The sequence below is a fragment of the Amia ocellicauda genome, chromosome 4 (assembly GCF_036373705.1).
Source record: "Amia ocellicauda isolate fAmiCal2 chromosome 4, fAmiCal2.hap1, whole genome shotgun sequence".
In the NCBI taxonomy this organism is placed as follows: Eukaryota; Metazoa; Chordata; class Actinopteri; order Amiiformes; family Amiidae; genus Amia; species Amia ocellicauda.
In genome coordinates, this window is record NC_089853.1 from 37,195,761 (window position 1) to 37,339,939 (window position 144,179).

At 40.6% G+C, this 144,179-nt stretch overlaps 2 protein-coding genes across 4 annotated transcripts; both read left to right on the forward strand.

Annotated features, from left to right (window-relative positions):
* Positions 1 to 6,367: 6,367 nt before the first annotated feature.
* Positions 6,368 to 34,428, forward strand: edc3 (enhancer of mRNA decapping 3 homolog (S. cerevisiae)). Of its 2 annotated transcripts, none has more exons than XM_066702025.1 (7): positions 6,368 to 6,516; positions 7,685 to 7,859; positions 8,580 to 8,845; positions 17,436 to 17,774; positions 23,967 to 24,120; positions 26,171 to 26,388; positions 29,130 to 34,428. In XM_066702025.1, exons 2-7 carry the CDS (start codon positions 7,696 to 7,698, stop codon positions 29,462 to 29,464), a joined length of 1,476 nt encoding a protein of 491 aa, XP_066558122.1. In that variant the 5' UTR covers positions 6,368 to 6,516; positions 7,685 to 7,695; the 3' UTR covers positions 29,465 to 34,428. The 2 variants fall into 2 exon arrangements, with proteins under 2 accessions (XP_066558122.1, XP_066558123.1); XM_066702026.1 differs by having other exon boundaries at positions 8,580 to 8,728.
* Positions 34,429 to 37,994: 3,566 nt separating this feature from the next.
* Positions 37,995 to 113,820, forward strand: LOC136748351 (tyrosine-protein kinase CSK). 2 transcript variants are annotated; one of them, XM_066702027.1, is made up of 14 exons: positions 37,995 to 38,529; positions 69,851 to 69,928; positions 89,095 to 89,167; positions 94,168 to 94,281; positions 94,999 to 95,111; positions 102,041 to 102,260; positions 107,414 to 107,507; positions 108,967 to 109,032; positions 109,567 to 109,666; positions 109,924 to 110,014; positions 110,602 to 110,675; positions 111,133 to 111,328; positions 111,845 to 111,931; positions 112,567 to 113,820. In XM_066702027.1, the coding sequence occupies exons 3-14, from the start codon at positions 89,153 to 89,155 to the stop codon at positions 112,747 to 112,749; spliced, it is 1,353 nt and encodes a 450-aa protein (XP_066558124.1). In that variant the 5' UTR covers positions 37,995 to 38,529; positions 69,851 to 69,928; positions 89,095 to 89,152; the 3' UTR covers positions 112,750 to 113,820. The 2 variants fall into 2 exon arrangements, with proteins under 2 accessions (XP_066558124.1, XP_066558125.1); XM_066702028.1 differs by lacking the exon at positions 69,851 to 69,928.
* Positions 113,821 to 144,179: the final 30,359 nt, after the last annotated feature.

Below are 144,179 nucleotides of genomic sequence, written 5' to 3' on the forward strand. Positions count from 1 at the left end.
TTATGAATTTAAGATTATATGTACACAGCTAGGATATGTACACATTTTTATTTTTATTTGTAAATAAATAAATAAATAAATATATTATTATTATTATTATTATTATTATTATTATTATTATTATTATTATTATTTCTTGGCAGACGCCCTTATCCAGGGCGTTACAACATAAGTGCAAAAATACAGAGAAGTACAAGGCATCAATCATTACACGTTCAACTTTAGCTAAAACAATTCAAAATACATTTTACAGATTCCAATTTACAATTTACACAAGTACAGTAAGAGACTTCCTACATCCTGGACGGTGAAAGCTAAGTGCTGTCAAGATGTAGGGTTAAAGGCTAGGGCTACGGGAAAGGGAGCAAGGAGGAAAACAATCAAGAACGCAAGGAGCATAATAAGCTGAAGTGCTATCTAGAAGGGATAGAGGACTAATATTACAAGTGCTGTCGGAAGAGATGCGTCTTGAGTAAGCGCCGGAATGAGGTCAAGGACTCTGCTGTTTTGACTTCAGTGGGCAGGTCGTTCCACCACTTAGGGGCCAGGGATGAGAAGGAGCAGCTCTGGAGGAAGGAGAGTGGAGAGGAGTTAGCCTTCTGGCACTGGAGGAACGCAGTGGTCTGGAGGGGATGTATGGAGAGACGAGTGACTGAAGGTAGCTTGGTGCAGTGTGGTCAAGACAGCGGTAGGTGAGGGTCAAAGTCTTGAACTGAATGCATGCCGCTATCGGGAGCCAGTGGAGGGAGCGGAGTAGTGGAGTAGCGTGTGCAAATCGTGGCAGAGAGAATACCAGACGAGCTGCAGAGTTCTGGATGAGCTGGAGTGGGCGGGTAGTGGATGCAGACAGGCCGGCCAGGAGGGAGTTGCAGTAGTCCAGGCGGGAGAGGACCAGTGACTGGACGAGCAGCTGAGTCGAGTAGTCAGTGAGGAAGGGACGGATCCGGCGTATGTTGCTCAGGAAGAATCTGCAGGTACGCGTCAGCGTGGTGATGTGCTGGGAGAAGGAGAGCACAGGATCGAGGGTGACTCCTAGATTTTTAGCGGAAGAAGAAGGAGAGAGTGTGGTGGATTCCAAGGGGATTGAGATGGGGAGGTCAGCAGAAGGTGAGGAAGAGTGGGGGGAAAAGAGGAGATCTGATTTGGAGAGGTTGAGCTTGAGGTGGTGCGAGTGCATCCAGGCGGAAATGGCAGACAAGCAGGAAGAGATGCGTGAGGGGATGAGAGGGTCAGAAGAGGGAAAAGACAGGAAGATCTGGGCATCATCAGCATAGAAGTGGTAGGAGAAGCCATGGGAAGCGATGAGGGGGCCCAGGGAGCGAGTGTAGAGTGAGAACAGAAGCGGGCCCAGGACGGAGCCTTGGGGAACACCTGTGAGGAGAGGTTGAGGGGTGGATGAGGAGCCTCGCCATGTCACTTGGTAGGACCGGTCGCTGAGGTAGGAGGAGAACCAGGTGAGAGCAGTCCCAGAGATCCCAAGGTCAGTGAGGCAGGAGAGGAGGATGAAGTGATCGACGATGTCAAATGCTGCAGAGAGGTCAAGGAGGATGAGGACTGAGGAGATGGAGGCTGAGGGAGTCAGTGACAGCCAGGAGAGCCGTTTCAGTGGAGTGAGCTGTGCGGAAGCCGGATTGCAGAGGATCAAGGAGTGAGTGTTGGGACAGAAAGTACGAGAGCTGACGGTGGACCGCCCGCTCGAGAGTCTTGGAGAGGAAGGGAAGTAGGGAGACAGGGCGGTAGTTCTGAGGAGAGGTGGCATCAAGGGTTGGTTTCTTGAGCAGTGGGATGACAGCAGCTTGTTTAAATGCAGAGGGGAAACAGCCAGAGAGGAGTGAGGAGTTGAGGAGGGAGGAGATGAAGGGGAGAAGATCAGGAGCAGTTGCTTGGAAGAGACGAGAAGGGAGAGGGTCCAGGTCACATGTTGTGGGTTTGTGACGTAGGAGGAGAGCAGAAACTTCAGCATCTGAGAGAGGTGAGAATGAAGAAAAGGAAGCTAGGTCGGTGGGAGGTTTCGGTATGATGGGAGATGAGGGTGGAGTATTGAAGAGCCTGTGGATGTCTGCAATCTTGGAGGAGAAGAAGGAGGCGAAATCATCAGCAGTGAGAGATGAGGGAGGAGGAGGGGGAGGGGGGGCAAGGAGGGAGGAGAAGGTGGAGAAGAGCTTGCGAGGGTTGTTGATAGTGGTTTCGAAGAGAGATTGGAAGTAAGACTTCTTGGCTGAGGTGAGAGAGGATGAGAATGTGGACAGTAGAGAGCGGTAGAGTTCGAGGGCAGCTGGGAGTTTGGTCCTTTTCCATTTTTGTTCGGCGGCACGCAGACTAGTTCGGGTTGCATGGAGAACAGCAGAGAGCCAAGGCTGAGGAGGGGAGGGACGGGCAGGACGAGACGTGAGAGGACAGAGAGAGTCAAGGGAGGAGGTGAGGGAGGAGAACAAAGAGGAGGTAGCACAGTTGACAGATAGATTTGAAAAACAATCAATGGAAGGCAAGAGAGTGAGGGCAGTGGAGGCAAGGGCGGAGGGGGAGACAGAGTGGAGATTACGGCAGAAGGTGACAGAGGGAGTGGGTGGAGAGGGGAGGGAGGGAAGGGAAAGGGAGAAGGAAATGAAGTGGTGGTCCGAGATGTCCATGGGTGTCACGTAGAGTGTCGAAGGGGAGCAGCCTCTTGAGAAGATGAGGTCTAGCTGGCAGCCAGCCCTGTGAGTGGGGGGAGATGGGGAGAGAGAGAAGTTAAAGGAGTGAAGGAGAGGAAGAAATCTGGCACAGTGGGAAGGGTTGGAGAGGTGGATGTTGAAGTCTCCCAGGAGGATGGTAGGTAAGGACAGCGAGCGGAGAGAGGAGAGAAGAAAGTCGAGTTCATCCAGGAAGGAGGTGAGTGGACCAGGTGGATGGTAGAGAACTAGAAGGAAGAGGTGAGAGGGAGAGGTGATTTCCACTGCATGGAATTCAAAGCTGTGGGTCGAGATAGAGGAGAGAGAGGGGGGAACAGAGAAGAGGAGAGAAGGGGAGAGCAGGAGGCCTGTTCCTCCTCCCCGCCCAGTAAGACGAGGGGAGTGAGACAGGACAAAGAGAGAGGATAAGGCAGCAGGGGTAGTAGAGTTGTCCGGAGATATCCATGTCTCGGTGAGAGCGAGGAAATCCAGACACTGGTGGGAGGCGAAGGCAGAGATGAAGGCGGCCTTGTTGGAAGCTGAGTGGCAGTTCCACAGGCCTCCAGAGAGTGGAGTAGAGGAGAGGGAGGAGGAGGGGAGAGGCAAAGAGATGAGGTTAGAGGGATTAGGGAAACAATGGCGCACAGCTGCACGCCAAGAGGAAGGAGAGAGCAGGACAGGAATTGGAGAGATCGTCATGGTTGCCTGTTGTTGCTGTGCGGCATCTCCTCGCAGTCTTCTCCTCGCCGGAGTCCCCGCAGCTAGAGTCCCTGCCCTTTGTAAGTGGGGCCCTTCGGAAGGGGGGCACTGAGACTGCTGGCGCTGACTGCTGGCGCAGAGGGGTGGGGGCTGTTCAATACGTCACCTGTAACTATATATATATATATATATATATATATATATATACACTCACCTAAAGGATTATTAGGAACACCTGTTCAATTTCTCATTAATGCAATTATCTAAACAACCAATCACATGGCAGTTGCTTCAATGCATTTAGGGGTGTGGTCCTGGTCAAGACAAACTCCTGAACTCCAAACTGAATGTCTGAATGGGAAAGAAAGGTGATTTAAGCAATTTTGAGCGTGGCATGGTTGTTGGTGCCAGACGGGCCGGTCTGAGTATTTCACAATCTGCTCAGTTACTGGGATTTTCACGCACAACCATTTCTAGGGTTTACAAAGAATGGTGTGAAAAGGGAAAAACATCCAGTATGCGGCAGTCCTGTGGGCGAAAATGCCTTGTTGATGCTAGAGGTCAGAGGAGAATGGGCCGACTGATTCAAGCTGATAGTAGAGCAACTTTGACTGAAATAACCACTCGTTACAACCGAGGTATGCAGCAAAGCATTTGTGAAGCCACAACACGTACAACCTTGAGGCGGATGGGCTACAACAGCAGAAGACCCCACCGGGTACCACTCATCTCCACTACAAATAGGAAAAAGAGGCTACAATTTGCACAAGCTCACCAAAATTGGACAGTTGAAGACTGGGAAAATGTTGCCTGGTCTGATGAGTCTCGATTTCTGTTGAGACATTCAGATGGTAGAGTCAGAATTTGGCGTAAACAGAATGAGAACATGGATCCATCATGCCTTGTTACCACTGTGCAGGCTGGTGGTGGTGGTGTAATGGTGTGGGGGATGTTTTCTTGGCACACTTTAGGCCCCTTAGTGCCAATTGCGCATCGTTTAAATGCCACGGCCTACCTGAGCATTGTTTCTGACCATGTCCATTCCTTTATGACCACCATGTACCCATCCTCTGATGGCTACTTCCAGCAGGATAATGCACCATGTCACAAAGGTCGAATCATTTCAAATTGGTTTCTTGAACATGACAATGAGTTCACTGTACTAAACTGGCCCCCACAGTCACCAGATCTCAACCCAATAGAGCATCTTTGGGATGTGGTGGAACGGGAGCTTCGTGCCCTGGATGTGCATCCCACAAATCTCCATCAACTGCAAGATGCTATCCTATCAATATGGGCCAACATTTCTAAAGAATGCTTTCAGCACCTTGTTGAATCAATGCCACGTAGAATTAAGGCAGTTCTGAAGGCGAAAGGGGGTCAAACACAGTATTAGTATGGTGTTCCTAATAATCCTTTAGGTGAGTGTATATATATATATATATATATATATATATATACACATACACACACTACCGGCCAAAAGTTTAATGTCTCGATGTACTCTGAAATTAAAGCATAGAACAAATACACAATTGGAGATAAAAGAAATCATGGAATCATTTGTTTACCAAAATGTAACCCCTTAAGCTGACCAACCCCTCTGGTAGCCTTGAAAGGGCACCAAATCTGTGTGCTTCTCTTTAAACCCATGTGTACTCTTCACTGTTGTGTCTTTGTCAAGTGTTTGGTATCCCATAAAAGCTGAGACTCTCAGCTTTCTAATCATGTGAAGCATTCTCTGATGTGAAACCTTTGGTTTTTATACCCCCCTGCATTTATGCCCCCCTCCGCATTCTGAAATTGGGGGAAGGGGGATACTTGGTCTGAGTAGGAATACAAAATCTCAGAAAATATTGACAATTATATTCTCGATCCAGACAGTCTACTGACCAAAACAAGACCATCCATGTTTTGGTAGAAGCAACACACACCCATAGAGAGCTCAAAATGTCAAGATGGAAAACTCTGTTTATAGTGTACTAATACACAACGATTTTACATAATTGGATCTGAACTTCTCTGTGTTTGAAAAAACATTAAACAATATATACTGGATTAATCGTTAGGTTGTTCTGAAGAAAACAAGCCTATATGCAAATAAATCTGATCGAAACTGAGTGATCTGTGACTGTCTGAATGAGACCCCCCCCCGGAGCAGACTGCACGTTTCCCCCCCGGGCTCTGAATGATGGCGGGCAACACGGAAACTGTGAATCGGATGCTTGCTGGAAGAGCCAAGAGAATAAGCTTTCAAACAATGTGCGCATTGTAGGAATACAGTGTAACTGCTATGCACAGGAGCTGCGCGTAACCCTGCCAAATAATGCTTGCTTAAGAGGGTGTAGTAACACAGTATATATCTCTGAAAGGTAAATAATTTTTCAGTTTACCACTTACCTTTGTACCATTTCAGGTTATTCACTGGACTTTCAATACATTTCAATAAAAACTGAAAAAATGGGGATGTTCTAAAACTTTTGACTGGGAATGTATATATTTAATTTATTAAATAATCTCTTGTTTCTGTCAAAATGGTGTGAGGTCCATCCTCTGACAGAGCTTTTCAATCACAAATTGCACTTTCAATTTCAATTTCAACACAATTTCAAAAGTGGATGGAATTGACAGTACAACCAATAAAAAGTTATTTCCTATATCAACCCCTTTATAAATTATATTTGTTTAATCATGTTTAGAAAACTAGTAGCAAACCTTTCCACAAAGCACACATCTTTGTAAAGCACTCTAACAAATTTGCAATCCATTACTGGTGGCTCTAGGTCTTTTTCAATGATGACAAGGTTTTCTATAATACTACTCTGCTTGTATTCTCTTCATAAAATACACATTGCTTTTTGCTTTGCGGTATCACACACATTTGGTATGAATTTGTCTATGCACTAATATTGTATGTTTGCACATCTGACACAGTTACTGCACAGGCGCTGTCGCAACACGCACAGGCCGCTCCACAGCGCAGGAAAGGACTAGCAGGAAATGACGTATACACGTCAAGCGCTTTTCAGGAAGTGGCGGAGACTGAGACGCGAGAAGCAGGCTTTATTTAAACCGCGGCTTCAGACTCTGAAAACACACCGAAAGTAATTGATCTCAAGGCAAATTTAATCCTTACACCTTTTTTTTTTCTGGGAACGACCAACAGGTATTTATTTTCTTAACGTTTGTATAATACAATCGGTAAAAATAGGAACATTCAGGGACCAAAATAACAAGATAAGAAAACCTATTCGGCTTAGACCGTAGCTACAGTAAATAAACAACGTAAAGTCAGATATATAATATACATTACTGAGTTTTTCATATAACTTACACATTACGAAAACCACCGTTTTGAGAAGTATAGTTGCAGTTGATGGGTCTGTTTTTGTGTCGGATGATTTGAGAGTGGTTGCATGTGTAGCCTATAGGCCTTATTTATGCCATGAAAAGTAACGCTTTATTGGTATTCTAGCCACCGAAACGTTAACTTATTATACAGTTACTACTAGGCCTGTATATGTAATGGTAATCAATTACAGCTGCGAGACTTTCATTTTATTTCAAAGTATGAAAATGCCAAATAAACATACAAATTGATTTGTGGTAGTAAGTGAAGTAGCTAAAGTTTTATTTTTAACGCACACACCTCATTCAGTGTTGCTTTCTTCCATTTCCGTGCATTTGGACGCTTACAGGACAAAGATTTTGACCGTTTTCGTTCCCCTTTGGATTTTGACTTATAATCTAAAACAAAAGTATTGACACTCCATTTGAATTAGGAAAATCTAGTTTAATTTTTAATTTTGTTTAGGAACTTCCCTTTTGTGCTCACTTGTAAATCTCTCTGTTGGCATCAACGCATATTACAAAATCAACCCAGTAGTAAACATTCAACAATTGGCTGATTGTAAGACTTTCCCAAAGCTGTATTTCAATCCCTACACCCCATTACACCCCCTGTAGACTCCCAAAAATTTAATTGAGTGAAAGTCTGACACATTCATATTAAGGAAATGTAATATTTGATTAGGTTCTGTATGAAAGGTTCTCCACATTTGATTCTATTCAGGTTTATCAATGCATTTTCAATCTCCTGGTATTAAATATATTGCAGAAATAAAATCACACTGTATGTATTTGATCATGTTTTGGTTTTGTTCTTTAATTACTTTTTTTGAGTGAAGCTTGTCAAGTCATGAGCCTCACACCCACAATTACAGATGTTTCACAGGATGTCTACCCAATTTAGTGTGCAGTGCTGGATGATGTCTTCAGTGGAGAGGAAGGCTCAGACAGTGTGGTGACATGATTTTATTTCCTTGCTTGTGCAGCTTAGCCCAGGATGGCGGCAGACTGGCTGGGGAGTCTGGTGTCGATAAACTGTGGGGTCACTCTGGGTGTGTACCAGGGTGAGGTGTCAGCAGTGGATCAGGCCAGCCAGACCATCTCTCTAAAACAACCGTTCCACAATGGCATCAAGTGCCCAGTGCCTGAAGTCACTTTCAGGTAAGAATCTATTTTTAATTTCTCTATGATTTTATTTGTATTTGTTTTTGCTCATGTCCATTTATACAGTGTTTAATATTAAGAATTGGGTATTGTGTGTCATTTACTCCATTGAAAGTACATTTTATCTACAAAGTTTGAGACTTCTGTTCTTGATTTATTTTTGTGTTCGTACTTATTAGTGAAACAATAACTAGAGGACTTGATGACATCTAAAATTACTTTTAAGGTGATAGTCAAATCGTCTTGTACATTACATCATTTTGCTTTCCTGGGTCTTCATAAGTGCCCAGAGTTGCATGCGGTCAGTTCCTGCTGTTCAATTCCAGGTCTGTCCCGCTGATATTTTTCAATTCTGATTTTATAATTTTCCAGTTGATCCTAACTCTGTTATTGACTTTTACACCAGTCCTTGTACTGTTCAGACTTGAATTCCACCTGAACTTTACTACCTTAATTCAACAAACATTTTCTTAGTAGAACTGAACTGTATTGAATAGTTCTTCCCAGTTCATGATTGAAAGACAGTGGGAAAACCTGTGGGACTCTGGCCCCATTTTTTTAGGAAGACCTTTATGTTTATGTTTATGTCTATGTAAGTGCAGATTTTGCTTAGTAAATGACACAATCCGTGGCAGAGCACATAGAGCAGTGTGGTGCTGGTGCCAGGTGGAGCTGTGTCATGCAGAGCCGATGACCATGCTATCTGTGCTCTTGCAGTGCCATGGACATAAAGGAGCTGAAGATCCTGGAGATCCCTGGCAGCGGTCAAGGGGGGCACCCTGACTTTAGCTCTGTGGGCCACAATGGAAGGAGCGCCAAGGGACCAGTGGTGCCAAGCAGTGCACCCATGGCTGTGCCTCGCAAAGGTGAGCTGAGAGTGCAGGAGGGGTTCAACTCGCCACAACAGTTTTCCAAAAGCTATGGGGAGCGCCACCTCGAGGTGACCAGCCAGGCCAAAGGCTTTCGCCGCCGGCATAACTCCTGTGAGTATCGTCGGTGCACTGCGGGGGGGTGGGAGGCATGCTTAGAGAGGAGGGGGGTGAGGAGGTCAAAGGGAGGTGGGCGGATTTTCAGGATAGCTTGCTGCTCTTCAAATCTGAATGATTTTCCTGAAATCCAACAGGGTTTTCTATGCTTACTGTTAGGGCCCTAACTTACAAAGCTGCACTTTATTCCTCCCAGAACAAGGGGGTCATGTAGTCTGCGAAATTAAACTACTTTTGGTGTGTTTCACAATCTCAGTCATTTTAGTAACATACATTGGTGTGTTGATTAAGTGGCAGCAGCTACAGACATTATTTTAGTCATGCATACATCTTATTCAATGTTATTTCTTAGAATTTGTAAATAAATCTAAATGTTAGATTTAAATGTTTGTGTACTAGTAGGAACACATAATTTGTCAACAAAAGAGGAAAAAAAGCAGCACTGAATTTATATAAAATATTGCAATCATCATCATTAGTTATATGATCAAGGCATACAGTGACATGTTTCCATGTTCTGATTGAAGCAATGCAATTAGAAGGCCGTGGATAGCACCATGGGGCGCTTGGTATTCTGCTGCTGAATATCATTCCAAATACATCGAATTTTATGCAGGCTTCCTGTTAAAGGAAATGTACATTTCACACTGTAGTGTTCAAGGACCTCCAGAAATTGCTTACAGATGTGCAAAGTTTAAAATCACAGGTCTCCATGATTATCACGCATGGCGAGGGACTTGTGGATCAGATTCAGTGGTTTGAAAGTTGTAAAGTGAGAGTCCATTAAACATAATAAATGGACAAACCTTCTATGATGTTTCTGAAAAACAGCATATATAACCCAGATCAATACAAAAAGATGTATGTAGGATGCAGATGCTGAAAGAAGTCTTATCTTAGAAGCTAGTCTAATGAAACAATATTAATCTTTGATCGATGCCCAAATTTAACAGCAAAATTAAACAATTACAATTTTCTGTACTGAAGCTGTAAATGACACTTAATTTGCTGCTTGCTAACAAACTTGCATTATTATGGTTATTTGTAATGTAGGCCTATATGTTACAGTATTAATGTTATGATTTCAGTATTTGTTTTTAGTTTTTTTTACTCTTTTGATTGTGTTCCTACTATAAAAACTAAGGAATAATATTAAATAAGTCGCATTAGTAATAAAGGGATACATCACTAAATGTATTTAGCTGCTGCCACTTAATCAACACACCAATGAGTGTTAATAGAAAGACTAATTGAGATGATTAAAGGAATCAGGAGATTATTAATCAGCACTGTGGAGTAGTGGTTAGGGCTTTGACTGGAAGGTTGTGGGTTTAAATCCCGGGTGGGGCAGTGCTGTTGTACCCTTGAGCAAGGTACTTCACTTAGATTGCTCCAGTAAAATGCCCAGCTGTATAAATGGGTACAAATGTAAGTCGCTATGGATAAGAGCGTCAGCTAAATGACAAAAATAATTAAAAAAAAAAGTGTTTTAATTAAGCAGATTTCATGATCACGGTGCATTTGGAGGAATGAAGTGCAACCTATGAAAGTTGGTTGTGTAAAATGCAAGGGCCCCACTTTTTGTAAATGCTGCACTTGAAGGCAGTGATTTGATCTTTTAAATGGCTGTAGGAATTGCAGAACCCAACTGTTCTACATTCTCAACTAGGAATTGCGACTGATTACATGAAGCAGTTAATTATAAATTCTCAAATTATGCATAGTTCATGTTGTTATGATTAATGTACTAGACTTATTGCTGATAAGGGCTTTGTACTGTCAGCTTTATAGCTTGATAATGATGTTTTGTCCTTGAAAGATAGTAAATCTGTTTCTTGAGCATTATGATTTTTGTTGATTTGTGTCTATCTTTTTCTTGCATTCTTCAGTCGGCTCATTCGGCAAAGGCTGCAAATCTCATCATAGTGTTGGTTTTCTGCTCTTTATTTTGCCCACAGAAAGAATAGTTGACTAATTTTTTCTTTATCCAGTGTGAATCCTTGAGGATCTTCTTTTTGCTTTGCAGCAATGTTTATGGCCTACCAGGCATAACCCTGTGTGTATGCATACATATTGTTTGCTAAGGTGTAGGCCTGTTCCTGTAAGCATGTTAATAGTAAAGCTGTGTTCATCTGAATGACAAGTGAGTTTATGGGACTGAGCTCTAACGAGAGGAAGCTATGGCAAGGGGGTTTGCGCTGATCAGTAATGGAGGAGGCAGCACACCTACCTGATGGTCAGCACACCCTCTTGGCTGTCCTGATTACCCAGAGCGAAGAGTAGCCTGGGGCAGGGTCTCCTAACTGCACAGCTGTAGGCATGCTGCTCCTCTGGAAACATGGTGGTGGGATAGCTATGTCTTAAAAAAAAAAAAAAAAAAAAAATCAGATTGCGTGCTAAAGAACGGGCCAAAGTTCCTCTTTACAATACTTGTGTGACAAAAATCAATAAACAATCGCAAATCGCCAACTCCCCATCGCACTGTTCAAGCGCGGTTATGCAAGCCTGGCTTACGTGCCACACAGCCCCTCTGCTCGCTCTCTCCCTCCTGCACGCCACTGGAGCTGGTCCCAGCCGCCGCTCCGCAGAGGAAACTGCCCGACCTCCACAGGAACTCATATTGTCCCAGCGCTGTAATTACAAGGAAATAAATCCTGGAAGCAATGTTTACCTTTCAGCTTTTTTTTTTTTTTTTTTTTTTAAATGCTAGTGGGCAGAGGGCCAAGTTGACAAGGAGCTCAATTGCATTTGATTTAACAGCTCCATGGCACGGGCATGGCTGATCAATTCACACGCAATGTAGTACTTTAAGCAGGGGATCGGGATTGGGTAACTTTGTAGGGGAGGACTCTATGTAGAGAGAATCCTTGAGCAGTAAGTGCTGAATTTACTGTTTGGATTGAGCTGAATGGGGGAACACATAGAAAACTGAGATGGCAGTATCTTAGCTAAGTCTTGTGCATCTTAAGTGGTTTTCCATAAAGTGAAGTGGACAATATAAACACTACCGAATCACTATGCAAGAACACTAGTTTCCTTAATGTGGGAGGAGTATTCCATGCCTGTTTATTAAACCTCAATGAGCATGAGCATTTTCCTTCTCGTTAGTCATTATTACACCTTGCTAACTGTACTGCTGTATGATGACCTTGCAAGCTTCCATTACTTGCAAACACAAAAGAGCTGTGTGACCCACTTTCCCTGAGCTCTGCAATGTTTCATTTAACATTTTACTTAAATCAGTAAAGGCCGAGAGCTCCGTTTGATTGCACTTGAGGTCTGCGTTGCTTAACTGTACTAATAATTCTTTGCTTGATTATTTAGTTAAACTTCTGTCTGTGGCCAACAAAACCTACCGCACAGTTGAACTCAAGACTCAGGGTTGACCACCTCTCAAACATCCAACTAAACACATCCCCGTCTCCCATTTCTACAATCACAAAGGAGGAATGAAATGCAGGCCAATATTCTTCCTTCACTCGTTCATCTGCGTGTGTACTCTTCATTCAGGTCATAGACACCCAACTAGTGCAAACACTTGAACAGAGGCACTTAAAATACACCACCCCCACACCAATGCAAAATAAATGCAAAACCTCACTGTAACCTGATTTCCTAGCAAGTTGCTTTAAAAACCTCTGAAATGTTTAGCTGCTCTCTCTTTCAAATCATTCATTTTTTAAAACCAGTGTATTCTCTGCATGATATGGTTGCAAACACATACCCCCAGGGTATATTCCAGTCAAGAACTGATGTTTAGCTCCCTCTGTTGTCCAATTATGGATAGTGTAGTACCTTGGTTACCAATGGGCACCAAAACATCTTCACAAAGAAACCCTGATGTTAAAAACTTGGCATTCTCTTATGTTGCAGAAGAACCATTGTTTTTGTGCTAAAGTCTTAGTTATGATAAGCTTTTTAAATTTTATAATTTTGTGATAAATTTAATCCTGAACCAGTTACTGTATTTATTATCAGGCAAAGGCTTTTGTATACAGTCTGTGGCTCGTAGGTTAGAAAATATTAGGAGCCAAATTATTTTGGTGCCACACTCCCAACAATCCAACTAAATTAGATGCAATTGTCGTAGTACTGCAAATACTGCTAAAAATCCCCCCATATGATTAACTCTTAACTGCTGTCTAGAAAAATAATAATCTGCAGTCATGCTACCATTAAGCTATTTTTATAACAGGAATTATCAAAGTCAAAGTCTTTTTATGCTTTATGCTGATTTAAATATTACGTTCTAGATTTGTTTTTCACTATGGAAAAACTTGTATGGAGCTGAATTGTCAATTTGCCTCCTGCTATATTAAGATCAAGTGGACCTTTTATTTAAGCTAATTTTAATGACATGTAAGTATGGACATGCGTATATACAGTGAGGGGAAAAAAGTATTTGATCCCCTGCTGATTTTGTACGTTTGCCCACTGACAAAGAAATGATCAGTCTATAATTTTAATGGTAGGTGTATTTCAACAGTGAGAGACAGAATAACAAAAAAATCCAGAAAATCGCATTTAAAAAAAGTTATAAATTGATTTGCATGTTAATGAGGGAAATAAGTATTTGACCCCTTCGACTTAGTACTTGGTGGCAAAACCCTTGTTGGCAATCACAGAGGTCAGACGTTTCTTGTAGTTGGCCACCAGGTTTGCACACATCTCAGGAGGGATTTTGTCCCACTCCTCTTTGCAGATCCTCTCCAAGTCATTAAGGTTTCGAGGCTGACGTTTGGCAACTCGAACCTTCAGCTCCCTCCACAGATTTTCTATGGGATTAAGGTCTGGAGACTGGCTAGGCCACTCCAGGACCTTAATGTGCTTCTTCTTGAGCCACTCCTTTGTTGCCTTGGCTGTGTGTTTTGGGTCATTGTCATGCTGGAATACCCATCCACGACCCATTTTCAATGCCCTGGCTGAGGGAAGGAGGTTCTCACCCAAGATTTGACGGTACATGGCCTCGTCCATCGTCCCTTTGATGCGGTGCAGTTGTCCTGTCCCCTTAGCAGAAAAACACCCCCAAAGCATAATGTTTCCACCTCCATGTTTGACGGTGGGGATGGTGTTCTTGGGGTCATTCCTCCTCCTCCAAACACGGCGAGTTGAGTTGATGCCAAAGAGCTCGATTTTGGTCTCGTCTGACCACAACACTTTCACCCAGTTCTCCTCTGAATCATTCAGATGTTCATTGGCAAACTTCAGACGGGCCTGTACATGTGCTTTCTTGAGCAGGGGGACCTTGCGGGCACTGCAGGATTTCAGTCCTTCACGGCGTAGTATGTTACCAATTGTTTTCTTGGTGACTATGGTCCCAGCTGCCTTGAGATCATTAACAAGATCCTCCCGTGTAGTTCTGGGCTGATTCCTCACCATTCTCATGATCATTGAAACTCCACGAGGTGAGATCTTGTATGGAGCCCCAGACCGAGGGAGACTGACAGTTATTTTGTGTTTCTTCCATTTGCGAATAATCGCACCTACTGTTGTCACCTTCTCACCAAGCTGCTTGGTGATGGTCTTGTAGCCCATTCCAGCCTTGTGTAGGTCTACAATCTTGTCCCTGACATCCTTGGACAGCTCTTTGGTCTTGGCCATGGTGGAGAGTTTGGAATCTGATTGATTGATTGCTTCTGTGGACAGGTGTCATTTATACAGGTAACGAGCTGAGATTAGGAGCACTCCCTTTAAGAGAGTGCTCCTAATCTCAGCTCATTACCTGTATAAAAGACACCTGGGAGCCGGAAATCTTGCTGATTGATAGGGGATCAAATACTTATTTCCCTCATTAACATGCAAATCAATGTATCACTTTTTTGAAATGAGTTTTTCTGGATTTTGTTGTTATTCTGTCTCTCACTGTTAAAATACACCTACCATTAAAATTATAGACTGATCATTTCTTTGTCAGTGGGCAATCGTACAAAATCAGCAGGGGATCAAATACTTTTTTCCCTCACTATACATATATACACACACACACACACACACACACACACACATATATATATGTATACGTGTATATATATATATATATAATGTGTGGGCAACCTATTATTCATGCAGGTTTTATGGATTTCAACAGTCTTATGAAATACCAGTATAAAAGTTTAGCATACCTAAAATTCTTTGACATTGAACATATCTGATTTTCTCAATGAACGATTAATTAATAGGCTATATTCATTTTTTTTAGCCGTTAGGTTAAGGCACCAGCAAGTAAGATGGAGTTAAAGGGTTGTTGTCCCCCTCCTGAACTGGAACTCCACTGTCGTCTTGTAAATTCACCCTGCAGCAATTGAGCTGTGCTTAAATATGCGTCCTATAGTTTGCAGTTACCTTTCTCATCGCCCCATACGAAAGCTTTGGGTTCAGGTACGTCCTGTTTGTGCTTGGTTAGAATAGTTGGCTGGCTTGGGTCGGCAATTGGTGTAACTGATATGAGCTGGAAGGTGAGCTTTGGACGGCTGTGTGGAATGGTCCGTCGCGTGACAAAGGAGCACGGTGATGTCAGTCTGGTCCTCGCGTGTGAGAGCGTCTCACTCTTCTGGCCCTTGCGTGAGAGCTCTGCACTTGGGAGGCTGAGCACCAGGTTTTTCCAGTTTTTTTTGTTCTCATCTTGGTTTCCTTTTTTATTTTTTTTGTGTGTGTCAGTGAGCTCTGCTACTTTATCAACTTGGCTATTTTATTTGAAGATGAGATTTGTTTGTGAAGGAATTATTCAAGCAGGAGGAGCCAAATAAACTCATGAGGGGCACCGAATTCCATATTTCCAGCAGCGCATGAGAACGTGTCGGCTTCATTATTATAAATGTTGACTTTTTAGTTGTTGGTCATGCATTATGGCTGATTCTACATGCTGTCCTTTCCAGCAACTATTTTAAGTTGTCAACCCCCCTCTCACACACCCTTTTACCACACTTAAAATAGTGCAACAGTGTGCCTGACTCTGACTAATTTCACATAAGATGCATGGAGAGGCATGAATTAATGTAGTGCAATACAATAACTTCAATTACTTGAACACTGCTCAAAGCATTTCTAAAGAATGTGCAAGCTTTTGTACTATTTTTTTTTCATGTTCCGTCTCTCCCAACCCAGCTGAATACCATCCTTTGAGAATAAATGTATCCTTTATTGGCTTCGTTTTGTACAATGTTCAAGTTTTTGTTTATTAATGCAATGCATCATCAACCAACCATGGATCGAGCGTACACCAAAACAATACAGTAGTATGGTAGCTGTACTAAGCTCATGTCTGTGGAAAGTGCAGTTTAAACCTCACTGAAGTCATGCTTTGCCAGTGGTGTACTGGCCATCATCAAAGGAAATTGTTACAGACTGCTTTAGAACTTGGTCCCCTTTACAACTGCGCAGTCTTTTATCCTTTGTTACTGTCCTCATATAGTATTCAGAATATCTACTCTTAGGTAAAAAGGTGTCCAGATGTTGGTTTTATCCTTTAATTCTTTTCTCTTTCCCCTTCATGACTATCATGATTTGATTTGATTATTATTATAGCTATCTTGTTTCCCAGTGTTTTCTCAAGCCCTCTGATCTAAACCTTTGAGCAGCAGGCTTACCTTTACATAACTTATGAATGTCGTCTTGCCCCACCAGGTCTTAATATACAAAACAAAATTGCATAAGTCTGCAACATTTTATCTTTTTTATGTGAAAGCAATATACCTTAATTTAATGGCTGATATTGCCAATCCCTATTGCACACTTTAGGACAGCCAAATACAGGCCTTCCTCTGTTTCCTCTGCTGCGGCTGGTAAGCACAATCAGTTTTGTTCCTTGGTCACTTCTGCTCACTCTTTCTGGGTCACAGCAGGTGGAGCACTGGCAGCAGAATACAGTCATATTAGGAAATAGAGCACAATGGAGACCGACATCCAGTCTGATATTTGCGGTTAACTTTAATGTCCCAAGGGGGCTTAAATATATATTTAGCAGCTAATTGTTTTTAGATATAGATACGATCAAAATAAATATTTTATCAGGATCTTTTTTAAGTCCTAATTAATGGCACGACTATGTTTTATGTATTCTTTGTTATTGTTGTACTTGTTGTGTAATGAAGAAAATTGTATTTAATCTTGCTGCGCTCTCTATATGTTAACAGGTCATGTGAAGGTTGTCTTGTCATTGTACACGATGTCCTCGTGCAGTTGAGACGGCACTAAATTAAACTAGGGGACACCCTTCACACAACCTTTTAACTTATAATAAATCACGCGTAAGGATTAGACAAATATCTTTATAGTGAAAATAACGTTTAATCTAACAATCGGCCCCTTCTCTGCATCAAAAACGTTTGTGGTCCAAGATCGGCTGTAACTGACCTACAGTAGCCAATTGGTGTTGTTTTCATGCTGGGTTAAGGTATCGAAATTATTAAAAACAAACATGCGTCCTGTGAAACTGCACCACTTATATTTAACTGTCCTGAATCGTCAATGGTAACCAAAAGATTTTTAAATACTAAATACTTTGCATGGGATGACATTTATACACAAGATAAGAGGTATTGAAATGTTTGTGACTGGTTTCTCATGCATTTTATAATTTGTGTTTCAGGGTCATCGAGCAGCCGAGGCCCGAGTCAGGCGACGCCAAAGAAGAACGGCCTGAAGAACGGGCAGATGAAGACTAAAGATGATGAGTGCTTTGGGGATGGAATGGAGGAGAGCCTGGACACAGACTTTGACTTCGAGGGCAACCTGGCTCTCTTCGACAAGGCCGCCGTCTTCTCGCAGATCGAGATCTCAGAACGTCGGAACGGGGCGCGGTCCCGCGGAACCCCCAACGAGCGCACGCCCTCCCGTTACCGGCACGATGAGAACATCCTGGAGGCCGAGCCAATTATCTACCGGCAAATAACGGTACCTCAGCATGGTGGCAAGGAGTACTGCACAGGTAAGAGCTCTCGGATGACCCTGCCCCAACCAGAAGGCCCTCATGGCACTATTCTGTCATACTTACTGTCTGGTCCTGAGTCGAGGAGCAGTCAGGACTGTCCTCTCTGCCTGTCACAATTGGCTTTTTTCCTTACTGTGGCCCTAGACCAATAGGTCCAAACAGGATCCTGAGGGATTGCAGTGTCTTCAGGGTTTCGATAAACCTGAGCAGGTAACTACCCAATTCAACCAGTTATTGTTTTAAGAGAACCAATTTAACTACTCGCCCTGTGCTGAGAGTGTCAGCTATATGGAGAGAGTTGAAAACCTTAATGGAACGTGTCCCTCCAGGACCTAGACTAAATCAGAACTTTGACCCATCCGCAAATAGCAGATTACACACTTGGACCCAATCACTGTTTTTTATTTGTCAGAGGCCTCTTTGTACTACTTCCAGTTTCAGATGGGCCAAGTTTAGGTACAAGTTTGAGATTGGTGTGTCGTGGGTGGGTCATGTGTTTTTATTTAGTCTAGGCCTGTGTCTCCTATTGCCTCCATCCCCATCTCTGCACTTTCCACTGCAATATTTTTTGCTAAACAACCCTTTCCTGGTGAAGACCAATCAAACTGTTTGCAGTGCAGTGGTACATATGCGCTGTTCTCTTTGTTGTGTTATATTGAATCAGTTGCACCATAGCCTGGCTTGATTAGGGGTGTACTTGTGACTTTTTGTCAAGTTAGAAAGGACATCCTTAATTCTTCTGTAAGAGCTTTAAAAAGCTGTCATAGTCTTGTCAGACGCTTTTGGTATGGTCAAATATATCCCTCTGCCTAGCAGTTTAATTTAAAGCAGTTCACACTTTGACAATTGCAGTGCAAGTTCTTGTATATGTTTCACATCCTTAAGAAGGTGACAGATTTAGTCTGAAAGGACTGTGTTGTTTGACTCTTCTGTTAATACTTTTACTTATTGGATTTCCCTAAAATAACATTATAGAGTCACCAAGCAGTTTAATGCACAAAAGAAAAAGTTGGAAATGATAGACACAACTTATAGAAGTAATTTCTGTAGTAATTATGAAGAAAATGTGACAGAGATGTGAGCTAAACATTTTTGTAACCTCCACCTATTCAAGAGCTACCAAAGAAATATTTATGACATGAACTATGCATTTGTATACCTTCAGGGCTCGATGTAGTTATCAAAAGCTTGGGATGTGAGGTGAGGAATTGTTTGTGGAGTAATCACTGCTGTTTTTTCAGAAAGGAACCACCACACCCTGTAATGTACCCACAACTAAAATAAACTACAGGGCACATTCTTCAGCATTTAGAAATCTAGCCTGTGTTTATTTTTCTTTGCCCTGTATGACATTAGAGTCTGCAGCTCAGAGGAAAATCATTGGGAAGAAAAGCAAAAAGATTTTGAGTAAATAGTTGTTAATCTAATCTGGTGTATCGAATGTATTTGCCAAACTGGTGATTCCTTGAAAGAAGATTCTAAGATTGCCCCTTAACTGTAAAGCACCCACAATGACCGCTTTTTTATTTATAAATGGGCTGCTGACGCCAAAAAGATGTATTAGATTTTCTTTTAGTATTGATTTAATAAAAAACGAACCAGTGACAAAAATCACAATACAGTTCTTTATACACGTTATTAGTACACACAAAAGCAAGCTTGGCCAGTTGTCGGTTGGCTTATTCATTAAAGTGTCTTGGAAACGGGCTTTAAATATGGCTATTGAGTGTCCATTTCCCCTCTGCATGGCAGTAATATAAACTAAAAAAGGAGGGGGTTAGGATTGTTTTTCAGATTTGTTTTTTTTAAACCACTTAATTTGAGCTGGTGTAACTCAGTGACAAAAGTTAGCTGTAACTAGATCTCTGGAAGCATCTTATAGGACACCAAAGCCAACACCCCCTGGTGAAAGCAGAGAGGCTGGCACGGTGCCAGTTGAGACCGAGCTGTGTTTGTTATTGTTTCAATGTGGAGGTGGATCAGACTGTGAGGGCTCTGTGTACAGGCAACTGAGAACATGAACACACTGATCCATTGCAATCAGGTTTCTCTTTTGTTGTTGTTTTCTTTTTCTTTTTCTTTTCCCTTTCCCAAGGCAAACTAATACCTTTAAATTCTAGTCTGGATTGCATGCCTGGATCCATACACTGTGGAGTTTCCTTCAGTCAGCTGTTCAACTGTGAACTTCCAAGACTTTTCTGTGGTGTGACTGAAGGGTGCTCACGTCCAGATAAAGACTCCCATTGCTTAGCACTGTGATTTTTATTTTATTTATTTTGTGTAATATATATAATTTGTGGACTCTTAGAAGTTGTTTGCATTTATTTTCTGATTATTCTAACTTCATGCACAACTTGTCTGGCACCAATAGCTCAGCAGGCAGACAGTGTGATGTAATTGTCAGTTGGGAAACCGCGGGAAGCAGCTTTTGTATTAAATGGAGATTTGTATTCAGGAAACTGTCTCCTAGTGTAGAAACTTACATTTTATATGCCGTTGTCTTAATCCTCCTCTTCCCATCCTCATTGACTAAACCACTTAACCTATAATTAAAGGCTGTTCTTCAGCACAGAACTATTTATTTAAAAGCAGTTTTGAAAACTGGAAGAACCAGAGATGCATGACCTAGATTTCTGATTAATGTAAATGATTAAAATAAAAAAAAAATTAATAAATACAAATAGATCTCTCTAAAATGAATGCAAGGCAAGAACATGTTTGCATGATTTTTTTTGTGTTGTTTACAGCTCGGTGTTATACAACTAATTGTCATGTAGATACTTCCGGTAATTTGTCAACATGCATGCTGCTGAAGAAGACCATTTGTACTCCCTTTTGCACGATCAGTGCATGTGCAAAATGCCAAAGTCTATAATTTAACTGCTTTGATGACATGCAGAAATGTTTTTCTCTGCCTTTTTGGATTTGGTTCATTTTATCCCATGCCGTTTTTATTAATCTTAATTACTTGTAAAGGTTGTGCAAAAAAAACTTGCTCATACTTGTTCATCTTTTGTGATTTGGTGAACAGGTAAATGAAAATTCTATTTTTTCAGACATCTTTAATTCTAAACCCATGACCTGATGTCTGTCCTCCTCTCCCCTTACCTTAACTTTCACTCTGCCTCGCAGGTCCTCAAGAATAACCAGACCCCATTGACTCTGGGGCTTGGCTCCAACAAAAAGGCCCCAGAGCCTTACAGCCCCTTAGGATTTACTACATAGCTACAAGCCCCAGCCTCTTTCCTTACTCTGACCAGTAGACCACTCAGTCCCTATCGAGTTGCCCATTTCAATCCCATTATGCTTTTCCTCGCACAAGATCCCTCTGTGTTCTGGTCTCTCAGCCCTAACCCTGAGACTGCTCATCTTGCCTGCCCACTGTGTTATTGCAGCCTCTCGTTTTGCTGGAGCGCTTTGCTGAGGAACAGACCAGTTTCTCAGGTTTGTTTACTTCCCAACTTTTATGATCAGCATTTTGCACAGCCCTATTAGTTGATGTTCAAAGCAAGCGCTGAAGCGATCTACTCATTGTCCAAAAAAAAAAGCCCCTTGACTGCCAGGCCCATCTCCTGAATTGCAACACACAATTAAGCGGGACCTACAACAGAGACTTGTGAAATCTGACTCGCACTTTCTGAGCCAAACATCATTAGGTCTGGCATCAGTCCAACCCACTCTCCCCTTCCAATGTATAAGTTTCAGCCCTTTTTTTTATGCCCCAAAGATTGCTTCCAGCTCAGTTTATTTTACTGCTGCTGCATGCTCCCTGATAACCCAGTTTAGCAAGTTAAACCTTGCGTGTGTACTCGTACCACATTGCAGGGTGTGTATGTGTTGAATGTGTATGTGTGTTGTGAGTGTGTGTATGTGAGAGAGAGATTGCACACAATGTGGGGGTTGTGACTAAGAAATTATTTTCACACACACCCAGAGGGACTGTCTAGGAGCAATTAGCACAAAGTACAACTTTTTTTAAATATTTTTCTTCCCCTTTCTTAATCATTGGTTGAGGTTGCATGTCAGCGAGTAGTTGGCTTTTCTCTCGCTTATCGCAAATGTTTGTGCCTGTGTTTGAATGGTGGAAAACAGACTTTATGGCTCTCTCACCAGTTGTAATGCATTGTAAAACAACAAAGGAAGGAGATATGAGAGAACCGATATGGCCTGCCTCTGTGAAGCACCGCGTTAGTCTTGTTGTGTGTGTTTCTCAGTGCACTGCACGCAGAACGCCTAAGTAAACAGTCATGAATGAGATGAGGCAAAATAATGAATGAGTGCTGGCTGCTAGTTCTGTCATTGCTACCTACTAGATTAATCATCTAAGGATTACATCATGTCTGTTTTTGATGTGAATTACATTAGTTATAGCACGGCTAGGAATTTTCCCACGTGGGCAAACAAATCTCGATAATCCTTAATTTAATGCATCATTACAAAATCAAATCTTTTGTCCTGGTGTGTGAGTGAAGTGTGGTTGAGCAAGGCATCTCACTCTGATCGGGTTCTGCCTAATACTTGCAGTGGTGTTGTCTTCAGAAGCTGCAGTCTTGTGCAGAATATTGGGGTGATGGAAACGGTTGATATGCCTGGGAAACCTTAAAAAGTCTTCTGCATTCTGGATATAACATTATATGAATGTATCACTATTATTTTAGGTGGTCATGCTGATTTACTTCTGCAGCCAAGCCAGATTGGTTCTGCTTTGGGGTTGGTTTACAGTAGTGAGAGAACTGGGAAACGCAGGTCAAGCAGACTGGCTTTGGTGGGTGGGAATGTGTAGACGTTGCAAATCATCTACAAATCGTTCCAAGTGACTGCTTACTCTTGTGTAATAATATGTAATAAAATTGTCTGAGTCTTCTCTGATCTCTGAAACTGCAAGGAAGGAAGCATGCATTGAAATTACCTAAACGATCTAAAGGCATTTCATTTGCAGATAAAGCATCCTTCAAAAACTCACCCTCACAGCTCTTTTATCACTGACTTTCATTTTGGCCAGTATCCTTAAATCAGCTGCTACACCAAGATGAGGCTGCTGGAAAAAGAGTACCACTTACATCGTGGATATTCTGACCTTGTGGTGCAGCTAATGGGGCTCACTTAGTATGCATGTAATCATCACCTTCATAAAGGCACAGAACATATTACCTAATGTGACATTGTTACCGTGCAACGGGATAATGCAAAGAGAAAAGGAGACTTTTCTTTGAATTAATACATCCTTCTGAAAGAGAGCTGTCCCGAGGCAAGAGCTTTCTCCTTGCGGCACTTCCTTTTTTGTTTCTTTTGAAGAACAGCACCTCTGGCTCTATGTAAATAGCTGTGTGGTTTCGACGCTGCAGGCGCTGTTCATTCCTGCCCTGCCTGCCTGCCTGACTGCCTCCCTCCCTCCCCGTGTGGCTCAGATATGCCCTATGACTTGGTTGGCTAAACTAACTTGATTTGGGGTTTAAGGCATTGGCAGAACAGAAAAATATCTCAAGCCCCTCTCGCATCGTACAATTGAAAGTACACAATCACTTTACAGCTCCTGACTGTCCCTGGTAGCGTCACCTCCCGTGACAACCTGGAAACGGCGAGTTGTGTTGTGGCCTGATGAGAGAGTGAAGGGAGACTGATGCTGTGGTCTAGTGAGAGACAGTAGAGGTCTGGTGCTTAATGCCGAGTTAATTGTCTGTGCTCCTTCTTGTCCTTTGCCCTGTACTGTGATAGAGACAGCTGTCTTGGAACAGTAGGACTGCACCGTATCTAGAACTTGAAGTTGTCTTTGTTCTTTTAGACACATTAGTTTAGACAAATTTGCATCCTAGTTTATAAAAACAGGGTTTAGTGCGGGTGGGAACACTGACGCTTTGCAAGGTACATCAGACACCGTCTTAGAACTGAATTAAAAAGTGTCGGTTGGTAGAGTTGACTTGACGGTGATCTCATTCATGCATTGAAACCCTGAAAGGGACTGGCAGAGTAATCCTGAATGGTTCCTTCAGAATCCAAATACAGGGGGGAAATTCCAGGTAGAATTACATTACTGTATGAAGCACAGGAACCTGTTTTTTGCACAAATAATTGCAGATGTTGTGGAACAATTTTATACTTTTGAAGAAATTCAGATGCATTTCTTTTTAAAATGGTACCTGCCCTATGTTCTTCAGTTTGCACTAAAATCTATTGGCTCCTCTCTGACAGACTCAGGCCTGGTGGTGCCCAGTGTACCCTTTGAAATGCACAAAAGGCTGATTTCCGTGGCGGAGCGGTATGGACTGAGCCTGGAGCGCAGGCTGGAGATGGCAGGCGTGTGTGCCAGTCAGATGGCACTGACTCTGCTCGGAGGACCCAACAGGTAAGTGGTGCAATAGACATAGCTCACTAATTGTGTGGGTATCTTCTAAGGGATTGTTTACTTTCACTGTTGGCATGTTTTCAAATTATTTGTTTTGTACTGTATGAGCATAGAACAAGCTAAGGGCAATTTCAGTGATAAAATGTAATGGCTTCAATCATTTAAAGCAATATGTTCTTAATTACAGTGGTAGAATCTCCCTTTTAATGGAAGATTTAGTGACTGTGGATCAATAGGAGATATTGTATAGATCTGATTTGGTTGAGGGAGCTGCTGGTACAATGTAATGATCTAAGATGGGTACACAGTGAGTCTAATGGTTTAAAAGTAATATGCTTGGTATTGATTAGATTGCTTCTTTAATATAGAGATTTAAAGCTCTTTTCTTTTAAGAGAGGCTGCATCTGATAGTTAAAGTTAGCCATTCATTTGTTCTTTTCAATGTCTTACATGTAATTGTTTTATAAACTTGAACATATTTAAGAAGTTCAATGGGATTGTTTGAACCTGCCAGATTTGTATGTGCTCGTGCTTTAGCCAACAACTCAACCGGTCTGTTGAGACACCATTGCCAAAGGGAATCAAACATTTTATTTCTGAGGGTTTTATTTTTTATTTTTTTACACTTTTCAGTGCACGCTCGGTGCTGTTTGTCCTTGCTACTTTGCAGCTTCTACAAAGATAGCCAGACTGACAACAAGCACAGTAATCTCAATTGCCACTGGTCTATCTCCGTGCATGGGCAATCTTCCCCATCTAATTGCCCTATTCCTTTTTATTATTTTTTCTTCATACAAAGCTTCAGTATTCAAACTTGTCAGTTGCTTTCAGATCACACACTTAAATTCACATGTTAATTAAAAACAACAGTGGACAGGAGACAATTTAAAGTGAGTTACAAGAGTACAGTAATCAGATTTCAGAGGAACAATGCTTTCCTTTTTGGACAGATTTCACGCTCTAGCTGAGTACTGTAAGGTAGTGTCTTTGTGCAGTCCTTACATTTCTCTCTATTAGTCTACCTGGGAACACTGCACTGCTCAGGTTCAGCCTAAATGCAGTCAGCAGGCCAAGGAAGGGCAATGAGCAATGTGCAAAAGAAAAACAAAAAAATATATATATAGTCGCTACACCAGAAGAATGCTTTCTTCTCTCGCTTGCTTGCACTTTCATTGTTCACTTTATCTGCGAAATGTTTTGTAATGATTGAAGTATATGAGGCCAAACCGGAGCGTGTGGAGATATGTGAGCGGGACACGCAGCTTGGTGAATAGTGTGTTCAGGATTACATCCCTTATCGCAGCATTGGCTGCGCCATCAAAGGGAAGCATTTGATGTCTGTTGCTTACTCTGCAGCTCCAAAGCCCTTTCCGGAACCATTGAACACAAAAGGAATGTTATTAATAAATCACTTAAACGCCCTGTTACATTTTCGAATAAGAAATCAAGGCAGTTGAAAAGCATAGCAATATCATTTCATGCTAATTAATTCACAAAATACATTGTGTATATATATTCCTTTTTGTTTGGTGTATTTGTTTTGTACTGCTTGTTAGAACAGATTTGATTTTGAAAATGTAACACTAAAGGTTGTTGACATTTGTCGAGTACAATCATGTAAGACATTTTGACACTACCTTCTTTAGTAATATGACAGGTGTTGAATGTGTATCGCCAAACTTGTTTGAAGTTTGTTTCAGGATGTTTTTGTTGCGTGAATTTAGAATTACCCCCCTTGGAACAGATAGTTGTTCTCACGGAGAGTTAGGTTTCTGTGCATGCAATGCCATGAGATGGGTGTATGTTCTGAACATGAAGATTTTCATATTGCATTTCTCCCAGAATAGTTAAATCTGTCAGTTGTAAAATCAAAAGTACATTTTGTACTTACTTTTCTCTCCCCCCTCTTCAGTATTTATGACTGTGACATAAATGTGGAAAATAGGTATCAGAGGCTAGTTTGCACACTCTATGAAGGATTTATTTCCCTATTTGTACAGTAGGCAAGGTAGAGAACAGTCTGTGATCATCCTTTATAATTTCCTTCTAGGCTGACCCCTAAAAATGTCCACCAGCGACCCACCGTGGCCTTGCTGTGTGGCCCTCATGTCCAGGGTGCTCAGGGCATCAGCTGTGGCCGCCATCTGGCCAACCATGAGGTCCACATCATCCTCTTCCTGCCCAATTTTGTCAAGATGCTGGAGTCCATCACAAATGAACTCACGCTCTTTGGCAAGACTGATGGCAAGCAGGTCTCCAGCGTCAAAGGTAAACCGGCTGAACGGGAAGAAAGAGGCACTGAATAACTTGATTTTTAGTAATGGGCTTTAGCTTCCAGTGGGTTTGCAGATGGAAATGATGAAAAACCGACAGTAGCAGAGACTGGAGTAAGAATGTCTAAACTAGTCTAAAGAAAATCATAGTTTTTGTTTTTCTTAACCCCTGGATTGAAACTCTTGATTAAAACCTGTTTGGACTATCCAGTGGTCTGCTGTACACTGTGTTAGTTGTCCCATTTCTGAAATTGTTTGGTGTGATGCAGTGTCGCCACCTGCTGGGTTTTTAAAGTAAGTCGACAAATTACTGCTTTTTAAAAATGTGATGAGATTCAGTTTTCGCTTCAAAAGTGAAAATTCAATATCCCCTTCACAATTCGATCGGGAATGTCCGTTCCACTTGTGTTGTCCTGGAGTCTAGGTGCCAGCTTTAGATTGCATGTTTGTGAATCAAGAATCAGTTTACCTTGAGCTGGATCCAACTGCTCACAATATGGTCCCTCTCACTACTGTGTTCATGTCATTTGTTCTCGTTTCAAAGAACACAAATATTATTGTAATGTACAAATTATTATCAGCAGCACAGTGTTACCACAAGTGAAAATCTGATCACAGGAACCTTTTAGTTTTCCTCTAATTCCTCCATTTGCTTTTATACTGTGTTCTACAGTGTTGTGAAACCACTCTTTGTTTGTAAGATTTACATTTGCAGCCTGTCTTGGGGGAAGCCCCCAGACACACAAACAACTAAATGTATACACCTTCCAACACCCTTGTATATACAGTGAGGGGAAAAAAGTATTTGATCCCCTGCTGATTTTGTACGTTTGCCCACTGACAAAGAAATGATCAGTCTATAATTGTAATGGTAGGTGTATTTTAACAGTGAGAGACAGAATAACAACAAAAAAATCCAGAAAAACGCATTTCAAAAAAGTTATAAATTGATTTGCATGCTAATGAGGGAAATAAGTATTTGATCCCCTATCAATCAGCAAGATTTCTGGCTCCCAGGTGTCTTTTATACAGGTAACGAGCTGAGATTAGGAGCACTCTCTTAAAGGGAGTGCTCCTAATCTCAGCTCGTTACCTGTATAAAAGACACCTGTCCACAGAAGCAATCAATCAATCAGATTCCAAACTCTCCACCATGGCCAAGACCAAAGAGCTGTCCAAGGATGTCAGGGACAAGATTGTAGACCTACACAAGGCTGGAATGGGTTACAAGACCATCACCAAGCAGCTTGGCGAGAAGGTGACAACAGTTGGTGTCATTATTCGCAAATGGAAGAAACACAAAATAACTGTCAGTCTCCCTTGGTCTGGGGCTCCATGCAAGATCTCACCTCGTGGAGTTTCAATGATCATGAGAACAGTGAGGAATCAGCCCAGAACTACACGGGAGGATCTTGTTAATGATCTCAAGGCAGCTGGGACCATAGTCACCAAGAAAACATTTGGTAACACACTACGCCGTGAAGGACTGAAATCCTGCAGCGCCCGCAAGGTCCCCCTGCTCAAGAAAGCACATGTACAGGCCCGTCTGAAGGTTGCCAATGAACATCTGAATGATTCAGAGGAGAACTGGGTGAAAGTGTTGTGGTCAGATGAGACCAAAATCGAGCTCTTTGGCATCAACTCAACTCGCCGTGTTTGGAGGAGGAGGAATGGCCCCAAGAACACCATCCCCACCGTCAAACATGGAGGTGGAAACATTATGCTTTGGGGGTGTTTTTCTGCTAAGGGGACAGGACAACTGCACCGCATCAAAGGGACGATGGACGAGGCCATGTACCGTCAAATCTTGGCTGAGAACCTCCTTCCCTCAGCCAGGGCATTGAAAATGGGTCGTGGATGGGTATTCCAGCATGACAATGACCCAAAACACACAGCCAAGGCAACAAAGGAGTGGCTCAAGAAGAAGCACATTAAGGTCCAGGAGTGGCCTAGCCAGTCTCCAGACCTTAATCCCATAGAAAATCTGTGGAGGGAGCTGAAGGTTCGAGTTGCCAAACGTCAGCCTCGAAACCTTAATGACTTGGAGAGGATCTGCAAAGAGGACTGGGACAAAATCCCTCCTGAGATGTGTGCAAACCTGGTGGCCAACTACAAGAAATGTCTGACCTCTGTGATTGCCAACAAGGGTTTTGCCACCAAGTACTAAGTCGAAGGGGTCAAATACTTATTTCCCTCATTAACATGCAAATCAATTTATAACTTTTTTGAAATGCATTTTTCAGGATTTGTTTGTTGTTATTCTGTCTCTCACTGCTAAAATACACCTACCATTAAAATTATAGACTGATCATTTCTTTGTCAGTGGGCAAACGTTCAAAATCAGGAGGGGATCAAATACTTTTTTCTCCCACTGTATACTTGTCTTGTATAAACTTTACATTTCCTTGCAGTATTTGAGTCTAATTGTCTGTTGTGGTTCATCATAAAATGCATCTGTCCCCTGAAGACATTAACTGTTTATTGTATATCTGCTCAACGGGTACATGTTTCCACTTGAGGTTGTGCCGTTAACATTCACAGACAGCTCTTAGTTAGGAGTAGAGCTGTGCAATCTTTCACCTTAATATCATGATTTACACAATGTTTTAAAACAATATATCTAAAGTATTACTCTTTGTATTCTCTCTCTCTCCTTTCGCTCTCCTTCAGAGAGCTGTAGTATTTGGCCCTGTAACCTCTGTGAACAGTTTTGTCAACACTTCTGTTTCCCTGCAGATCTGCCGGACAGCCCGGTCGACCTGGTGATAAACTGCCTGGATTGCCATGAGAATGCCTTCCTGCGAGATCAGCAGTGGTACCGGGCAGCTGTGGACTGGGCCAACCAGAACCGGGCCCCCGTGCTGAGCATCGACCCGCCGGTGAGCTCCCGGGAGCTGGCTGTGGAGGCCAAGTGGTCGCTTTGTCTGGGGCTCCCCCTGCCCCTGGCTGAGGGGGCGGGCCGGCTGTATCTGTGTGACATTGGCATCCCGCGCCAAGTCTTCCAGGAAGTGGGCATCAACTACCATTCTCCCTTCGGCTGCAAGTTCGTCATCCCACTCCACAGCACCTAGCATCTGAGTTGACACCGATCGAACTCTTCCCAGAGCCAGGATAGGGAAAGCATCCTTAAAATTGAAGGAAAATGTTTTAAAGAGCTTGAATGTTGCATTTTGTGTGCGGGGTGTTCCCTTGCCTTTGTTGCCAGCTTTCCTGGGGGTGGTGTGCTGGGGAGGGCTTTAAGAAAGCGTTCTGTGGGAAAGTTTTTTGTTTCTCCTGAACTCTCAGGTTTTGCACTGACATTCCATGAGGTGCAGCCAAAGGACAGTAGATCCTGAATGATTCTGTGTGTGTTTGAGAAGGACTGTGTGTTTGGCAGAGTCCATTTACAGTGCATTAAAGCAGGGAAGGTGAGTGAATGAACATTTCCCTGGAGAAAGAAAGAAAAAAAGAAAAGAGCATTGTTCATGTTGTTCGTGTTGAATTTGAAAATGATCTTTTTGTCATTTTGTAGTTACTGTTGTCACTCTTATGAGATGACAGCGCCTGGCCAAATGAACAGGTCATTGACCCATGTGTCACATTCAGATGTGTTCTTGTTTGTTTATCCTTAACTGCCAGGTGAGCAAAGGAACGAGAGGTATTTTCACCGCACAGCACAATTGTTTTTTTTTGTTCTTCTATTAAGAATGGAAAATGGAGCATATTGAACGGAGTATTAAATATAAAAAGAGGGCAATCTGTAGTTTGCTTGGGAGCTGAATGTGGTCAGTGCACTCCATACTGGAGTGTGTGACCATCCTGGTGTGGGGTCAGTGTATATTTATGATCCTAAATTTGTTAGTTTCCGAAAATTGGGACTTGCAGACACTAGTTTTTATTTGTGTTTTAGATTTAAGCTAATGCATCCAATTTTGGGACAGAAGCATTTTACAACCAACAAGGTTTGTTACGGAATTAAACTCGGTCAATGCTCAAAAAATGGTCTGGCGTAAACATTCCCACCGAGAAAAGAATTGCAGCGGGAAACCAATTTCACAGACATTTTGGAAAATGTAACATTATCATTGATTGATTGAAATAGATCGATATTTTCAATTTTGTGTACACGTTATCTACAATTGTTTTCACATACCTATTTCTCAATGTTGAAAATGTCTTATGATAAGTACATTGAAAATGACATGGTAAAAAGTATAGACAAATACATGGAGTTTTGTTCAGATTTACTTTACAAAGACCAAGTTAATGATGATACTACAGCCCTAAATATTAAATACCCCCCCAAATAAAAACTTCATTTTTTTGTTCTCCTGCCCAACATTTTAGTATTGCTTTATTCTTACTGGTATTTCATTTAGTCCTAATTACACAAAGTGTCAATTCTAGTGAAGACCTTAAATTGTAATCTTGGTCAGATATATTCACATTTTAAACTGATCAAAGGGGGGCATTTACATTTTTTCTGTGAAGGCATAGTGATTACAACAAAATATTCCATATTACTGTTGAGTCATAGTCTTCAGGTCAGCTTTTCAATTTTCTTAGATTTTCCTGAATACTGATTCAGGATGTCACAATCTGGACCAAGTGAACACATTATAGTCTCTCATCCCAAATGATCACCCTTTATAGAACATGGTAGATTTAAATCTCTAATTTCAGTTTTTTTTACAAATGTACCATTCAAACCATATACATGTTGAATAGATCTAAATGTGTACCAACGTATTGAATTCAGTTTTGTAAGATGAAATTTCAGAATTCTAGCTTTCATAAATGCATTTTTACCATGTTGCGGTGTTCATTTGTTGAAAACAAGGAATTTGTGAACATCAACATCAAAAGGTTGGCTAATTTAAAGTATGGTAAAGTTAGATGCAATTAAAGACCGAAGTCCTGATTTTCTGAAGTTAAAAAATATTTTTTCAAAAGTTACTGTGCCATACAATTTTCAAGCCTCTTATTTTATTTTTATTTTTTTGTCATGTTTAACTGGGAAGACTGAGACACATACTAGTTTTGACAAAATATTTTCTTTGCATTTCCCCCTCAAAATGGAAATCGTTAGTCTATACTAGTGCCGGTGATTGTTTTTTGTGTGTCATGTTTGGGGACCAAAGCTCAATGGGGGAGTAAGTGAACACGAGATCCAAATTATGTTTCAATATGAAATGAAGTTGATCTCATTATCCCAGGGCCAGGTATGTTACAGATTGTCACAATCGTGGCTCAAACATGGCTATGTGTTGTTGATCTGGTAATTTGTTTCAGGAAGTCAGTCCTATTTCCTGTTCCTAAAAGGTCAAATGTATTGTATTGAGTGGTTTTAGTGGAATCAATACTTCAATACACTATAGAGTGCTTTACCTTTGTGCAGACGTTAAAAACATTATCAGGTACTTTTACAGTGTGACCATGTCTTTATATATTAGGTTTGTTTTAACTAAAGTTTAATATAGGACTGTAAACTCCACATGAGATCGGCTGGTCTGACATGATGTAGGTTTATTTGCAATTCTATCGGGATCTAGGAGATTTTATAAGAACTTGTTTCTGAAGAAGCCCAATCTTTTCTTCAGTGAAGAGGATGTTTTGTAGCAGTAATCATTTTATATGTGATTTTTGTTTTACATGGAGATCTTTTGTGTATGTGATTTACGAACTATAAAAACCATGGTTACTCTTCATTCACATTCAATTAGTGGACACAGTAAGCTGGTGGTGGCTTACCCTGCTACTGGTGTACTACAACTCTTGAAATAATCTGTTACCGAATACACTGAGCACACGGGTAATTTTGAAATAAGTCCAATAACTGAATCGGTCAAGTAGTTGACAGTTTAGATTAAACCAAAAACAACACTGGTTCTCCGAGACCAGGCTGTGTTAAGATCCTTTTGCAAATCTTCATTGCTGAATGAAATGTTTAGTTTGTAGAGATTTGAGGAAGATTATCATTCAGAGTTGTGCAGAAACATCAAAGCACATTTTCCCTTACTGCAAAAAATGCCTAAGTGAAAGAAGGCTCAACGTACGGAATGTGACAGTTTATTGTAATTACATATTGTATTGCATGAGGGAAAAAGTTATTTTTTCACAAAAGTTGACGATCTGCAACTCTGTACAGGTTGCTATTTTCAGTATATGGAGAGCAGGGTTTCAGTACTGTACATGATATTTGCCTGAAATATGAATATGCTGAATTATGGATTGTCATATTTAACCACAAAACCAAATGAACACCCATAGGCTAGGTTAGACTTTGGTTCTCTTGTAATTGTTTTATTAACTCCAAACAGTGTGGGAGTGGGATTGGCTGTAATTTTGTCAGAGGTTATAATGGGTCCATCTGCATCTTTGACTGGTGTGTGTATACTAGATTGAACAGCATCCCATTTCTTCCAAGAAATCCAGTACAGTTCTGTGGGATGACTTAAGAAGGTTTTGGTTCCAGTCCAGATATTTTTCTTGCATTTGGAAATATTCATTACAGTCAAGATGTCTTCGTTATTGTGACAAAGTTAGTTTCTTCAGAGGAAGGATGCATCGTCTTTGTCCTGTGCACGCTCTGTCGTGTAGGGATGTACAAGGATGTTTGGTCTCAGGGAGGTTTAGATAATACTGCAGTGCACTGGTTAAATTCTAATTATCTTGCAAAACACATTTCCATTCATAAGCAAAGCTATTTTGTGGATATATATTTCACTTTGTAAATTATATATATTATTTGTGCTTTGCATGTGTGAACTTTAGGAATGAATGGGATTATTGTGCATACTACAATTATGTGAATATTATAGTAGCCACTGCGTTATCCCCTCAGAAATTATAAAGTATATATAGAGAAATGGAACAAGCCTCCCTCTAGTAATATAAGATACTTCACAAAGAATGATATGGCCAGCTAGTGCAGATTGTAATGTAATATTTTGCACAAATGTATACTGCAAACCTTAATCAAACTTATTTTTTGACAAAGACCTGTGTGAGATGCCATCTGCTGGGGGTGACACAGTAGTTCAAGAAGAATAGCATTGAAATAGTTGTATGTGTTGTGTGTGTGTGTGTGTAAATGTGTACAGTATATATATTCACACATTGTGTGTATTTTTAAAAAACCCAGTTAACTTTCACACTTGCCTAATAGAGATGCAATCCAACTCTTAAACACGGCCCCACGCTTGGCCTTGGGCACTGTGTAAGAACTGACATGCATGATAAAGTGGAAGTCTGATTATTCTGGCATAAAAGTGATGTGGAAAGAGCTTAACAATTCCACTGTGTTATCATTTCATGGCAAGACTCTGTATCTCTTGCCCTATTAGCTCAGCACGCTAATACGCACTGGAAGAATTGTTCTGTGCTTTGTCCAGTTTTGGTTATCGATCGCAATTGTACATTTTTACTCTTGAATTTATCTACTTCTGAACTTCTGATTATTTGCCTCCCATTCAAGCTTTTGGTGTAGCTCTGCTTACAAAGTGTGTGAGGACCAGTGTGTCATGGTTTTTGGACACATTGGAGGTGTTTTAGTCCTCTGAGAATCCTAGCTCATGAGCTGCAGTTTCCTTGCTCTGTTTTGATTTACTGTTAGGGTGTTTTTACTCATATCCTAACACTGAAGAGTGGAGAAGTGGAAGTAGAACAATATGTGTTTTTTATTGTAATTATGTCATTCTTTATGTGCAGCTATCCAAAAGAAGCAGTCTAAACAAAAGTAGTCACGCCCATGTGCAGGGATCAGGGTGAGGGAGTTGTCTTTTAAAATTTAGGAAAATTATGAACCAGATATATTTTGGATCTGATTTGTGTACTGCGGATTTATTAATCTTCATATTTGTTTTATTCTGGGCTGCAGTTGTCTTTTCAGGCTTAGTTTCATCTTGTTTTTTGTTTGTTCTCTTATTCCAAACTTGAACAACAGAATGCTGTCTGCTCTATCTGGGGAAAAAAAAAAACGGCTATTGTTCAGTGCATTTTTCTTAGTTGATTATATTTGCCTGTTATGGAAATAAAAACTGTTCCTTGAAACTGATCTAGGTGGATCCTCTTTCTTCACTGTGTAGGGAAAGCAATGCCATGTTCCAGTAAACTGCTGTGGTTGCGTTGGGGAACAATAAGAACCTTCCACTCCTGAATAGTGTTTGGTGTAACACACGTGTAACCTAATGATCTGAAGAGGTGTACGCTGTGAATCAGGTGTGTATGTCTGGGGTCATGCGACAGATTTTCCAATGGAAATGCTTTAAATGCTGTGTGATACCTTGTGAATTCATTTCTAAAAAGCCCAGTTAACAGTATAGTGTATTACATTGTGTGGATATTTCTGGGAAATGTTTGACTTTCTCTGGCCGTAACCTTGTGCCTTTGACACAAATCTGCTGCTCAAATAAACATAACAGACATAAACAGTCCTCATAAAGGCAAGAAGAAAACTAGGTTCTGGGACATTAGGGGGGGGGGTATGCTGTTTGAATATTAAAATTATGTATTAATATTCATGGGGGTTTGACAAGATGTATAACTTGAACTTTCAGGTGCTAATTTTCATTAGGTTGGATTCCAGAACATAAAGGCGGCACTGTCTTTATAAGCTTTTCGTTTTTGTTTTGTGTGAACGGAGTCAATTATACCAATGGCCACAAGATGGCACTGCTAGGCCTTTATTAGTTTGTGTTGTTTAACAGCTGTGCTGCGATCCATGGAGACCACACTGGTGAGCTTGGACAGCACACTAGGCCAGACTCCAGGCCGATTCCTCAGCTTTGACTCCTTGGCAGCAACAGAAGGATCAGATGTTTCCGGATGAAGCAGGGGTCTGGTTTTGCAATAATTGGCAGGGCTGCTCCACGTTCTCCCGCAGCCTCCAGCTCCCATCTGGCTGAAGATTTCAATCTGTCGGTTGGGGAAGCAGTTCTGTAACTTCAGTTAATTTCATCTGGTCATCAGTGCAGCTAATTAAAAAAATCAGGGAAATGAAAACTTTAAAAAGTATTAAAAAAAATAATTGAAATTAATAAAAAGCCTCCTGGATTTGTTATTTAATTTCCGCTTGACTGAGTGTTACATTTTGCAACAGCCAGTGATAATTGGGTGAAAATATGTGACTGTGGATAATTTCTCATCGCATGTGCTAAATGTTCAAATTTAGTTAGATGGATATCCCTGGTGGATTTTTTTTTTTTTTTTTTTTTTTAATGTTGCATCTAGTACATTTATTTTTGTTGGCTGTTCAGCAAGTTCCTATGAGTGCCCCTTAAATCATTTACCAAAGAAAATAATTTTCAAAAGTGTATCCGTTGGGTTCTCTATTTATTTATTTATATATATACTACCACATAATATATACCACATATACTACAGCTGTATTAGCCTCTCCATCACTGTAAATGCAAATGTGAAGATCACCATGCAGTCAGCAGAGAGGGAATATTGACCATGTACACCTATCAGCCATAACATTATGACCACCTGCCTAATATTGTGTAGGTCCCCCTTTTGCCGCCAAAACAGCCCTGACCCGTCGAGGCATGGACTCCACTAGTCCTCTGAAGGTGTGCTGTGGTATCTGGCACCAAGACGTTAGCAGCAGATCCTTTAAGTCCTGTAAGTTGCGAGGTGGGGCCTCCATGGATCGGACTTGTTTGTCCAGCACATCCCACAGATGCTCAATTGGATTGAGATCTGGGGAATTTGGAGGCCAAGTCAACACCTTGAACTCGTGATTCATCAGACCAGGCCACCTTCTTCCATTGCTCCGTGGTCCAGTTCTGATGCTCACGTGCCCATTGTAGGTGCTTTCGGCAGTGGACAGGGGTCAGCATGGGCACCCTGACTGGTCTGCGGCTACGCAGCCCCATATGCAACAAACTGCGATGCTCTGACCCAGTTGTCTAGCCATCACAATTTGGCTCTTGTCAAAGTCACTCAGATCCTTACGCTTGTCCATTTTTCCTGCTTCTAACACATCAACTTTGAGGACAAAATGTTCACTTGCTGCCTAATATATCCCACCCACTGACAGGTGCCGTGATAACGAGATTATCAGTGTTATTCACTTCACCTGTTAGTGGTCATAATGTTATGGCTGATCGGTGTATCTGCTAATGTTGAGACTTCCACGACCTGTGGGAAATGAAAGTGTTTTTATTGGCTCCCATCTAGTTTGCATTTCTAGAGAATAGCTTAAATGTGCGCAGCCTTGCCAATAACCCCTGTTAAGATTACTGGCTGAACTACAGCAAATTACATTACATTGCGAATGACATCAGGCCTGAGTTGTGAAAGACTGCAGATTTCTGACCACACCCATTTGCTGCTTTCTTTTTCTTATTTGCTGCTGTTCACACAAAATCTGCCTACTGCGCTTAATTTAAAATGGGGACAAGCAACATGGTAATAATGACTACATTCCTGGGATATCTGAAGAAGTTTGATCATCTTTATATAAAAAAGAGGAGAGAGTACTGAAGTATGTTAATCTGTCAGGTTATTGCATCTATGGACTATTTAGGTGGAAAGGCATGCCAAGAAGATAATATGCCCAGAAATGCATCAAAACATGTTTTAGTTGGGTTTAGCAATGCATTTAGTTTTGAATTATGTTGATCCTGGCCTAAATTGATCCCAAAACAGCTGCTTCATTTTCTACTGAGAGTTGCATCTACTGACCACAGATGTAATGTGGATGACAGCTGAGGCCTAACCCTTGGCATGTTAGCTGGCTTTAACGACATAAGGGCAATGCCGATGTAAATTGGTGGTGCATCACTGACAGTTGGTCAGTCAAGAATGATGTCTGGGAGCTCACTTAACACTGGGACATAGTGCCACACTTAAACTCTCCCTATCAAAGGCACCTTTTACAGAGGTGTGTTCAAGAACCTTAAACAGCCTGGAGAATGACAGCCCAAATCGGCTTTGTTCAGACGAGGATACGATCACGAATACTTGCAATGTACGTCAAACCTTTAAGACCTGTTCAGAAGAGCATTGGGTAAGTGTGTTACAGGGGAACGGGCCCACGTCTGAACCTTTCAACTCCAAGTGGAGGCAAGAGAAGAAAAACAAAGCAAGGCAGCGGCTTCAATTTGTGAAAGATATAGACCAATGAGAAAAGATTGAACTTAATGAACGTGATCCTTGTTTTCCATTGAGTGACATCTTTACAAAAGGGAGTTATGGAAGCAACCAGGTGGTCAACTTTATTTGTATGGCCACAGATACATGATTGCAAAACTGCTTTAAACTATGCTTGTGCTTTCTAGAGAGAGTCAAAAGCGTCTTTGTTTCAGGGTCACGCTTTGCCTATGGAGAAAAATAAAACTAAGGGAGATACAATGTAATTACTGCTGGATAAAGCTGCATAAACACATATATTTGCAAAGGGGATATACAAAACGTGTAATGCATTATACCCCAACGATCAGCAGCATGTTTTGAGCTGCTCTTGTACCCTACTATCCGACCACAAGAGGGCTCCTCCGACAAACAGGATTTTGACAGAAGCCATTTCCCTCTCTTGCGCCCTCCCGCCCGCGTCTCCAGTGCGCAGTACTACAGCGGTGTGGCTGCCCGGGTGCGCATGCGCCTCGGAGACGCCTGAATGAGGGACCATTTCCTCTTGGAGGCCTGTGTTTTGCAAAGAGGGGAGGCCAGGCTGCTCGCAGGGCGTGTGATTTTAGTAGAAATAACGGGATAAACACCTAATTCGCCAGCAACCACAGCGATTGTCACGGACACAAGACCCGTCCCCAGGCTGGGCTGCGGAGGAGCTGACGGCACTTTCTGCGTGTTTTGATCCAGCCTGGCTGCATAATACAGCACACTCCTCCCGGAATCGGAGATCAACTGCATGACACTAAACAGAGAGACTTTCCTCTTTGTCTCCGCAGCACCCTGGCTAGCTTCCTGGACGTGGTTGTTTTCTGTCCATGCAAAGAGCTATTGCTTTTTCTCCGGGTAATTGATCGTCCTGCAGCGGTGATTGTGGTGCTTCATGGCATAGGGACCCGACCCGCGACCCGCGACCCACAGAAGCCGGACGGATCCAGGAGCCACTGCTTGCTGCACGTCTATCCCCACGGCTCGTATAAACAGCGGGGACAGGAGACAACTGCTCTGCGGGGACATTAAGGTATGTCCGGCACGGATGCCCTCACGGCGCCGGAGTTGGAGCCGGTGTGCCCGGTGCGTCGGGTCCTGCAGGGCAGAGCAGCGGCGCCCTTCGCCTGGCTTTCAAAGTCGTGTGGCGGCTGTTTGATTTCGGCGTTTGCAGTGAAGTGCACTGGGGTAACGTTAACTTAAAGCCGGACAGTTCCCGGCAGGTCCGCGCTTTTCTGCACACATACGGGTCTCCTGCCTCCCGTCGCATCTTATTGAGAGGGTGCTGGGTTTGTATGTTTGCCATTGAGTTTTCATTTTGCGTACACATGGCTACAGCCGCATAGGTTTCCCACAAACTTGCTGTACTGGATAATATTGCTAGATCATTTTTGTGTTCCTCATGAGGGGATGCAGGTTTTAATAATGAATAGTGTCCCCCTCTTCAGCCCGCCTGTACTGGATCTGATGTCTGATTTTTGCAGTTCATTCTGTGTTGGCCAGAGTTTTTCTTTCTTCATTTCTGAAATTGATTTCTCTTCCGACACGTCCCTGGCAGCCGCGCTGTTGCTGTCAGATTTGACAGCCCTCTCCAGCATGGGAGCTGTATTAATAATAATAATAATAATCATCATAATAATATTGTAGTGTGATGGTGAAAAACAGAAAGGGTTTTACGTTTGAAGTGTCAGCTAATTTAACTGTGACCTCACTGATTTTATCCTCGTTTGAAACTTGACAATTTTCTCTGAATTTAAACTGGGACTGATTCCCTTTGTTTGAAGCCTGTACGCTATTAAAATGGACTTGACTTCAGCCTCAAATCTAGGCGAAACTATTTGTGGAAACTGTTTATTCCCTCCCCATTTTTATTAAATCATGTCATTAAAATGATCATAATAATTGTTGGCAACGCTACAAATGAACACAAGGTCTGTAATGGATGGTTTTTATTTGTGCAACATTGTATCGCGTCAGCACTTTGGTCGAACATCATAATTCCTCAAATACATTATTTATTCTCTTAATTGATTATCATGATATACATATATTTATTTATGTATAGTTAATTGATTTAAAATGAAACTGAATTCCGATATGTAGATCTAAATGCATGTGTAGTTTCAGTTATCTCTTGAATCCAATACACACCTTTCATGAGCTGAAAGCCTCTTTGATAGCCCAGTAAACATGAGGTGTTTTTTTCCTGCTGTAGGCCAGTTTTCTATGTAAAGTCACCTTAGGTGTCTTTTCAATAAGTATTTAACTAAATACTATGTGATTACATAGTGTTTCCCAGGTTTTTTGTGCTTTTTCCCCATGGTTTTACAGAAGGAGTTGACCTTCTTATCTTACTGTATTATTTGTTTTTATAGATATATAGATAGCACTATTATTATTATTATTATTATTATTATTATTATTATTATTATTATTATTATTAAGCCCAGAATGTTAATGAATAAACAAGTCTTTCCACACTCTGTAGACTGTCAATAGTGTAATTTAATGTAATGAAGCCCCTTAAAGACTTCAATTGGGTAAATGGGGCATTGTCCTGCGAAAAAGTGACAGATGCATCCAGTACAGCTAGGACAACGAAAGATTGTTGCTTAATAATAAACTTAAAAAAAAAATAATAATAATATATATATATATATATATATATATATATATATATATAATTCAATAATAAAAATAAACATTGCAGAATGGCACAAAGCATCTACAAAGCATCGTTTTCTATTCTCAGTCACTTCAAGAATCTTGTTGAAAATGTTTTTATGTCCATAAATTATTACTAAATTACAGCTTTGCTTATGCTCTTATCATACCCAGCTAGGTTTCCTTTTCCTCTTTCTAATCTGGCTAAAGCAAAATCTGATGCCTTTCCGACTCTGAACTCGGTCTCGGCCCGACACTTTCCTGACACAGTGCTGGAGGAATGTTACAATACTGTGTCAACTTAATTGACGTTTTTGACATTTTCATTTGGCAATTCAGTTAATATGTGAGTGGGTTATTTTGCCTTAAAAACTCATGCCAATAAATGGGATTCATTGTGTCTTCCTTGGTTGCCTAATAATGGTGGCCTAATAATGGTGGCAAATAGCTTTGCTGAAGAAAAACATTCTTGTTTGAACTCTGCATATGAAATGATCCCTTCAGGGACATTTGGGAATAGCTTTGAGGGATTGACAAGTACAGAGAACAACCACATGTGCTTTTGACAGTTTGTTTGGTGTAAGATCACCTCTTGGTGAAACTTTGACTGTCCCTAACTCTGGGCTTGCTTTGCAGTACAGGTATGTGTGTAAGTACTATGTTGGCTGTGTGGCAGAACCAGAATGATTTGCTAAACTGCACTTCAAAATGATCTAGAAACATAAAAGCATAATTCATAATTTATGTAATATATCATTATCATCATCATTAGGACTTTGAAAGTATTTTCTTCACTTAGAGATATTACCTTTAATGTACTCTTAAGCAAAAGAAGGAACCAAAACCTGGAAACTGTCCCTGTTTTCACCCGCCAGACAGTTAAGGAGATGTATAACCTTGTCTGTCATTAGGGAATCTAGAAACACACCAGTGTAGTGGAACCGAGGCTTTCTGGATACAAAAGTCAAGTTGTGTTCAGGCGCTTGGGTGTTTAGGAGTTTGTACACATTTGCATGTTACTAGTGTGAATTTTAAACAGTTTGTATGTTTGTAAAGGGAAATTCGCACCACTGCTCACTCGCTGCGTCTTTGAATACACCGTTTCCTGGCAGCACCATCCACACTCAGGCCACCGCATATGTGACGGATCAAGGCAGAAAGATGATTGAATAAACTGAGTGTAGAATAACTGAGCATAGCCTAATTCCTGAGCTGTGTATTATAAATGAACACTCCCAAAATGCACAGCCCTTTTTTTTTTTGTGTGCTCTTTTAAACGTATGCTGCGATTGTTGGGCACAGGAAACTGCAGCATTTCAGTGCCTAATTGGTCATCTCACATGTAGATCTGTTTCGTGACCAGACATTTTATCTCATATTCCTGTGCCATTCTACTGGCTTGGGTTAAATAGAGTAATTCTGTTCAGTACATGTTCCTAATTGGTTATATGTGCCTATACATTTTGAGTATTTCTGCATTTTGGACACATTTCTAGGTATGCAGAGGAATAGCTAATGAGATAAAACATTGTAAACCCAGCTACTTCCCAATTTACCTTGTTATGAGCTGATAATAACTGATAGGAACTGCAAAATATAGCTTGGGGATTATTATTTTAACCTTCCTAGTTTTGTTTGTGCTTCTCTATAAGTTCTGTAATACGATTTAGCAGTGTTAAATGTCAAAGAACCCCATGAAATGAAATGAAATGCAATACTTTTAACCTGACTTCAGTTCTCATATTCAGTGCTGCTCATGGACCTTCTAAATTCTGGTGTGTGATTTTGAATAATTTGCATAAATATGCAAATAAGTTTCTCTCCAGACCTAGGGTTTTAACATACCTTGTGAAGTTCAGCTCTTCAGAATAGTGAACAATACAGTATTCTGTTAAGGGTTTGAGCTTCTCGTTGTTGGTGTGAAAACCTGGATTGCATTGTCCTACCTTCATTCGTGTTAGAAGAGCTTGGCAATTGAAAGGTCAAGTACATGGGCAAATAATTAGCTTACTGTAACATCACAGCCTGCGTGCAACTTAAATGGAGGCTGTGTGTGAAGGGGCAGGAGCAACTGTGGAGAGGGAGACTGCTGCTCCAGTCCAGTGAACTTCGCTTTGGCTAACACTCCACATTAGGCATTAAATTATTTGCTAATGTGCCTCCTGAAAACTGTCCGAACTGTTGACTGGAGAGAGTCGGTATTTTGTATACAGTGCTGGTAATGAATAATATTTATGCCCTGTTAGATGCACAATCAAGTTCCTGTGTGCTCAATTGACACAAGTGTGTTGAAAATCACATCGTAATGCTCGTTTTGTCTCGTCTTATGTGATATGGTCACTTCTTATCCACAAGTATGATCGTGGTCGAGTTGGCAAAGAGACAAACACGGTTATTGTAGTGTGTGCCGCATACTGAATGAGCTATTTATTTCGGCTATAGTATTTCATTAAATTTGACCCTAGATTTTAGTGCCTGGAAGCAAAGACCACATTTTTGTTTACATTTAATTTTAATTAGCTTTTTAATTAAGAGATACTTAAAACATATAAGCATTGACAGACTGATGTTGGAGTCAACTGTCAATGTACTGCGTAGCGGAGAGCATTGGGGACAGGTTCTGTCTGCATTCCACATCATAATTAGTGCTCTCAAATATGGTAGATCTTCGGTTTCGATCAAGAGCTTCTAACCTTAGCCGTGGGGAGCTACTGATTGACAGTCCAACTACATACAGATTTATGAAAGTGAAGCAGTTATTGGTCTTCAGTCAAGATTAACATTATCTTTAGTTGCAGATTAGGACACGCACACAACCTGGTGGACTGGGCCATGTCCTGAACCAAGCTTTGGAGACCACTGGTCTAGACCACAGAACACCATAGTAATGATTCTATCCAAGCCCATGTTTGAGACCTTGAGGGAAAAAGGACAGTTTTGACTGGGGCTGGGCAATAGACCACATAAAACAAACATAATGGGGAAGCATTTAATTGCCATTTTTTTCATGCACAGTTTAAAAATAATTTTCTAGAAAAGGGAGAACAAATATCGGTTTTAATTAGACAAAACAAAAGCTATTACAAGTTTATATTGCTTCTAACATTGCTCCGTTCAAGGTCAAGACTCATTTGATCTGCATACAGAGGTCTCAAAATACAAGATTGGTACTTTATTGTCATTTGTACTACATTTTCATTTTTATTTAAAACACACTAATGTTTTAAATAAAACATATTAAACCATTTAATCAAGCAGGTCACTTCCAACTTCAAAAGCAATAGCGGAACCCTCCCCAATGAACCCGTTTGTATCTTTGCACTATGGCTGTGTTAGTTTCTCACTGGGAAGGAACTTGTTTATGAGTGAAAGTGGAAAGAGCATCTTCATGAGACGGGGCATCAGTGGTTTGTTATTTAATTTTTTTTTCATATTCAAAACAAAACAACAGATGTGGAACAAACTACCGTTCTGTCTGAACTGTGTCTGAAAGCCGTTGCAGCAAAAGGAGGTGACATGTCAATGTGGAATGTAAAGCGATATATAGATATCGTATATGTCGCCTGTTACCTTCTAAAATCATGTAATATATATTTTGGGCAATATCATCCACTCCTAATTGTGATAACAAATGTTAAATATGTAGGTGGGAAAAGCTAGGCCCATGCGTTGTGAAATATGTCATGGCTTCAAACTACAGGAGAGTAATGGGGGTGAGGGATATTCTGGAATTGCCTGTTTTTTACTGAGGACTTGGGAATAGGGAAAGTTTTAAAGGACTGGCTATATATATACTAATGTCATAATTTCGTCGGCTTGCAGTGTTGACTAAATAAGACGTAGAGAGCATATGGTCCACAGATACATTTGACTTCAAAGTAATCATTTCTCTGTTAATGCTTTAAAAAAAAAAAAAAAGAAAACTAATTCCATTTTATGTTCAGTGCAGCAGTTTATTAGCATGCTGTCAGTATTAACAACAGGAGGAAGATTCAGTGAGCAATGCCTTTTTTTTTTTTGTTCCTTTTTTTACTGCAGAAACATTTCAGGGAACAAATCCTTCTCCTCTCTTTCTGTTCCCACGTCTTATTTTACACTTCAGTTATTTTAAAGCTGGGGAATTGGCCTGAAATGGTTAAATTTCATATGGGACAGGGAAGCAGGAGATCTCAACTAGAAACTCCCAGGCTTTGCTTCCTCTCAAGAATTTTGAAATGTGTAGGGTCAGGGTCATTGCTCCTGGGACACCAGTGCACTGCACATGACGCATCACTGACCTGTGAGGCAGAGGGAAGGAGGCGATTGGGTGGAGACCAGGACCCTAGCAGTAGTGTGGTCCAGTTGGGAGCTGAGGGTGCAGGGATATGTATACCAACCTGGTAGGCAGACCTAGAAATCTGAGATTTGGATGAGGTGTAGGGAAGTGCCCCAAGCCGTGCAGGACAGCGCGGCCAGGCCACGGCCCTGATGCTCTGCAGAAGAGGAAGATGTGGCCTGCTGCGTGCCAGAGCTCCAGCCCGTGTGACTCAACGGCTGAGGCAGCTGTGCAGAGGGCTGAGCGGGGAGCCGGTCCAGCCCCTTCTCCTGGGGAAGAGAAAGAGCACATTGTTGCGAACGCCAGTCCCTTAATGAAGTCCTCTCTCTCCATCTGGGGAACTGATGGCAAGCAGGCTGGGTTCAGCAGCTCTGCCGGGCAATGGCAGATCGTGGCATTGAAACCGAGCTGTTGATTTGGAATGTTTTTCTCTCTTGCCCTCTGCCCTTATTCTGAGACGCCGACATGTTGGGGGGGGTAGGGTGGGATGATTTGTTTCTGGAGGCCCCGTGTTCATTTCCCGCTCATGAGTCACACAGGAAATGATTTAATAGTGATTTAGGCTGCTGTTGAGAACCAGCGAATGGCACTTTAATGTTTTAAAATAATTTCAGGAAACAAACAAAACATGTTTTTTCTTCATCATGCCTATTGTCAGCGCTGTGGGATTACCCTGGCTTCTGTTTGTGTCCTGTCTTCCAACCCTAGAAAGCATCTCAGGTGTTTGTACAAATTGCACTCTGGAATAAATGCCCCAAAGCTAATTCTGTAGCATCTGCAAGGACTTTATTCAGTGAAGGGGTTGTTGGGGTTAGTTCACAGCAGCAGTGCCTGCACCGCGCGCCCCGCTGCAGGAGTGCCAGAAACAGATCAAAGTGAAACAGGAAGGGTGTGCATGGAGTTGTAGCAGTGCTGTCGAACACCACAGCAGAGCTTTGGGGCGAGATCAAAGACCAGATTGAGACCGAAGCATTTTGGAAAGAAATTGCTGTATCTGACTTCATACTTTTTTTTAAATAACACTGACTTTTTTACTCTATGATTTAAAGCCCCAAACTCCATCTCCAACCACTGGCACTCAGAAATGATATCTGGGAATGTGAAGGGCATGTGGACATTGCCATGCATGCCTGTTGTTAGTTAGGATGTAACTGAACATGGAAGCTCATTCCCGTAAATCCAAACCAGAAACGTGGGTGGGGGGGTGGTTCTAAACCACATTTAAATAACAACCAAATAACTCAAGACTATTAAACGGGTAATCAAATGAGATTGGCTTTACAGGTAATAAACCTTTTTGTTACTCTAAGCATTGCTGCGGACAGCATAGACTTCCTTGGACATCACTGTGTGGTCTGGTAATTTCTCTTTTTAGAAATGCAGTGTTCTGTCGGTGAGGTGCTACTTGCTGTTTAGTCTTTGTTGTTATTTATGATTTAACATTTAAAGGTTTTGTATTGTACTGGTACCAGTAGAGTACTGGTATCTGTTTGAACTAAGATGCTTTGTCTGTTCCTGAACAGAGCTTGTCTCTAGGGAAGAGGACAAATATATATAATCCAAGCCCCTGTGGCAGTTATTCAAATTTCTGGTTGTGCTGTTTACCTGTAGTCTTGTTTTTATGTATTTTGCATAGGAGCCTCCTTTGAATTAATGAGCAGTAGATTATTAACAGACAATTATAAGGTTACTTCCTCATACAGGTAGGAATGACCTACAGAAGAACCAAAAACACTATTGTTGGGAAAATCACATTGTTCTTTGATAAGAAGGTATGACGTCTAACAGTACGTAGTTTGGATTACTATGGCCTCCTTACATTTAAAGACCCGAACCATCTCATAGCTGGCATTTTCATCAATTCGCTGGTTGAAATGGACAGTATTTTTGATCCACCATCTAAGTTAGCCATTTGCATCCCTGGCCAGGAATTATGCTTCTTGTTCCAACTTAGCTGTAAGTAATTGATTACTTACTTAAGTAGAACTGTACAAGTATTCCAGGTCTCATGTCGCAGAATGTCAATAAAGTCTGTTGTGCTGCGGCTCTCCAAGAATAAGTCTGCAAACTCCTTAAAGGCCTTTAACCCCTGTTTTGTTTACTGTTAACCCAGATTTGAGACCACACAGACATGCAGCGATAAACAAATGTGAGGCAAAAGGGAGATTTTCCAAAACGCATTGACAGACTTCTCTTTACAGAAGCTCCTTTTAACCGATCTGGACTGAATATACGATGTGCCTCTGCTGCCTGTTTTCTCAGTGCTTCAAGTGTGATTTAATTGCGTTTAAAAAGGTCTGTAAAGACATTGTTGGTACTGCAGTGTTTATGACATTCTATAGATCTAAGAATAAATTACAGAAATTTGTAGAAAGATGTAAGTAGACATTAACCTATATGCAGATTTTTTTTTTTTTTTTAACCACCTTGCACCATGCAATGCGATCTGCTCTTTTGTGGTAAACCCTGTGCATTGAGTTAGTGAAGTAGGCTACTGCTACAGTCTGAGAAATCTGTGAGACTTATGAGGCACCGAAACATTTTTCAGACAGGCTTTGCACAGCAATTAATTTATTGTGAATTATTCCGATCACAACTATAGTACATCTTCAGACAACTCTAAAACCATTGAGGGTTTGTAGGCTATAGCTAATGTCAGTTGTCAAATCGTTTGCATTGCAATCTGTTACAATTGCTGGAATTACTAGTCAATGAAATCCATTTTCTTTCTTTGAATGGTATACCACTAGTAATTTAGCACACTATGTAGTTTTCTTTCGCACCGCAGGCTGGAATCACTCAATAATGCAGATTCATGTATAAATCACAAGCAGTGAAGTATCTTTTCCTGCATTGCTAAGAGCTAGAATTGCTAATGCTTCATCTTAAATCCATCAAGGTACCTATAGGAGGGTTTAGAAGGGTAGGATCATGCATGATTCATTGTAGAGATTTCAATGTTTGGTTTCCTATGCAAGTATTGAACAGTGTATGTATTTTGCTCCACCTGCAGTCCGCTAAATCTGCCTATGGAAACTCCAGTGCTTTTTTTAGCATTTTGTGTTCTTCTTTTAAGTGTTTAAAGGATTGCTGTAGGAAACGTACATGGTTTACAAGTTTTGTTCGGTCAATGGACTGGTATGAACCGACTGCTTAATGCCAAGGAAAAAACATTTTATAATTTTTGCATTTGCAGTCACCAATTCTTTCTCCTCTTATTCCTTGCCAGTTTGGAATTGTCTAAGATGTGTCTGAATGTTCAACAATTCATTTTCTTCTCTAATGTTCGAATGCTGTTCTGAACCCTTTAAATGTGCATGCAGGCGTTCACAGCTCTGGAAAAAAACTAAGATGACCACTGCAAATTGTTCTTAAATCAGCATCTCTACATGTATGGCAGCCATTCCATTCCATTCATATTTTTATTTGGAATTTGGGATAAATGTTGTCAGTAGTTTATAGAATAAAACAAAAATGTTAATTTTACCCAAACACATACCTATAAATAGTAAAACCAGAGAAACTGATAATTTTGCAATCGTCTCTTAATTTTTTCCAGAGCTGTATATGATTCCCCCCTTTGGAAACTGCTTCACATAATCAATCATATTATAACTTGCTCTGACTGGGGTTGGGTTAATAAAGAAATGAGAAGCAATATTTACAATATGGCTATTGTGTGACGGGGCCAGAACATGTGGACCAGCGAAGCAGGAGTCTGCGTACATCTGTTACATGTGGGAACTTTTATCAGGGGAGAGCTTTGCTAGTTTTGGATGTTAATATGTAAGATTTGAGTCGAGACGACAGGACACAAATGGTAGAGATGTAAGCTTGGAAAAGAATCCCGAATGTAATCTTGAAGTATTGGATTTTTTTTTTGTTGCGTATGATTTATGACTCTTGGCTGAAGTTGAACAGTACGCTACCACAAATAACTGCGTTGCCGTGGATGAAAAAGCCTTGAGAAATTGCAGTCTGAGAGCTCCATGTTCAAATTGGCAGCTACTAGAAAAAAAAATGTTTAAAGAGGCCAAACATCCAGTTGAAAATGACTTGACTTTAACATGGGAATGTGTTTGCTGCCAAATAAAAGCATTTAGGCTGCTCTCTTTTTCAGCCATTGATCAGATTTACTGAAAGCAAGAAATTGACTGCTAAAACCAAAGTTGCTCACTCTGCGGCCCGCTGAGATCAAGGTATTTGTAGTTATTTTAGTGGAATACAACATTGGCTTTTCAAAAATGGCAAAGGAGAACTATAAAAACTATTAAAGGTCAGACTTAGATAAACAAAATTATAATATCAGACAAACAATAAGGAATATGTAAATTTCAACAGAGGTCCACAAATTCACAAATTTGTAAGGAATTTGACTAGAAGAATATAACACGCTTCTTTATTAGTCCTGAACAACAAGCGTGGCAAAAAGACTTCACAATGTTGGAGAATCTGTGGGGAACAGGTGGCGACCCATACACACATTTTTTGGCCTTGCCCGAGGGTGCAGCGGTTTTGGCAGTGTCCGAATACAACTTTTAACCGTTTAATACCTTCTGGTGTACCTTTTGAATTTCTTTCAATGTATTTGGGAGGCTTCCCCAGTGAGATAATTGAGAATAAAACACGATACATATTGGGTATTTTTTTGGTAACTAGCAAAAAAGCTATCGCAAGAAAATGGCTTTCTCAGGACCCTCCAACATATGAGCAATGGATTGACATTGTAAATGAAATCTATTTAATGGAAAAATTAACCTTTTGTCTCAGACTACAATTAGACATTTAAAAGATATTGGGATAACTGGATTAGCTTCATAATTTCAATAATACCTAATTTTATCCCATAATAACCCTTAAAAATACATTCCCCCCCCTTTCTGTTTTCTCTTTTTCTCCTCCCAATCTCTTCTTCTTATTTATTAATATTCTCTCTCTAATCCTGGCACTATGTACATCATTTTTTCTACTGTTGTTATAAAACAAAAAAGTAAGCGAGAGCAATATGCAACAAATGCTATGTGATGACTGTATATGCATACCTCATACCTCATTCTTGCAATAATAATATTTAAAAAATAAATAAGTAAAAACTCAGACTTCGAGCATGCAGCTCCCATAGCTGCATGTGATTTCAGGTACAGTTGTATGATGATGAAATGATCCATTTGAAACAAGAAGAACCCCTGTAGATTCGTGTACATGATATTAACAAAATCATGTTGCCAGTTGGGTGCCACATTGTTCTAGCTATTAAGTATAATCATTTTTGCTCCTGTCTGTCAGGTGTTTTTTGTTGATAGCCTGGTGTGTTGTCTTGGAACAGCCATCAGTGTGAGTTAAGTAGCAAAGCCAGGGTGCCTGTTTGTCTTTGTCAGCCTGGCTTGGGATGAAAGATTATGGAAAGCAGCATCCGTTCTTTGGTTTTCTTTCTACCTCTCAATCCTTCCACCGGCCGATTGGATTACAGCTGGCGACGGGTCTGCTGGTTTAATCGACAGAGTCTGAACAGCGATACACAGGAAGAGGAGACGAGCATGGCTTGGTGAACACTTGTCATTTAAGCTGGGGTTCCCCCTGTCTCTGCTGATGCGGTTGTTCTCTTTGCTTCCTGTTTCCTTGAGCTGAGAGTTACACTGCTTCTAAATTTAGTCGAGCGGACCTTCGCAAGGCGTTGTCAGTGCTGGTTATAGCAAACTTCAGCAAGTCCTTCCTCTAATATGTATTCTTTGTGTGTTGAAATATCTTGTTTCTACCACCTCCTACGATGATGTTACATGTACACGTAATGCCACTGTACAGAGCTCACCTAGGCTCAAGTTTCCCCTCTCGTCACTCTTCTGTTTGGACAGGTTAATATTTAGACACATGCTGGTTGAGATTCTGTGCTTACTGACTGTGAAAGCAGAGTGTGACTACTTCAGTTAAAATAATTATAGTTCTTTCCAACCTACAAGATTAGGAGACAGCATTTTCAAATACTTTCCTGGAATCATATGCAGACAAGACAGGCTTTATATAGAACTTGTATGTTTTATAAAATAAACTTCCCTTATTGTTTTCTTGTAGAATTATAGGTTTTTCTCTAATGTAACCTCTGGTATTACATGTACATAATAACTATGCTAAACAATTTAGTGCATTTTCTATGATAGCACTTCATGATATGGGATAATTGATCAAATCAATTATTTTAATATTCAAAGACTTTTTGGGGTGTTTTTCTATGCATGACTTGTGGACCCACAATTAGCTTTTATTTATTCTTTGACGTCTTAATGAGAACTAAGTGAAAACTGCAGAGTGGGGAGAGAAAAGGAGCAAGATCGAGGAGAAGAGTGTCAGGATGCCAGCAAATGGTGGGCCTACTTTTGCATTGTAACCTGGAATAATATGTTTGATTCAGAGATGAGTTGTCCGGTTTTTGGCCAAATTCCGACATTTAGGCAATCCTTTGGTCCATTGAGATGTGAAAATCCGAAAAAAAAATTATATAAGGGGGGTCGATCCCGACTGATTTTGTTGCATGTGTATCTGTAAATGAAGACATCTTGTGTACAAGTCACATATACGTATTCGAAAGAGAAAGTGTTTGCAAGTATTGATTTGTAATCGCTGATTTGTCACATGGTCACACTGATGGACCAATCGGGCAATGCGATTATAGATCTCTTCTGGTGTCAAAAAAATGATGTCAATCATTGATGGTTGTGAATCTTCACGAAAAAAAAGAAAAGTAAATTCCACTGGCCCTGGTTAGATAAGGAAGTTGATGTTCCTAAAGGCAACTCACATTAGCTGCAAAAACAATATCAACAGCCACGGTAAAGCAGTTTGCAAGTGGTGTACCAACTGGCCGAACTATGTAGTGCAAGGTATGTCTCGTTCACACAATTGACCAGGTACACTCATAGATGTCTGGTTTCACTAATTACCTTTTGTCATTATTGCATTGATAATGTTATATGCTTAGGTCTGGGCTTAGATCAATTGAATCAAAATGTATTTGATTTGCTTAAACTCTATTAATATAATTTATGTATGGACCTGAAAATTAATTGATTAAATGCACAGATTCATTGAAAACATAAATGCATTTGATAGTTTTAAGTCACTGTAGTTTAGTATTTTAAGTGCTGATTTGAGTACCACTTTCTTTATATTTAGATTTTTGCAGATCTTTGGTTTGTTTCTTTTATGCTACTATTAAAGTACTACTGCTATCCAATGCCCACTGCCCTCTTTTGGGACTTTGTAATTTCCTGTAAATTGTAATACATTATAAACTGGCTCTTGGAATTATAGTTTCATTAAGTGAATTAGATGTTGTATTCTAGTAATTTTGGTAGTTGCAGGGTGATGAGAATTGACATTGTTCATGGTTTATTTTGTATCATTGTAGTGAAAGAGACACCCATGAAATCACAAATGGTACCTCGGGAGCCTTTTCCCCTGGACCCCAGTGGCGGCCTCGGTGGCCCCCAGACCCCAACCTATATATAAGTGCCAATCGGCACTCCATATCTAATAGATATTTTTTTGTTCTGCCACCTCTGTCTGTTTCACATTTGCCTATTTTGCAGTTTATTGACATGAGCAGTTTTTGAGAAACAATTTCCACAACAATACTTTTTTGTTCCTTTCCCGAAATGTTTAGTGTTTTTGTAATACTAAATATACCTTTAAGCAAGACTGCTTTTCTTTTGCTTTTTACATATATATTTTTATAGAACAATGAGAAATAGTTCTGATTTAATATACATAATTTAAATGTAAATTGTCATGTTTTTTTTTATACGTTAATACTTGCTATTTAGATGGAGAACATGAACAATCAAATTAATACTGCCGAGTTAATATTACAGAATATAATCTAGTAAGGGTGCCATTATTAAATGACAAAAATCAAAGTAAGCGATGAATCTAAAAAAACAAAACTAATCTGAATCGATTTTACAAAATCTTCCTGCACATCCCCTAATAGGTACTTTATATGTAGCTGCACAATGAGACTGTAGTAAAACTAAGAATTGTATTAAATGTGCTGCAAATCTGGTACTGAGTGACAGTATATCCCTCTTTGAAACTAGTATTGCATTAGAATGCATTCATCATGAATAGTTAACAATTCAGCAATGATTCCTTACCAATTTATTCAAATATTCAGTACAACTTACAAACTAAAATGCAGAAAATCTACCCAGGTGGGGAGCAAGCAGGCGAGTTGTACCCTGCTGTCAGCTCAATAGAGTCCAATATCTAAGTATACTTGTCACCTGAGTTTTCTGAGTTCCATCTTAAAGACGATAAGGCTAAAATCACTTATCATTTCTGTGCATAGTCAAAGTGTAGAGTGGTGTCCTAGAATGATTCATGCTCTTCTTGGTCACATTACATTGAAATTCCCAATGACTCTGTTGAATCAATTATGTAATTTGTGAAAATATTGTATTCTCATCTTTTAGCACGAATGACTTGAAGATTGCAGTGAAACTGACTCTTCAGGACCTAGCTGTCACTGCTCTCTTTTAAACTGCTCTTTATGTTTCGATGATTAGATATTACAGTCTGCAGTCCACAGCACTTGACACGTTTTGCATAAGAGCCTGTAGCCTAATTCTTCATAGGTCCATAATGATCACAAACCGCTTGAATCTGTATCAATATCTGTTTCTATCTAAATATGAATGATTAAGAAATTCAAAAGAATTACTCATTTTGTCTTCATCACAGTTATAACGTCACTTAAGGGGAATTGACTTCCATGGTTACTAATCATGGCTGGGTTGTCTGAGATCATCACGTTTTACAACTGTGCAGAAATGGTTATACAGCTGGTGCAATCGGGCAGTCTATTAGTTTAAAAAATAATTAAGTTATCAGATCACCGGAAATGGTCTTCATCTGAAGTTGTGTTCTGGTAGGGAGCTTCTAAATTGACCTCAAGCCTAAAGTTGCAATCAAGTCAAGTAAAGAAAACATATCAAAGTAATTTTAATCGACTGCATAGAGTAGAGCATAGCAGGCTGTTCATTGAGAAAAGATATGTTTCCCGTTGTCTGTGGCAAAGCCTGCAGTTCTGGGCAGGCTGCGGAGATGTAGTTGCACGGGCATTGCAGATGGAGTTTGGCCTGCTTTGCTAATCAGCTAATTGAGGTCTCATGGGGGTAATAAATTGCCTACAAGTCACTTTGCCAGGGTTGTATTATCGTCTCTCTGCCCTCTCTTTGGATTTCAAAACCTCTGGCCATAGGCTAACTTTGATTATTTCATGCACCTGCGTCCCCCCCAACGCCCCCTCCTTCATCACGCTCTTATGAATATTCAGTTATGTCTGATTAAATGCTGTGCTGCTGAGACATGCTTCATGCACAAGGTTGTTGGAAATCCAGAACAGTATGTGATAATGGTAATCCTTTAGTATGACCATTGAAAGCATGGTTCTCAAGAAGAGGGTCAGTTTTGTTGTTCTGTATAGAGACTTTTACCTCATCAGAAAGCAAAGGCCCATGGAGTTGGTCTTGCATGAGTTGGCAAGTCAATGTTTTTTTCAAAGGAATGTACTGCTCACTGAAGAATCATGAAGGTAAAACCAAGCACCTTCCTTTGGTCATTTTCTGAATTTTAAGTTTGAAAGAATTGACCATTGTACCATGCCTCACCATGGTTACCTGTTCCAGCTGGACACTTTTGTATTACAAGTCTATGGTTATGCCCGTTAAACCAGTTATCAAAACGGATATGGAACGGGGTTGTCTGGAGTCAAAAAGGTTTGGAAATTCAACAGGTGTGCTCCAATAGCCAGTCCTGTATAAGCTACTATAGTATCACAACTTTTCTTTTGAGTCATTATTTCAGTTATAATAATATATTACACGCTTACTTTAAGTTGGCTTTAAGTTTTGATACTTTTTTCCCCTCACTGTATAGTGGAGAAACATATTTGATCCCCTGCTGATTTTGTACGTTTGCCCACTGACAAAGAAATGATCAGTCTATAATTTTAATGGTAGGTGTATTTTAATAGTGAGAGACAGAATAACAACAAAAAAATCCAGAAAAATGCATTTCAAAAAAGTTATAAATTGATTTGCATGTTAATGAGGGAAATAAGTATTTGATCCCCTATCAATCGTCAAGATTTCTGGCTCCCAGGTGTCTTTTATACAGGTAACGAGCTGAGATTAGGAGCACTCTCTTAAAGGGAGTGCTCCTAATCTCAGCTCGTTACCTGTATAAAAGACACCTGTCCACAGAAGCAATCAATCAATCAGATTCCAAACTCTCCACCATGGCCAAGACCAAAGAGCTGTCCAAGGATGTCAGGGACAAGATTGTAGACCTACACAAGGCTGGAATGGGCTACAAGACCATCGCCAAGCAGCTTGGCGAGAAGGTGACAACAGTTGGTGCGATTATTCGCAAATGGAAGAAACACAAAATAACTGTCAGTCTCCCTCGGTCTGGGGCTCCATGCAAGATCTCACCTCGTGGAGTTTCAATGATCATGAGAACGGTGAGGAATCAGCCCAGAACTACACGGGAGGATCTTGTTAATGATCTCAAGGCAGCTGGGACCATAGTCACCAAGAAAACATTTGGTAACACACTACGCCGTGAAGGACTGAAATCCTGCAGTGCCCGCAAGGTCCCCCTGCTCAAGAAAGCACATGTACAGACCCGTCTGAAGTTTGCCAATGAACATCTGAATGATTCAGAGGAGAACTGGGTGAAAGTGTTGTGGTCAAATGAGACCAAAATCAAGCTCTTTGGCATCAACTCAACTCGCCGTGTTTGGAGGAGGAGGAATGACCCCAAGAACACCATCCCCACCGTCAAACATGGAGGTGGAAACATTATGCTTTGGGGGTGTTTTTCTGCTAAGGGGACAGGACAACTGCACTGCATCAAAGGGACGATGGACGGGGCCATGTACCATCAAATCTTGGGTGAGAACCTCCTTCCCTCAGCCAGGGCATTGAAAATGGGTCGTGGATGGGTATTCCAGCATGACAATGACCCAAAACACACAGCCAAGGCAACAAAGGAGTGGATCAAGAAGAAGCACATTAAGGTCCTGGAGTGGCCTAGCCAGTCTCCAGACCTTAATCCCATAGAAAATCTGTGGAGGGAAACCTTAATGACTTGGAGAGGATCTGCAAAGAGGAGTGGGACAAAATCCCTCCTGAGATGTGTGCAAACCTGGTGGCCAACTACAAGAGACATCTGACCTCTGTGATTGCCAACAAGGGTTTTGCCACCAAGTACTAAGTCGAAGGGGTCAAATACTTATTTCCCTCATTAACATGCATATCAATTTATAACTTTTTTGAAATGCGTTTTTCTGGATTTTTTTGTTGTTATTCTGTCTCTCACTGTTAAAATACACCTACCATTAAAATTATAGACTGATCATTTCTTTGTCAGTGGGCAAACGTACAAAATCAGCAGGGGATCAAATACTTTTTTCCCTCACTGTACCCCTGCACGAGGTACTTTACCTGGATTGCGTAAACTCCCAGCTGTATAAATGGGGTTTTGTATGTAAAAATAATGTGATATGTATGATGTGATTGTACCAGTTGTAAGTTGCCCCTGCATGAGGCAATTTGCTAAGAAATATAATGCATATTAATTGTATCAGCAGCTCTCAGTGTGATGTAGGCTCTGTTAGTCTGGCCTTTTCAATGGTGATGTGCTGGCTTGAAACTAGGAGGGAAAAGCAGTCCAGACAGATTTCCTGGGACTAACTGTACCTCCACAACATTTCTCTTCAAAGCAGGTGAAATGTTTAAGCTTAGTTCCTCCAGAAGGTATTGTGCTACCTGGTGCCTTTTCTGAATATCAAATAATGCTCCCATACAAACTTCCCATTTTTAGTTCAGCCAAGGTCAACCCATTCGGAAGCACTAGACCAGGATTACGTTCCTTTCTGACTGATCACACAGTTCCCTACTGGCCGGTGGGGTTTGCAGTGTTTTGACAGGCTTACAGTAGCGTGCCTTACTCCTCTTCGACAACACTCTCCCATGAATCATTTAGTCAGTGTCTATTTACACAGGGAGCGAATACTGTGTTTAAAATCCAGCTGTTCCCAGGGGACGCCTTTGCTTTGCTTAATGGAAACATCTGGGCCTTTTAGAAGAAATTTAGAATTTAGAAATTCAAGGTTTGTTTGTAATTTGAGGGGTTAGAAATAAATGTTAGCTTGAAGCCCCCCCTGCATAATTGTACCTCATGAAAACTCTTGCCATTAAGACAGAAGAAATAATAATTCCTCCCCTGCAATGTAATACACATGGCAGACGTCGGCCTGAATATTATCTTTCTGTAAAGATGATCTGCTAATGTGTCTTCCTTTGATCAAATTTATTGTGGTTGCTGTTAGATTGGGGAAGAAGCTACATTAACAAAATGTTCTTGATTCCTGTCACGATAGGAGTTCTTTATTTTCAGTTTTAAAAGCACGCCATTACAGTGCAATTGTAATACACTCGGAATGAAAAAATTGTCATGAACAGTAGCCCAGCGATGGCCTGGCATCCCGTCCCGGGTGTATTCCTGCCTTGTGCCCTATGCCTGCCGAGATCGGCTCCAGTTTCCCTGCGACCCTCACCAGGATAAGCGGTTTCGAAAATTGATTTATGGATGATAAACAGTAATGTACCAGAGATAGCAGAGAGATCTGTTGTGAGCTTGTGTCACCGACACTATGCCAAACAATCATTGACGCATTGTTTTTATGGACTACAATTGCCCAATTTATCATTTGAAATTAGTAATCGATTGCTGATCCTCAGGCTGATGTGGGACAACACATTCTTGAAGCAAAAGAGTGCAGGCATATTGTTGTTGAAGTGCTTTACAAAGAAATGCTGAAATACGGGAAGGAACACATGACGGTGTTGCTAAGCATCTGCCAGGTAGTAAACTATTCTCAGAGCGCTCATTCTGCTTGTGCTGTGCAAATACAAACATTCAAATCCTGCTCGCCAAGATCTGAACACCTTGCCATTCAGTTAGTGAATTTCCTTTCATGCTTTCACTCCTCTACTGTGACCTAAACACACCTTTTACAGATTTTAAATAATTTAATCAAATATTCTTCTCCTTCACCTTCTTCATTATAATAGCCTTTATTTAGCCGCCACCTTTATCCAATATTTATGCTTTAACAATAACCAACATTTTAGTTAATCTTTTACTATACTTTTTAAGATAACCTTTTGCATTAGCACCATGTGTGTTTTAAACCTGAAAATAGCAAGAAGAAGTTACTTACATTATACAGAAAAGAGGCCTAAACCTTTGAAAGGTGTAGGTACAATTGTTACATGAACTAGAATTTAAAATACAAGTGTTAGTCCATGGTTAACTGTTAAGTACAACAGTGAGTACAGAAACAGGAGTATGGTGTTGACTTAAATTTACTGTATGGTGTGTGCCTTTTATAATTATTATGAATAGTAGTAGTGAATTATAATATATAACTAATCTTTATTAAAATTTAATATTTTAGTCCAGGTCATTAAAAGGAATAATTGCAGTACTGTTTATGGAGTCAATGTAATTTTTGGTAGTTTCCTTTCTGGGTGTATAAACATTGACGTTATTTGGTTGTTACTTATATATTTTAAAGATCTGTATTCTTCTAACCTAAATCTCACTTTTTGTGGGTAGATCTTGTCTGACAGTCAAGAATTTATATTAAACCATACCGCAGTTGTGTATAAATGTTGAAGCGGGATAGAAGTTTGCTTCCGTTGTGGGGAAGGAATGCAATATTTCGATTTTAAGCAGCAATCCTAAAATATAAACCCATATTTTGAGGGAGTGTTGTTTTCTGTACATGTGTACCTCCACACACAGATTAAGGGATTTATTTGCCGTCACTGCCAATGTGTTCAACTTGCCAGTAACATGTTATTTTTATGACTTTTACATTTGGAAATGTATACATGGCAGCACACGCTTGAACATGAAGTGCTAAACTCGGCACATGGTTTGGCACAGTGTGAGACGCAGCGTATGTATTTGGTTTTGCTCTTGGTGAGGGCTGAATTGGGCAGGTCTGTAGAGGAGGTAGACTAACAAACAGGAAGGTTCTGCTTCACAAAACAGCAGAGTAACACTGTAGCAGACTGCTGCAAAGCTTTTTCTGCAAAGTGTTTTTTTTCTTCTTCCTTCCGGTAACAGTGAGTACATATGAGAGAATTCAGGTTAATCTTATCTTAATGATCTTGTAGATGCTGCTATTTCTGATTTATCCTTTTTTTTTTTTTTGGTACAGTGATGTTTTGTGTGAATGATTAAACTGACATTTGATGAAAAAGGCGAACATGGGTGATGAAAGCCCATCTGTGAATTATCTCATTCTTGTGCTGTTGAGGGGGTTGTATTTAGAATGCACAAACTGACAAATGTATTCATTTCACCAATAGACTGATTATCGATTGATAGATTTTGTATTCTTGCTGTGTAGTTCTATTCTATTCTGGGCTTTGTGTAAACAAAGTTATGAATAGACCCATGCATTATTTTGCTAATTGCATTTTGGTTACAAAATCCCTCTTAATGAAGATCGTTCCTCTAGCATGTGTACTTTCCGTTCCTCCTATGAATGTGAAATTGCAAGCAATCTAGTGTGTAATATGTAATTGAATGAGATAATGCAGCTTTCAATTAAAAACTCTCCACTTGTATAATCAAAAGTACAGCAGTACAGTGTTCCAATAAGGGTTCACACATTGCCATGGAGTGGTTGAATATTCATGCATTATCAAGGGCAAGCTGTGCCATATTTCCATATTCACCCTTTAATTGACTGACATCAGAGGCCCAACATAAATACAGATCTCTCCAGTGTTGCAAAGGGTGTCAAAATAACAAATTCATAATTTCCAATATAAAATAATGACACCTGGAGGCAATAGCACCGGAAAGGATCTTGCAAGCTTTTTAATTTACTAAAGGGCAAAAAGGCATGCTTCTTCACTGATTTGCATTACGGTAGTCTGTGGAATATCCATTTGAGGGACCATTTCAAAAGGTAGCCTATTTTGTGCTGAAAAAGCGAAATACAAATGTGTGATAGCCTATATTCTCAGAATGTAGAAGGAAAGACGGATTATTTATTTGTCCATCCATCCCTATTCATCTATTAATTCATTCAGCCACACTGTGCATTTTTTATATGCCTGACTAATAAGATATGCTCATCAAAACTTCCAACAGTACTATCTATATCTCCCAGTGAAAATAAGTGAATATCTGTATTTTTCGTTTTGACTTCAGTTGCATAGGTTGCATTTTATTTTTGTTCCTTTACTGAACATTGAGATTTGAACCCGAAGCCTGCAGAATCTCTGAATGATGACACAGCCTGGACAGCAATAGAAAGACATCTGCTAAGGCCTGTCTTTAGTGGGACGGCCTTCAGACCGGTTGTGTATTGGTAAATGCCACTTGAGTATTTTAGAGGACAGAGCCACAAGCTGTTTTGAGGGCTAGGACTTCTGCGTGCATGTATGTCTATGTGTGCGTCCAAGTTGTGTGTCTGTTTCAATGTCTCTCTCTCTCTCTCTCTCTCTCTGTGAACTGTTAGATTTTAGATAAGGGAGCTGGTTTACGTAGCCATCAGAATTGCTTCTCTGCAGGAGGAAATGAGAAGCCACCAAAGCACAAATGGCTGATTGATTCAAAGTGATGCAAAGTGCACAGAGTGTTGCACGACAATCATTCATCCTGTCGGTGTGTGATGCGATGTGATGCAGGGCTTTGTATCGCGGAAACTGTTATCTGAAAAGGGCTTGAGGTCAAACCCATTTTGGATAATGCATACCTGCGTAAAGCAGCACATTTAATACGTGTAATGGAGCATTTCAGTTGTTGTGCTGACAGATTGACAACAGTGTGTGTTTTTTTTCTCTCTCTCCCCTCCTGTCACTATAAGGATGTCATCCTCAGTTTACTGGTACACAGCTATAGTCCACACACGCGCACGCACACGCGCACACACACACACTGCTAATAGGGAAAAGAAAGCTGGCAAGTTCTGGTGTCGATTGCCCTGTTTCAGAGGTGAAGGTGAATCTTCCCTTTTCAAATACTTAAAGAAAAAGGAAGTGTTCTGATTCCCATTAAAATATCTGTTACAGGTGTGTGAAAGCAAAGTGCAACATCACTGACAGATTTAAATTCGAAACCGCCGCATCAAATTGACATTTTTTGTTTTCTTTCTGAATGAGGGAAAAGGTGGCAACTTCTGTTATTTTTGAAAGAGTGGGCATTTGTTTTTACATTTAGTAATTTTCTCCACAGTTGTAGGTGTTTTATGTTCTGAGACGCTGTGGTTTTTAGTCAGGGGGAAAGTGTAAGCCATCGGTACCTGCCACCCTGTAGGAATGTTTGAATCTTTGTGGATTCTGAACTCCGTCTGCTTAGTTTACTGTTCTGTTTTGTGTCAACACAATGAGAACGATTACACTCTGCTGTGTACGGAAATCTTGCAGTGTGTAAGGTTAAATGCCGATTACAGTTTGGGGATAACAATCTTTCTCAGGGTGTGAACAAAGCCAGAAGACGCCAGTGTAAACAAACACAGAAACCTCCCCGTTTTCCTAAAATAATTTATTAAGGAATTACCCTTAAATCAAAGATTATCTTGGTTCACTTCATATTTTCTTTTAAGGAAAACCGTGACTTTGGTGAAGGCATTGGCTATACTTAGATGAATGGAACAATTTCATATTGTGATTGTTAGTACCAGTCCATCTTCCTATTTTAAACTCTGCAATACAGCATTTTACTTTATAAGAATCAGACAGTTGTGAACAAAATGTATTTTTTAACTGGACTAAATTATTACGCAAAATAGACCTGGGGAGTTGTGAAGTTTTTGTATCATGATGACAACCCCATTTTCTCCAATGTGACTGCATTCGGATTTGTACATTTATTTTTCAATTAATCCCCCTTCCCCCCCTTCATCTCAGCCACAGTTTTGATTCAATCATGTGAAAGGATGTGGTCTTTGACATTTATAGCTTTACCATATATATATTTTTGTATGTGCATATTTATAAATATATCTACCTAAAAATAACCAACTTGGTTTTAAAAGGGAATGTTTTGTGCCTGGTTCCTATTGGCTTTACAGTTTGCTCTAGAAACACTTTAATGCCTGTACTTCATCAGAAAAACATATCAGTTCTTCCAAATACAGTTTTTCAAATAAACCTACTTTTGTCAGATTCTTGAATGATAATATCACAGCACATCAGTCCGTATTAATAGAATTATACATACAAAAGTAAAATAGTGGAAGAGCAGATTCCACAACCAAATCAACTGGTCTATCTTGGGATTCGCAAACATGCATTCATCTCAATTTACTACAACAGTCAGGGCTTGAATTCCATGCTGTGAGGACAAATATTCAAACTGCACACCTTTGTTTGGCGTAGTTTCCCTTTATGGTAGTTCAAGTTCATTCTCTTTCCACCTGTGAAACAATGCACAGTCTCACATTATTTCTAATACATCATGTTTTGTTGTGAAGTCGAGGCTCGTCACCAGAAGACTGTTCTATAAAATTAACACCTATTGATTGGGTCTCCATATTGCCCAACTGTAGTTAACCCCTGTGACACATCCCTGTCTGCGTGTGATCTTTGCAGCAATAAGGATTCTTGTGGTTCCTGATTCATTCCTTTTTGATGCGTCGTTGTTTTTGCAGTGTAAACTGTGGAACGTTCCCTAGGAAAGGAGTTTCTTTATGAACTGGTGGCCCTGCGAGTTTGGCAAGTGGAAAGCTATCTTTCTGGTCCCTTTTCTCGGCATGAGAAAATTCACTGTCCCTTACATTGTAATTTCACAAGGGATGTGCGAGTGTGTGGGAAGATGTTTTGAAATGGTTGATCGCTCTTTCACTTTTGGAGGGAAATTCAAAATCCGATTACAATCGGTATGTATAATCTTCTCTCTCTTTATAGTAATGACATTAAAGGGGCAGTTGAATTCACAAGATATGGGCCTTTACCTTTAATTATCAGCCAAGACCAGGGTGTACAAACCTCGGTTCAATCAATACAACAGAGCTGGGACGCCTTTTTGCAGCTTTACAGGCGTGAGACGGAGAACTCAATAAACCAGTGTTTAAGTTTGGTTCAGTCTGAATAATTTAACATTAAAACTTGACACATCAACTGCAGCAGCACTGGTTCTCTCCATCTCCTGCCTGCACAGGATGTCGCTCACAAAGGGCCAGCGTGCTTCCTCGGTCGTGTGCCAGCACCTCCTGTTCAGGGTTTCAATCCCTTTGACTGCCATTTCACTTCCTGCCCTCCCAATCCACGCTTGGCTGTGCGAGCTAGTCAGAGTTGTCGGCTATTCCTCGCTCTGTTCCCAATTTCAAAAACAAAACCCTGGCACCTTGATAACAATCGCCGAAGCACACTGAACTTACTGTGAGCTGGAAATGTCGTCTTAATTACAGTCATTGAGGCACTCCATTCTCTTTTAAACATTGTCATGTTAATGATGAGCAATAAAGCCTGCCCTGTTCAGCACTGTGATCTTAATAAGCAGCACACAAGCACACTGCTCTCGGCTATCTTAAACGCTCCACCCCCAGGCCTTTAGCGCTGAGCTGTACCTGAAAGATGAGCAGCACCACAGTTTCTCTGTTCCCATCGCTCTACTCCCCCACCGTCGCCCTGCAGAACAGGCACAGTGCAAGATAGCAAGGCTGCTTCTTCCTGACAGCCAAGCAGATGTCTCTAATGGAAGTGTCTGGTTAGTATTAATTATTTAAGGCATTACAGTACAGCGCTTTTGCCTCAGGAGCTTTGTATTATTTATGTTCCCTGTCAGAACAAGACCATGCCACAGCCGCTTGGCAGTTTGTGGCAGTTGGCTTGTACCGTGACGTCACAGCTCTCGCGGCCCACAGCCCAGCGTTCACAGGTCTTTAACCCCGGTCACTGGCGCTGTGTTTGCTGCCTGTCACACCCACCCATTCTGCTGTCTTTCTTTGGGCTTTTATTGCTCCTGTTGCGACTGTCTTTGTGTAGCATTCATCTCTCTGATGCGTCCTCTGCCTTCTACCGATCCACACTCCCATGTCTGCTTTCTGGGGTTCCCAGTACAGAGCTTTAAACCATCCCATCTTAGTTCTCTCTAATTGCCGTTCCCTCTTTTCTCCAATGCAGTCTGTTTCATAGCAAACCATTCCTTTCCCCAGCCCAGCTCTTTAGCAGCCATTATGGAATTTCACAAACCACTACTGTAATAATTAGTAACCTAATTAAATAACCTATTTTCTATGAAAACGTTGAAGTTTTTCTTTGATAATTTGCATTTCTGTTAGTGTAAATTATATATATATATGAATATGTATGTATATATATTTTACTAAATATTACAGTGGTTGTATTTTCACCCCCAATTACTGTAATGTTAAACTATTGTGTCATTATTAATAGCAGGTGCATATTGTAGGCTAATTATTTCAATTGTGTTTTTTTGTTACGGTCACAGGTTTAACCCAATTTCAGTCCACACCACTTTGCATCCAGCTCATCTATGAAATAGATAATAGCTCCAAAACACTCCCTGAAACCTTAGACTTTTACACTACGTTTCCTCACACACTGACATGTATTTGTGTACTCTCAAAGGTTAAAATCGACCATGTTCATGTCCCTGCCTCCCAAGTGCTAAACCAGTATAATCATACACTGCTCCACTCCATTGTCATGTCGCAATTCTAGTTATTCGATATCAACAAGGCTGTTGGATTTACACCAGAAAGTGCCTTAATCCTGTACAAATTTTCCACAAGAAAGTAGTGCTATTTAAAACTTCAGCGATCACTCTTCTGCAGAGCGTGTCTTCATTTTTCTGTATACAGGACTTAAACTTAATGAAATTTCCCTTCGCTTGAATTCACAGATTTATGTTGAGAGATGAACAAATTGTGGAATTGCAGACCTGATTTGATGTGATTTTTTTAAAGCGATATGGAGCAAATGCAGTAAGATAAATGTGTGTCTGTGTGTGTATGTCTATTTATGGGTATGTTTCCACAAACATTTGCAAGGCCTTCTGATCGTCTGATACTGAATTGTTGAGCTGGGGGGAGGGCAGGGCGATCCCATATTGTTAAGTGGGGGTGCTTGTGGATCGGGTTTAGAGACTGGGGCAGAGCATATTTTTTGTTCACACACGTTTGACCAGGCGGCACCGTTGTTTTTTGTTTTTGTTTTTTTTATGAATAGCACTGCGGGAAACCCTGGGTATGTGTTTGTGTGCATTTATGTATACATTTGCAGATTTCTATTTTGAAGTGTATTGGATAAGCTGAACATTCATCATACCCGTTTCCCCTTTCGTGATCATTGTCTTCATTTAATTCCTCTTTCCTCTGTAGTGTTGTCTGCCAATATCCATTTTTGCTCTTCTCAAAACACCCAGCCCGTGGACTTCTGACTGCAAACTCAGCCACTGCCTTCCTCAGTGAAACCTACAGTTGAACTCCAATCCCTGCTGAAAGCTCTTCGTCTTGCAAGTTCCTGCAAAGCCCTGTAAGAGCACAGCTACTGTGGCCTTTGAAACTACGGCACGCTGTAGTGATCAGTGCCACATTCAGGTTTAATGTAAAACCCCGGCAAGGTAATACATGTGCCATGGTCTAAATAATTGTTGCAGTCTGTACCATAAAAGGTTGGCACCAAATACGTACAATTATTTTGAAATTAGATTCACAGATCTTGTACGTCTAGTCTGAAAAATGAAAAATGTAAGTAGCTTAACTTGACAGAATTGGAGCATAGTACAGAAAAGGATTGTGTTACAGTGGAGTTAATACATTGAATTTGTATTGAATCCTATCCCAGCTTATTTCGTTTGAACAACAATGGGCTGAGCTTTGAAACCTTGTCACTTATCTTTGTCGTTTCTTTCAAAGAGGATGTGAAATGATAAGAGTGTGGGAATAAGAAAATGTTGATCTTCTGTGGCTATATGGAGATGACTCTTCAAAAAAGCTAAAATCCCTAAAAGCTATGGAGGAACCCACTCCAGTGAACATAACCGATCATCAGTGATTCACAGGCATCTCGCATGCGTTCATTTGAACCAGATGAACACCCAGACGGGATTGAGCTCACTTTCTGTCTGTCCATAATCACTCACTGGAAAACAATCCATATGTAGAAATCTCTAAAGCTAAACAGTCCCTCTATAAAGCTAAACAGTCACTCTATATACACTCACCTAAAGGATTATTAGGAACACCATACTAATACTGTGTTTCACCCCCTTTCGCCTTCAGAACTGCCTTAATTCTACGTGGCATTGATTCAACAAGGTGCTGAAAGCATTCTTTAGAAATGTTGGCCCATATTGATAGGATAGCATCTTGCAGTTGATGGAGATTTGTGGGATGCACATCCAGGGCACGAAGCTCCCGTTCCACCACATCCCAAAGATGCTCTATTGGGTTGAGATCTGGTGACTGTGGGGGCCAGTTTAGTACAGTGAACTCATTGTCATGTTCAAGAAACCAGTTTGAAATGATTCGACCTTTGTGACATGGTGTATTATCCTGCTGGAAGTAGCCATCAGAGGATGGGTACATGGTGGTCATAAAGGGAAGGACATGGTCAGAAACAATGCTCAGGTAGGCCGTGGCATTTAAACGATGCCCAATTGGCACTAAGGGGCCTAAAGTGTGCCAGGAAAACATCCCCCACACCATTACACCACCACCACCAGCCTGCACAGTGGTAACAAGGCATGATGGATCCATGTTCTCATTCTGTTTACGCCAAATTCTGACTCTACCATCTGAATGTCTCAACAGAAATCGAGACTCATCAGACCAGGCAAAATTTTTCCAGTCTTCAACTGTCCAATTTTGGTGAGCTTGTGCAAATTGTAGCCTCTTTTTCCTATTTGTAGTGGAGATGAGTGGTACCCGGTGGGGTGTTCTGCTGTTGTAGCCCATCCGCCTCAAGGTTGTACGTGTTGTGGCTTCACAAATGCTTTGCTGCATACCTCGGTTGTAACGAGTGGTTATTTCAGTCAAAGTTGCTCTTCTATCAGCTTGAATCAGTCGGCCCATTCTCCTCTGACCTCTAGAATCAACAAGGCATTTTCGCCCACAGGACTGCCGTATACTGGATGATTTTCCCTTTTCACACCATTCTTTGTAAACCCTAGAAATGGTTGTGTGTGAAAATCCCAGTAACTGAGCAGATTGTGAAATACTCAGACCGGCCCGTCTGGCACCAACAACCATGCCACGCTCAAAATTGCTTAAATCACCTTTCTTTCCCATTCAGACATTCAGTTTGGAGTTCAGGAGATTGTCTTGACCAGGACCACACCCCTAAATGCATTGAAGCAACTGCCATGTGATTGGTTGGTTAGATAATTGCATTAATGAGAAATTGAACAGGTGTTCCTAATAATCCTTTAGGTGAGTGTACATTGATACACAATTGACATGCTTTTGAAACTGTTTCACTGCGTAGGGTCTTGACAACCTAGTTTTAATTTTTTTGTCCACTTTCTGTCATTTTCTTTGGTTCATTCTTTTTTACACTGGAGTAGGTTTGGTTTCCGAATTGGGGGATGTGCATTTGAGTCCGCGGGTCGTCGGTGGGGAGGTACTAGATTCCTAGCAGGCACCCAAACATTCTTTTTCTTGATTTTTTTCTTCATAGATTTATCTTAAGGAGTGGCTGAATACAGATAATGGTCCAGGGTTGGGAATTTTGTGCTTGTCTGGTCATGCTGAGAATAACTCTGTCGGGGAGTGTGGACTGAGGGTTAATAGTTTCACTCTGTTTATACCTTGCAGGAAAATGTGGATATACCCGTTTGCTTTGAAAACCCATTCCCAGCGTTTAGATTGCAGTAATGTTAAAGACTGTGTAAAGGAGTAGTGCAGCGTGTGCTCTTTGCTGCTCTTCACAGTGCAAATGTGTTATTAAATACCAGGGCTTCAGTTTCATTAGGTTTCATTACTCCTACCAGGTAGAGACTGAGCGCTCAGTCTAGAAAGAGACTTTGTTAGAAATATAAAATAATAATCAAGTAAAAGGCACATATATTTGGAACTAGGCAAACTGCTGTTTTTAGATTGTGATATTTTCATTTAAGTCGAGCCCTTCATTTGTTAACAATGTGTAGTTTATTTTATTAAACTTTCAAAACACTATAATTTTCCACCTTACATAAAAGTAAAAGCTTTGATTGTCTTCTATTCTACAGTAATGTGACCCGATTTGTTTTATACTTCATGTAAAAACTGAATCGTATTTTGCAAGGCTTTTCAAAACTTTTCCAATTTACTATCAATTGTATCCGTCTTTCTATAATTCGTTAAAAAATATTTGCTATTAAAATGTGTTGACTACCACACATAGCAGTGATTTGTCTTGAATAAAAGAAAGAATGGGGAAACTAGAAACTGTACAGTACTTTAATAAGACTAAGCTTGTCTGTGAACTGCTTTTATTTTATTGGCTTAAGACACAATACATCGGCATGTTTCCATTTTTATTCATAGACTTATTGTTTGCCTTTTCTGAGGTTTATTTTTTGAAAATCCCTCAGTTTACTCCCCCAAAATTAAGTACATCAAATAAACTTAGAAAATCACCTGGAAAATTAAAAAACAGATCCTTTGAAATAACATTGTGAAACATTCAGATAGGCCATATGACACTGAGGAATATACAGGACTAACTTAAAAAAAAAATGTACACAAGTTTAAAGGGAGCACAGTTCTATGTATTATGCAATAGGTTCATTAGAGACACAATGAACGGCCCTGTAGGCGAGATTTAACTATAACAAAACACTTAAGCCTTATCTTTTTTTGAACACTGTGCCGTTGATTAAAGTAGACCCAGTAACTATTTCCCATTACATGATTAAAGTCTTATGGCAATTATTCCTTTAAAATAATAATAATTAAAAAAAACTCTCGTGTGTAATTGACAAGGGACAAGTTAACGGTAATTACACCAGAACTGAATACTGTATGATAGGGAAAGAAGGCTATATTGTGATGGATTCAGAAATTGGCACAATGTTCAACCTTAACATTTACTATTGCTTTTTCTCCATTTTACTAATAATTTTGATAAATAAAAATTGTCTGTTAAGAATGTGTTGAAATTCTTTTGTTTCCCTTTTTTCCGAGAAAACATTTTATTTGTACAACAAGAAATACACATCTTACCATGGAATGTAACCAGTTCCATTCAGACTCAGGGTTTTGTTTGTTTTGTGGGTAAAATTAATTACTTTTGGATCATATTCCAAAAACAAATCCAGCCTTTTGGCTGCAGAGGTGTTGGCCGACAAACCGGTGTCATTGGATTTTAAGTACAAGTACAGGAAACCCGACTTGTTAGCACTATTTCAAATAAATCAGTTTTTTGGAGCTGTCAACACTGTTTATTACAACTGAAATTCTGTTCTCGTCATTGTCATGTCAGAGTTTGTCTTTAACAGTACTGAGCGTGGGCTTTTGAGCTACAGCATTTGATGGAAAGGGATATTTTGACTGGATCTTTGAACATACAGAGTTTCTAAGTGTTTGTTTTTGTCTGTTGTTACATGGTTCTCGGAAACCATGAAGACTGACAGCTCAGCTGTTCTGTCTTGTGTTTAATTTTAGTCACTCAAGATTCTCCTCAGGCCTTTTCAGCTACACAAACACAAATTACATGAGAAATGGTATTGTTCTTATTTTGGCCTTCTTTATTCTGCCACCCAGCTGCTTTAGTCTTCCATCCCAACTATTGAAAACAATCCAGGGGAGATCCCTGTCTTTGTTTGCCTTTTGAGAAATGGCTTTCCTTTAACAGCACCGGGGTGTCATGCGTCTGCCTTAGGGCCATTGTGTCTTCTGGTTTTTGTTCCTCTGGGCTCCTTAATTGGTCTAGTTTTACAACTAACTGGATGCATTTAAAGCCTTGTGTTTTCTGGTTACAATACCTTGAGGAATCAACACATTTGAAGTTATCAGCAGTGAAAATCTAAAATAAGCCTACCTGGGGAAAAAAAAACAGAGTAATTGAAAGCTCCCATTGGAACATAAATCAGGAAACACAGCAGCTTTCCAGACTGTAGTCTGCCACTAGCCGAGAGACTGGGCTGCGTCCCGCCACCCAGAGGATGCGGAAGCCCTCCTGTGCCACCTGCTGACTGAGTCCCAGGAAGCTGCAGAGGGGGCACTTAGTGAGTGGGTGAAGGAGAATTGCACTGGGGATCCATGGGTCGCTGCACACCGCAACTCCTGTGGTGTATCTGGTCTCTTGACATGTTTCATTTCATTTTTCTACCCCCATTGCAGATCGTGGAGTGAAAAGTGGCCATCTGCCTGGCGAGTGCGTCTTGGAGGAACCCGTGAGAGTGGCTTCGGTCTCCCCAGGTCAGTCCCGGTTTGTGGATTTAATGATCAGTTGGGGACGCTGGTTAATGCTTTGAACGGTGTCCTTAACTTATGGCTACTTGAAATACCCTTTGTATTCCATTTTACAGAGTGTGTTACTATGAATCAGTAGGTTGTAGTGCTTGTGTTGTATGTGTGTGTGTATTCCTATGTACATGTATCTTTATCAAGCTAGAGCCATTACACTGTTTCAGTTTCAGAAGCTAAAAAGGAAACATGATCTCCTCCACCTCATATTTCACAAAACCTGCACACTGTTGGAAGAGTTGCATATTATTTAAATTGAAGCTGCTCATGTTCAAAGTCAATTGAACAGATTACAATAAATTTAATACAATAAATAAATGGAACGTGTTGGATTGTGTTTGTGTTGTAGCTGTGTATGAGCCATCAGTCTCAAGCCAATTCATTTTTGATGTTCTTACTTATGTCTGCTTTCATATATAACTCACAGATGTATGCTATGTAGTGATATGGCAATACTTTTAAATTCTTAATGAATGATAATAATTAAAAGTGTGTGCTTCTATGAGGCTGGATTCTCTATGTAACTTATCTATGTTTCTCTATTTCAAAATATACATTCAATTTAAATGGGAAAACATGACGTCTGTTAACAGCTGTTTTTATGTTTTTTAGTTTTTGTTTAATCTTTTGAGCCAAACAAATAAATGAAAAACTTTTTACTGTGAAGAATTTAGAATATCTTCACTTCTTATTTCATTCACTACCTATGAACTACATTGTTTAAATAAAGAAAGCAAGCAAGAAGGTTTGTATCATGCAAGGTATTCCAGGTATAACTTGTTTTTCTGTAAATCACGTGAGAAGCGTATCACAGAATCTATTATGCTTTATCGCAGGAATGAATGTTCCCTCATACACGTGTGGTTTCCTATAATATTAAACCTAATTTTTTAGGTGTTCAATGGTTTTGCAACTTTGTTTTTCTCTTTTATGAAGCGGGTAGCAGGGGGCGGGGGTGCTGGAGGAAAACAGATGGGTACAAACATTTCACTGGTATGAGATTTGAAGGCAGACATACAAAAAAAATGATGAGAAGAAAAAAAAAAAAAAAGTCTACCAACCAGATGGTGGAGACAGCCGCAATATCTAATGAGTTGAAGCAGTGTCATGCAGTGCTGTAGGGCTCGATCAGAAAGAGTGAACCAGATGATCCTCCAAATATTCCAGGTAGGCGCAGCTTTACATGTTTTTTTTTTTAAATGCCTGAAAGACTATTTGCATATAGGTATTACAGAGATAGACATTGTTTAAGATCCCTCTCTCGCACACACACACAGTCTCACACAACACAAGAGTGAAATGAAAGCTGGGACCAAGCCTCAAAAAATCTGTTGTCCCCTGAAACCTACCATATGTCTCCAGTGCATTAATCCAAAGTCATCCATTGAAACTCGGTCAGGCAAAAAAACTTTCCAAAAAGCATATAGTGAATGCAATTCTTTTGCATGCTTTGGTTAACCCAGTTATACTTTGACCACGTATTTGTAGTTTTGGTTAGTTTTTCTCGGTCTTCATTATTGAAGGCCTTGTGAATTTCTCATACTTCTTAGTGGAAGCTCAATCAGAACAACTTCTCGTACGAATTTCAAAAACTGAAAGACGAAGTGATGAAAGTGAGGAGAGTATGACCATAACACTGCCGTCCAGATCTCCCAGTGCAGACAATATGTCTATGGTGGACACATTGCTTAAATGACCGTGAAATAGGCTTCCACTGATTTGCTTCCACCTATATCTCACTCCACCTAAGAGAAAGAGCTTTATTACCAGAAATCAGCTGTGAGACGATCCCAAATTATATTGTGTGACTGCAATCAAAAGTCACTTCTGCTCTAACATCAGCATCCACAGCTTAATTATAGTGCCGCAGTACAATGTGAGGCCTAGAAATAGGCTTTACTTTTCAAATCACCAGCTAACTTCTTATAAAACGATGAGTAAGTATGAAGGGCCGGGCAGTTTGACCAATAGTATTTGATGAGCTAACTCACTCATGCTGGCCGACAAATCAGTCTGTTTCCATAAGACATCTGTGTGGATCCTAGTACTTGTGTGGTGAATTCACACTGGGGAAAGAACAGATGTATTTATTTCTTCGTTCAGTTCAGTCAGCCTATTTTAGGACTGTTGAAGATGTGTTCTTTCTTTCAGCTGTTACGGTATTCTAGAAACTGCAATTGTATCCCATAGGTTTGAATTTCCTTTTAATTTGTACCACTGTCATGAAGCCTTTGGATGTTATCTTTTGTTTATTTGTTTAAACAATTAACATAAATGATAACTATTGTATTCATAATTATTATTATTATGCTTTTACTTTGGATATAGCATTTTATGATAGATTAACAGTACTTAAATTCAAAATAAATACATAATTTTGGTATGTAGGCAACTGATTTACCACAAAAGCTCTGTGTGTATCTATCTTTCTATCTATCTTTCTATATATATATCTTTTGTTTTTTGTTATTTCTTTGAGATTTAGGCTACATCCACCTTCTTGCCTACACACCAAAAGATTAGCTCTTGTATTAGACCCTCTTTAACAAGCCTTTATTCATTTATGTGCATTTTGTTTTTAACTCTATATGAATGATATGCGAAAGGATACATTGGAACATAAATTATTGGAATAAACCCAATCCAGCTTTCAATTTATCATGGAGGCCTTATTGTCCTCCATCATAACCCTGCCAATTGTGCGTCACAGTCATAGTAAATTCCACTGTATAGCTTTCAGACACATACTGAATGTGTAAATTTGATTGACTGGCCCTTCATCCTGGACTTCTGTGTGTAACTACTCGTTGTACATGATGAGGTACAGCTGTGATTTTGCACTGTACTAGTAGTGTAAATGTTTCTGTTGTGAAGCCAGGGAGCCTCCATACTGCAGCATCCAGTTGGCAGCGAAGTATCGAGTGCACAGAGATTCAGTCTCTGTTCTGAACTTGGCAGCAAGGGACTGTGATCCAGACCAATCTCCGCTTATTCAGAGCTAAGCTGATCAATCTCTGGGCGCTCCCACTGCACTGATCAGATTGCAGTTATCCCCCAACCAGTCACGTAAGAAACAAAGAGAAAACCAAGTGTTATTGATTCATATTATTTTTTTTGTGAAGGACAACTGGAGCGCAGTTGGAATCCTCTGAAAAATGCTTAGGTTGTTCTTTCTTGTCCCCTGTAATGTTATGGAGATCTTTGCAACCCAGAGTGAAAAACCCTCAAACTAAATGTTATCCAAATGGAAAACGACGTTCATACTGTACTGTTGTTAAACTGTACATTTGAGCTTGTCGTGACACATTCATGGCAAGCCATGGGGTTTAAATTGAGCTGAAATAATTTCTGTAACTTCTCCTGAATCTCAATAAATATTTCAGTCAGATGCTCATTTTAAATATTTATTTATGTATATAGGTTTTCCTTTTGAAAGTTTTTCTCTCTCTCTCTCTGTCGGATAGAGAAAGGGCTGAGGATGTATATGAGAAATTAAATGAAAACTTGAGTGGGGCTAGTCTCTGGGGGCAGACACCCTTTGAGTTTCTTGATCGGTTCACAGATTGCCTATCTGGGAGCTCACTCTCTAATTGAGATTGGTTTCCTGATTCCTGTCGGCACACAGCGTTCGTTTCTAAAGCATCCGAGATTTGTGCAGCTCTCCCCTCTCCTCTCCAGGCTCGGTTTATACATGTGCGGAGACTACAGTGTGAGAGCTGTAGTGTTTTACTTTAAGCTTGCAGCACTATGAACAGTGTGTGATTTCTGACCGCGCCATTTCTCTCTTCTTTCACTTTGTTCTGTGCTATAGTAATACCATATGATACCCTATCATTCTGTTTTCGTGCTCAGTGATCTCCCATGCTCTCAGACTGCTCTACCCGAAGCTCTGCTGGAAATGGGGGATTTATCAGTGGTATGTTTACAAAGGATCTTTACTTGGTTGATTTCGCTGTACTTTCTTTGAAGGTGCCAGATTTGAGATGTGCAAGCAAGACATTTGGGCACAAGGCTTATGGGAATCACTCGGTCGAATATCAGTGAGGTGTACAAGCAGGCACTACCATATTTTGGCTGCCCTGACCCTCCACTAAGAGACAAAATAGTGATATAACCACAATGTTTGTGTAACGTTTCTGAGCATCAGCCTGACATATTAGATACTCTTTGTTGTTATTATTATTATTATTATTATTATTAATTTTATTTCTTGGCAGACACCCTTATCCAGGGCGACTTGCAACATAAGTGCAAACAAAGTGCAAAAATACAGAAGTACAAGGCATCAATCATTACAAATTCAACTAGATAAAACATAGCAATTCAAGATAATACATTTTACAAATAAATTTTCTTTGTAGAACAGAACTGTTATTTCTTAAGTAATAATTCATAGGCCATTTATGAAGCTGCATGTTTGCAGTCACTTGAATGAGCTTCATTTGAATCTGAGTGCAAACCACTTCCTTTTTAGATTATGCTTTACATAAAGTTAAAGGCAGTAATTACTCAATTTTAGGGGTTGTCTTCGTTTATTCTTTATATTTGTATCAAGTCATTTTGAAATGAGTTTGGTATCATTTAATTGGTACCAGTTATCAAGGACTGAAACACAACTTTAAGAAGGATGTATTTAGACAATTTGAGAGATGTCAACTTATGTTAATTTTAGCAAATCTTTCTGCTTTTGCACTATCAAAGTTTGCCATATTAAAACAGTTTTAATCTCCCCTTAATCTACAGTTTCTATTCTGTTCATTGCTTTTCATTATAGTGCTATTTCTCTTATTATATGTTCAGAACTTTTATATAGCCTTAGATAAATAATACAGCATATGTTAAATGTCCTGTTCAGACTATTTCATGTGGTAAACATGAATGTGAACATTTCTGTTTAGGAGCTTCTGAAAGGACTTTTCAAAACTGATTGAGCATATTTGATTAATAAAGTCAATTACCTGTACATGATGCTGTATAAGCCATGTATTGGGGGTATAAGTCATTACACCGGTATATAAGTTTCCCCTATTCTGCATTTATCTCTGAGAGGGGTTTCACATTGTTCTCATTAGAATGCCAGGTGTAGAAATGCATAGGAAGAATCTTGCCTGCAATAATACCAGTGCCAAGTAAGTAATGCCATAACAGGACAGTGCAAGTGATGTGACTTTGTCTTGTGATTTGCTGGGTAATGTGAACACATCAGACGGTATGTATTAAATCATGCTGTGACTTGTAGATCTAGTTCCTCTTCCACTTCTTACCGCCGAGTTTCTTTTAACAAGACCCAGCCAGTGTCTGCACCCTTTACCACAGACCTTGCCAATTAAGCAAAGCGGTGTACAGTGCACGGATTTCACTGCCCAGCCCTGCCAGATGGATACTTTTTCATGCTAATGGAAACGAGAAGCCTGTGATCTGAATAAGGGCAAGACATTCACACAATAACCTCATACGCCTTTATTTCCCTCCTCCCACTAGATGCCCTGCTGGTTTCATGGTGGAGGGGGGGGATTATTTCTGTGCTGCTTGATTTGCTTCTCTTCTAATACTGTAGCCTATATCTTATACACACATCTTTGTGTACCCCCTTACAAATTTAAAGTTTTCTTTGAAATGAATTGGGCTTTTGTTCGGAAAGGGTGCGGGAGAGAGACTGCAGCGTAGGAGTATAAAGGCCTCCATTTTCTTACTGTCACACTGTGCGGCTCTGGCTAGCGGTGATCTTCGTCTTTGGTGCTGGAGCGACTAATGAGAAAGTGATGAGGGTGGGTCGCTCTGCTCACTGCCTCTCAGTTTAAAGACGTCCTTCCAGGATGCTCTGATGTTCTCAGTTGAGGGGTGATTTGTCTTCTGTGGACGGCGGTGAAGCAAGCCTTGGGCCAACACATTTTTCAAACCCAAGCATCTAGGAAAGGCTTGTTTTGATTTCTTTAATTAACCCATGGTACACCCTGGCCTCTTGTCATCCTCCCCCTGAAGGGGATGTTAATGACTATTGATCTGCAGAGCTTACAACATTAAAGAACACCCACTTATTGGAGCTGGGGAGATGTTTGTTTTGTTATTTATGTATTTTTTACAAGGGGTCAGAAAACTGGAGTAAAGGGGTGACTGTATCTTGTTTCTTGGTTTATAGGTTAAAGAGAATTTGTGGTTTCATGCACATTTGCTCAATATTTCCAGATATTCTTAATCTATCTACTGTATTACATTATTATTAAATAAATAATACACCTTTGACTAAGTAGCCTATAGCATTGTTGGCATCTTCCCTCTGCAGTGGCATGATTTTAGATCAACCCCTTTGTATTTTGTACTGTTAAGCTAGGAACAAACGTCTTGTTTCATAGTCTTCTTAATATTTGATCTATGAACAATGCCAAATGCCTTTGTTACTGTCTGTTTTCTTGAATGCAATTAGGGGTGTACTAATAGCCTGCCTTTATTGAACTATTGGAAAATTGAGCCCTATTATAGAAATATCTCTGGGGGATCTGTGTAACAAGTATTGATTTATTTTCAAATCAAAGATAACAGCTGCTCTCCACAGAGATCATTTTTCTTTTTTTTTTTTTAACAAATTCATTAATCCCACAATGTCTTTTTTGAGCACTTGTTAATGAGCTGTAAACCTAGCAAAACACAACCTGTGCACAAGAGGTGCAAATTTAAAGATATTTGTATTCAAATGCCACGCTTTTAATGTCAGCTGTGTGCCACCATGTCACTTGACTCCCTGGTATCTGGCCTCACTCTGTTCTGTGTGTGTGCTGACATTTTTTTGCAACAGACATAAAGTCCAGTAACACAATATTCCTTCAAAACAATTAGCAACAGTTCAATGAGCCTGTCTTACAACACTTAACAGTAGGACTTGGTTTTGTCAATTCAAAGATATTTGGACTTTCTTACATCATGGAGCTGAAAATAAATAAATAGCTGTCACCTTTGCACTTCAGTTAATGTATGTTTTTGATTGGAGACAATTAAAAAGGCTTGTGTTTCCATCTCTGCCTTTTTTCTGCATTTCTATTAGCTGTGTGATGCATTTTTAGACCAATATTATCTTGAAGGATATAGTTAAATGCTGAGGCTGGAACTAGCCTATATTCTATAGTAACATAACTTGCCTTCATCTCATAACATGTCAAGCCTTAATGGTCATGGTGGAGTCTTAAAAGGCAGACTAATTTAAAAGAATGTAAAAGATAACTGCAGAAAGGTTATTCAAATTGCAAGTGTAATCTGCTTTCATCTGCCACTTTTTAAACCAATAAAACCGACAGTTTGACCACAGGGCAGCTCTTGATCTCTTACATAAATGCTGACCTTTCACTGTAGATGTATTTGCAGTTTTTGGGGTGAAACAACTTGCTTTGGGATTTTTCCCACACAAAACTGTCCACAAAAGCATTTCTCACCCTTGTCCCATGTGCCTCTACAACAACTGTGCATCTCTAGCCTTCCTGCTCGGCAGTCACAACCAGTCACTGTCACTGGGTACAGACAGCAGTGGATTGCTCCTTCGCTTTGTAAGTAATTCTATGAAAGAGAAAATATTTTCTGAGACTTTGCCTTGAGAAGAAGTTGGGCATCTTCTTGCCAGCTTTGGCTTGTGTAATAACTGCCCAGTGTACAATGTCTGGTCCTGATTGACATCCATTAAGTCCAAGTTTGGGACCAGAAAGCCAGTTATTCACCAATCAGTGGGCGAAATGCTGCAACTTCTGAGGTTAGGATTGTGGTTGGGGGGGGTATTTGCATAGTGAATAGGTCTCATTTCCATATTTCTCATCCTGCCCGTCTCTTGGGCTGACACTAATCCCACAATGCTAGCTTTGTGTACACAGACTGCCGCTCAGTTTAAAGGCCTGTGTTCTCCACAGGCAACACCATGCTGGGACCTCCACTGAGGCCACAAGGCACAAAGAAGTATGGAGGAGATGTCTAGGCTGCTGGAAATGAGGACAGCTAGTGAAGTTTGACTGCCCCTAGTGATGGGAGACCAGGGGCTGGAGTGAGCTGGCTCTTAGTGATAATGGTCAGAGGGATAACCAAGACTACAGGGACTGACGAGTTTCATCCGATCAGTATTATATGTTGATGTTTTGAAATCTCTGCATCTAATTTGAAGCCTGCGGCAAGCAATGTTTCAAGTAGGTTTTAACTAGCAGTGGGAAAAAAATATATATATTTTACTTTTTATGAAATTGTCATTTAAGATCTTTAACACATATGTGTTTACAAATATTGCACAGACCAGTGGAAGATCAAACACAGCAAAGGTCCAATCTGATATCAATAAAATAATGGAATTCATGATTAAGGCTTTAAATATACACTAATCCTGCCGAGTAGGGGGCAACCGGAAGTGGAGACAACATCCTGCCCAGTGTCAGTATCCTTCAGTGAGGTCTCCACTGACTGCTTCCGATGAGTGTTCCCACTCTTCCTGTATTCAGAAAACCCTGCTGAGTGCCACGTGTCTTTCCTACCATCTTTCTACACTTTAAGGAGCATGGCTTTATCAATAGTGGAGAAAGCAGATGTTAACTGCTTGAAAAGACAAGGTGTGCAGTTTGTGTCCCATTAATCCATCTCTGTACCCCAAGCTTTTTTTTCTTCTCCTCTCTCTGTGTGCTGGATAATTCTGTATGTGGCTTTTGCCAAGTTGTAGGTGTTACAAGCGATCAAGACTGCATATACTGACAATTACTGCCAAGCATCTGAATGGGGCTGCAGGAAATTCCTCTTGCTGCTGGACTATGATTCAAACCCTCCAAATTGTCCCGTTATAACCCAATCATGGCTGAAAGGTCCCCGGTGAGATAACAGAGTTTAAGCTTCTGAAACAGTTGGGTTCTGTGTGAGTGCCTGAAAGGTCAGAGCATAAACTCAAATCATACCAAGGGTCCCATTTTCTTTTCATTGCCAGATTCATACATTTGCCATTTAACAGAAGATAGCAGAATTCACTACATTAATACAGACGACTGCCGTCCTGTGGGAGCTGTGGCGAAGCTGGAATCTGTCTGCCTTTGTTCAATCCCACTGCTGCTTTTCACCCTAGACAATGATTTTCGTCGCTGCCAGTGTAACTGCAGGCCTGCTCAAAGGGTGTCACAGTAATATGGTCTGCTGTTCAACCCACGGAGATAAATCTGTTTACATAAGACTCCAGTCTTTTGTTTGAATGCTCTTTCCCTGAGTAGCTAGCTAGAGAAGGAAAATGCTTCAGTCCCTGCACACGCAGAACAAAACCAAACAAAAGCCTATCACTGTCCCAGCCTTACCTAAATCCATTTGCCAGAAGCTCTCGGTTTCCTCCCAGCTCTTTCTACCTTCGGAGAAAAGGCCAAACCCCTTTACATTCTGAATAAAGTGACTGCAGGATTGCGTAAACTCTCATGTTGTGAGTAGAAGCTCTGTTTTGTTTCAGTACAAGGCTGGTGAATCTATGCACATGGGTGACATCACTGTCAGGAGACCTGGACAAACTTAAATCCATGCCAGAGAGAAAGTTTCACCACAAACAACAGATTTATATAAACAGACGTCAGCCCTCTCAAAAAAAAAATGCAACCGAGCATATGTTGCGCTGGGATTTCTATTATAAAATGTTTTCTGCATTTTCAAAATATCCACCCTCCCTACTCACTACTGCACACTCTGCATATTATGTCACTTGGCTGTGAATCACTGTCAGTTTGTGTCCATTCAGTCCTATTCCTCTCTCGGCGCGTATGTACAGTATGCTTATCCTACAACATTGTCCAACTGCAGTTACAAAGTTGGCGAGACCTTTGTCTCAAATGTGCAAAAGCAGTTGTTGCCTTTTATTTAAGGAATGTTAGGTTGCACCTGGCTATCCTTCATTATATTTTCTTGAATTGAAGTGTCAGTGGTGTTCTCCTTGTGTCCGACTCCGTACCCTTCAGAGTACAGCGGTTTTGTGGTGGTTGTACAGTACACACGACCATCCACAAACCGGTGTATTCAGCCTGCAGAGAATTTCAGAGAAACAGCAGCATGCAGCACATAGAGTAATATTAATAATTACAAATCAGACCCCGAGACAATTTCGATTTAAAAGGCAAGATAGCAAGGGGAATTTAGGCAAAGGCTGAGTATAAATCTTGGCTGGTGTGGCTGCACTTCCTAGTGACGAGGGAGGAGACTCCATTTAAGCTTTGTTCCTAAGGTTTTTAAAGGAAATGTGCTACCTATGATGTGAGACTTCTGTGTGTTATAATGAACTGCCTTTTTAATGCTGTTGAAAATGGTACTCTTGATTTAAGCTTCTTTCCAGGCAGAGGGGAAGTGTGAAGGCCTGGCATAGCACTCCGATCCCCCCGGGACCGTGTTAACGAAGTTAATGAGTGTCAGTGGGGACGGAGATGCTTTGAACTGGAGATACTCCCAGGCAGGGCTCTTATGTAACAGGGAGGTAGGTTGCCATGGCAAACATAGCTCGGGGACTGCGTCTGTTACTAGGCCAAGTTTCTGACGAACAGGATTCAGGAGGCAGGGTTTGCGTTTCCTTTTCTTCATTCATTTTGAGATTTATGAAAACCATGTGAGCCGTGCATGAGTCTCACTTGCTCTGGTCCCCCAAAAACGTGCTCTTGAAGTCTTTGAATGAATTGCTTTTACTTATTTTTTTGTTTCTAGTGGAGATTATATAAGTTTATTGTTAATTAATTTAAAAATGTTTTTGTCCTCAAAAGAACTCCTGATACACAATGTTGACAATGAGGCAAATGTTGCTTATATTTGGAGGATAAAAATGTTTTTCATAGCCAACCATAAAGCCCTTTTATTTACCTTCTTTGTATGCAAGTTAATGCCCATAGAGTGGCCACATGGTTTAGAATTGTTTTTTGTCATTTTTGTGGTACAATGTAGCCTGTTTTGTATACCACCAGCTTATGTATAGCCCATGCTTAAGCAAACACCTAGCAAAAACCCAGCTTTGACCTGAATCTCTAATATTCGGTGTTCATTTCCTGTATTAATAACCTTATTCAGCTGAATATTGACCACAGTGCTCATAATTACAAACTCAAGCAAAGCAATAACACACAGTAATTGGTGAATTAATGCTGGATTTCAAATAGAATAGAGGTTTGATTCATTTTAATTATTATTAATATTGTTAAATGTTACCTACACAACTGAAATCAGATTTAAAGTATTAAATTGTTCAATTTAGCCTTCTATATCTGTTTTTGTACACTGTTATTACTATCGTACTAATACTGCTTTTGGGATACTATCATTATTTAGCAAAAAGCTTTAAAGTTGTAGAAAATTAGAGATATGATGAGGCTACTTTGAACTGAATTTGACCCTGTTGATGTTTTTGTTTTTTCCCCAGTTTGGTTATTATTGCTTGACTGTACTCTACTCTGCACTTAAACTCTAGGAATACCAACTGTAAGCATAATAAATCTACCTATTGTTGAAAAGATATGTAGATAAATAACACTAGTTTAGGCATAGGTCAATGCCTGTTGTGTACTGTGGGCTCAATGCACTTTGTACCCCGGGCATCGACTACAGGAAGTAACAAAGTTAAAATAGCTTTTCTGATGTCTTTTCCAGAAATTATGTAGAAGATGACCTTGTATCTCTAATCTTGTAACTAAAAGCCAACAGAAAAAAATAATAATAATAATACATAAATGACCCCATAATGCACATAAGAGAAGCAGTTGAGGTAGAGACATCTGCTGTATTTCATTGTGGCAATAGTAGGATAGTTCTGGCAAGGAATACATGAACAAATAATACTTAGTTTGCATCAGAGCTCTTTTCAGCTGCTGGTGTGTTGATAGATGGTGCTTTTAATATGAAAAACATTAGGTAGACCATGTTTTTATAGGCATGTGTGGTAATGATTAACCTGTATTTTATTTATTTATTTATTTATTTATTTATTTATTTATTGTCAGCAACATAAATCCACTCCGAAAAGTGTTTTGAAAGTATATGTTTAGTGATGGGAGATCTGCAGTGAAATCCAATCACTTGTACTGATTTGATTATTCTTTTGATGCAAGGACACTTTTGACTTAATGCTTGGCTTAATTCTTAGCCGTGCTGAAGAGTACTGATGCCTATTTCTCATGAAAACCTTTGTGCCTTTTGAAAGTGACACCTCACCTGTTTTTGATCATTGTGCATCCCCTTTTATGTGGAAAGTTTTGTTCTTGGTTGTGCAAGCTAGAAGAAACAATTGAGTTATTTTCACAGTGTGGAGCAAATTTTGTTGTACAGTGTAGCAGCCTTGTGCCTTCAGAAACATAACAATGCACCTCATCTTAAGGGTGAAGCAAAAACTGAACAAAACTAACATTTAGATCCTCACAACCACATTAATCTACAGAATAAAGCATATAGGATTGAAGAGTAGCACAGTGAAAGTTTATTGACCCCAGTGGTCAGTGCAATTGAGGGCCTCTGGGAGAGACAGTGGCTTCCTCAGATAAGCCAACAAACCGAGGGAAAACAGTGTTAAATGTAAAATGAACTTCCTTCTTCTGTTGCCAAATGATGCACAGCTGTCCAAAAATAGATTATGTTCGAGTTGGCATGAAAAAATGTCTTCTCGTTAACTCGGCCTGTATGTTTTGCGCAAAGTGTAACACTAGGAAGCGCGGTGTATGGCATGTACAGTATAATTAGAGCTTTACTCCCCCTCACTAGCTGATCTGAATGCATTATCATCGCTTACGACTGCACACACATTCAAATGCATTTTAATTAGATTTCGTCATGGTTTTGTTCGAATCCCTGCATTTCTTACTCGGTGCATTTCAGTTTTTCACACCCAGAAGAAACATGTTATTTCTACATAGCATATCCACCATAATAGCTTACTACGTCTTCTAAAAATAACTGGCTTTAACCAAATGTGGTGAAGCCCGTTGTTGATTAACCAGGTCAAGTATATTTATCACCGATTGATTTCCAACCCTGCACAGCGCTTTGGTTTATGCTCCTTGTGTTCATGTTAGTAACTTTTTAGAGAAACAGTTTTCAGTTTTGTTCAGTGAGCCTGCATGAAATAAATCATTCACATTTTAACGTCTGTACTACAGCAGCATATACATCTTATATGGATGGAATTTGCAAATACAAATGACTGCGTTCAACTCAATTTGTTTTATGTTTTGAGGGATGGGTTTGTTTATTTTACTTTGAACTCAATCAAATTTTCTCTTTGAGATCGACAGGACATCCATTGCTTTTATCTTTTGACAAAATAAAGTATTAGCTAACAAGGTGAAGAGACCTTTGTTTTTCTCCTCCCTTTCCCCACCTTTTCTTCCCCCTCACTCACTTATTCAACTTGCACTAGTGTTTACTGTAAGAACTGACAAGCCGAGCTGGAATACTTGAGGAAGTTGCTGCTGCCCTTGAGCGATTGAGCCGATCGGGTGTTGAGGACAGGGCGGTGAATACCAGGCGCTTGTTGCTGCTGTGGAATGCAGAGTATTGGCTTCCCCAGAATTCCAAGACTGAAGCTCAAGCAGAATGCCTGTTGGGACTGTAGTGTTGAATGTCGGCCTCATCGTTGTCATTTTGTGAGGACATCTTCTGTCCTCTTCTCCATTAATAGTTTTGGATGTGCAGCAGCAGGATTATACCAGACGTCTGGAAGTGATGAATACAATTGTTTCGTTTCTTTTTTTTGGTAGAAATGGACAATGTGAAAAACGAAAGCGCAACATATTCTTGACAAGAGTAAGACGAATGGTTAGAATTACTATTATGATGCTGGTGAATAACATTACATTTAAGATGACAGTTGAAAGTAAGAAATGTAAATACATATTGTGACTATATGAAAAATTCCCACCCCTCCCCTTGGAGATTTTTTTCACATTTTGTTGTTACAACCTGAAATTTGGATGCATTTAAATAGGATTTTCCCCCTTTGATTTACACACCCGAGTCTACACTTTTAATCTGAACACAAATGGGTGTATGTGTGTGTAAAATGAAATAAATTAAATATAAACCTGTTAACAGAGGATTCTAAACGAGAAACAATATGAAGGGCAGAAGGTTTACGCCATAGACAGCTGTAACCCAGTCTGTATAAACTAGCTCTTAAGCACAAAAACCCACAGTTTCATTTCAATTTTTTTCTTGTCTTTAACTGTAATTTGGATATTATTTTAGCATTGCCTCTGGAAGGCGTTAAAGAGATGTCTAAATCTGTAACAGTGCAACTAAATGTGGCACTCATAGTTTGCATAGAGATCTGCTGCAGTCTGCAGTTAAAAGCTTCCTGTTTCAGCAGAGCATACACTAGTTCAGACCGAAGCTGCAGGCACTGTAATGTGCACTTTAACACACTCAAATCACAGTAGAATGAAATTCATCAATCAAATTGTTTAATACATTGTAGCATCAGATTATGCGGAGCACTTGGGAAGTAAATGAGAAGTCTGGAAGTATGCATATCACACTTTAAACAAATGATTTTTATTAACTATATATAATGGACTACAAGAATACTCCATTTCAGAATCTAGTTCCAATTGAATGTAGATATTTTCTTCATTCTGATTATATTGCAAAGTGATGTTTTTAGTCTTAATTCAAAATTCAGCCCTCGTCTTTGGTTAGGAATAGCTGATTTCATTCTCATACTAATAAACAGAACGTGATCACTACTATCTATCAGATTGTATCCTCTTGTGTCCTGTACCTTCAAGCATATATCTTGTTCTGCCTCTTCAGATAAACGTTCACACATTTGTGCTCTTTACTCATTCACAACATTTGTGAAATAGTATTCTACTCGGTATCCTTTAAGTTTGTGATGTGTGACTGAATGCTTTTTGTTGGTAGTAACTGTGCCTTCTAAAGTTGTGTATTTGTGGTACATTGGAGGTTAATGTTTAGAGACCGAATTGGGGGGGGTGCGGGAAGTAAGTCACCTGGGATAAAGGCATCTGCTTGTTAACTTAATAATAGTTGTGCATCTGCTATCGCTTCCTTCCTGTGCCCTGGTGTTCTTGTAGAGTGTGGAGTGGAAACTAGTATGAATGAATGATGGACTACATTGAGGCTGTTCTTCCGCAAGGCTAGATTTCAAAGTTAGGAGGTGGGTGGCTCCAACCACCTGCCACAACTGAAAGCAAACTTACTGCCTCTTGCTGTTTGAAGCATCGGAAAATCTGCCTCTTCCCTTTTCTATAAAATTTCTCACAACTTCCTGTGCAGCTACAGGAGACTCTTCACGTTTTTAGATATTTTGAGAATATTGGTACTCTAAATAACCCCACACTCCCTCAGTTGCATCTTGGCTAGAGGTCGCTCTCCACCACAGTCTTGTGAGCGGACTGCCGGATATAAAATGGACTTTGCAGTGAGGTGTTGTCCAGCATACACATGCAGCATACACATGCGCTTCATACTGTTGTTTTGCTGATCTTTGACATGGTTCAGTTACACAGCACTAGATAATCCAGTTTGTAGCAAATGAAGAGTGCGCTTATGAGTCCAGTTGCGTTGGCTCGTTCGTTTTGTTTGTGTATGTTACTTTACTGAACAGCAGCTGGTGAGATCAGGAGACGTGAGCAACCCATCCCCCAGCCATTTATGTCTTTACTGGTTCTGAGCTTTGGTATGCTTGAGAAATGGGCCAATTCATGTCAGTGTGATTAGGAATGGAGACTCTCAGGCAAGACTAGTTGGCATCAATCTTAAGCTTATAGTTCAACAAAGCTTAGTTTCAAAACTGTTTGGGTTTTATCTCAAGAGCTTAATTTCCCCACAACATGAAATCCTCCAAATTAACCAATCAATATTTTTGTATGGCCTCCTCTTCCTTTCCAAACTTCCATCTCAAAATTTGTATCTTAGCAATGCATTGATGCCCTCTGTCTACCATATTGACCCTAAAAAGAAGCACATTCCCACAATCTTAAGGTTTCATTTTAAACCTGCTGCCAGAAACTTTGAGCTGGGTTCTAATTTGATGTATTGATCTTAGTGGTTGGTTTAAAGAGGGTGTGCCCATTACAGTTATGGGGGTTTGTGTGTACAAAACCATAACCAGTGTAATTTTAATAACAGTTAACCATCTGGCCTCAGTGTCTCAGGCCTCATACTGCATTTCTCTCATCCTCTAGTCTCAAAGGGGATTAAAGTCTGCTAAATGACTACACTCATGCAAGTACAGTTCAGTATGGGCTTGAAGCGGCAATCATTTCGCTGCCACATTGTTCAATTCATACAAGATTGCTCAAGATCATGTTTTTTTATTGTGTAACTCAGGGCTTTCCTTATCCAATGTTTCAATACATAGGTCTTACTGTCACACCTGCCTTTAAAAGTAATATTTTGTCTCCTGAATGGAATCAATGATGAAATCAAATGCCACAGAATTATCAAGATCTACAATGTACATGATCCAGTTATTTGTTGTTGCTGTTGTTGGGTTTATGGTCAGTTTTGTACATTGCGCAAAAAAATTAAGGCAACACGTAATCATCACAGTATAACACCAAGTCAGTTAAACTTCAGGGATATCAATCTGTCCAGTTAGAAAGCCTAAGTGATTGTGATTCAATGTCACCTGTTTTGGTGCAAATGAAAGTGACAACAGGTGCAATAGAGCGGCAACAGCAAGACAACCCCCAAAAAGGGAATGGTGCCACAGAAAATTGCTCTCTCCTTATCCTTCCTGACTGATTCTTCTCTAGTTTTGTGTTTTGCTTTTGTCCTTGTCACTACTGGTAGCATGAGGCAGTACCTGCAGTCCATTCAGGTTGCACAGGTAGTCCAGCTGCTCCAGGATGGCACATCCATACGTGCCGTTGCAAGAAGGTTTGCTGCGTCTCCCAGTACAGTCAGAAGAGCATGGAGAAGATACCGAGAGACGGGCCGTTACACGAGGAGATCTGGACAGGGCCGTAGAAGGGCATCAACCCAGCAGCAGGACCGGTATCTGCTCCTTTGTGAGAGGAGGAACAGGAGGAGCACTGCTAGAGCCCTACAAAATGACCTCCAGCGGGCTACTGGTGTGATTGTTTCTGACCAAACTGTCAGAAACAGACTCCATGAGGGTGGCATGAGGGCCTGACGTCCTCTCGTGGGACCTGTGCTCACAGCCCAGCACCGTGCAGCTCGATTGGCATTTGCCAGAGAACACCAGAATTGGCAGGTCCGCCATTGGCGCCCCGTTCTCTTCACAGATGAGAGCAGGTTCACACTGAGCACATGTGTCAGACGTGAAAGAGTCTGGAGACGCCGTGGTGAACGTTATGCTGCCTGCAACATCATCCAGCATGACCGGTTTGGCGGTGGGTCAGTGATGGTCTGGGGAGGCTTATCCTTGGAGGGTCGCACAGACCTCCACGTGCTAGCCAACGGTACCCTGACTGCCGTTAGGTACCGGGATGAAATCCTCAGACCCATCGTCAGACCTTACGCTGGTGCAGTTGGCCCTGGGTTCCTCCTGGTGCAGTACAATGCCCGGCCTCATGTGGCCAGAGTTTGTATGCAGTTCCTGGATGACGAAGGCATTGATGCCATTGACTGGCCCTCACGTTCCCCAGACCTAAATCCAATTAAGAACCTTTGGGACGTTATGTATCGTTGTATCCGACACTGCCAAGTAGCACCACAGACTGTCCAGGAGCTCACTGATGCCCTGATCCAGGTCTGAGAGGAGATCCCCCAGGACACCATCCGCTGTCTCATCAGGAGCATGCCCAGACATTGTCGGTAGTGCATACAGGCACGTGGGGGCCACTCACAGTACTGATTAACATTATGAGTTGCTGTGATGAAATTCACACAAGTTGGACCAGCCTCTGATTTCAAATTGTTTACTTTGATTTTCGGTGTGCGTTTGATTCCAGATCTCGATTGGTTGGTGATTTTGGTTTCCATTGACCTTTATGTCATTTTGTTCTCAATAAATTACACAATGTACAGTAAAGATTTTGATATTTTAATATATTTCATTAATTGAGATCCGATGTGTGATTTAAGTGTTCCCTTTTATTTTTTGAGCAGTGTATATTAGATCTCCATTGAGACAAGAATGAAAGGTTTCTGGTGAGCTTCTCTGGCTTGTCCGTCTTCCTGGTGTGCATTAAATGAGCTAAAAGAAAAATCACAGCTTGTGAGTTGAGCAGGGACAGAGAGGGAAATTGCTGAGCTCTGAAATGAAGTATCCAGCGTCTATTGATTTTCATGTGGTTGTGAAGACCATTTTCTGTTCAACAAACGGAAGTATTTGTGTCTACGGATACCTCGGTCCTAAGAGGAGCAGTCAGCAGTGACTGGGAAGAGGCACTCAGGAGTTGGAGCTTGTCCCTGAGCTCATTTAAAAGCAGATTATGTGACTGTTTTAAGTGTAATCACTTCCTGTACTTTTGGCTGGCATGCCACATTATTGTGAGTGAATGGTCTAGACTTCAGAACATTGTTTCTTCCTACCCTGGTTATTTTGCACATGCTCTTGTAGCTTTCGATTGCATAGTCAACATGAACCCAGGCTGAGCATTCTCTTTGTCAGCCACTTTTTAACTTTAAGTTTTTAACTTGTTCAGTAAATAAGAGTATAGTAGGTAACATAAGACGTGGGAGGTAAATTGTCAACTGGCTTCAGTCACTTGATTCAGGCTTTGGTTGCTTTAAATGGGAAGTCATACTGAACTGTGTAACCCCATTGTGTGTGATCCCATTTCTGTGAAACAAATTCTAACATTCAAATGTGGTTACATTTAACTTCTTGGACATTTTTATTTGAGTTTTACGTTAACTATATAATCTCTGCTGGCCTCAATGGAAATCCATGGACAGCAGATCTTCAGTGCCACTTCCCAGAACTGACTTCTGGGTTGCAATTTCAGGTTTCCCAGTTTTATGCTTGTTGCGTTTTTCTGTAATAAATGTTCTAGACCACATTAATTGTTTTGTTTTTTCCTACGCTGGCTAAGCTTTTTCTTTAACATGGGGTTAGGGGGTCTGGCTCCTGAAGCAATCCTTGGTCCTCCCTTTCAAGATGGTGGTGGTCTGATTCAGTGGGAGTATTACGCTGGTTTGCAGTGTGCTAACTGTTTGCCTATTGTTTGTGCCTCCAGCTCTGATGGTACCAGGTGACCTGTGACTGGCGTGAGGAGGACACCAATCGACTTCACCATGTCTGGGATCCAGGTAAGAGCAACTGGCATGTTTGCTTAATCATCCTCCTGTCACATGACCCCCATGCCATCTCGTGGTACTTTTCTTTCCCTATTTTGAGTATCTCGCTGAAGCATTCAAAACAAATATAGCTGTCCTATTGATACATCGAATCGCTAAAATTGGACACTTATTTTACAGGACAATTTAAATTTAATGTTATAGCTTTCGATACTGCCCTTTGGACAGGTCTAATCATTTTCCTTCATTTTGATTTAGGTGGACTTAGAAACAATGTGTATGATAGGATTTGTCTCTAAAATCTCAAAATGCACGGTTGTAGAAGGGAAGAGTCCCAAACCCAATCATATAAATGTTATAGTATATTTATTTACACAAATTGTATTTGTTTAGAAGAAAGGGTGTTGGATATAAAATAGTGCCTGTGATTTTGTGAAAACCTTCTGTTATATGAGTGTGATGGATAATCTGTACATTCTTTGTTCAGTGCATCATTAAAATATGCTGAATAACTATAAAACCCTCACTTTACTATAATTTAATAATGTAAAAACTAGGCTGTCAATTAAATAATGAAATAAAATAAAACTTCAACCTACAGCAATGACAAAGAAGTCTTGAAACAGGAAGTGTTTGTTTTATTTTTGGTTGTTTATTTTTGGTGTGGGGGGTTGGGCTTTCATGGCATTTGCACTGTATTTAATTGAGCTTTAATACTTATAAGTACAAATTTCAAATGATAGATTTAAGAAGGATTTTTTTTGGCAGAGGATGTGGTAAATTGTTGTAGTTAATTTTATTTGACATAGACAAAAATACATTCCTTGAAATCCATTTCCTGGTTTTAATAGCAGATTGTGCAGTTGCTGATATAAAACTGAATACATTAACTTGGTTCTGACGATGTGACTGGAAGTTGTATATATTCCCTGCTCGACCGAAGGAACAAGGGTAAAATCTAAATAATTAATTGACAACACATGGGCTGTAAAATGGTATAGATTCAGGTAGATTTCCTTTCTGACTGTCGCCTTTCAGTTGTACTTACCGGTACAGCACACGTCAATAAAAAATAGTGATAATAAAAACTGTTGTACCACTTCACCATATTAATAAAAAGAAAATGAAACTTTCTGCATCTGTTTGCATTGCTTTCCAATTTATTACAATGCAAATAAACGTTATTATTCTTTAATTTTATAGAAATTATACACATCTAAATGTTGGTTCACTCTCCTCCATGTCTGTCTGTGTTTCTGAATGCACACTTCTTGCCACATCCGGCACGTGTGGATGAACCGGGAAGAATGCAAAGCCTCCAAATGACGAAAAATATTGCCGTAAAGAGTGGGATTTGTGACGCAACGAAATAAACGATAGAGCATAATATGAAACGATAGACGTTTTTCTATCGTCACATGATATATATCGTCATATCGCACAGCCCTAGGCAGCCTCCTCTCTTGCAGCTTTTCTTCCACTCTAACCTTCAGACTTGTTTTTTGGTTCCCCATCCACTGATTTTCCTCTGTATAGTGACCTTACCCCCAACCTCCACACATCCCTCATTCAGATTAAGCAAATGTTAATGTAATTTCGCCCGTGTAAGTCTCTCTCTTGCTGTCGATTGTACATCAGCCTTAAATCAAGACTTTCTGTATATATAAGGCAGGCTTGTCAAATGTGGTCATTTTGTGTGTACTTAAAAAATGGTCTGTTTTCAATATAAGTAATGCCGAGTTGAATTACTTAGTATCTAGGTGTTGTTACATAAGATGGTACGTAGCTATCAGATCTAGCGGGAAAAGAGGCGGCCCATCAGCACCATGGACAGAGCTCCTCCTGGCTGGACCAATTGAGGGACTTGAGTCAATTCAAACACTTAATCCTTTCCTTCCACGTTTTGCTGATATTTCTATTTTATTTGATGCCATTTTTAAAATGTGAAAAACGTATTAAATGGATTTCATTCTGGGTTGGTGTTCGTCTTGGGTTTTACAACTTTAATTTAGTGGAGATATGCAAGATGATTTGATATTCATGCCATAAAAAGAAAATGTGACGTCTTGACGTAGATCAGATGTTTCAAATAAAAAAATCTAAATCAACAACTTACCGAAAGTTGATGCTTCAGAGATTTTTCATACAATATGGCCACCCTATTTATATCTGGGAAAGACCACTTAATAATGTCAGCTCTACCTTGGTCTGGAGTCAGGCACTGTTGTGTTGTAGTGTATGACTGCCAGACATGTACTAAGAATAAAAACAATAATACTGAGGTGTATCCATGGAATCATTTTCTTAAAAAAAAAAAAAAAAAAAAAAAAAAAATCCAGTTTCCAGGAAATAATGCTACGTTGTGGAAGTGCGTATGTCATTAAGAATTAGACTATATTTGGGTGAATTCCTTGCAACTTTAATTTTAATTTATTTTGCATTCCCAGAAAATATAAATTATATAATCTGGAGGTCAGCAATTGATGGAATGTTTCTACACATGATGATTTGCCAGAGGGGAGAGCTTATATATATATTTCACCAGCTGGGGACAGAAAAGCGTCTCATAATAAGAGATGCATAGATTCACAGAAATGCACATACCTACAGTTAACCATGGTTTTTCACTCAGTGTGTCCTCAAGTGATTTGCTCAAGGTGACAAGATCCCATGGCCACTATGCACAGTTTGCCTGTGATTCATGAAACTGTGCCATTTATCCATAATGGCATTTCAGTCCCCATTACAGGTCACCTAGTAGTCCCAGTTATTCAAGGAATGTAATTGTGTAAAATTCGTATGTATCCATCTATATTTTGGTGTATTTTCACTGTACACCTGAATCTCTGGGTCTTGGTATCTGCAGTGAGCTTCTTTCTTTCTTCTGACAGTTGTCAAAGTGTAGTATTTGATAACTACACAAGTACTTGCCAAGTAGCAGCTGTGGACTACAACTTACGTATCCATGCCCTCCCTCCTTCATCATCTTTAGATTTGATATGTCACATTACTCTCTGCCCTGCACACTTGCCGTGTCTGAGTGGGTGTCTGCGACTGCTCCGTTATATCCCCATTTATTTAAACCAAAACTGCACAGACAGAAGCCTAGGCTGGCATTTCATTTAGGGAATGCGTCTTAAATCATCTGTTTAAGGCACAGGTCTTCGCATTCATCTTAAGTGGCATTGGCTACATTTATGGCCCAGCTGTCCCCAGGTTTATTGTGCATTAATGCCCTTGGTCTTCATGAACTCTTGTTCATGTGGCGCTTCCTGAGAACATAGCCAGCCATGCCCATCTGGGACTGTGTGTGACTTTATCAGGGATTGGGGCTGTAGAATTGGCTCGGTGGCCCTCAATGTTGCAGTTGTTTGGCATTCTCCTTGAAGGCAGGCTGGGAGGCTGACCTTAGTCCTCTAGCTGCAGCCACTACAGCCTCCATTCAGTCAGTGAACAGGGCCTCTTTGTGCTGCAGTGCACATTCAATCTGGAGATGGCTCGGGTATTAATACAGCCGATGTAAAATTCAAAGATTCAAGAAGGACGGGTTTCTTTGATTTAAAAAAATGCCACTTTCTCATCCCGGGGGGGGCACTTGCAGTGTCTCCTTTTCTTTCTCCCTTTCCCGAGATGAGTGGGCTTGTTCAGATGTTGCTTGTGTAAATGGGAGATTACAGGAACTGCTGGACCCGCACTGAAGGGTTAGGTTGGGGGGAAAACGCTTGAACGGGCTTCACAAACAATGGGAACATTTAGATATTTAGATCCACCTCAAATCGATTACATTACAGTATATGTTTTACTAGGTAACTGTCAGCATTCCAAGACAACCTGACTGCATAATTCCAACGGTGATGTCATTCATATGCTGTAATTGTTGATAACCTGAGCAGCTTTAAAGAGGACATAAACAGAATATCTACATGTACACATATACAAACACACTTTTATGTTGATAAAAAGTGTGTTTATGTCAGAGCATTACTTGCTTGTTTAGTCAATGTATTCGGCTCATGCTTACTGATCCCTTGTGAATGTCATTGTGGGGTTTTAGCTCCCATTGCATTTACAATTTTCTCTTCATATCCCTCTTAGCTGTATTAATGTTTTTTGATACGTGTTTCACAAACTCCCAAAGATTGGTATCTTTGTTTTGGTTAATTAATTAATCTCTTTGGATTTTATGTGTGTGAGTTTCTCGTTTAGTTTCAGATTCTGAAGGATCTTGACTTTGTTCTTTAAGTTCCTGTGATTGTAGGCCATTTTGTGAGCATAATTTGCAGTTCCACTCCTCCAGTGTTCTTCCATTCTGTCCACAGAATAGGATACTTTACTCATCTCCATTCAGATAATTGTTACTTGCTTTATCAGTTTGCCTGTTATCACTCTAACATTTTGTTCCTAACATATCCAAACATTTAAGGACTCATGGATTTTGTTTCAGTTCAACATGTCTTTACTCCCATTTTTTCTTTCTTTCGGATCTTCATAATATACTCCCCCATCTTCAACTAAAAAGTTCCGATCATATCTTTTCAGCTGAAAGTCACATTTTCATGTTGCCAGCAGTGATGGTGGAATGACTGCCTTGACCATCTCCCACCTTTCAAGAAGGGGCAGCAGTCATTCCACTGCCCTGTCTTAACCTTTAATCTTATAGGAGCCTGATTTGCGATCAATTGGTATATTTTTTTCAGGGTTTTTGTATTGTATTTTTCTTTAAATCCGAGGATTACCTTCACAATTCAGACACCGACACTTATTTCCCTTGTGTCTTAGATGGGCTTGTGTTAAGTCAGGTGAATAACTAGTATATCCATCTCCAAAGACATATCTAAAGGCTCTGCAATTAAATACAGTTTTTAAAATGCACATAAATAAGAAATGAATCTCTTGAGTGAGATGCTGAATATCCTGTAGATTTAATTTGCATTTCTGTTATTTGAATTTTTAAAATGTGTTGCAAAGGCCCCTGCCCCTGTTTTTAATTGCTTATATTTTCCTGTCCCCAGACAACATGGCCGTCTGGCACAGAATGTGTAGCCAAATACAACTTCCAGGGCACGACAGAGCAGGACCTACCCTTTAGCAAAGGAGACGTCTTAACTATCATCGGTGTAACCAAGGTAACCAGCTGCTATTGCCATGGGAACAGAAGGATGGGGAGGCGGCCCAAAGTGCACGGATTTCAACTTCTCTCCTACCATTCTGCTCATGGCTTTCAGTCATATATCCTTCATTTCAATCATTTGTTAAGGGTGAAAGAGGACTTGAGGGAAAGGGGAAGGGGTAAGAGGATCGACAATGGTTGTTAATTACGCAATGACATAAATAAGCCTGAGACTGTTGTTCTTGTAAAAGTAGTTAGGCAGCTCTGTCTGATGGGATGACTTGTATAGCACATTTCTCCCTCTGACAGCTCTCCTGATTAAAACCTAACCTGCAGGGGTGCTGGTGAAACAGACAAATGGCTCATTTTGCTTTTTCCATTTTCCATCATTTAATAGTTCTCAGTCCATGGAAATGTATGGCATGCCAAACTATTCCCCTTCTCTTTATAACCTCGAACTACTGGATCAGATTTCAATGGAGCCATTCAGCTCTCTGAAATCCTGCAATTGCCAACAGTAACATCATACGCAGAGCTATAGTGTCCTTTATCAACAAGGTTGTAGGCAAGAAATGGCCCTGCTAATTGATTCATGAGTGAGTCCTGCAATAAAATCGGTAGTTTTATTTCCCCTTGCTTGTTTCTTTGCACTACAGTTTCCTTCCTTGATGGCTTTCAGTTGCTCAGTTTCTTGACTTTGTGACGTGCTTCACTGTTTTCTTGTGTCTTTCAGGACCCGAACTGGTACAAAGCGAAAAACATTGTTGGGAAAGAAGGCACAATCCCAGCCAACTATGTCCAAAAGAGAGAAGGAGTGAAATCGGGAGGCAAACTAAGTCTCATGCCGTGAGTACAGTTCAGCCCATTACCAAAATGCTTGTGATCACTTTTTCTAGAGGTTGTGGAATATAAACTTTAAACTGTATATAAACCCTTGTAATTCTGTGATTTATAAGTCATGAGTTACAGAAGCATAACACATCTGGAATGTATTCTATTAGGTAAACAGGTTCCTCAGAATCCACTATTTGCATTTTCCTCAGAATTAGCATGGACCTGAAATGGCTACGGTCTTGGCTATGCCTTGGAGCTTTTGTGCAAAATACACTTGAAAAAATATAAGGGAAAATCAATACATCTGTGACAAAGTAGGCGCAAAGACAAGTAGAACAGTAAAGTTAATGTAGGAAAGCCTAGCAAACCTATTTGAATTACAGATGACCCACATTGATGTGGAGATATTGCATGAGGTGTCCTAATGGGTCTATAATGGCTCGTGAAAAAAAATAGACAAAGTATTCCAAGGTGAACAACAGTGCGATCGTGTGAGGACTTCCTCTGGCTCTGTCCCAGTGATTTAAGCTGCTCCCATTAACACAACATGCGCCTGTGTCTGAGGCAGATGTCTCTTTTAGCCTTCAATGAAGCTTGAAATGTGTACAGTATTGGACAAAAGCTTGCTCAACCCTCCGCAGAGCATTTGTGCTTTTAAAAAGGATTGTTGCTTGACTGTTTGTTTAACATGACCATAATGTAACTGGAAAATAAAGCACTCATTCCAAATGTAGTATTATTATTAATGTTGTTGTTTTTGTTGATAATAGTGATATTAATATTCTTAGATCAACCATTGAGCATGTCTGCATTTTCTGTACACTTTGTACCCTGGTAGCAGTGCTCAGGAAATAAATAAATGCCAGGTGTGTTACTGCCTAAGTTTCTTCGAAAGTCTGGTCAGTACAGTTCTTGTTAAAGCATCATCGCTGTGAGAAATTAATTGATCAAAGCCAGCTACAAGTGCTTTTGTGATGGATTCCCTTCTGACCTGCTGATCCCAAATTACGTGCTAGAAAAGGACAATAGATAAGCTTACGTCAGCATCCAAAAAGTGAATACTTTTACAGGTTGTACTGTTTTTATAACCATGCCTTAGTAAGAAAAAGTACCTATATTCCCCACAACTCTACTGCATAGCTGAAGACTTTAAGATTGCATCTGCCAGTGGTACATTGAGGGCCTTGAAGCATGAACAGCATGTAAATGCAAACCTTATCTCTAGCTTCTGGGGTTTTATCAGTGTTGTTTCTACTGTTGACCCTTAGAAAGCTGATCACTGTAGAAACCACTACTTTTAAAATACATTGGGAAACTGTGATGCAGTCCTTGTCTGATTGGCTGATCATCAGCAAGTCTGGTTACACTGACTAAAGTTGAAACAGAAAGTGACAGAGAAATGGGTGTGGAAATTCCTGTTGCCCGCTGCATAAAACACTTAGTATGCACTACTTTGAGTTTGACTTTTAGCAGCTTTTTTCTTGAACAAGTGTATTGACTTCAATGTGTTAAGGTATTTTGTATTTAGGGGAAACTGACCTTAAGTTTTTATAGAACTGTGGTGCCTAATGCCAAGTACAACAGAGTTGACAACTCTTGGTCTTATCACACTTCTTAATCAAGAGCAGCTGTTTGAGCTCAGGAATGAGAGCAGAGCCAGAGGTGGAGTAATCACCACAATTCCCCTGCATCCTTGTTTGCACTTCCTAAAGCCCTGATGTAAACAGCTGCTCCTGGACCAGTGAGGGTATTTCTCTCTTAATTTTCCTCCAATTCCTTTGTTCAAACACAGACCAAAAAACACAGGTGGGCACAGCAGCCATGTTTTTGGAAAACTAATAACCATGATCTTTGTTCAGTTAAAACATAAAAAAGGATAAATTAAGTCAGAATTATATAAAGGCGAAATGTGAAATACGAAATACATGCTTGGCTCTTAGGCACTTGTGTGGAGTGGTGGTTAGGAGTCTGGACTCTTGAGCGGAGGGTCGTGAGTTCAGTCCCAGGTGCAGGACACTGCAGTTGTACTCTTGAGCAAGGCATTATACCTAGATTGCTCCAGTATAAACCCAGCTGTAGAAATGGGTAATTGGATGTAAATATAATGTGATGTCACCCTGGCTAAGGGCATCTTGTAAGAAATATGATGATAATTAGCCTGTTTATTAGGCTTTATCATATTTACTATGTTTACTAGTTTTAGGTAGCAAGTCTAGATAGTTTTGAGCCTCAAGCGCAGGTGAACGCTGTGTAACAGAGTTACTGATATTAACAGGAGATCATTAGAGGAAGTGGCTCAATGTTATGAAGCTGTCTTGCTCCAGTTCAGGCTATTTACTGTTACTTGCGTCTGGTGCAGAATGATACAGAGGCATGTTTGGGTCTTTCCATTGTGATTGTGATGGAGGATAGTTTCCTTTCAGTAATCCCTTAATTGGCCAGAGTTTCAACACAAAAGGCTGGGCGAGTGTAATTGGCATTGCAGCTCCGCTCCTGGCTTTGTGCTGGCAGCTTGGGGGAATGGCGCTGAGGAAAGTGTGCTCCTCGTGTCTGTCTGAGCAGTTAGGAGCGAGAGCGTTTCACTCATGTGTGCGGCTCGTGACCCTGTCAGGTTACATCTCATCAAAACAACCAAAGTCTTTGTGTGTTGTTGTTGTTGTTGTTGTGTGTTTTTTTTTTTTAATTTGTTCATTATTATTTGATGAATTGTGAATCTTATCCAAAAATATGTATTTTATTTTCATGTGTTTTGAGTTCTGATCCATCAAGAAGCTAGCAAAGGTAATTTTAAAGGTGAGGTTGGGTTTCCAAACGTAGAAAATGAGTTTTTGTAATTTACAGAGCTTCCATGGTTTTATGTATTATGTGGAAATGCTCCATGTACATGTTCACATATTGGTGTATAGTTTCTGTACAAAGTATAATAGGAAATACTTTATTCTACACAATTATTCAATCACCTGTTTTATTAATTATTTGCAGTTGCTTTGCCCTCTTGTCAAGTCTTTAGCTTTTATAGCAGCTCAGTTGATTGGCAGTACAGCCTGGTGTACATTTACTCACAGGATCTACACTACTGCCCTTTCTGAAGGTTACTTCTTTGGTATTGCATTTTATTTATAGGAAGCAAAATCATTTAAAATAAGGTCAGTTAAAATCCACTTCAAGCTCCCTTTGGAAAAGCATTTCACATGCATCGTTTTCTCTCCTCTGGATTCGTTATGTAACACAGTCTCCACAGTTTACAATGCTGTTAAACAATCACCAGCCTTCTGCCAGTGCCTCATGCCTCGTGCCCCAGCTCTCCAGATAATGCCCAGCAGTAAAAAACAGGTGATGCTGAAAATGTACAAAAGCATTGGCACTGAGGCCCAGAGCCTAGATTGGGTAGAGTGGTGGCTTAAGTTCCTGAACACTGCAGTGTAGGATAAAGTATTTATATCATTTTCAGAGCTGTGTCAATTGTTTCCATCGTGCGTGCCTCTCAGCTGAGCACCAGTCACCCCAGACACCCGGCTTCACGGTCACGCCTGTCTTCATTCACCCTTTGGACACTGTGCTTGTGTGTCGAACACTGGCACTTTACCTGCAGTGCGAGACTTGTTGGCTTATCATTTGCGGCCGGTAACTTATCATAGGTGCAACTGACATAAGACTGAGGTAATCCAGAGGAAGTGGAGCTTTCATTTTCAGGGGGAGCTGAATGCATTTGTAGGCTACATGTCTGTACATCACCCAGGGCATTTCCAGTGAGTCACAGACAGGAAGAAAGGTTACCTTATTTTACCTCACACAACTAGTGGAAGGGATTCCATTCCCCGAATGACATGGGGGTGATTTATTTGTATGTATGTAGATGTATGTACTGCACCCACCTGAAAAACATCCTTGCTTTTGGACGTTCATCATTAACTGGGAACGAAAATGAAATGGACTGTCCCCCAGTGTTTTGACATTTCTCTCCCTGAATCTTACGTAATCTCTTCTTGCAGGATGCTGAGATTTAAAGACCGAGTTTCCAGCCTATTGAATATGACACACAGCTCCTATCTGTGCTCTGCCCCCTGGTGGTCGGTGACTACACTCTGCATCTCTGTTGGAAGCTAATCTGCCCAAGTCTAAAATTCTGCCTCCTTTTGTGTTTGGTTTCAGTTGGGGTTTTTTTATAAGGTGGTAAAACAAAATGAGAATATGATGTCCTTATGTTCGAAAACGAAACGTTCAGTCCCGGTGACTGATCGGACAGATTTGTGTGATTGATATTAGCTGAGCAACACTAGTGTGGAAGGGACTAGAGCCGAGTATGGTTTCAGCTCCATGACAATCACATTAATAACGACAAGAAAAATACTCCCTTCTCCTCATTCCTCAGTCCCCTAATATTGAGTGGTCAGGCGTTTTATTCTCAGGTCAGCCTTCTCAGTTGCACAGTTTAAGGATTAAATAGAATTAAGGGGCTATGAGGAAGACAAATAAGACTGATCTAATCAAGCTGAGCCACTTTAAGCTGCTTACACACAGAGTGAGATCTCAGGCTGGGCTGGGGAGAAGATAAAGATGAGGCTTTCTTGATTACAGTTTAATAGCTTTTATTTTTATTTTATAATTTTTTAAGAAAAAATGAGGAGTATGTTTTTATTTTTTATTTTGAATTGAACAAAGAGCCCACAGGATTGTAAATTATTGGATGTGAGATCAAACCAAATATGACATCACTGAAAGAGTTAAAATGACAAGTGTTTCTTGACCTTTAAGGTTGTTGAAGGGATTTATGCTGAAGTCAAAAGGCTTGTTAAGGACAAAAGCTATATTTAATGGTTTAGAGCTTTTGCCGCTGGCCACTGACCCTGCGGCCACAGTGTGGAAACCCAGTTTGGGATTTAGCTCACGTCTTCCTTTTTTCTGTCCTGACGTGAAAAGACTTTTAAACCAAGTCCAAATTAACTCCTCAAAGGGAATCGGAGGCAGGTATCTGCAGTGGAGGATTGAATGATTTAGATGTCATCCTGAGCTAACCTTGCCAGGCGATAAGTGGAGTTTTCCCAAATGACAAATGACATTTTGACCACATACATCTCTCCTCCCCCTTTCACTGAGCACTACCTCACACCAGTAGTGTCATTTTCATTCTCGTATTATTTCTCTGTGTATTTGTTTCATTTCCCATTATCCGTTCTTGCATGTCTTCCTGTCGTTGTTGCTGCTTAGATTGTTGTTATTCTTGGTGTAATTCATCCAGACTACTCCAGACAAGAACAAATAATATCGAAAATATGAACCGTCAGGAAACGAGGGAGAGGATTGCATCAGTGGTGCTTAAGCATGTTTCTCTCCTACCAACACTGCATATTTGAGATATGAAGAGATCATGATAGGAACCCATGAATTAAAAGTCAGATCTGATTTTCTGTATACTCTCTTTATAATAGAATAGTGTATTTCATTTTGGCAAGAGTGTATTCCCCACACTACTAGACTAATTGTTCTGTCTCTAATGATCATCCCCAAAAGCTGTATTGTGCAGGACTCTCTGCTGATTGTTATTTAATCTGTGGTCTGTTTAAAGTGATACAGTTGAGAGCACGCTTTTATCCTTGTTTAAATAAATATTGTCCTATATTAATGGACATTTTGTCTCATCCTCATTTGTCTTATCGGTATTTGCAAAAGGACTCGGTATCCAAACTCATTAAAATTATCCCTGCATCACAGAGGAAGGGGGAAAAATCCCTTTGAGTGGAACACTAATCCACTTAGACTGGCCGTTTAGTAATTCATCATCTTAACTCTTCCATGTTTTATTTCCCCTGGCGTGGGGACCTCAAGATAGATTCCTGAGCCTCATCTCTTGATTTTATCTGCTCTCACCAGGCCATGTCACTGAGGGCCACTGTTAAAAACGAATATCCTGAATATCATAAAACCAATTCGGTCTATACACTGGGCCTCGTTATCTAAACACTTGTTTACAGAACATGGCAGACCGACCTTACACGTCTTCCATATTCACTGGGACCATCAGCAGTACTAACACAGCCTATATTGGATGTATTTATTTATGAATAAAGTGTGTTTAAATGAAGCTGTGTTCTGATACGCATGCATTGTTTCCAATGGGAATTCTGATTTCGCAGTGTGACCTGGTGAGAGATTAGAACAGCGATTTGTTAAAATGTAGGCAGTGCTACTACTGTTGCTGTGCAGAGGGCAGCCCACTTAACACGTGCACTGTGGGAAATGTGGAGGTGGTTGTCTGCAAGCAAGGAAAGCAGATTAATTGCACAGGAAAACGCAGAGAAAATTAAAGTGTTGTCAAGCAACAAAGTGAGAGAAGTGCAGTCATTTTAAATAACTAAATATTTGTGTTAGAGTTTGGGTCAAATAAAGAAAATAGATTAACAAATTAAGCTTTAACACTAACTGGTTTTATTTAAAAAAAAGTGTGTGTGTGTATATATATATATATATATATATATATATATATATATATATATAGGCATAATTGAGAATTGTATGGATATAAATGTATGATTATATTATGATATTATGATAGGGATGATTGTTACTATTATGTGCTTTAAGGTACTAGATACTTTATGATTTTTAGTGTAAAACATTTTCTGGTTGTTTGCTGCTATGTTTTTTCTCGTAACACCAGTCTGGGTGTCAACAACATCGGAAACCACATAATATGGAAAAACTGCAGTGTGAAAGAATACAAACTTTGTTAATTGTGATTATAATCAATTTGAATTAATTTAGAGGCATGCTACCATTTGTTTGAAATGTGATGGTGTTAAACTAACCAAAGATAAACATGTACTCTTTGTTTATGAGTTGCCTTATGGGTTGCCTACCCCTGCCTTCATGAACACTACCCCAGCCAAATCCAATGCAGGGGGCGCTCTGTTGTTCACTGTACCCCCATCTCTCTCCTGCAGCTGGTTCCACGGAAAGATCACACGGGAGCAGGCAGAGCGACTCCTCTACCCCCCAGAGACGGGCCTATTCCTGGTGCGCGAGAGCACCAACTACCCCGGTGACTACACGCTGTGTGTGAGCTGCGAGGGCAAAGTAGAGCATTATCGCATCATCTACCACAATGGCAAGCTGACCATCGATGAGGAGGAGTACTTTGAGAACCTCATGCAGCTGGTGGAGGTGAGTGGGGGGCCGTACACTGCAGGTGCTTGAGGGTTTCAGTCCATAAGATTCATAATGTAATCTGGGAATAGAAATTCACTTTTGTTTTGTTCTTGTTGCCGATTTCAATGCACTGTGCAAAAAGTGTGATCAGCAGAGCTGTGGTTTCAGCAGAACTTGAATTTCCCATCAGCAGGGCTCCTAAAGAGTAGCTAAGTTGTCAAGCACTAGCAGCTTCGTTTTTCAACACTCGCTAGTTGTGGTGTGGCTGAGAATGTGTTATGTGAGCAGCGTGCGAATGCAGAGTGTGTGAAATAAGTACATAGAGGTACCTTGTGTGTGTGTATTTAGGTGGACTGTTGATGCATATTATGATTTTGCTTGGCGTTAGGCTTCTTTTTATTTTGATTTGGGGTTTGATTATTGGAGGCGTATATAATGTTTGTTCTTTTTTTTTTTTTCTATGATTAATCTCCAAGAGATGGACTGGGAAAAAAAAAACTAAAAAAAACATAAGCCCCTTTACATGAAAACATTGCAAAGAAGTATCCACAGCCAGTACCTGAGGAGCAGTCCGTTTTTAGATAAAACTATCGACATTTTTATTCTTTAAATGAATTTAGGAAAAAACAAATATATATACCACCTTAACTGTGGAAAGCAGAGCATTTTGCCAAACAGAATGCAATACATAACTCAAATTACAGCACCATCAGCAGAAACAAAAAGCAATCTTGTTAAATTAAAGAAGGAAAAAAAAAATGAACGGCCTTGGTGTTTCAGACTTGTACATGGATATATGTGCTGTAGGGAAAGTGCTGTGTTGACTGAGCTTCCCTCACTGCCCGGCCACAGATGAGCCGAATCCTGGAGGTGCAGAGAGCAGGGAGAGCGGGTCTGAACTTAGTCTTACAGAGAGTCAGTCTTCCGCTTACAGAACTCCAGCTGCAAACAGGAAACCCACTGCCACAGTCTGTCAAAGGTCTGCTAATTCTACCATTCAGAAAAGTAAACTTGTATCTTGGGTTAGGAATGCACTGAGCGGTACATTTTAGGTTTCTTTTTTGGAGTCTTAACTTTGAGTAACTTCCTAACATGCAAACTCTCACACACACGCACACACAGACAAAAACAGGAAATGAGTGAGAACAAAACACGGGGTTAGAAATAGTCATGTCACTTGCAGCCAATTAATACCATGTAAAAAGTGTCTGAAGGTGCTTTGTCCTGTAGATTTATTTGTACAGTATTATGTGACAATGAGCGATCTGAACACAGAGAAAGTTAATATGCAACACAATATTATACAATGCATGCTTCACTTACTGCTATTTGCTGTATTCAGATTAGTAGTTTAATATGCATGGGTGGAAGGCGTTTTTCATCAGTGATGATAATAAGAAGGATGTTAAATTGTTTGCAATTAAATTTTAATTAAGGTCGATCTACACTCACCTAAAGGATTATTAGGAACACCTGTTCAATTTCTCATTAATGCAATTATCTAACCAACCAATCACATGGCAGTTGCTTCAATGCATTTAGGGGTGTGGTCCTGGTCAAGACATTCTCCTGAACTCCAAACTGAATGTCTGAATGGGAAAGAAAGGTGATTTAAGCAATTTTGAGCGTGGCATGGTTGTTGGTGCCAGACGGGCCGGTCTGAGTATTTCACAATCTGCTCAGTTACTGGGATTTTCACGCACAACCATTTCTAGGGTTTACAAAGAATGGTGTGAAAAGGGAAAAAGATCCAGTATGCGGCAGTCCTGTGGGCGAAAATGCCTTGTTGATGCTAGAGGTCAGAGGAGAATGGGCCGACTGATTCAAGCTGATAGAAGAGCAACTTTGACTGAAATAACCACTCGTTACAACTGAGGTATGCAGCAAAGCATTTGTGAAGCCACAACACGTACAACCTTGAGGCGGATGGGCTACAACAGCAGAAGACCCCACCGGGTACCACTCATCTCCACTACAAATAGGAAAAAGAGGCTACAATTTGCACAAGCTCACCAAAATTGGACAGTTGAAGACTGGAAAAATGTTGCCTGGTCTGATGAGTCTCGATTTCTGTTGAGACATTCAGATGGTAGAGTCAGAATTTGGCGTAAACAGAATGAGAACATGGATCCATCATGCCTTGTTACCACTGTGCAGGCTGGTAGTGGTGGTGTAATGGTGTGGGGGATGTTTTCTTGGCACACTTTAGGCCCCTTAGTGCCAATTGGGCATCGTTTAAATGTCACGGCCTACCTGAGCATTGTTTCTGACCATGTCCATCCCTTTATGACCACCATGTACCCATCCTCTGATGGCTACTTCCAGCAGGATAATGCACCATGTCACAAAGGTCGAATCATTTCAAATTGGTTTCTTGAACATGACAATGAGTTCACTGTACTAAACTGGCCCCCACAGTCACCAGATCTCAACCCAATAGAGCATCTTTGGGATGTGGTGGAACGGGAGCTTCGTGCCCTGGATGTGCATCCCACAAATCTCCATCAACTGCAAGATGCTATCCTATCAATATGGGCCAACATTTCTAAAGAATGCTTTCAGCACCTTGTTGAATCAATGCCACGTAGAATTAAGGCAGTTCTGAAGGCGAAAGGGGGTCAAACACAGTATTAGTATGGTGTTCCTAATAATCCTTTAGGTGAGTGTATATCCCTAAGGCTGTGAGCAGGGCGGGAAGCAGAGGAGAGAACCGATTTGCTTTGACTGGGGAGCATATTTTGGAATTCCTAACATTCTTCCTGCATTTAAGGGTTTGAAATCAAATCCCTTTACCGCGTTCCCAACAGGGCATTTTCATTTGCGTGTTAGGCGAGAGTCATTGCTAGCCCCCAAACATAAACAGAGCCTTATCTAGAAGCACAATTTGTCATTTTTGGTCAAATAAAAATCTAGCAGCTGGATGTTAAATAAAGATTTGACCATTCTGGTAAACCAATGTTACTAAGCTTGGTCATCATAGCCAACTGATCAGAATATGACCTAACCAGCAGACCTCCTATCATGAACATCACAGATTAAAATAATACTAATAATCAGATATTCAAATAAAGCCCAAGTAGTTTCCGCAACCCTCCTCAGAATCAAACGCCGCACCGATCAGCATCCATTGGATTGAAAGCGTCGAGCACTTCATGGCCTCCATTACTGGTGAATCAAAATGATGCCGAAATGGCTGGACATGTCAGTTTATGGGTCTGTGTGCTGTGGGTGGGAGCTCAGTGGGATCTCCTTATGATCTAACAACAATAACTATCAGGAACTCTGATTAGCTTTCCAGATGATCCTATATTATCTACCACATAAAAAAAAAGGAAAACACTAAAGATGGGGTGAGCATTTGTGATGTTCACTAGTTCGAAGAGAAGGCCAACTGTAACAATACAAATGTGTTATTTGACTGTGTAAACAACAAATGTACAGTGAATTATGATGAACCAGATTAGTACTGACACATAGTTGAGCGCTTTCAAAATGTAGGTGACAAAATTGGGGCAGTCTGGCCAGTGTGTTTACATGCATTGGGAGTTGCAGCAGTAATTCGGAAGTTCCTGAGTTGTACTAGAGCAGATCTCATTTAAAGCTATTGCTGGATATACCTGCACTGTGTTCGCTCCAAAGGCCTGCTGTACGTTTGACTCTGTGCTGTGAGAGGGGGATCCTTGGCTCAGTCGCGGCCCAGTCTGGCACAAGGAGCTAATGAGTTGGCAGTCCTGGCTTTGGGACGAGGTATTGAAGGCAGGGCACTTCAGCACAGTCTGGCACAATTTGGCTTCCCTTGCTGGCAGACTCACTTAACGCCTCTTGGAGTTTTGATCTGCATCCAGACAGGGAGGTCTTGTGTTGGTGTGCGGTGACTGTGCCTGACTGCAGCAAAGCACACTGTAACCAAGCATTGTACTCAAAGGCCCAACCTACTAAACTTTGCTGTGCTTATCACTAATTATGCCATTAGTATAATCAGTCTACCTTGATATGCTACTTGTACTTTGCACTCCTGCTCTTTTTATTATAGGTGTATATTTTTTAAATAATGTACTTGACTCCAGAAACGTTTTAGAACAGCTGAGTGTCTTATTCTGTCTGACTTATTTGTTGATAGTGACACCCAATGAAGTCACTAAAATGGGTGGCTACAGAATCATAATTTTGCAAGCAGTTTTTTGTTGTTATTTTCTTTTTCAGGAACTATGAAAGGGGAACAAAGCAGTTTAAGTGAAGTTAGTAGATTCAATTAAAATTAGAAACTGAAGAAATAAAAATAATGTAGGTGCTGTTAAATATTTCTTAAAGGTTTCTCACACAAGCATTGCTACAGTTGTTACACAGACAATTGTCAGCCTATGCTTCCCCAGATATTACTTCTGCCTTAACAGCTATGACATACTTAAGTTATGAGTAATTGTACAGAAGAGTTGTTAATCATGTGAAGTCCTTAAAGGAATACAAATAAATAAACCTTGTGAAAAGTTTGGGATGGCAAGCATCAGTATTTGTACTGTGGATTATATGTGGTTTATAAAGGACAGTTTGATAGTCGTTGTGATCTTATGTGTCAATTGTAGATGTTTTAAAGTTGTTTTAAATGTATTTGTAACATTTTTGTGGTTTTGTTTTCGACACATTACATGTAATTGCCTACATATAAAATTAGTCAGTTTTCACTAGATTATGCATTATTTTGTACTGATATAATGTTGGGGGGTCTAAATCAAGAGCAAGTTAATTGTAACTGTAAACGTTGGTGTCAGTGCATCCCCTGCTGAATGTTTTAGGTACTGCAAAGGATTATTTGTGTGCATGACGAGCAATACACACAACAAAATGTTTATTACAGAAATGATTTTCAAATGCATTTCAAATTTCCTTTCTGGGTTGTGTTTTTGTCCTAATCTTTCAAATGAAATTCCCGTGTGAAAGTGACCAACGATTTCTATCATGCAACATACAGTGGTTTCATACTGACAACTACAGAAACCTTTTTTGGGGGGGGTGATAACTTGATAAAAGGGGTTGTCTACGTATTACATTAGAACAGGCACTGGGCATGTGAACTCTATTTGGTGGAGAACTCCAGAACACAGCGAGGGTATCTCATTTCAATGTATGGTTCTTCTTTAACTGGTCTGCTTCTTTGTCCTTGTTCTCAGCATTACACCAAAGATGCCGACGGCCTGTGTACCCGACTGATCAAGCCAAAACTAATGGAAGGGACCGTCGCTGCACAGGATGAATTTTCCAGAAGTAAGTGAACCTGCTGGGGCATAGAAGTGCGTTCTGATTCTGCTTGAGCAGTTGAAGGTTTACTGAGAAAGATTTGTATATACAGAATTAATCAATTCCCCTTCAGACTTACGGAATGCACAAAAAAGTGTGCTTTTTTCAAAGATCTTATAGGGTTTTCAGTTTTGTTTTGTTTTTTCTTCTCTTTCCTTCAAAAGAGAACACGAGAGTTAACCGATCATACTCCACTGCCCCCTCTAGTTGAACTTTTTGTTCTTGCACTCCATCCGATGTTTCTTCCAGTGCATCCGTCCTCCAGGAGTGCTTTCCTCACGACTGCATGTACAAATGTGTGTCAACATTAAGATTTAATGGCAGGTAGTGAAAGAAGGTTTTGATAGGGCATGTAATAGGGCTTTGGAACTGGATAATGGACAATAATACCTTTTAGTTTTTGCTAAATCCCTGTATAAATAGGCAGAATTTAATACAAGGATAACTCGGTATCATCTTGAATTGCACAGCAGCCCAGCTTTATATGCATTTCCTGAATGGGGATAAGTAAATACTGTCCTATTGCAGTCACCCATGTTGTTGTACAGTACCTGCTCTCAAGAGGTGACTGTGATGTACAGGAGATGGTGCTCAGCCTGTCTGGCCAGTGTCAGCACAAAGTAGACACAATTGCACTCTGCATGTTATTGGATAATTAATCTCAAGGATGTGAAGGATGGAGTCCTCTATCAAACTGGGTGCTGTTTTTTCTTTTTCATAGCGGAAACTGCATGAGATAACTGGGTATGTTCACAGAGGCAAACTCACCATTGTGGGGACCAGATTTCGTTTTCTGCAGTTGCACTGGATCCTGCAAAGTGTGCCTTTTCAAACACAGGATATCCTGTTTGTATCAAGCTGTGCAGCACACAGGCACCTCTCCACCCTGTAGACAAACCGTTATTAAGCTGTGGAAATCAAACGCCTTAAATAAGTGACCTTAAAGGGTTGTCACAAACCAGAAAAGTATTAATATAAACAGAAGTGAAAATCAATGTGAAACACCTGGCCCCACTGTGTAACTTTCTTATCTTTCTCACCACACCCTTTGCTTACAAAGTGAGGAGGAAAAAAGGAAAATATAATCTCCGTAAATGTCCATTAAGATGCATTAACTACACTGAAAAATCTGAAAGTTTTTAACTATAAAGGAATGTTGAAATATGTTGAAAAGTGTGGGATAAATACATTTCTAAGTAATGTTACATACATACATATATATAGTATTCAGTATTTGTATACTCAAATACATTACATATAATTTCCAAGTGGCATACATGAATGCATCCATGAATGTATATAATTTTCCTATGGCAACACAAAAGTATTTTCTGGGAAGGGACATTCTCTAGGTGTTGCATCACAGTTTTTTTAAATGTTGTGTAACACAGTGAACTCACATAGAGGGCTGTCTCTCTCGTTCTAGGCGGATGGGCTCTTAACAGAAAGGAGCTCAAACTCTTACAGAGCATAGGGAAGGGGGAGTTCGGAGGTAGGTGCCTTTTTTTCTTCTGTGCTCCAAAAAACCCACCAAATGAATTGTAATGTGTGGCGACTTTGAATGTCCATGATATTGTGAAGTGCAGGATTCCTAGTGCAAACTAAGACCACAGAATGCTCACAGTACTTGCAAAGTATGTTCAATAGCTTAACTACAGGCTACATACATACAAAGTAACTGATATGCAACCTTTCATGGACACATTCTTTTATCTGCAAAATCAGACTAAATATTTCCCATTAAGTTGATTACCAATTCATAAGCATGCATTTGGATTGTCATTCTAATCACCTCACCCAGAAGTTCACTGATATGAAACTGAAAAGACATTTAAATCCAACATTGTAACCTACTGAGCCCCCCCCCACACGCACACGAACACATACACACACGCACACGCACACGCACACACACCTCACCTGCAACAAAACAAAAAAAATTTACCCCACATTCAGTTTGTGTCTCATTGATGGGTTTGTTTGTGACTGTTGTGAGAGAGTGACTGTTGTCTCCTGCTTGTCTCAGATGTAATGGTGGGCGACTACAGGGGGACCAAGGTTGCAGTGAAGTGCATCAAGCATGATGCCACAGCGCAGGCCTTCATCGCAGAGGCGTCCGTTATGACGTGAGTCCCATTGAAACCAACACACAGCTACATAGTGAGGCCTTGCTCTCTGAGCTCGTCTCTACTCAAAGTGCTGGACAGCCCCTAGAACATGGAGGACCAGTTCCAGGCTAGTTCTGCTAGCAGACTGCCGGTTATTGTCCCGCACCATCACTTCACAGTTGCCCAAGGGTCGTTTTACACGCCCCCCCAAGGCTGGCCGAAGCCGAGCACCCCCTTTGTTTCCTGTGCTGACCGACTGTCCTTGTGTCCTGCAGGCAACTCCGACACAATAACCTGGTGCAGCTCCTGGGGGTAATAGTGGAGGAGAAGGGCAGCCTCTACATTGTCACAGAATACATGGCCAAGGTAAGGAGCATTCATTAATGGAGGGGAAAGACATTGAAATTGAAAGCTGCACATTGTGAAAGACTGTGCCAAGAGTTTACAGACAAGTTTATCATCAAGCTCAGAGGGAATAAAATGGAAACGAAATTCAATTATATGTTTCTAATTTGTTTAGTGTATTTAGTTTTTGCGGAATGATAAAATAATGCAAATTCATTGTAAAAACAAAACACAAAGCAGTTTACCCTGCTGAGATGCTCTTCATGCAAACCGTAAAGTGTGCTTTGATGCTCTGAATAAAAAGATTGGTTTTAGTGGTTTCTAAGAATGATTTAAATCTGGTATTCATGAGATACCAAAACGTAGGCAGAGTATGTGTCGTCAAAAACCTGCTTTAATTCCAAGCTTAGACATAGACAGTCTGGGTAGATGGGTAACCAGTAACTCTTCAGGATGAACTGGATCCTGAAGGGTCTCAAAACACAGACTAAAGTGAAATATACTGACTTTATGGCTGCACAGTATTTCCCTTCACTGGAGACCAAGGTCTGTGGGAGCGAGGGGGGTGTTTCCTCGTCTCTAAGCTCCGGCCCTTTCTTCCCCCACAGGGCAGTCTAGTAGATTATCTGCGCTCCAGAGGGCGGACCGTGCTGGGAGGGGACTGCCTACTCAAGTTCTCGCTGTGAGTAATTAAGGGAGCCTCTGGAGAATTCCTCGAATGCGACGGATACACAAACGCACGCACACAAAGCTAGGGATGTCACTTTCCAACACAGCACTGCAACACAACGCTTTTTCCTTTTCTGCTCAGTCAAAATGACAGTCTGTGCAAAAGAGATGCTGATTCTTGATCATCACAGCTGCAGCCCCTTCACACACACATCCCCCCACTCACTGTTACACAAAGCTTGAATGTGGTCCTACTAACACAGGTGCTGACTTGTTCCTCTGAGCTGAGGAATTATCAATTTTGCTTCCCAGCCTTGAACAATGGAACTTCCTCATTCTAAAATGACAGCAGAGGGAAGTACATGTCTCAAAAGCATGTATATGTATGCATGCCGCTGGTACACTTTGTTGATCTCAGATGTACAACGTCTTGGTCCTCCTGAGTAACTCCTGCCATTCCTTTCTCTCAGTGATGTATGCGAGGCCATGGAGTACTTGGAAGCCAACAACTTCGTACACCGGGACCTCGCGGCCCGCAATGTCCTAGTCTCTGATGACAACATTGCCAAAGTGAGTGACTTTGGTCTAACCAAAGAGGCCTCCTCCACTCAGGATACTGCCAAGCTGCCCGTCAAGTGGACATCCCCCGAGGCGCTGAGGGAGAAGGTACGTTGGAGCCCCCAGGGGGATCAGGGTCTAGTGGGTAGAGCTGAATACCCAAGACTAAAGAGGGGTGCACTTTTTGGGGAAAGATGAGGACCTGAGAAGGTGGCTCAACCTGGAAAAATGTCTGCCCAGTGTAACCCTTTGACCAAGAGATCACGGGTCCACCTTAAAGCCAGACTGTTGAGTGTTTTCTTAATATAAGCATATGGTTCTAAAACAGGATGTGTTCATCACAAGTGTATTTATTTCAGAAAGAATGTTTGAAGGAAAATATCTGTCCCTGCTTTTAGAAGCACCTAGATTTGGGGCTAGGAGGAAGATATTATAGCATAGTTAATTATACTGAGGAGACTGAGACTGAAGTAATGTACAAATAGAGGGACTGTGGTGACATGGTTAAACAAGCAAGTCTGGGAAGTTTATTGACATGTTTGCCTCTCAGTCCTAATCAAACTCTTCATGTCTAGTGTATAAATGCTGAGTACCCTCTGGGTGTGTTTTTGTTTTGTTGTGTAGAAGTTCTCCACTAAGTCAGACGTATGGAGCTATGGAATCCTGCTGTGGGAAATCTACTCATTTGGGCGTGTGCCTTACCCCAGAATTGTGAGTAAACGATCTTGCTTCACGATCTCACAGGAAAACTCAAGTGTCGCAAATGCCAGTGTAAGACCTTCACTTAGGGATATTCCTACATTTTCATACTAACCTGATTTATTCAAGAACATTCGATTAGCCCAAGAACAGTCAATTCTGTAGAATTTCATTTTCTGCCTCTGCTAGCTCTCTACCCCTTATATCTTTATTTATGTACCTGTCTCAGTGAAGGCCTGTTTTTAAAACTGTTCATAAGCATCACAGGAGGCATTTCATTCCCCTCTTCCATATCAAGAGGGAGAAGGTGATCCTCAAACTGGACCTTTATTTCGGGTCGGTCTTGGAGAAGGTGTGGTTCGATTCATTCAGTGCATTTTGCTTGGTCTGTGTCCATCGCTGCCCCTCCTCTGTTTTCTTTTTTTAATCTGCTTTTCCTCGCCCTCTTATGTGTGTGTGTGTGTCCCTCTCCTCCAATATTACGACTGTAGGGTGAGGGATATCATCTGTGGGGTTGTTTCGTTCGTTTGTGTGTTTCTTCTGTTTTTGGCTTGTTAAATGAAAGATGGTAGGCCGGGCCTCTCCTTCGTGCCGTAGAAGTCGATTGTGGTCGGCTGGTTCTCTGACTTGTCCCCTCTGCCTCACAGCCACTGAAGGACGTGGTTCCACGGGTGGAGAAGGGCTACAAGATGGATGCCCCAGACGGCTGCCCCCCTGTGGTGTATGACGTTATGAAGCAGTGCTGGACCCTGGACCCTGTGGTCAGGCCATGCTTCCGGCTCCTGAGAGAAAAGCTGCAGCACATCAGAAGCAAGGAGCTGTACCTGTGAGGCCAGAGAGGCACGCAGGGGAGGAGGAGGAGGAGGAGGTGGGGTGGCGGGTTGAGGGTGGGGCAGGGCAGGGTGGGGTGGGGTGGCTGAAGGAGTGGCAGAGGGCTGCTCTTCACACATCCTCGGACCATGCCAGGAAAACCAACGGCAGCTTTTGGGAATGACTCGAAATGGCCAAACCCAAAACGTCTTCTATATACTATAGCATATCCCAGCCCTCCCTCTGCCTCTTCCTCTTGGTCTCTGTTGGTGCGGCAGGGAAGGGGGTGGGGCAGCTTGGGGTCCTCTTCTTTTTTTTTATTTTATTTGTATGCTCCCCCCTCCCTGCCCATCAGTTGCTTAAGGAAATTCTACAACACTTCCCCCCCCCCTACACACACACACACACCCACCTACCAATATACACACCTCTCATTGTCAACCCCCCCAGGTTAATGTCTTGTTCAAAAGCTAGTTCCAGCATGAGAGACCCCCCCCCCCCAACCCCCTGCTACTACTCGTTTTACATAGTGTTTGTGGATCATTTTGCTCTGTGCCAAAGTGCCTCCAAACCACAAGGCCTCCTGCTTCGGTATCTCACCCCATCACTGCCCCATTGCATCATGGACCTTTTTTTGTTATTGTTTTTTTTACTCTTCTGTTGGGACTATGTATTTTTTATAATTATTTGTTTTTTAAATAGCTTTTTTCTGTTTATACCTTTGTGTTTGTTCATGTTTTGCTTTCCGCCCCCTCCAGCGCACGCTCCCGTGTTTTTAATTACATTCATCAAAACGCAAAGGAAAGCAACAAACCATAAAAAAATTAAAATGTACTTCAGATGACCTTTTTACTACAGACCTATACAGAAAAATATGTAATAAATAAATATAAATAAATGCATAAAAAGTGGTTAGGGGAGGCAAGAGGGAAGAGGACATTTTCTGAAAAGAATGTGAGGGGAAAAAAGGCAGGGGGGCTCATTTTGTATAAAAGCATAAAAAAAAAAAAAATACCAAAAGGGTGAAAAAACAACATAAAAATATATAAAAAAAAATATCAAAATAATAAAATAAAATAAAAACTTGCAAAGTGTACATGTTAAGCTGGGATGTTCTGCATGCCATGTGAGAGGCCTTGTCATCGCTATTCTTGTTTATTGTTTTATGCTATGATGATTACGAATAAACCATTCCATCTGACCAGTTTGGAGAAAAAAAACGGGATCGTGCCACTGTGTTGTGATTAATTGAAATCCCATTTGTGGTTTTTGGTTTATGTCAGAGGTGAAGCAGTACAACATACTCTTATTGTGGTTCAATCACTTGTTAGGAGCCTGAATTCCACAGAACGGAACTCACTGGTGTCTGAGACCGAGTGCGAAGCTGCAAGCTGGGAGTTAACTTTAGCTTGTGGCACGTGTGTCATGTGTTCCTGCAAGACGACTTGCTTCGTCACGTGTCGTGCTGCAAACCAGGAGCCCACAGTCGACATGCACGGTGTTGGATGGCAAACCTCAGGCAGGAGACTTATAACCAAAGCCCCCGTAACAGTTTTGACTGTGATTTGACATTGTGTTGAATATGACCGGGGTACTGGGATGTATTGAATTCTGTGTGTTTGTTTTATTGGGGTGTGGTCTGACACTTGTGTCTACATGCATTTGAGAATTGCAGTCTTTTTCACACAGGTAATTACAAGATCCCACAGTCGTATATCGTGGTGTCCTGAAAACATTGCAAGCTGCCAAAAGTGAGAATATCACCACTTAGATAATTCAGGAAGTATTTACAGGGGAAACATTGCATAGATTAGAGATATAAATGTAGAATCTCACTGCATGCAAAAGACATTGGAGTGAGGCCTGTGTCCCTGACTACTGATTGGAGGCAAGGGAGCTTTCTTCCAGCTAAACAGAAAAGCATGTCTAGCTGATGACAGTTTGAGGACAATTTTGAAGAAACCTACTGTGTTATGCTCTGGTGTGGAGACTGTAACAACCCCCCATCACTAACAAGAAAAGATTAATGTTTACTGTAGGATACTCCACACTGAGAAACACTGAGCATGTGGTAATCAGTGACCCAAAATCTATGCCAGAAGGAACATCATTCTAAAATCCGCCCCCCCATATCTCAACAACAAAAGATTTGTCAAAGGATTACGGATTAATTGTAGGTGCAAAGGTGCAAAGGAAGCAACCTATATACTGAACCGCTGACTTTGTGCAGTGTAGAGTCCGTGGCTGAAGTATCGCAACACAATCCACAATTTTTTGAGAACTTGAGTCAAGTATTAAGGAACCAGTGACTCGGACATCACTGAATCCTCTCTGCGCCCTTTCCCTGGAAAAGGGAAGTAATGAAGTGTAAACTGACCACAACATCAGCTGATTCCTGTCCTGCTAATATGGGTAAGTTTTTATGTATTAGTTTATTGTATGAATGGAGGGAGAAAAAGCTACTCCATAACATTCTACTTTTCAAACCTGTGGAAAGTAACTTAACCACTATCAAGCCTCTGTCTGGTATGAATTCTGTGAGATTTCGCAGTTGTCTGAGAGGCTAGTATGTCCACTGAATGTTAGCAGATAATGTCTTGTTAGGAGTGTTTTCAAGAGGCACTGAGCCGTCTGGGTGGTCTCAGGAATCTGAACTCTTCATTATTGTGTTTTTTAGGCATTTTGAGGACTTGGGTGGTTACTTAAGTTTAGTTCAAGCCAATCCCTAACTTACCTAAACCAGATTTGCTGAGATGACATAAGAAAGAAATTATTAAAAATTGTATTATTATATTAATAATGTAAGACATTGTTTTAATTAATTCCAAATTAATTTCTCTTTCATCTTATCCCTTGTTTTTATGTTCAGGGAGTCATGTCCTTGTAGTTGTATTTTTCTTCAACTTCAGCTGAAACTTCACTTCAGGAGGGTTGAGCCTCATTGGTTTCCCCTGTTCAAGTCAATATTGTGTGTACAGGTCTGCCGAAGCAATTGCAGATAGCTCAATGATAAAATCAAAATAATAATGCAGTGTGCATATAAATAAGATATCAAGTATGATCCACATCATAAAAGGTATTAGGCCAACAAATCAATGATATAACTTCAAAGAACAACTTTGCTGCAGCTGTAGGCTTATAAAACCTTTTACTTCTATTTTAAGTCTCGCAAGCTCTCTATTTACAGATTGGAAAACAGGCAGTTGTGTCACAATAGAGCTTAAAAAGTGTGTAATAAGCATACCGGCCTTGGTTTCTAAATTAAGTATGTCCAAGCAATCCCAAAATGTCCTCTGATTACCGACTGGTGCAAGTGGCTATGACTGCATTTCTGCCAGGTTCCAGTAGATGGCAGTGTGTGTTTGTGCTGAGGACGGCACCCTGCAATGATGGGTCACCATGAACACCTGCTGCTGATCCTTAAAATAAATAAATCTGCTTGTCACTGTTGATGGGAGCCACAAGGCAGTTGTCTAAAAGCCATTGTTATTGATTGAGTTTTATGACCTCCATGTAACCTCATCACAAAAGTAAGGTACAGGGCCCCATGTGTTACTTGAGACAGTTTTATAGCTGAAGGATTGTCTTTGAGGGGGTGGGGGAATGGGAGGGCGTTGATCTGAACTTATTGATGGTTTGTTGTTTTGGGGGGGCAGGGGGGGATTCATGGGTATGAAAATCTTGCTTCCATAAGCAGTTGAAGGTATGTGGTGATGCACAATACTTAACTAAACGATTATATTTTCTCGTCTCAGAACTTTTATTTTCCCTATCCACAGCCTTTTGACTTTCCACTGTCTGTTCTTATGATGCCTAATACATGCTGTGATATGACCCAAATGTACATAGAACTACAGTGTATACTAAAAGTGTATGCTTTCTCTAACGCATTTGCTATAAGGAAGAGGCCCTGCATTATAGCAGAAGAGGGACTCCTGTTGAAAGGTGGCCCTGATTAAATGTTTGTGACTTAACTATTATTCCTCTTGACATCTCTTGAGGCCTATGTATGCCATGGCCTGTGGAGACAGTAATTTAAGGAGTTGACCTAATCCAGTACAGGCATGTGTCCTATGTATTTATTAATAGGTGTGAAATTACATTAAATTGATAACTTTTAAATTTTTCCCAAGAATATTCTGGAGGTAACTTTGTGGCGTTCCATGTAAATAAACCAGCTGGTCAGATACACTGTCCTCTAAGTCTAAGATGCACAAATGGGCCTTTCAAAAGTGGAGAGTTAAAAATAAAATCCGTCACCCTACTGGGTAGCATTGAGACGTAACCGGAACATAAAACTTTTAATGCTGACGGACAGTTTGGTTTGCAGTCACACTGGTAAAGATATTTCAGAGCTGTCGTCTTAAGCAGACTGAAGCCTTTGCTTGCAGATATCTTACAGTTCCTCTAGTCTGTGTGAACCTGCAATATTCTTCTTTGATTACAACCTGCTTTCCAGAATGGCAGCATCTAGTGTAAGGATAAAGTCTAGTCTCATACTTTGAAAGCACTACAACAGAATGAGAAGATTTGCTGTTGAGACTAAAGATCTCAATGAAAATAATGATTTGTAAGTTACACAAAAGTGGTGAAGACTTCTCTGGTTCAGCTTATTGTTCCAACCTACAGTTCATCAGGTATGTTGTTATCTCCATTCCAGATGGGGACAGTGTTGTTCAGACACCCTAATAGTCTGGCTTATGTTTAGTACAGGTCAAACTGAGAGACAGTGGAGGAGTCACATGGGATATTGAAACCTTGAAAACAATTTAATTTTACAGGCTTCTTAAAATTGTTTTGTGTTGTTTGTAAATGCTTTTGTGTTATGTTCACATTTGTCATTGTATCACTAAGCACACTTTGATATGGTACTCGTCGACATAAATCAAGATGCTCATTATGGTGTTTTTAAAATTGCAGTTGTGTTTATTACCTATTTGGTGTTATGCCTATTTTAGTACTTTTCAAACCACCTTGAACGTGGAATGATTTGTTGCGAGTCTTTAATGGTGTACATTACTTAAAATCCAACATGTTTCCAGAAACCAGAACTCACAGGGGTGCAAACATTGGCCTTTCCTCTGGCAGTGCTTATCGCTGTATATGCACAGGGGGCTTCAATGTGCGTCAGAGGCTAAACATGTCCATTTCCAAAGATATTGGGATAAGGGATATGATCTGTTTGCTCCTCGCAAGAATGAAAACACAGGATGTTTAGATCACACCGGGTGTCTACGTAGTGTGCAGAAACCTGCCCTAAAGTTTTACAACAGGAGCTACAGTGCTCTGATGTAATCCTTAGGACAAGGAGCCATTTGTTTTGTGACATTATCGTGATAGATTCTCATCTTAAGCAGCTTTAAATTTGGGGATTATGGAGTCTTAATGAGTTCACAATGGTGGGTTTCATATCTGCCAAACCCACAATTGGAGGTTTCAGATCCACTGCTGCATCTTGGAGAGATGGGTTTCAGTGGGTTCACACGCCTTTCTGTGTCAAAATCTAAAATGCTCACAGTAGCTCGGAAGCCGTCTACATGACGTGCCCCCTGCCTGAGCGAGACAGTGAACAGTCAGACCAGATCACATGGGAAGCCGCTGTCAGCAGAATCAAGGAGGGCAGTAGTGAAATTAGCTGGAATTGAGTCGGAAATGTAATCTCATCTGTGCTCGGTGCTTCCTGAGAGAGGAAGAAGCAGCCCTGGCATAAATATTATTGTTTGTTCCCTTGACTGTTGTTCCCCCCCCCACACACACACTTTAAAGCCCATTCCTTAAGCGAATCTGTTTGGAATTGTGAAGTGCTGAAATCTGTGGATTTTATTAATTCAATTTGTTGTTTGTCAAATTCCATGTGATTCATTTTGTTTTTTTAATTTATTTTTTGTAGACTTTGTACGTTTCAGCGTTACAAGTCGTTCTCTGTTCCATCCTTTAGAGTTTAAGACTTCATACACACAGCATGAAGTCCTGGACATGAATCATTATTGTTTCACCTGAATATGTTTTAAAATGTCTCATATTGGCTTTAATTCTTTCTCAGGCTAAACTATCACTTTGCTTTAAAATAATGATTCATTATCACTGTTTCTTACCCTGAAATTCATCTCACTACCTTGGTTATAATAGACTAGGAGTGTTGATTAGTAGCCCACCGAACCACCATTCCCAGGTGCATTGAACTAGTTAACTTCTCAGAGCTATTAATACAATGGTAACATACTTTACAATTATAATGTATGTATATATGTATATGTTTTATAAATGTCAGTCAGAACTTTGGCTAGTACATTTTAAAATGAGACCAGAGAGTCCACGGACACTTGGAGACATTGGCTGTTGATGTCATTTCACAGTAAACAACATTTATTAAAGCCTTTTGAATATGCAGAGTAGTCTGCTGACACATCGGGATTTGATATTACATAGCTCTTGTTCTGTTACGTAACATCATAAATATTGTGAACAATGGCCTCGGGATGCGTTCAGAGATGACTTCATGTCTGCCACACGTAGGAGTTCCAGTATTATGATTAAATCTTCTTCTGATTAAATCCAGTCTTATTTTTGACATGCAGTTTGCACATGCTGGATATTTATTTTAAGAATCCGTACATGCAATGGAAGATAAGCTTTGTTTGTCATTTATGATTTGCCCAAACAGAAAGCAACAATTAGATGACACATATCAGTGGTTTTGTAGCTGCAGTCACATGCCATGCTGCACTTGTGGAGATTTGAATCTGAGATATCACATGTATGACCAAAAGAAGCTTGTGCTAATGTTTCAATTTACAAAAAAAACTCGCTTCCTTTAGTTTTGGAACCAATTATGTGGGTGATTTATCGTATTAGACTTATTTTGTATTATTGTTGGTACAGTAAATAATATTCACAGTTGAAAATTGCTTCAGACATTTAAGTGAATCGGTAGATTTGAAGTGTAATTACAAGATTCTCATTAGTAAAAAAACAAATTAGAATCCACAAAGTCATTCCTATATTTACGGGCATTTTTTTTTTCTTTTCAATGCCCTTCCTCATAATTGTATGGTTGTGGTCTGTGCTTTTGTAATTCCTTTCTCCTGCAATGTCAATTTAGATTTCCCAGAGAAGTTGTATAAGCAAGATATGTAACGGTCTTAATTTTAAATAATTTTTTATTTTCAATTTAAAAAAAACAAGGTGTTGAGAGCGAGAGTAATTGTGAACTGATGATGAGAGCCTTTTTATGCACCTGAGATTAACTTTGTGAACTCTTCTAAATATTCAGCTAATTTTAGCTATTTTTCTTTCCTTTCTTCTTTATTGGTGTATTAATAAACAGGTTATCTTTTCCCAAGTACAACTTGCCGGGTTAATTTACACATTAATTCAAAACATTAAAGGGGCTTACTTTCAAACTAACTTTATGAAGTGATTTGACATTAACTAACCCTGGTTATTTTAATGGAACCCAGTGCAGTGCAAATTAAATGAATGCTCTTGAGCCTTCTAAACATGTACAGTTGTGACAACTGGAGAAAGGGATTGGGATTGAGCAACTGATTTGACCAGAGCATCAGGAATCTATAGATTGCTTGGATTACCTTTATTAACTTTATAACTTTATTTTATTCTCCCTCTACTCGTTTCTCTCTTGGACCCTCTGTCTTTGTTTTTTTACATGTTTGATTTGGTTTTGCTCTTCTCCTAGTGTGGATAATGAGTGCCAAAAATAGATGTTTGCCTTTAATGTTATGCTGTGTTACTGTGCAGAAGAGCTGTCATTAGAAATCCTGTGCATTAGCAGCAAGATTTCAAATTTGAATTCATTAAAAATGATTTGGTCATTTTATGTTCATTTGCCTGTGTGTGTTGTCCATATTTAGTGATATGTATTACAGAACTACTTAACATTACAAGTGTTCTCAATATCCTAGCTCCTTGGCACAGGACATGGATCATGTTAATGCAGCTAAGAAGCTAAGCTAAGTCTTTGTAAAATGTGCCTGCTTAAATCAATATAGCCCAAACTATCTGTAAAGCACATCTAGGTTTTATTAAGTGGTGGAGCATTGGCCCAGATAGCCAAGCTTACAAGGTAGGCATTGTGAAGGTACCTGGAATTTGAAGAGCTGTCATGCAGGTGGATGTGGAGAACCGGGCAATGTGTGATATTCTGGTAAAGAGAGGAGATTTTACAGTCTTCCATTCCTATGATTTCCCATGTCCTGCTGGTTTAAATCAAGCCCAAGGTTTAGACATTCATGTCAGCACTGTTTACCCTACAATCTTGATGTTCTGATGTTAAGTAGAACATAATGAAGAGGTGTCCTGCACAAGACAAATACGCCACACTGGACTTAATCTTTGCTTTCCTGGAAGACTGGATTAGAGCCTCTGGAGTCTGCCTCAGATTTCACAGCAGTTTCTCTTTTCTGATGACTTGTCTACTTATCCCTCCCACCCCCCACCATACAAATAGATTAATTCCATAACATCCAAGGTGAATGCAAATGGTTCTTGTTTGATTCTGTCTAGATCAGGCAAAATGCCTTAACCTATAGCACAACATTATTTGAAACTCATTTTCATTGAGTGTATTTAAAAAAACACAAACTGGTGATGTTCGTGTGCAAAAATCAGGTTTAAAAACCACTATGACAGAACTGAAACGCATGTTACTTGATGGATTTTCTTGGTCTTAACCCATGTAATCAAAGCATATACTGTATATAGAACATCAGTGCTACTGAGCAACTTCTCTCTTTGCAGTATGTACTGTGCTATGAAATGCTGTCTATATTTTTGGGGTTAATTTTGATGAATCTTTACTGTTTTGTTTTTTAATATCTTCCCACAAATGTGGTGATAGTACATACTGGTATTCTTTGCAGACCATCCTGCATTTTCTTGTGTATACTGATTCAATGCCTGTGATATTTATATGAAAGACAGTTGTTTTTTTACCAGTAAGTTACTAAAACTCATAGGATGACCAACTTCTGATTCAGGTCATCATTCATTGAAGGTCATCCTATGAGTTTTAGTAACTTACTGGTAAAAAAACAACTGTCTGCAAAGAATACCAGTATGTACTATCACCACATTTGTGGTAAGATATTAAAAAACAAAACAGTAAAGATTAATCAAAATTAAACCCAAAAATATAGACAGCATTTCATAGCACAGTACATGCTGCAAAGAGAGAAGTTGCTCAGTGGAGCAAACTTGACCACAAAGTCTAACGCCAAGTACAAACAAGATTTGATTACGGTTTCCATTGCAAAAGTAATAATAGTTAATGTTCTTGCTGGGTTCTTTCATCAGTGTTTTCAACCAATATGTTATTTAAAAAAAAAAAAAAAATAGACTGACATGTTGGCTTTCTCCCACAGGAAACAAATTAAATGCAGTCTAATCCTGAATAAGAAGATGTAGTTATTGAATGAAATTAAAACTATAATATTCTTCCAGGGTGCTTTTCCGTAAGTCCTCCAGCTCACTTGGCCTTTTCTCCTACAGTCAGGGCTCTCCTTAAAACGTTGATGCGCGTTGAATTGTGGAGGTGGAACGGGCGACTGGCGACTATGGAGGCCGTCCCTTAGTTGTACCGCGTGAGACCCTGTGTCTCTGTGTGCGTCGTGTGTCAGCAGGCAGGCAGATGAGAGCAGGCAGGGCAGGAGCTGCCAGAGGAGCTCGATGGGCAGTAGGAAATGGGGGTGGTGGGGGGGGGGCTGGCAGGACTAGAGCGGGCTCTGCGGAGCAAGAGACGAACTGGCGTATGGCAGGGTGAGTCAGAGCCCCGGTGCCCGCTCGCTGCCACGGCAATGGCATGTGAAGAAGGCAATGTGACAGCCCCTACGCTTCTTGCCACTGGCTCTCCTCCCAGCCCGCCTGTAATAAGATAGAGCGACAGGAAAATAAAGCTCTTTGTGCTCCCACAGGAGAGAGAGGAATGGGGGGAGGAAGAGAAGCAGCAGCTCCTACAATGTCTCGCTCCAGTGTCGGCACAGGCCTATTGAAAGCAGAGAAATGCACAGGCAAGCATCCTAATGCAAGCAAAGGGGGACGAGCAGGGAATCGCCAGGGGAAAGGTTGGGACTTGAAAGGCGCTCTTGTGAGTGCACACTTGATTTTAATAGGATGGGAAGTTAACCCTTTCTGAGCTGAGGGCACCTCCCCTGAGTGCTGCCCTTTATCCTTTTCTGGCAGGGTTGTCTCTGGCATACATGTGTAAACATAATCTTCAGGATGTCTGAGTGTTTGTCTGTTTGTTTGTTTCTTTGTGTGTGTATGTGTGTGTGTGTGTGTGTGGTTTCTGCGAGGACAGGGCACACTAGATCTGTGGCTCCTCCTTGCAGCAATGTCAGTGTAGTGGCGCAGACAGCGGCCTGCAACGATCCGCTAACACCTCAAACCAGGGCATGAGTCTGCTGTCAGGACTCAAATGCATATGCTGAAGACATAGACATGAAAGCAATGCCTAGAACTGTATATAGATTGCTGTGTATCAGCTGTTATTCACGTGCTTAGTAGCATGAAGCACAAGCTATTGGTATTACTGCAGACACTACTCCAATTCACTATTCACAAATTCAGAACAGTAATTATAGAAGCATTAATACCATGCATCTAATAAAACAAACAACAACAAAACTATACAAGTTTATTAAAGCATACAACAGAATTTCTAGGACAGCTGTTTTGGTTCTGGTATTCTGTGAAAGGTACTGTTGAGATCACTGCTTCCAGAAATCACTTTAGGAATCTGACAGACGCACATGAATACAGAAGCACTGACACCCAGCAGTTTGTCCGCAGAACTAAGAGGTTATAGAGGTGTAAAAGTGCAGGGGAACATTTTTCCCCATAAAATATTCAGTGTTTTATTATAGAAGAAACCTACAATCTAGTGTCCATTTTGTATATTCTATCTATGCACTGTCCTGTGTTTTCTAGGTGGCAATAGACATAAAGGACAGATATTTTAAGATTTTATATCACTTACCAAACTGACATGAACAATAAAATCTCTTTTGGAGATATCAAAGTTTTAATTTTAGAACAAAATAAAGAAAGGCTAATATATTTGTATATCTTTTTATTTCTAATACTATTATTAATGATTAATGATTATTACAATATTTATGTTTTAAGTGATACCTGATCAATAGCCTTACTGAAAAGTCTAATTACAGTTCTACAGTAATTCAGTAATTCAGCTCAGTAAACAGTCACTGAAATCTGATGCAGTTCATTTCCCCCCCTTAGATGTTTCTATTAGGTTCGCATCTTGATCAGTGTTGTATAATGGCTTTTGACAGGATTAAGTGCTGCTGTTGTGTTTGTTGTTCCCTGGTGGCAGGGCTCATACTGACGTAAACAGCAGGAAGTTTAAACTTTCTGATACAACCTGAAGGGTAGGTCGCCTATCAACACGTTTTAATTCAGAGTACTTTTAGATATCAAATATTTTCATTCCTGACACATGCCTCAAAGCCCAGTGGGCTCTCGGAGACGTAAGCAGCGATTGGGGCATGCGACTGAAATGGCCACCTCAGGTACTTCCAATAAACTCCACATCACAGAGAAAAGCGTTCATAATTGTGCTGTAATTAATATTACTAGTAGTGCAAGTGCAGTATAGTGTAATATTGTTATTATTTCATGTAGTGGTCCATTACCAATGTGTTGCAGAATAGGGGACAGTAAGTGATGGAATTACCCCTAGCAAACCCAAACATGTGCCTGAAATGCAAGACCTCTTGGATTTGCAGAACAGGGAAGTGGAAGAATGGAGCATTATAGTAACACAAATGCAGCACCAATAAATAAATAAAGAGCAGCTTCACTGCAGTATTTATCTTTCTGAGTTGAATCAAATCCAGTTAGCACTTAAGCTGGCAGATAGTGAAAAATGTGTCCATGTTTCTCATAGTTTACAACATATGACTAATTTTATGGATGGAGAAGTTTTTCCAGTTTTATTAATGGTAGACTGAACCTCTCAGACCACTGACAATGCCAAAGAATGAAGAATGGCAAAGCTAGTCTAACTTGCAGAGTACAGTATAGTGGATTTCTTTTCCCTATGAGTTTATGCTCCCTAAAAAAAAAAAAAAAATCTTTGCACAGGTAGTTTATGTGGGGTTTGCAGGCCAGGAGCACAGGAAGACACAGGACTAACAGGTAAGTGCTGAGTAATGGTTTTATTTTCTTTAAAATATAAAGTTAAACAGTTAAAATAACCACAAACACACTACAATGAAAATAACTACAATGAAACACCTTAAAATGTCACTAAAGTCCAAAATTAAAATCTCTGTGGAGACAGCTGGGTGAAGTTTCTCTTCTACCCTCCTCTCCGGGATCTATGACTTACTTTAAATCTGCAGATTTGTTTAAAGTATAACAAAAACAACATCCTTTTCCCCACGGTGGAAGTTGGAAAATAAATATCTCAGGCTTCTGACTGTGAAATCACACACTAGCCTGCTGCCTAAGCATTTTCTGTTTATATTTAGTTAATAATTTGATGATTGTCTGTTTCATTTAAGTCATGCTTTGTTATTTTATCTAAACTGCCCAAAGGTTCAGTTTGTGTATCTTTTTAGGTTTTTTTTAAAAACAGCCTTTTAAACATCTCTGACATCCATGTAGTCCAAACCCACCACTTCGAAGACCAACAAGTCACCACAGGAGCTCCTGGCCTGGCTGCATCAGCAGTTGCAGAAAAATTACCTTATCAGTCTCAGTAAGCCAGAGTGACTCAAGGTAAGGTCAGCTGACCTCTTCAAAACAAAACAAAACATCTATTTCCAATAACCATCCAGTAGAGGGTCACAGTAAGCTAAAGCCTAACCCAGCAGACACAGGGCACAAGGCGGGGGCCATGGGATGGACACAAACGATTATAGGGCAATTTTGGGTAGCCGATCAACCTAAGCAGCATGTCTTTCAGAGGAAATTGGAGTTAACCTGGGTCCCGGAGGCTGTGAGGCAGAAACACTAGCCACTGAGTCACCCACAAAACAAAACAAATATATATAAACTATATATAAATCAAGATTATGTCACTCAATACATTTAATTTCTACAAAATCAAGCAAGCATTAATATAGTGAGACAATTTCTTGTTGCTAATAAAATACGTAAAGGTAGATATAAGATACACACAGAATCTAGAAGACAACCAGTCTGCTGTTATATTCTGTATAGGTACCCAAGTTTGAATTGGCAATGGGTCTTCAACCCGACGCACCATTACTGTTTGAGTCCTGGATGCACAGAGAGAGGGGGAAATTCAGGAGACAGATTACAAAGCTGTTATCATGATGTAATCCTGTGATTTGTGCTCCATAAATAACCCAATCATTGCCCTTGGGTGTTTGACATGTTACATTTGACTTTGTAAAATATCAAGGTTCCTGGAGTCAGAGAAAATATATTTTCTGCTCTAGTTGTCAGCCTCCGTTTGCATTTCCTCAGTGACATTTCTGCCTCCTGCCCCTGGCAACTCCCCACTTTTTTTTAGCTCGAGGGGCACCAGTGCCAACAGAGATCTCTGTCACAGCTGAGTGTGAGGCCTGGGGTGCTTGGTGCCACCAGGGACCACCTTACCTCCTCCCCCAGATGAGGGGCTCGCAGTCCTACAGGTGCAGCCAATCCACTTGAGTCACTGTGAGTGGGCCAGGTGTAGGCGCCTCAAGCCAGGGCTTCAATATAAGACCAAATAAACAAGCAAAGAAAAACAGTGAAACAATTCTGTTTATGTATTTATTGTGTAGTTTGTTTTTAATCTAGACTAGTTGTGTGCTGGCCTTAAGGTAATGCCAGTACTACTGAGTCAGATTTCCACAAGATATTGATGTCTGCTCACAGGATGCTCCGATTCACATTGGATTTTTCATAACTGACTTTACAAAAAAAAATTACTAACCTCCTCCACAGATGGTCAGCTGATGTCCATATTGAATTATTTAGTCTAATGAAAAGTTGTTTTACTTGTAGGTTGTAGTATCCTTACAAATATGATATCATACTTGCTAAATAGACACAAGTCACCCTCCCTCTAGCAAATGTCAAGTGACATTTTCATTTTAAACATATTCATTGTATTTGGGTTATACTGGGCAACAGGTACACTGGGACAAAATAAAGAAATGTAATACTGAAGATTAAGCAATATTGAACAACTATTTAAATCACTGTATCTTGCTTTAGAGACCCTATACAGTGCCTTGTGAAAGTATCCACCCCCTTTGGCATTTTTCCTATTTTGTTGCATTACAACCTGTAATTTAAATGGATTTTTATTTGGATCTCATGTAATGGACATACACAAAATAGTTTAAATTGGTGAAGTGAAATGAAAAAAATTACTTGTTTTAAAAAATAAAAAACGTAAAAGTGGTGCGTGCATATGTATTCATCCCCTTTGTTATGAAGCCCCTAAATAAGATCTGGTGCAACCAATTACCTTTAGAAGTCATGTACTTAGTTAAATAAAGTCCACCTGTGTGCAGTCTAAGTGTCACATGATCTGTCACATGATCTCAGTATTTATACACCTGTTCTGAAAGGCCCCAGAGTCTGCAACACCACCAAGCAAGCAGCACCATGAAGACCCAGGAGCTCTCCAAACAGGTCAGGGACAAAGTTGTGGAGAAGTGCAGATCAGGGTTGGGTTATACAAAAAAATATCTGAAACTTTGAACATCACACGGAGCACCATTATATCCATTTTTTAAAAATGGAAAGAATATGACACCACAACAAACCTGCCAAGAGAGGGCCGCCCACCAAAACTCACAGAGGAGGGCATTAATCAGAGAGGCAACAAAGAGACCAAAGATAACCCTGAAGGAGCTGCAAAGCTCCACAGCAGAGATTAGAATATCTGTCCATAGGACCACTTTAAGCCGTACACTCCACAGAGCTGGGCTTTATGGAAGAGTGGCCAGAAAAAAGCCATTGTTAAAAAAATAAAAATAAGCAAACACGTTTGCTGTTCACCAAAAGGAATGTGGGAGACTCTCCAAACATATGGAATTAGGTACTCTGGTCAGATGAGACTAAAATTTATCTTTTTGGCCAGCAAGGAAAACGCTATGTCTGGCGCAAACCCAATACCTGTCATCACCCTGAGAACACCATCCCCACAGTGAAGCATGGTGGTGGCAGCATAATCTTGTGGGGATGTTTTTTTGTCTTATTTCTTGTTTGTTTCACAATTCATAGCGGTAGGCATGTTGTGTAAATCAAATGATACAAACCCCCAAAAAAATCAATTTTAATTTCAGGTTGTAAGGCAACAAAATAGGAAAAATGCCAAGGGGGTGAATACTTTCACAAGGCACTGTATTAGGTTCCATGTTCCATGTCCCATGGCCAAATTAAAATTTGCGGCATTGTCCCTGTTAGACCTGTGGTGTTGTTTTTTTGTGCAGTTTGCTTAAAACTTAGGATTGTAAAATGTAAATGTAGGAATGTTCCCTCTATGAATGCTGCACATTATACTCAAAGAGAATAAGCACCTGTCTAATGTGCCTGAAAACATTTGATTTTCAATCAGGGAGCTGGATTGTCTTAGTATGACAATGTATCAGACTAATTTAAAGGTCAACACTGATATATTGCTTATATGTCTCCTAGCACATAACAAGGCATTTAAATTATTAATATGAGTAGGAGTAGACGAGAAACAGAAATGGAAATTAAGCTATCTCTGATTTCAGATTGGCATTTCTTCTCTTCCACTTCTCTTGCTCCCACTAGCATTCAATTCCTAGGCACAGAAAGATTCTCCACGTTGCTTTGCACTGCCCAATGAGCTGTGCCACACTTCTGTGTGTGCTGTCTCTTACCTTGTGGGTGATCAGGCTCAAGCCTGGGTCCTTAGTTTTATCACTGAAACCCTGGCTGTGATTTATCTGAAGCTCAGAAGAGAGTTGATCTTTATGTAAACAAGATGAAGGAAAACATGCATTAGCTTCCTGCCACCAAATGGGGGAGGTGCAAGGTCTAATTTTAAAGATCTTCCGTCAGAGAGGGAAGAGAGGGGAAGCTAACTCGGGATCAAAACCAACTCCCCATGACACAGAGAAGCTGCCTTCTGCACCGAAATCTGAATCTGAGTGTAGCTATGTCCATGTGTGTGTCTTAACATTGTGTTATTAGATATAAGATTGGAAGAAAACAGTGAAAAACATAAATGGCATTTCTAGTATTCTTATTTATTTATTCATTTCAACATAATTCATGCAAATGATGCAACAATATCTCGACCGTAAACAAGAATGACTCGGGGCTCTGCTGAACAGCTTCACATTAATTAAGTTGATGTGTTGTGGCAACTCTTCAGAAAAAAGACATATATATATATATATATATATATATATATATATATATATATAATGTCTGAAGAACAAAATGTTTGCAACTAGTCACTTTGTATACAATGTGATTTTTCAATATTAGTATTCAATAATGGGAATATATATGATTCACCCTCAAGGATTTTGGACATTGTATAGTGTTACAGTCTGGAACTAAAATGGATTTAATTAGGATTTTCTGTCACTGATCTAAAGTGTTCCATTATAGTGATGTTGAAAAAAAACATTCTATTATCTTTTTTTAAATTAATTACAAAAAAAAAACTGAAAAGTCTTGATTGCATAAGTCTTTGCCTTTGCAATGACACTCTTTTAAAAGTTGTGATGTAGCCAATTGCCTTCAAAAGCCACATAATTAGTTGAATAGACTCCACCTGTGTGCAATTAAAGTGTCACATGATCTCAGATTAAATACACCTGTTTCTGGAGCGCCACAGAATATGTCTGCATATCCAAACAACCACACCATGAAGACCAAGGAGCTTTCAAAACAAGTCCAAGGGAAAGTTATGGAAAAGCACCAGTTAGGGTTGGGCTATAAAAATATATCCCAAACTTCCCCTGGAGCACAGTTAAATCCATCTGTTTAGTCTGTTTTTCTAGCCCATAGTGCTGCCGGTGTGCCATGGACATGCAATTGCACAACTGTCTTTGGAAATGTCCTGCACTGCATGACCAGTATCTGAGCACGACTGCCCTCTTGTCTTCCAGCAACAGCCCCCTCTGAGGGTCCAATGAGGCACCTCATCCCCCACCATGGAAGTCTGATGAGGCACAACCCATCCCAGAAGAACCTCACCACGGAGGGTCAACAGGGCATCCACACCCAAGGTTTGACGAGCCATCGCAACCCAGAGTCTGTTGATGGTCCAAACCCTCCACCCCCGATGGCCAACGAGAGGCCTCCTCCAGAGGGAAGAGCACAGCCAGCAGCACCGATCAAGAACTTTCTGATCTCCTTGCTGCTGTAATAACTATACTGTCTGGAGGGGAAGCAACCATTAGGCCTAGGCCCTAAGCCGTGGACCACCAGAGATTCATTTTCTCCTACATGCCATCCATAGGAGTTTTTTTGTTTTTCTCTCCTCCGTGCCTAAATTGTTTATTTACTTAAATGTTCACTCACTTTATTCTAGATCATGTAAAATGTTTACAGGTCTATATTTGATTTTATTGTATTTATGTTTTTTATTTTGCTGTACGTTTGTTGTATGTTTACCAGTCTGTAAAGCTCTCTGTGGCTACCCTGCGAAGGGCGCTATACAAATAAAAATTGATTGATAGATTGATTGATTAATTATAACAAAATGGAAAGAATATGGCACAGCCAAAACTCTGCCTAGTGCAGGCCATCCACCAAAACTGAGCAACTGGGCAAGGTAGTCAGAGGAGACACCAAGAGGCAAATAGTTACTCTACAGACTTTCATGGCCAGGATGGGAAAAACTGTCCATATGTCAACTATTATCTGGGTGCTCCACAAAGTTGGGCTATATGGAATAGTGGCAAGGAAGCCACTGTTGAAAAAGGGACATGCAATATCCAACTTGGAATTTGCAAAAAGATGTGTCAAAAGATTTTGTGGTCCAATGGAACAGCATCATCTAATGGGGATGATTTTCATCGACAGGGACTGCGAAACTTGTCAGGATTGAGGGCAAGATGGATGGAGCCAAATATAGGAAAATCCTTGAGGAAAACCTGCTTCAGTCTGCAAGAGACTTTGGACTGGGATGTAGATTCACCTTTCAGCAGGACAATGACCCCAAGCACTCAGCCAAAGCAACACTAGAGTGGCTTAAAAACAAGAAGGTGAATGTCCTAGCCTGGACTTGAATGGCAAGACTTGAAGATTCCTGTCCACCAACAATCCCCATCCAACTTCACAGAGCTTGAACAACTTTGTCAAGAACAATGGGTGAATATTGCACAATCCAGATATGCAAATCTGCTAGAGATGTATTCCAAAAGACTCATAGCTGTAATTGCTGCCAAAGTTGGTTCTAGACTCAGAAAGTGCAGGTGCTCTCCATTGCCACCAACCAATATCTTTGCCTTATGTGGATTCCTGTTGGTATCCAAAACTTTGGGCAATCAGCAAAAGGTTTGCCACATAGAGCACAGATATACAATATATCATCTTCATCTCTTGTTTTGCTGGTACAAGAGATGGAGCAGTGAGAAGTTGGTTTAGCAGCTGGTGATTGTGTGTGTGTACAAAACAAGAAAAATAATTGACAACACCAAAGGGGTAGGAACTAATACAAATAAATGTGTTTGCTCACTCCAGTCCTATGAAGTCTACAGCCATTGTGCACTTGCCGCCGCCTTAGTGTGTGGTCACAAAGGGAAGTGATGAAACAGATACACATGTAAATTGGCTGGGGATTTGCCTTCAGTGTGGAAGGTTTAAATGTCCAGTGCAGTTCTTTGGCCGATGTCTGGAAAGGAAAATCTGTAGGGCCTTAGGGACTGCAGATCAGGTGTGAGACCTTATACATTCTGCTTCATTATTGACATAGTGCTGCTAATATTCGCAAATTAATAGGACATGGTCAGGAGCTCACCCAATAATAGGAAAAGGTGACATAAACTACCCCTTGGTACAGAGCCGGTATGCTGTTGTGAATCTTTCCAAACTATAGTTTTTCATGTGTGTGTTTAAATATAGATGTCGTGGAAGGTAATCCTGTTTGATTCCAGTGAAATTAATTTCTACACTGACAGGTGGGCCCTTCATTCTCTCTCGCAAGACAGAGATCTAATGACAGAGTGCGCACTGACCCCATCATCTCCTTCCTGATGAATATGACTTCATTATTTGCTACCGACTTCAGGACAGATTACTCATAGACAACATGACTGATGGCGAGTTTGCTTATTTCATTTTAATTTGAAAGCGGAATTGTATGTCTGAGTACTATAGTGGACAACACAAATCTCAGAACCAAAGCTGTAGGCAAATGGCATTTTGACATTTGCCTACAAATTCAAAAGGCCGGCTTTCTTTAAATGTAGAGAATACATGAATATTCACCGTTTGGATATTAAGAACAACAAATAAAAAAGGGTTACCACATCTTCTTCACTACAACGTCACATTGATGAGCTAAACCTCTGTCAACAGTTCAAGTGCTAACAGGTAAGCTCTATCAGAGACATTTATTAATAAAGGCATTACACACATGAAATTTGATTTGGTTTCATATCCATCAGTCTATTAATTCTTAGCTATACCATGGAGCAGATATTTGCTGGAAGTTTGAAGATAACAAAAGCTTTGCCAGCAAGGGGTTAAAATGAATTGGAAAATCTGTGTCGGTTGAAAATAATTCCATCATACAACCAAATAATACTAAGAGGTTTTTAAAATCATATTAGTGCATACTAGGGATGAAATTGCATAGTCCCATTGCATCGAAATTTGGTCCACTCCATAATTCTTGAGCTCCAGGCTGTTGTTTGTAACTCAAAACCTGTTGGTAGATATTTTATTTGTGCCAGCTTATTGTGAGCAATTTTCTGGTCATGTGGAGGAGATATATTTTTGCAGTTTAATCTGTAAGGGCACAGAACCATCTCCTCTGGATTAGTAGTTTGACTCCCAGTTATTCCCCATTACTTTGGTGAGCAACTGCTCTTCCCAACATAAGACTTGGACATCTCTCGGGGAAGTAGACTTTAATCATGTTTTTATGTCAACAGCCCAAATGTGACGAGATTGATTCGGAAGCTTCCAAATATAGCCACCATTCCAGAGCTCAGCCTTTAATGATTAAGAAATGAGGCAATGACTACTTCCTGCAGCACCACGTTTAATGATGTCTGAGCTCAGGCTACTTAATCCATTCAGATTGGGCGTTCTGTGATGGGCACACAGACTTAAAAAAACAACCCCCTAAACAACAAAAACATGCCTCATCATTCTGCAGAGTAAAAGTCTCCCTGTGACACACAGCACAGACACTAGCAGAGGAATTTAAATTAGGGGTTTGTGTTGGTTCATTTGTAATGTTTTTTCAACCAGTGTGCAGATTATAACAACTGCAGGAAAAACACATTTGCTTCTAAAAATTTACACAGATTTCGAAAATGAAAAAAGGAGAAATTGAGGTGTCTCAATACAAATAAATAACTATTTATTTCAGTCATGTAAATATTTCAGAATGTCTGTGACACTCAAGTGCATCAAACATCTGCCAAAATGTAGCTTTGCAATTTTCATCTCCTCCGAGTGATTGTCTCCATCAGAAGCCTGGCTACTGGATATTGCTAGCAAACTGTAGCAGGAAGTTACAGACTTGTATTTTGTATTTTATTGAATGAAGTCTGTCATGTGGTATGAACATGTTCATTTGCCTTTCCATCTCAAAGCCAGTAGAAGGGTGTATAAGACTTCCAGATGTAATGGATCAATCCTACGCATGTAGATGTACATCACTGGAGGCAGAACATCATAAAAGATGAAAGTGACTAAACCTACATTTATTTTTGTAAAAAATATTGTCCTTCATCTCGATAATTATATAGATCTGTGTTAGCTGTCTCTGTCTTTGTGGATGTCCATGGGCTGCACTGAAATATATTGAGTCACAGGAAGTAATGCTCGTGCACTTGAAGGTGACAGGCAGACAGGTGAATGAGAAGTTTTACTTCTAAATAACTTGTTCTAACTCCACATTTAATGGAAGAAAAACAACATTTTCAATGTAATTGTTTCTCTCAATACGTATTACAATATGCCTGATAATGTGTTTGATGTTAATTCACAATGAGTATAAATGGTATAAAATGTGACATCTGAAACATGACATGATTTTTCCGACTCTCAGGCTTGTTGTCAGTGCACCTGAATGGCGACATATTTCACAGGGAATGTATTTCTCACAACTACTTAACCCGAAAGGAAAGTGATTTGTAGCCTACAAAAGTCAGGAGTCGCTACGGGAATACACATTTTACAAATGGTACTTTCTGAAGATCATTAAATGCACATCAATTTAGAGGTTGCGGAATATTAGAAAATGCCATTGGAGGATATTTTCAAACTAAAACTATACCTGCCAATGTGGTTGGCATCTTAAAAGTGTACTTATTTATTGTATTGGTTTGAATTGAGTTAGCAAATTCACTGACATTGATATACACTCACCTAAAGGATTATTAGGAACACCTGTTCAATTTCTCATTAATGCAATTATCTAACCAACCAATCACATGGCAGTTGCTTCAATGCATTTAGGGGTGTGGTCCTGGACAAGACAATCTCCTGAACTCCAAACTGAATGTCTGAATGGGAAAGAAAGGTGATTTAAGCAATTTTGAGCGTGGCATGGTTGTTGGTGCCAGACGGGCCGGTCTGAGTATTTCACAATCTGCTCAGTTACTGGGATTTTCACGCAAACCATTTCTAGTTTTTAAAAAGAATGGTGTGAAAAGGGAAAAACATCCAGTATGCGGCAGTCCTGTGGGCGAAAATGCCTTGTTGATGCTAGAGGTCAGAGGAGAATGGGCCGACTGATTCAAGCTGATAGAAGAGCAACTTTGACTGAAATAACCACTCGTTACAACCGAGGTATGCAGCAAAGCATTTGTGAAGCCACAACACGTACAACCTTGAGGCGGATGGGCTACAACAGCAGAAGACCCCACCGGGTACCACTCATCTCCACTACAAATAGGAAAAAGAGGCTACAATTTGCACAAGCTCACCAAAATTGGACAGTTGAAGACTGGAAAAATGTTGCCTGGTCTGATGAGTCTCGATTTCTGTTGAGACATTCAAATGGTAGAGTCAGAAATTGGCGTAAACAGAATGAGAACATGGATCCATCATGCCTTGTTACCACTGTGCAGGCTGGTGGTGGTGGTGTAATGGTGTGGGGGATGTTTTCTTGGCACACTTTAGGCCCCTTAGTGTCAATTGGGCATCGTTTAAATGCCACGGCCTACCTGAACATTGTTTCTGACCATGTCCATCCCTTTATGACCACCATGTACCCATCCTCTGAAGGCTACTTCCAGCAGGATAATGCACCATGTCACAATGGTCGAATCATTTCAAATTGGTTTCTTGAACATGACAATGAGTTCACTGTACTAAACTGGCCCCCACAGTCACCAGATCTCAACCCAATAGAGCATCTTTGGGATGTGGTGGAACAGGAGCTTCGTGCCCTGGATGTGCATCCCACAAATCTCCATCAACTGCAAGATGCTATCCTATCAATATGGGCCAACATTTCTAAAGAATGCTTTCAGCACCTTGTTGAATCAATGCCACGTAGAATTAAGGCAGTTCTGAAGGCGAAAGGGGGTCAAACACAGTATTAGTATGGTGTTCCTAATAATCCTTTAGGTGAGTGTAAATTCCACCTTCATTTGCTGACAGTGGAAGATCATCTGAGGAAATTCAGCATGGAGAGCAAAGTTGACAAGTTGAAGGCGCCACATGATGTTAGAGGTTGATGATAGAAATGATTTCAAAGACCGCTTTCAAGTCCTGATGGGAAAAGTGATTCAGAGGAGGGCAATGGAATACTTATCTGGACAAAGGACTGATGTTTAAAATTGAGATGACACCATATATTCTTTAAAAAGGATGGAACACAAAGACTTTTAACAATCAGGTTACATGCGCACTGCAGACAATCGGCTAATGTAATCTGATTTCAGCTCATCTTTTCTAAGGAGTAGTCATGTCCTAAAACATAAGTATAATTCAAATTATAAAATCAGAATACAATTTTTTTTGTCACAGTTGTGGAGGATCTGCTGTATGCTGTTATTTCAGGGCAGCATTTAAAAATCTGCTAAACCCCCCTAAAGCCTGTAATATTATTGTCACCAGCATTGTGTTAGCTAATCCTGAACTGCTGCAATGCCTATAACAAAGAGATGGAGTTAGCCTAGTGAAACCTCAGAAAACAAAATGTCAGAGGTGAAGTTAACCTGGATTTAAATTAGGATGAAAGGAAAGGAAGTACCGTGAAACATAGAAAAGCTTCAGATGAAGTATCCTGCTCTGAACTCATTACCAGAAGGAGATCATAACTGAGTGAGTTGGTCAGCAATGCATAGAACGATTTCCAGATGTGCGCTGTCTCTGCTCAGATGTCACATTGAGCGTTTCAGTGTATGTGGCAACGAAGATGTTTAGAACAGAATGGCGGCAATGGGAAGATAGAATACAGAGACTGAAGAAAAAAGCTGCTATGAGAAGTCCTCTTGATAACCTGGAGTAGATTTTTTGCTGCTCTCCAAGGAATGGTATCTCTTGCCAAAATGGTTCCTATCAAGTGCCAAGGACACTTAGCCTGCATACCTATGGCATTTCCATGAGTAAAATCTAGAAGAGCGATGAATGTCTACTACTTATCCTCCAAACAGCTGAAGTGTGAGAGCATCCAGCCAGTGTTGTTTCAGGAAAAAAAAGGTATACTTATGCTATTTTAATGCACCAGCCAGTCTAAACAGTACCAGAATATCACTGCTGCCTGTTTTTAGTAAATAACTGTAATTGTATCTGGGTGTCACGTCTAAGCCATCTACTGATGATAGAAGCAGTCCAATCATTCTGGTGCCTGAGAAAAATGGCAGGGTTTTTGGAAAGGTCAGTACAAATTTCAACCCTTTCAAATGACACATATTTATGAACTGATTGAGAAGTGTATGAGTGCTAAATATAGCACAATTTTAGCCCGTGTAAAAGGTTTTGGCAAGTTCTACTGTCCCCCGATTCTAAATGATACATTGCCTTCCAGAAATATTCACTTCACTAGTTCCATTTACATGTATAGCTGATGAGAATCACTTTAGGAATGTCTTGAAAAGATTTGGAAAGCTGGATTGCCAGTCAATGCAAATCGTCAGACTCATGCTTTAATTGCACAACTCCAGAAACACAGAAGCTCTGTGAAGTACAACTACTACTACATCCAATTGACCCAGGTAACCTGAGACCCATTTTGCATCATCAGCTGTAAAAAAAAAAAAAGAGACACCAAATACTGAATAATTGAAAAAGAATGCTCTACTCTCACAAATCCTGACCACCTCCCCAATTCTGCTCAAGACACGCCTGATCAGAGTGTACCTGTATTACCACAGCCAACATCTGGACATCTCAGCACTCGTGCTCTTATGCACTCTTATTGAATTGATGTGCTGATTACTTTGGTGTAATAGCACTTTATTTTACATAATGAGACTTCATATACAACACCCTTATATTAGTGCAGTGTTTCAATTACCCAGTATATGAATTCAAGATCAAGGGAAGGCCCTTTCGAGATGTGGGGACCGGTGAGGTTGCATAGGGTTAAGGCAGGGTTTCCCAAAGTGCAGCCCAGGGACCAAATGCAGCCCTCGAGGATGCTTGGTGTGGCCCCCCAAAGCCAACCTTCAACCACCCCTAAACCTTTAATGTATTTTATACACTTTCTGAAAATGTTCTGTTACAATTTGCACATGTAATATGGGGGAAAATAATAAAACAATTACAGTTAACATAACTGTCCCCTTACAGAAATGTATAGGAAATAAAAAGGTATGATGTGGGACATATTTCATTTCCATAGGTGGTTAATTTTCTACGGTGGCCCCTCATCCCACACAACCTCCAGAAATTGGTCCTCCATCACCAGACTTTGGGAACCCCTAGGTTTAAGGATATTCAGTAGTTCAGACAAGTTATAGAAATAAGTGGGAGAAGTAGTGATTGAAGTAATGGAGTTATGTCACAGTGGCATAACTCTTAAGTTTGTAGCTCTGACTACGCCACTGGGGATTTGCACCCCAGAAATATATTGCCCTTCACCAAATGCTGCCCAAGTTCGAAATAACTTTGAATGGGAGCCACACCACCGACCAAATAACACCTAGGGGCGTTGAAAGGGGGTAGGCATCCCAGGCAATTGCCTGGGGCCCCGGGTTGGGGGGGGGGCCCAAATTGGAAAAACTCTGCCGCACCCCCCCCACCCCCGCTCTCACCGGAGAAAACTCCGAATCCCCACCCCCCCTACCTGGGGACATGGTCCTGACCTGGGGCCCCCACATACCCTAGAATCGCCTCTGATAACACCCCAGCATAGGCAGCACAAGCATCAATGAACAGTATTTTATTCTCACTTAAGAACTCAGACTGAGTGTTTGATAAACAAAAGTAAAATTTCACAATGATAAAAAATATAAAATAAATAGCAGCAAGGGTCCAGTGCATCTCTGGAAGTGGCAGTTCAGCAAATAAAAGAAAGCCAGTCGATAAAATTCCCTGTAGTCTTCTGTCAGTCAGTCAATCCTCCGCCGGCTCTACCGCTTCTGTTTAGGGCTCCTCCAGATCATTAGTCACATTTTCTCCTAGGCTAAGACAAAATAAAAACAGCAGTCACTGTTCTTAAAATTATAAAAACCCTGGTTAAAATAATCTAAAATATTTAAAATCTGTCCTGGGTTCAGCAGCAAATCTCGGTAGAGTACGGGAAACAGAGCAGTCACTATCAGTTTATAAAATGCGTGTTTAACACTTGAGCCGGCTCAGACAAACAGCGGCTCCTTTAGTCGTATAGCGTCAGTAACATCCATCCATTCATTAGAATCAAGCCAAGCTACTCCCGGGCTGTATCAGCGCTCTCTATATTGCACATCAACACCACAAGCGAAACATGGGGGTCACTTAACCTAGCGGATGGCTCGCCGGCTCGCCCTTCCTGCTGCAGATGATCACCTCCCCTTGTGTGTTGTGGTCGCCTGGTCTGCGGCTGCACTGCTCCGCCTCTCATCCCCACTCAGCGCCGCTTCTCACTCGCACACCCGTCCGTCCAGTCGATCGCCGTCAGCCCATCCGCACCTGGACCCGCAGTGTCCACTCCGTGCTGCGATGCGCCTGTCCTCCACGTCCCGGTTCCCGGTTTCTGATTTCCAGTTCCACTCGGGTTCCCCTGATGCTCTGACCCTTCGGTCTGTCTCGTCTTGGCTATCCTGCCCATAATTCCATCCTTCCTCCCGTAATTCCGTCCTTCCTCCCGTTCTTCCCTACTTGTCCGTTCCTGCCTTCCCTTCTGATGCCCCCCCCTCGACTCAGAGGGCAATTATACAACTCCCCCCCCATTCAATCCAATCCCTGCTTGACAGGAACTGAACCAGTATGTCCCATTGGTTCATATCGGATCTGGGGAGAGCACATCCATTACGAGTCTCCAGGTGCAGCATGTAGTGCATTCAAGTCAGTGCAAATAGTGCTACAAAACAAATCTCGTGAAATATAAAAGTGTACAATAATAAAACCATTCAACAGATAATAATAATAGTAGTGATAATCAAAATGTAAAAATAAGTGCAATTGTGAAATAAAGAAAAGTGCTCAATTAATTAGGCACAGACGTCACCCTGTGACACTCTCCCCCGCTTATAGGTTCCTGTCCCAGGAGCCATCCCACTTCCACATCTTACTGGGGGTATCCCCATGTTTTCCCTCTGGGAGCACCTTTGCTCAGGAATGTTCTCTTGGGGGCCTGGATTGACTCCATAAAAATATCCCCATACTAATGGGGGTCTTTCTGTAGGCACCACTGGGTCCATATTTCCAATTGGGGGATCTATTTGGGGTAATGAATACAGGGGCGGAGGTGAATTCGGTGAAGGACTCTCTCAGGTCCTTCTCTCCCCTCTGGTCTCAGACAATAGACTGGTTGGTTAGTCTGGGTGCTTCCATTCACTACATAAGGCACAGTCTCCCATCTATCTGCCAGTTTCCTTTTTCCCCTTCTATGGCTATCCAAAACCAATATCCTCTCTCCTGGTATGAGTGGTGCCTCTCTAGCAGACTTATCATAGCCTCGTTTTGCCCATTCTGCAACTCTGCCAATGTTCTCCCCTGCTTTTCCATAGGCATTTGTTATAACGGAGACTAAAGGAGCCTTACCCTCCGGCCTTGCTTTCCTCAGGTGACAGTACAGACACGCTTCCAGCCAGTCACGGGCAACTTCCTCCTGTCCAGGCCAATAAAAAGTCCTTTGCAAAACAGACAAGGACTTCTCCAGTCCAAGGTGACAAGCACATTCATGGTACTCTTCCCAGAGTTGTCAAGTGCTATTCTGGGGGACAACAATTTGTATATATGTCTCACCTGTCCCAAAATCCTGTACCTTGCGACAGATCACATCCTCCTTCAGTTCCAGACGTTTCCACTGTCTTAGTATGTTCAAAGCACGTGGGAGCTCATTTCTCCTCTCAGCAGCTGTAGGGGGGCTAGCTCTCTTCATGTATCTCAATACTGCTTGCAGGGCTGGATCCTCACCCTGCAATCCCTTCCACCAACTTGGGTTCCAGCCCCAAGTCTGACATTTTTCTGTTCCCAAAGCCACTCCTACTGCTTCACTTTGCAGGTTTCTCTCTCTCTGGATGCTGCCGGTCAGATTGCTCGAAGGGGAGTCTAGAAAGCAGATCTGCATTAGTATTTTCATGACCTCGTTCTTCAGGGTGGTTAAGATGGGAGGCAGAGAATAAGGGGTTACTCCCATTTTGTACAAACAATTTCTCCCAACAAGCTGCAATCACATTCATCCCCAAGACAGCCTGTCTGGTACCTAGACAATTGTCTTGTACGAATACTATTCCCCGTGATGGGATCTTCACGCCTCCCACTTGAAAGTCAGCTACCAAATAGCCCACATATGGAATCTCTAGTCCATTAGCGGCATGTAACTCCAGCCACGAAATACCTGTAGTATCCCTCATGCTCTTATTCCTAAAATGCCGATTAAACAGGCTCTCACTAAATAAGGTGACTTGTGAGCCTGTATCAAAAAGACATTGCACTTTAACTCTATCTACATAAGTCTCTACTAGAGGTGCCTGCAACTGCATCTTGTAATGTTCCAATGGGGTCAGTGTGAAGTAGTCCAGTTGCTTGACCCACAGCAACTGGAGAAACAAGTTTAAAGCTGGCCTGGAATTATTTTGGTGACAATACCTAGATATATGTCCAGCTAAGCCACAAGAATTACAAATGGGGCGACCTTGTGAGTCCCACCAGTTCCCTGACCGAATAGGAAAGCCATTTTCATTAGTTAACCCTCCCCTTGGCCTACCTGCAGGTGTACCTCTCACATGGTCCATTGGGGGGTGCTGTTCAGGGTATATTGGGAACCTAGTTTGGTTAGTTAACCCTCCCCTCGACCCATCTGTGGGTGTATCCCTTTCATAATCCATTGGGGGGCGTTGTTCAGAATATTGTGGACGCTGAGTCCCACCCCTCAGCTCAGCCAGCAATGTTTGGGAGAGTTCTGAGATCTGTCCTTGTACCTCTTTTAGCAGATCCCTCCTGAACTCCTGCTTCCAGTCCAATTGTGCAGATGGCCGAGTGGGAGCAGGGTTCTCTACAGTCAGGCAGGCGGGTGATGTCCACTGCTCTCCGTTTTGTTCGCTCTCATAAAACAAGGTTCCTTCTTTACCTCATCAAAAGGCATGGTCTCCTCTCGCCGTATTTGTCATCTCAGCTCCTGTCTCAGTGCTCCATCTTGAAGGCCGATGATAAACTGGTCCCTCGCTAGCAGATCAGCTTGCTCCAGGCCTACGGAGTCTCGACACTGTAATCTGGCAAGCAACTCCCTAAGACGGAGGGAAAAGGCTCGAAGAGACTCATTAGGTTCTTGTCTACAATTATAAAATTGTGATCTCAATGCTGCAATAGGTGCCCGGTTGCCATATAATTCTTGTAAGATAGCAAAAATCTTTGTAGGTGTGTTCCTAGTACCTCTATCAAGAGCAAGAATCTCCCTCTTTGCTTCCCCATCTAGAGCACCCAACACAAACTCTGCTTTTTGTTCTGCGCTCAGTGATTGTACACTAAGCATAGCTTCGATCTGAGACTTCCATTCAGCTAATTTCACCTCCGACCCTGTACCCTTGAATTTCTGAATCCAAGGTGCTCCCATGAAAAATGGCATCATTATTACTTGTGGCCCTATGGCCTGTGCTTCCTGTCCTGGCATGCTAAAAGGTCAAAGTGGCTGCTCAACCAATCAAATCCTGCTGACTCTACGCCAAATTCGTGTCACAATGGTTCATATCGGATCTGGGGAGAGCACATCCATTACAAGTCTCCAGGTGTGGCGTGTAGTGCATTCAAGTCAGTGCAAATAGTGCTACAAAACAAATCTCATGAAACATAAAAGTGTACAATAACAAAACCATTCAAAAGATATTAATAATAATAATAATAATAATAATAGTGATAATCAAAATGTAAAAATAAGTGCTGAATTAATTAGGCACAGACGTCACCCTGTGCCTTAACCTGTTTTGCTAAGAGAACAATGGCCTGGCTGTGAAGATGAGGTCATCGGAACCTCATAAGGATATTTATGATCTGTGGTATTTATGATCACGTGTAAGTGAGGATGGATCTCATTGTTTGTGCTTGGAGAGGAGTGAAGTGTGATTGGGGGATGTCTTCCTCCCAAACTTTTTGATGTGCATCCAAAATCATATTAGATGAGAATAGAATTAGTACCTGAACACTTACATGTACAGTTAGGTCCATAAATATTTTGACAGTGACAGTATGTTCATCCTAACAAAGATCTCGAATACATTGAAACGTTGATCTGTTTCTGGGTTAAATAGAAACTTATTTGTAGCATGTGTAAGTGTGAGGTTGCATAAGCTTCAAACGTTTGTCCCTGTTGTTTCTTCCAGGACCTGGAGACTGATGTGGCAACAGATGTTCCTGTAACAGCACTGGGAAGTCGCCTACATGACTGTGAATAGTGGAGATGGTGCATGTTTATGGGATCTTAGTCTGCGTGCCACATCAATCACTGAAGCCTCATCAACCACCGAGACTACTGCTTGCAAGAGAAAGGAGGTTGTGGGGGATGGGGGGGAGACATTTTCACAACAGTGTATCCTCATCCTGAAAGCTGCAGTGTCCCTCTGTCAACTCTTGTATTGTAATGTTGATAAAATATGTTCATGAGGGACTGCAGAAGGGAAAAAAAAAACCAGTTAGGGATGCAACTGTTATTCAGTCCCAGGTGCATTGTCAGCACTTCAGCATTAGGAGGAACATGTACACTTGCAATGATTTTTCATACAATGAAGTATTGCACATTTTAGATATTACAATAAGACACATTTCTGGAGTGATTTAGTGTCGTGGGAATGTGCTCATTTCCTGTTACTATCACTAATTTTCTTAGATCAGATTGCAAATGGTTTTTTTTTTTGGTTTCCCTAGATGGTTTGTCTTTGTGCATTTGCACTGCTGCTGACCTGAAACAGCCAGCTTCCCTCCTCTTAAGGTCTCCCTGATGGTTGTTATCTGGTTTACCATATGGCATTAATTAAGCAAAGCAATATTTCTGGCACAAAACTCACTTAATCGCACAAAAAATGAATAAGCCCATTGGCTACCACAGAAAAAGAACACAAATGCATCCTGGCTCTTGTCTCAAGTGGGGGAGTGGCAGTGGCACTGCCCTCTGCCCACAGCTTACGTTGGTCTAACATGCAAATGTTTCCAAATTACTGGCATGCAGGGGTCCCTTGAATGGGAGGCTGAAGACAAAAGTCTATGTAAGTCTATGTAAGTTTATAGAAAATAAATTTCTACAGTGCCATTTATTCATAATGCTAATTTAGCAGTTGCTTAACGGGAACTAATCATTCATTGTTATCAAATATTGACACATCTGATTATTGACTCTTGAATGATTTCTCCTTTTACAGTTACTGGTGATGCGTTCTTCTAGACAACTGAGAGCCAATCCCAGTGCTCGACCTTCAGCAGAAACCAAAGGGAAGCTGATGTTCAGTTCCAGTTGTTCTCTTTGATAAGACAACTGCCTAGTGCTTCAGTATAACAAGTAAGTTGGAAAATCACTGAGAGTCCTCCATGACATTGGTGACGCTGCTCAGTTTCTTATTGTTTCTAGTGTCATGTCCAAAGTGTAACTCAAGGTGACATGTCAGCATTCAGGGTCATACATCCCACAGGCTTAAATATTCCCTCGACCTTTATCTGTTCACCAAGTATGCACCTGAAGAACCCACATTAAAGTTTTATT

What these genes read in the sequence shown, in the direction of transcription:
- edc3 (XM_066702025.1), top strand. Translation starts at nt 7,696, where the DNA reads ATGGCGGCAGACTGGCTGGGGAGTCTGGTGTCGATAAACTGTGGGGTC. An exon ending in GTGCCTGAAGTCACTTTCAG is followed by an intron (nt 7,860 to 8,579) that starts GTAAGAATCTAT and finishes GTGCTCTTGCAG; the next exon opens with TGCCATGGACATAAAGGAGC. An exon ending in CTGCTCGGAGGACCCAACAG is followed by an intron (nt 24,121 to 26,170) that starts GTAAGTGGTGCA and finishes ATTTCCTTCTAG; the next exon opens with GCTGACCCCTAAAAATGTCC.
- LOC136748351 (XM_066702027.1), top strand. An exon ending in CTATCATCGGTGTAACCAAG is followed by an intron (nt 94,282 to 94,998) that starts GTAACCAGCTGC and finishes TGTGTCTTTCAG; the next exon opens with GACCCGAACTGGTACAAAGC. An exon ending in GCAGAGGCGTCCGTTATGAC is followed by an intron (nt 109,667 to 109,923) that starts GTGAGTCCCATT and finishes TGTGTCCTGCAG; the next exon opens with GCAACTCCGACACAATAACC.